This window comes from Erinaceus europaeus, chromosome 2 (assembly GCF_950295315.1).
Source record: "Erinaceus europaeus chromosome 2, mEriEur2.1, whole genome shotgun sequence".
Taxonomy (NCBI): Eukaryota; Metazoa; Chordata; class Mammalia; order Eulipotyphla; family Erinaceidae; genus Erinaceus; species Erinaceus europaeus.
Window position 1 is genome coordinate 152,972,449 of NC_080163.1, and position 103,313 is coordinate 153,075,761.

The 103,313-nt window shown below is 40.9% G+C and overlaps 3 protein-coding genes and 1 pseudogene across 9 annotated transcripts; 2 read left to right on the forward strand and 2 right to left on the reverse strand.

Moving 5' to 3' along the window:
- Positions 1–7,765: 7,765 nt before the first annotated feature.
- On the reverse strand, positions 7,766–35,285 carry OGFOD1 (2-oxoglutarate and iron dependent oxygenase domain containing 1). 4 transcript variants are annotated; one of them, XM_060185519.1, is made up of 13 exons: positions 35,050–35,285; positions 31,648–31,793; positions 27,776–27,822; positions 23,322–23,422; positions 19,589–19,705; positions 18,453–18,544; positions 18,153–18,281; positions 14,078–14,191; positions 12,189–12,268; positions 11,636–11,949; positions 10,041–10,163; positions 9,199–9,257; positions 7,766–8,039 (listed from the first exon to the last, which is right to left on the reverse strand). In XM_060185519.1, the coding sequence occupies exons 1-13, from the start codon at positions 35,207–35,209 to the stop codon at positions 7,878–7,880; spliced, it is 1,644 nt and encodes a 547-aa protein (XP_060041502.1). In that variant the 5' UTR covers positions 35,210–35,285; the 3' UTR covers positions 7,766–7,877. The 4 variants fall into 4 exon arrangements, with proteins under 4 accessions (XP_060041502.1, XP_060041503.1, XP_060041505.1 ...); XM_060185520.1 differs by having other exon boundaries at positions 35,090–35,226; XM_060185522.1 differs by lacking the exon at positions 31,648–31,793 and having other exon boundaries at positions 35,050–35,188.
- LOC103110913 (transmembrane protein 126A-like) lies at positions 20,724–21,412 on the reverse strand (annotated as a pseudogene).
- A 182-nt stretch (positions 35,286–35,467) lies between the features above and the next one.
- NUDT21 (nudix hydrolase 21) lies at positions 35,468–51,803 on the forward strand. 2 transcript variants are annotated; one of them, XM_016192381.2, is made up of 8 exons: positions 35,468–35,733; positions 39,686–39,886; positions 42,345–42,408; positions 46,819–46,908; positions 48,333–48,408; positions 49,692–49,806; positions 51,165–51,195; positions 51,484–51,803. In XM_016192381.2, the coding sequence occupies exons 1-7, from the start codon at positions 35,618–35,620 to the stop codon at positions 51,193–51,195; spliced, it is 693 nt and encodes a 230-aa protein (XP_016047867.1). In that variant the 5' UTR covers positions 35,468–35,617; the 3' UTR covers positions 51,484–51,803. The 2 variants fall into 2 exon arrangements, with proteins under 2 accessions (XP_016047867.1, XP_007532763.1); XM_007532701.2 differs by lacking the exon at positions 51,165–51,195 and having other exon boundaries at positions 35,469–35,733.
- Positions 51,804–56,893: 5,090 nt separating this feature from the next.
- AMFR (autocrine motility factor receptor) lies at positions 56,894–102,938 on the forward strand. 3 transcript variants are annotated; one of them, XM_007532702.3, is made up of 14 exons: positions 56,895–57,373; positions 64,494–64,586; positions 67,482–67,646; positions 69,779–69,931; positions 70,243–70,283; positions 71,227–71,359; positions 74,746–74,879; positions 77,289–77,399; positions 79,261–79,451; positions 83,189–83,292; positions 91,619–91,753; positions 95,311–95,394; positions 99,565–99,749; positions 101,352–102,938. In XM_007532702.3, the coding sequence occupies exons 1-14, from the start codon at positions 57,158–57,160 to the stop codon at positions 101,497–101,499; spliced, it is 1,893 nt and encodes a 630-aa protein (XP_007532764.1). In that variant the 5' UTR covers positions 56,895–57,157; the 3' UTR covers positions 101,500–102,938. The 3 variants fall into 3 exon arrangements, with proteins under 3 accessions (XP_060041507.1, XP_007532764.1, XP_060041506.1); XM_060185524.1 differs by lacking the exon at positions 64,494–64,586 and having other exon boundaries at positions 56,894–57,373; XM_060185523.1 differs by lacking the exon at positions 95,311–95,394.
- The last annotated feature ends 375 nt before the right edge of the window (positions 102,939–103,313 follow it).

Here is a 103,313-nt window from a genome sequence, read left to right on the forward strand (position 1 = left end):
CAAGGGCAACATAAAGGGAAAATGAATAAATATTTAAAAAATAAAAAAAAAACAAACCTAGGGAGTTGGGCAGTAGCGCAGCAGGTTAAGCGCAGGTGGCGCAAAGCGCAAGGACTGGTAGAAGGATCCTGGTTCAAGCCCCCAGCTCCCCACCTGCAGGGGAGTCGATTCACAAGCGGTGAAGCAGGTCTTCAGGTGTCTATCTTTCTCTTCCCCTCTCTGTCTTCCCTTCCTCTCTCCATTTCTCTCTGTCCTATCCAACAACAACAACATCAATCACTACAACAATAAAGCAACAAGGGCAACAAAAGGGAATAAATATTTTTTAAAAACCTGGACCCTTTGGTGCCTCCGGCATGAAAGTGTAGCTTGTGCTTCCTTTTTTTATTATTATTATTTTATTTATAAAAAGGAAACATTGACTAAACCATAGGATAAGAGGGGTACAACTCAACACAGTTCCCACCACTAGAACTCTGTATCCCATTCCCTCCCGATAGCTTTCCTATTCTTCAACCATCTGGGAATATGGACCTAAGGTCATTGTGGGATGCAGAAGGTGGAAGGTCTGGCTTCTGTTATTACTTCCCCGCTGAACATGGATGTTGACAGGTCAGTCCATACTCCCAGCCTGTCTCTCTCTTTCCCTAGTGGGGTGGGGCTCTGGGGAAGCAGAGCACCAGGACACATTGATGGGGTTGTCTGTCCAGGGAAGTCTGGTCGGCATCATGCTAGCATCTGGAACCTGGTGGTTGAAGAGAGAGTTACCATACAAAGCCAAACAAATTGTTGACCAATCATGGACCTAAAGTCTGGAATAGTGCAGATGAAGAGTTGGGGGGTGGTGGTCTCCATTTTGTAGACAGCTAGTGGGCATATTTTATTTATATTACAAAGGGCCTGTGGCTATACTAGTGTTTGTTGTTGTTGTTGTTTTTCCCTGAGACTGAAATCTGATATGCAGGTGGATCCTAATTATTGTCTGGGGAGATGATGTCATGGCTGGCAGAAGGAACAGAAAGCTGGATCAGGGAAGAGAGTAGCTTCCAAATATGGGAAAGGTGTATAAATATTGTTGACTGTAAACTCCCATAGATTTGCTGTGATCTGGGGCCCATATTCAGCTTAGGAGCCTATGTGACCACTGCATCCCTGTAGATCTGAGCTCACATTCTATGGTCATAAGTAGGAACATTCCAAGCTGCCCCAATATCAGGACCCATCTTCCTCAGGTGTAGCATAGAGTATATTGTCCAGCCTCCCTTTGGAGGATGGAACATTCTCTACCATTGTTGATCCAGGCTGAAGGCAAGGCTCTATGGGGCCCCACAAAGAGGTCTATTGTGTTGTTCCTGATAGAGATGACCGGTAACAAGGCGAGAAGGATTTATTCGAGGTCTAGGCCTATCATGTCTGTTTGGGAATCTCAGAACTCCCTGAATAGGGCCCCAGCTGATGGGGTGGCCTGATAATGACTAAAGAGTCATTGTTAAAGTCTGCTAGTCTTTTCCCTCATTCAGCTTTTGCAGTCCTTGCTTTGATGAGGTTAGCTTTGGAATGAGTAAGACAACTGTAATAGGAAGTAGGTGAGGAAGGTATCTAAGTCTAAGTAGACACTATTTCATTATGAACTTGATACTGACTCACTACAGATTATTGTGTATTTTTGCTTCCAGGTATATATTTTGCCCTAATTTGTGGATACATGTGAACATGTGCTCTGTCTTACAGGACCTGGTGTATATCTAGGTTTTGGGACTTTGTGAGGAAGTGAACCTCCTGGAATGGAATTTGAGAATACTATGAAAGGTCTCACCTGAGTAATGAGGGTGAAGGGTTGACATTCCATGCCTGACATCTCTGGACAGTCTGAAGTGAAGCATGCTGAGGTGGTACTCATTGTGTTGATTAGGTTGGGATCGGCAGATAGATTATCATTTTGTATGAACTGAGAGAAGCATGCAGGAAATTGAGCCCCACCCCAGAGGTTCCAGGACTGGGGGAAATATAGGCTCTAAGGAGGTATCAGGAGGATACTGCTGTCTTAGGGTTTAAGAAGACAATAGATAGTTATTGTTATAATCACATTATTTGGCAGTTGGGTTAACTTTGAAATATCCCTTTGTTAGGCTTTGCTGTATCATACACAACAACACCATAATTTATGTCCTTTGACATTAGTTGTATATAGCTGTGCCACTAGTTGCTTCTGTTCTCCCTGGTCTAAGCTTTTAAGAGAGTCAACATATCAGACTCAGCCTATGTATTAAAAAGACTCAGCCTGTGCTAAGTTTGAGATTCAATAAGTTTAAATTCAATAAAATTTTCCACTCTCATATTAATTAGTGATTTATATGACTACAAATTGATAGGAGTGTACATAAACACCATTCCCACCACCAAAGGACTGTGTCCCACCCCTGCCCCGTGAAGCTGAACATCCACCCTCACCGTCAACCTAGGGTTTTTACTTTGGTGTCCTACTCCAAATTCAGCCAAATCCTGCTTTGACTTTCCCTTTCTCTATTCTTTCTCAACTTCTGTTTAGGAGTGGGATCATCCCATACTTATCTTTATCTTTCTGACTTAGCTCACTTAACATAATTCCTTCTTGCTCCATCCAAGATGGGTCAGAGAAGGTGGGTTCATTGTTCTTAATAGCTGCATATATACCACAACTTTCTCAGCCACTCATCTGTTGTGTGCTTTCTTTTTAATCATTGAAAAGTGGTGTAAACACATTTGATAATGGTAGTTGATTTAGAGTAAATGGAATAATAGTTGCGGATACAAATGAGTCTCAAAATTTACGGCTCATTAATTTTTCATATACTTAAGGATAATCAGGGATTTAGGTTCCTTTAATCATGTAGCTATACTATTTTCTAGGGTCATCTTTCTCAGTCTGAGTTTTCTGGAGAAACAGGTTTCAGGAAAATGATCTGATTATTTTCACATTCATTCCATACAGTGCATGGGACAGGATAGATTTTAGGGCACTAGGGTTCTGCTTTCACTTGAAACCCCACCTGAGAAGGACTGTCTTAAGACCTTTAAGTCATTTGTATCTTAGCAAGGAGGGAAGAAAAGATTAAAAACAAACAAACACAAAGGGCAAGGAGATAGCATAATGGTTATGCAGTGAGCTTCATGACTAAGACTCCAAAGTCCCAGGCTTAATCCTCTACTCCACCATAAACCAGAGCTGAGTAGTTCTCTGATAAAAACCAAACCAAACAACCTAGTCTGGAAAATAGTACCGTCATTTCCATTCACATTCTATTAGCAAACATTTATAAACCATCCAGCCATCTCTTTTTTCTCTTAGAAGCTATCATGTTCAGTTTAGGAATAAGAAAAACTGATTTATCAGTTACTTCAATATTTTGCAGCCATATTTTTCTATCTTGATAGAATGAGTGCCTTCTTAAATTACAACTTAAGCTCTATCCATTGCTAATTTTTTGAAATTATTTATTATTGGAGACAGAAATCGAGGTGGGAGATAGAGAGGGAGAGAGAGACCTGCAGCCCTGGTTCACCACTCATGAAGCTTTCCCCCTGCAGGTGGGGGGGACCAGAGGTTTGAACTTGGGTCCTGGTACGCTGTAATTTGAGTGCTTAACCAGGTATGCCACCCCCTGGCCCTTCATCACTAAATTTTATTTTTTTAAAAAAATTCTTGAGTGAAGTCTGAGCATTATTCTGGCACTTGTAGTGCTAAGGAATTGAGCTCTAGACCATAAGCATGTAAGACCTACAGTCTACCTGGTAAGTCAGCTCCCTGGCCACTGTTGAAACTTCTTAAGTGAATATTCAGCCTTCATTTAAGAACTGATCTTGAGAATTCTGGCATCTGGGAGAAACATTTTCTGATGTCTTTTTCCCCCCTTCAAATAAAGCCACCTAGACCCCAGATACCAGATTCAGATATTCTGTATTTTAGAAGAGAGTGTGGTTTTAATTATTTACCACCATATCTGCCTTTCCAAACATATCTAAAATCAGTCAAATGCTTTCTGCTCAGTCTTTTCTTCGATGACTAGTCCTTAACCCCTATTACATTCTGTCTCTATGTAAATCTTAATCCCCTAATATGTGAGAACAGGAGCTGTATCTTAATCATCTTCATGCTTCCTCAATGATACAGAGCCAGTGCATTGAGCATAGAAAGACATCTGCTGCTCTCGATGGGATTGTCACTTCTAAGTTTATCAGTTGCTTTGGCAAGAACTTGAGCAGCCACTCATTGGACTTGGATGCTAGTGGTCCCAGGCTCAATTCCTGAGACCACCAGTAGCCAGAATTGAGTGTTAATCTGGTCAGAACAATAGAAATGAAATCAAATACTAGAAGTTCACACTATTAGGCAATCTTAGAGTAAAAATAATTCTTAGTGGTTTCAAATTTTATGATTAACAATTTACAGATATGTAAAGAACTAAATTATCCCCAGTTTCCCTTTGAAACTAAAGTCCAATAGGACACCAATTGCAGCCTGCTTTGCATTTTGCCTCTTTCCCATCTGGCCCCTGCCCACACTGTACTATATGTGCCAGTTCCTGAGTCATCTTTTTATTTGTACAGTACAGAAATCTGTTTTTCCTAAAATGGTGACACATACAATTCTCAGGTAATTCTCAACTGTCTATGTGGACTGATTTTGTGTCAATCAGTAAAAGAATCATTTGCTTTCATAGAAAAATTCAAGTTCATGCCAAGTGAAATAAGCTGGAAGGACAAATGCACAGTAAAGCACTAATAAATGCCCCATCTCAGCAGATCTGTGGATTCAAAAGGGGGAGGCAGAAAGGGGTAAAAATGGATTTCGGAGTTCAGTGCCCTTTTGTGGAGGCAGATATGGTAACATCTTTGGGATGCGGGGGGATATGAGTCTATCCCTATGACAATCTTGTATAACATTTCCTTAATCTTACGCTTTTAAGATGATCTTTAAATAACCAAATTTAATTTGGGTTTTTTCATAAAAGACTAATAAAAAGAATTTCTTAGCAACCTAGTTCTTTTTATTGCCACTCTTTGAACTGAGTCTTCCTTTCTCCTTAATGCAATACCCTCGCAAGAGAATTAAGGCTTTTGAAATTTCAGAAGTGACTTCCCCCAACAATGTACACAAGGTAAGAGGCTAACTCATGGGGCTTCTGCTTGGCGGTAGAGCAGTGGGTTAAGCCCACGTGGCGTGAAGCACAAGGACCAATGAAAGGATCCCACGGCCCCCTACCTGCAGGGGAGTCACTTCACAAGTGGTGAAGCGGATCTGCAGGTGTCTTTCTCTCTTTCCCTCTGTCTTCCCTATCTCTTGATTCTGTCCTATCCAACAACAACAGCAACAGTGACAATAACAATAAGGGCAACAAAATGGGAGGGAGAGCCTCCAGCAGTGGATTCGCAGGCATCGAGCTCCAGTGGTAAACCTGGAGCGAGGAGAAAAAAAAGGCTAGCACACAGCAGTATTAATTTCTGTGACACTAGGGCCTTCTACATGTGATTTCCTGTCTTGGGCCAATTTTTTTTTCCTTTCTTGAGATAAACACAGAGAGAAAAGACACAGACTTAAGCATCCCTCAGTGCTATAGCACTCCCATGTGGCATGCTGGGGACTGCAACCTGAGTTGCGCATATGGTAAGGCAGGACCCTTACCAGGTGAGCTATCTCATTAGCTCCACGGTAGGTTTGGACTTAACCTCCAATGATTTACCATGGAAGAAATACCTACCTACCTGTGGTAAGGTTATGGCACCTAGCATGGCATCTTTGTTGGCAGCAAATGTTTTAATAGTATTCAAGTGCTCCTCGAGCCTTGTGTTCATGCCTTCTTTACCTAAGGAGTAAAATAACAAACCTGATATTCACTGCCCACCTGTCAGTAATATGACATTTAACATGGGATCATTTTTTTCCCTGGGATATTAAAATATCTAGAGTAAATTCTGCCAAATACTGGAGGGAGAGTAGTACTAAAGACCCTGAATACTTGCTTTTCACGATTGACTATGCCTCTGTCATTAGTGCCTCACAGCGGTATATGAATCCTTTTCTGATATAAAGTGAACCAGTGCCTTCATTTTTTTCCCCATTTTGCACAAATGAAAACCTGGTATTAGATCTATGAATTGTGTAGACTTTGGAGGAACACACTTGAATTACAGTCAGTAAGAATTTCTAGACTTGAAGACAACCACATATTTATAAAATTTAAAAAGAGAACAGAGAAGATGTCCTACTGTAGGTGAGCACTGTAGCTTTTATCTGAAAGTATACAAAAAAAAGGATGCCCCTATTCCCTATTCTAATTCCTTGTTTGCCATTTAACCGTACTGATGTTGACTAGAGGTCCTAAGACTCAAAGAATGAGCAGTATTAAGGAAATGCAGCTTCTCAATCCCTGAGTATCTTTCTTACAGAAAAATGGCCTGTAGGTCATCCTTCATAGTATAAAAGAACAGTCTGTTATCAGAAGCACTTACCTCTTCATCTTCACCTTTGGCTTGCTTTAAGTGATGTTACTAATAGCAACATCAAGTTCTGCCTCTCAGGAATTCTCTCTTTGGACACTGAATGCTTTTTATGTTATGCACAGAAGAGTCAACTAGGTTGACCGACCATAAACACATTGAGGTTATGGAAAAGCTGGTAAGCACATTGGACATTTGTATAGAATGCTAAAATTTAAATAACAGTACTCCAGAATTTTGCAAGTTGGAGATCCTTTAGGGGTTAAGCTAGTCTCAAACTACTTCCCCAGCTTGGCACATGACAGCTTCATATACCCAGCACTCTGCTCTGGGCTTTCCTGGTGTTATGCCACCAACAGGATATTAAGTGGAAATTCACTTCTCTCCCACTCATGAAAACATTTGAAAGTGAACAAAAGTAATGTTATAGGAATGTCTGCAGGAATTTGAAAAAATAAGGCAACCTCTTAAATTTAAAATATTAGTAACAATAATTGTAAAATGAAAAGATCTGATTTACTTATATAAGGAACTTTAGTCTAATTGGTACAGAAAGAAAGGAAAATGACAACTGTCAGAATGTGGGGAGGACAGGAAGTGAGAAGTTTAATGGGAACAGTTTCAGTTCGGGAAGATGGAATGTTCCGGAGATGATGGTGAAGGTTGTACAGTGCTGTCACAGAATTGTATGGCTATGATGGTAATTTTAATACCATGTATATTTTACAACAACAAAGAAAGAGTGGTCCAGGAGGTGGTGCAGTGGATAAGCATTGGATTATCAACCATGAGGTCCCGGGTTCGATCCCTGGCAGCACATGTACCAGAGTGATGTCTGGTTCTTTCTCTCCTCCTATCTTTCTCATGAATAAATAAATACTTTTTTTTTAAAAAAAGAAAGAAAAGTCATTGAGCAAGTCTACAAGCAAAATTAACACAAAGAAAAAAGACCAGACGAGCTTTATCTTTTTAATCAGAAGATAAGCTCCAAACTCAAGGTCAACATTGAAGACAATCATGAGTCCTGTTAAAAAAGGACAATTGCTGGGGGATGGGTAGTGGCACACCTGGTTGAGTGCACACATTACAATATGCAAGGGCCTGGGTTCAAGCCCCAGGTACTGCCACCCTCTACCCCACAGCTTCACGATCACTAGCAGTGAAGTAGTGTTACAAGTGTCTCTCCATAGCCATGCCTCCTAGAAGTCTTCTGCAGATAATCTAACTCTATTTATCCTCTCAATTTTTCTATCAAACCAACTAACAAACAAATGACAACCACACAAACTTTTAGGCACACTGTCAGTTACTTAGTAACTCCACTTTATTCCATGCTTCACTCTGTCAGACTTCACCGTAGTAGTGAAGGGTCTCTTTTTTGTCAGCTTTGCCCAACCCTGTCACTCATAATAGATGAATGAAAAGTCCCAGAAGCCTGTTCCATTTGGGAAGGTTTTCTCTCGTTCTAGGCTTCGGTGGTTAATATGCTTTACAAATTTCAGAGTCTCTCTATCTCTGTAGACCAGTGCCAAACAGTTGTCTTCTGGATTCACTGTTAACAGCTGAAATAAGCAAATACAATACCGTATCAGAACAAGAGTGAACTCTCAATGCTTTTTCAGAGACTTATCAATGAACCAATGGTTTCCATATCAAGAACTGGTGATAGGAGATCCTTGAAAAGATCCTTTACTAACAACAACCACTCTGGTTATCACAATATTTTTATTTTATTTTTTATGAATATTTATTTATTTGATAAAGACAGGCAACCGACAGGGGCAGGGAAGATAGAGTGTGAGAGAGAAAGAGAGACACCTACAGCTCTGCTTCACATGTGAAGCTTTCTTCCTGCAGATGGGAACCAGGGGTTTGAACCTGGGTCCCTGCACAGTGTAATGTGAGCACTTAACCAGGTGCGCCACTGCCTGGCCTCCGCTATCAAGATATTTTCCACTCCAAAATATACACAGAAAATTTTCATCTATTTTTATTTCTTCATTTCATTCAAAGATTTGTGGCACTGTACCATGCAGAACTTAATTTCTTTGGAATTTCTCAGTACAAAATAAACGTTTAGTGGCGACACTTTAGCATCGTAGTCCATCATATTTTCTAATAGATATTAGAATAACTGCAAGGCAGACCAACATGAATCTAGTCAGTTAAACACATTAGTAGAAGGACAAAAAACGGTGTCTCTGATGAATAAAACGTTTCTCACAGAGGGTCAGGCAGTAACACACTGTGCGAAGCACAAGGACTAGTGTAAGGATCCCTGTTCGAGCCCCCCACCCCCCACCTGTAGGGGGTCGCTTTACAAGCAGTGAAGCAAGTCTGCAGGTGTCTTATCTTGCACACATGCCGCAAAGTGCAAGGACCGGCATAAGGATCCCGGTTCAAGCCCCCTAACCTTACTAACCCTAACCCTAACCCCCGGCTCCCCATCTGCAAGGGGTCACTTCACAGGTGGTGAAGCAGGTCTGTGGGTATCTATCTTTCTCTCCCCCTCTGTCTTCTCCTCTCTCCATTTCTCTCTGCCCTATCCAACAGCAAGGACATCAATAACAATAATAATAACCACAACAATGATAAAAACAACTAGGGCAACAAAAGGGGAAAAAAATAGCCTCCAGGAGCAGTGGGTTCGTGGTGCTGAGCCCCAACAATAACCCTGGAGGCAAACAAAAAACAAAACAATCTGTTATCAGAAGCTCTTACCTCTTCATCTTCACCTTTGGCAATGTAGGAAGTAAAGCCACCATATTCTGGCTCCCAACCTTACAAAGGGGGAAAAAAGAGCACTCAGAAAATTCTCACTGCAAGACTTACATTTTCTGTTTAAGTAACTGAACATATAGTGCTTAAAGCCTGGGGACCCAGGAGAGTTTACCTAGTGGAGCAGACTTTACCTGGGTTTGACTCCCTGCTACCATGTGGGAGCACCTGTACCAGGGGAGGCTCCCATTACTGTGGAGTGGTGCTGTGGTGTCTCTGCCCCCCCATCTTTGCCTCTTTCCCTGCTGTCTCTATCTAGGGAAAAAAAAAAATCTACTAGGGGGGTGGGGAGATAGTATAATGGCTATGCAATGACTTTCATGCCTGAGACTCTTGAGTTCCCAGGTTCAATTCCCAGCACTATCATAAGCCAGATCTGAGCAGCGCTTTGTTTTCTGTGTGCCCTTTTCTCTCAATAAAAATTAAGGAAAGAAAAAATCTACTAAAAGCAGTAAAATCTCAAGTACAAAAATAACCTGGGGCATCTGGGAGTTCATTTACACTGATGAAAAACTGAAAAATTATTAAATGTAAAAAGGACCATTAAAAAAAAATCAAGAGATCTGGGAGTTGGAAGTGAGGGGTGGTACCCAAGTCACAGATAGGAATCATACTTTGAATTGGGAGACTAAAATTCATGAGCCCTAAGGTGCTTTCAACACTGAGTTTTTGAGATTTGAGAACCTGGCCAAGGCAACTTACTCTGAATGGCTTCAATTAGAGAGGATCACTCAGAAAAGATTGCCCTCTGAAGATAACAAGTCACTGCCCTTCCTCCCTCTTACCTTCACAACCACAGTAGAAAATTAAGTCCAAGGCAAATTCAGTTATGCTGTTGTCATGGAGTAAAGTGTAATGACCAGCCTTCCAGTGCCTCAGTTCCCCCTGGCATGTAGGAACACTGGATTCTAAGGAAAAAAAAAAAAATGATAGCAAGAAAAAAAATTAAAGTAACACTGATGCTACTGCTCAGTTATTAAGGGTATGATAATTAGGAATGATGCAACACTAAAAGGAAACCATTCCCATAACTTTAGCTGACCTGCTTGCTACTTCATCAAAACAACTTATGCACAATTAACAGATTTGACTACCTGGCATGGGAGAATTAAAATTTTTTAATATTTATTTATTTTTGGATAGAGACAAAAATTGAGAGAGAATGACAGAAACACAGAAGGAAAGAAAGGCAGACACCTGCAACAGTGTTTCAGCACTAGTGCAGCTTCACCCTATAGGTGGGGGCCAGGGAGGAACCTGAGTCCTTGAGCATTGTAACAAGCACTTAAACAGATGCACCACCACTGGTTAATTTCTAAATCTCTCTTTGCAATAAATTTCAGATGGAATAGCTAGCTGCCAAAACAAAAAATTAAAATATATTTTAAAGGGAGTCGGGCGGTAGTGCTGCGGGTTAAGCGCACATGGCGCAAAGTGAAAAGACTGGCTTAAGGATCCCGCTTCCAGCCTCTGGCTCCCCACCTACAGGGGAGTCGCTTCACAAGCGGTGAAGCAGGTCTGCAGGTGTCTATCTTTCTCTCCCCCTCTCTCCATTTCTCTCTGCCCTATCTAACAACGACGACATCAATAACAACAACAACAATAGTAACTATAACAATAAAAAACAAGGGCAACAAAAGAAAAATATATAAATATATAAAAAAATTTAAAAAATATATTTTAAAGACCTTTTTTATTAGTGGTTTAATAATGATTTACAAAATTATAAGATAAGGGTACAACTCCACCCCATTCCCACCACCACAGTTCTAAATCCCCAATCCTTCCACTCTAAGCTACAGCAGTTCTAAGGTTGCAGATATGGGTTCACTATTAATTTCTACAACTATCTGCCTATATTTGTAACTGTTTGCCCCCCCCCTTTAGGCTCCATCTTTTCCTTTCTAAGTCACACATATACCTATTACTACATCTAAATGTCCCTCCCTTTTTCCTCTTTTCTCTCTGGGCCCTGATGGAGTTGGAGTTCATGATTCACTAGTTCATTTCTTTTAAAGGAGCAGACATTTTGCATGGTGTCTATCATTTTTAACATAGTAAGACTTAATCTGTAACCTATTTAGGGACAGATCCCTGAAACAGTAGCATGCATTATACAGTGGATGCTGAAAAAAAAAAAAAAACCTTGTTGAGTGGAGGTAAGTCTGAGAACTCACTGGATAGGGTACCTGCTTTGCCACAGGGAGGCTCTAGTGGTGTCTCCCTTCTCTCTGTCTCTATCTGAATGAAAAATTTGACACAGAATAGTGAAATCATACATGTCCAAGGCCCTGGTTGACAGCAAGAGAAAAAAAGATAACTGCTGAGTGAATGGTGAATGCTTACTGGTAAATATGGACGAACAGTAACAATAGCTTGCCTTTCTTTGCTTTATTTTCCTCTGGGTGTGGGTCTGTCTGTGCACTGCTGCACGGGCTGCTGTTGCTGATGGCCACTTGAGAAGCCTCAGACTCAGAAGAACTATGGCTAGTCTCTTCTTTGGTGCTATCAGAAGCAGAGGCTGCTGCTTCCTCTTTTTTGTCCTCAATTTCATCATCTTCTGAAGGGGCCAAGAAGTGAAGCTTCAGGCCTGTGAAGTTGGAGAGCAGCAAGAACAGTGCCTCGGAGCGAAATAATTCCATGCACTCCTGCAGTATATCAGGAAGCTTGTTTTCTTCGGCTTTCTCATAAAACCTGAAAAGCATCAAAGCCGCAGATGTGAAACAGCTCATGGAAGAAATACAGATCCTAAGTGGAATAAATGCTCTCCTTAAATCTTGGCACGACTTACTGAAGCACAAGTTGTTATAACAGTGGGATTTTTGTCAAGATCTCTTCTGTCTTTAAGGAAAATGTCCTATAATTGGAGGTGAGATTGCAAAGAGGCAGTGCTGAGTGCAGAAATAAGTACTATCTTGGATGACAACGTCTACCTTTTGTTAGGGGGACCTTGGCTGCTCCATTTCACATCTCCTTTCTCCAGCGCCTCACAGACCTTTGCAAATTTTTCAGGCTAGAAAAAAAAAAAAAAGAGCAAACAAAGTAATAGTACATTTCCTTATGGCCTCACACTGATCGTACAGGTAGAGCAACTTTGCAGAATCATTCTATTGATTAATAAAATAACCAGCTAACTTAAAAGAACCAGTTAACCAGCTAACTCCTCCATTCACATATGATCCCCTATACCTGAGATAAAGCCAGGACAAAGACTAGAAACACCATCTACACACGTCAGCCAAGAGAACAGAGTGTCAGTTTGGGTCATTTCCTTAGTACTTGTGTATGTTATGTAAAATTTCTAGGTCTCTCAAATGTCTACAAAATTAGGGAAATCCTAATTCAGGAGCCAGGTGGTGGTATACCTGGTTAAGTGCACACTTTACAGTGCGCAAGGACCCAGGTCCCCATCTGCAGGGTGAAAGCTTCATGAGTGGTAAAGCAGGGCTGCAGATGTCTTTGTCCCTTTCCATGTCCCCCCTCCCCTCTTAATTTCTTTCTGTCTCTTCCCAATTAATTTTTTTTTTTTTTTGCCTCCAGGGTTATTGCTGGGGCTCAGTGCCTACACCATGAATCCACTGCTCCTGGAGGCCATTCCCCACCCCCTTTTGTTGCCCTTGTTGTTGTAGCCTTGTTGTGGTTATTATTGTTATTGTTGATATCATTCATTGTTGGATAGGACAGAGAGAAATGGAGAGAGGAGGGGAAGACAAAGAGGAAGAGAGAAAGATAGACACCTGCAGACCTGCTTCACAGGCGGTGAAGTGACTCCCCTGCAGATGGGGAGCCGGGGGCTCAAACCAAAAAAAATATTTTTTAAAGGAAATAATTCATAAGATGGGGCTGGGTGGTGGTGCACCTGGTTGAGCGCACATATTATAGTGCACAAGGGCCTGGGTTCAAGCCCCAGTCCCCACCTACAGGGGGAAGGCTTTACAAGTGGTGAAGCAGGTTTGCAGGTGTCTCTCTGTCTCTCTCCTCTCTATCTCCCCCCCCTCCTCTCAATTTCTGGCTGTCTCTATCCAATAAATAAATAAAGATAAAAAAATTTTAAAAATAATTCATAAGATGTGAAAGGAGAAAATAGTCAACATCATTAGGATGAAAATCTCTACATAACAGTACAGATTATCTGAGTTCACCCCCTTTAGTTAACATTCTAAATTTTAAGTCATGTGTAATACAAAATATTAATCTACTGAAATAATCTCCACAAGAAACACTAGTTTAATGCATTTTCCCAAAGAGTGTTCCAAAAAGTTAAGTCCTATCAGCTATAAGTATGAATGAGAATCTCAAACATGACTTAACCAAGCTGAATTAGTTTATTTACTATAAGCCTTCTCAATTTCTTGAATACTCTAATGTCAGCTGTAAAATGTGAAGCAAGAGCAATTACAGAAGCCAGACCTTCCACCTTCTGCATCCCACAATGATCTTGGGTCCATACTCCCAGAGGGGTAAAGAATAGGAAAGCTATCAGGGGAGGGGATAGGATATGGAGGTCTGGTGGTGGGAATTGTGCTAAGATGTACCTCTCTTATCCTATGGTTTTGTCAATGTTTTCTTTTTATAAACAAAAAATTTTTTTAAAAATGTGAAACGAGACAGTACAGAGTATCTTTCAACTTTTTTTTTTCTTTTTTAACACTAATGTTAGCTCTTATCACCATTTCTCTATTTTATTTGAAGAAGAGTATGTCAGACCTTCTAACCAGGAACAAAGCAAAAAACAGCAAAAACTCTCCTGGCTGTATTTACCCACCCAACCAGTAAGACTGCATGCCAAACAAGATTTATAGAATTTGATATGCTGGCCTACCTTAAGAAACTTTTTTAGGAGAATTTCAGAACTTTCTTCAAATTCTTCTTGAATTTGAACTTGGTATTCCATGTCCAGGTAGGTAGGGTTGATCCAATCATACAAAATTTCATGCTTACAAAGAGGGAGCACATGCAGAAAGGATGAGTTAATAATTATTATTGCTCTTATACATACATCACACTAATATTAACATAGGCAGATCTTCATTCTATGTTTTCTCATTTAGAGAGGGAGAGAAGTGAGGAAGAGGAGACCCTTCAGCAGCTACTCTCTCATCCACAGAGCTCCCCTGGTATTTGTTAGCGAGCAAAAATCAAACCACCATCCACTGCAAGGAAGCAAAAGATGTTTATTTACGAATTCGAATCCGGGTCGAGCTGGTGGACTGCTAACATTTGGAGGCCCCAGCGAGATACTCCATCCCAGGTCCGGACCCTTGGAGGCCTTGGAGGCTCTGCCCGGCGCCGGAATGGGCCAAACAGCATCCACCTGTCTAGCTTTGATTACCAGCCACACGAAAAAGTCAAGGCACCGGCTTATAGCCTTGAGATGGATGTAAGAAAATTAATGACTTTTTGTTTGAGCGAATGGCCTGAGAAACATTAATTTTAAGTTTACAAGTGTAAATAGCTTTGAAGCTGCATTCTTATCAAAGTTAAAAAAAGGAGTTTCCAACACAGTTCTTATGTGGTAATATAACTGTAAATTAATTTGCTAGGGTAGCTGAAGATTCAAAGTAAAAGTCTAAGTATTTAAGGTGACAATTCTTCATCTCCAGATTGATATGCAAATTATCTATGTATTTAACTGAAAAAGTTCCGGTACATTCTGGAGGGCCCCCAAAATGTCCTGTGAACTGTTTTGTAGATATTGGTCCACAGCAAATTTGGCATTTGTCTGACACTGGAGATGTTTTGAGAAGCATTATCACTAATATGTGTTAATTCTCTAATTAGAGTTTGTTTAAAGTTTAAAAAAAAAACAAGATAATCATTTTATCATGTCAACAAATTGGGTATTGACTTTATATACTATACTGGTATATCTGTTTGTTAAAGAGGCCTTCTAAAATTATACAGAGATGTATAGGCCAATTCTGGTCATTAGATTGTCAATTTTGGTAAGCTCTTAATTTGGTTTTGTGTATGTCTTACTGGTTACAAATGTACAAGTACAGCAGTGATACCCCTTCAATCATACTGCCAGATTCTCTTAGGGGGTCTCCAAGGGGCAGTAAAATGGCCCACAAATCTCTCTAAGGTAAATAGAATGGCACTAAATTTGGCCTTTTGTTGCTCAAATCTGCCCCAGATATTAAAAGAAAGCTACAGAAGACAGAAAGATTTAAAGGAAAGCTGAGAGATTGCTCAGAGTGTTTTTAAGAAGTTGGTAAATGTTTTGACATTAGACTTTAAAAAGAAAGAAAGAGAAAGTTGGGGCAGTGCCAGAGAGAAAAGAAAAGTCAGAAAGATGGGGCTAAGGGTAGAGAAAGATCAGTGATGTTACTGAAAAGAGAAAGGACACTGGAAGAAAGGCTGTTTTATCAACAAGCCATTTAGACTGCTTGTGGATGAACTTAAAGGCATAAGCCGGGGAGTGCTGACCCAAAAACGGGCCATGGCACAGACCTGTTGCCTATTTGTCAAATATTGGGCCCAGTGGCTGCTGGATAAACAAAAATGCCTGAGGACAACAGCACCTGTGGCACAACTGGTAAAGAAAACAGACAAGCCATCACTGGGACAAGTCCAATGCCCATCTAACCTGCTACCAAGCTCTGTTCCTAGACCAGCCATGAGTGAAATTCAGCGCTGCCACCAGCCTGAACCCTGCCACCCTGATGTTGGAGACGGATCCTGAGGCTCCCTGCAAAAGCATGACTGCCAAGAGGTATGCCTTGGCTACATGACATGTGCATGAAGCACATAGAGAAGAAAAATTCCTGACCTCCACTGGGAAGAAGATCCAGCACAAGGACCAGATACTGAACCTACTGGAGGCCACATGGACCCTGCAAGAAGCAGCCGTGATCCATTGTTCCAGACATCAGAAAAGAAACTGGAGGGCAGATGAAGCCACTTGTGCAGCTACACAGCAAACAGGGCCAGCCTTGGCATTGATTCTACTAGACTCCCTGCTTCCAAAGGACCCTGCATACGGTAAGGAGAAAGATTAAGATGGGCGAGAGATTAGGACTGGAAACTAAATAGATTTTACAGAAGTAAAATCAGAGACTTTTGGGTATAAGTACTTGCTGATATTTATAGACATATTTTCAGGTTGGGTAGAGGTTTACCTAATAAAGCCTGAGGGGGCATAGAGAGTGAGCAAGAAAATTTTAGATAAAACAGTGCCCAGGTGGAGAGTTCCCTCTCACCATTGGTTCTGGTAAGCAGACATTCATGCTTTTGTGCCTCAGTTAGTGGCCCGAGTAATGGGAACAAATTAGAAATTTCATTGTGCTAATGGACCCCATAGCTCTGGGCAGAGAGTTAAATTAGACCCTGAAGGAGACTTTAACTAAACTTACCCTTGAAACTGGTGGGGGATGGGTACCACTGCTGCCCCTGGCCCTTCTGAGAGTGCACTGTTTCCCATTTGTAAACAAACTGTCTCCCTTTGAAATGGCTTTTGGCAGACTGCTGCTGTCATGATCTGTGATTCTCTTATCTCTGATCCATCCCACAACTGTTACCAAGTTCTTACAGATCTCCAGCCTATATTGCAGGACAAATTAGAATGCTGTGCTACGAGCCTTTGGGAGAGACCAGTCATTAGCTCAACAGAAACCACCAGTGGTAGGTATCAGGAGTTGGCAACCTCAATCTACTGGGAAGTGGACACATCAACCCTCAACCTGACATGGCCATCCAGACACCAGAGACGTGATTGCATCTCAAGACGGGACTCCACCCAGTTGGGACCTGGTATCCAGACTTAAACTTTGACCTCTGCAATCTGGTAAAGACTGTGGAGGACCAGAAGTCATGAACACCTCCAGTTAAAAATGACTATATTGCAGTTAAATGTGTGGGGATTTCAGATCACTAAGATCTGGATTTATGCCCAATGGACAACAGAGAGGACCCTGTCTATTAAGATCATTGATCTCCCTGATCAAGAGACAATCTGAGAAGGTAATGGTCCTTAGGACAGAGTATATAGAAGCTTATACAGAGAAAGAGAAAGAAGATGAATCAAAGATTTGATTCCTGGCAAAGACTAGTGGGGAATGTTAGAAGCAGTAACTCTAGAATTGCTTTAAGTAAAAGTTTAAGCATGAGTTATAAGTATAGTTGCTTTTCTGCCTGCAGTGGAAAATTCCTGTAAAAAAGGGGGGGCTAGACAAAACCCACACACCAAGATGTAAGCCACCTGTTGTTTGTCTTAAAAAGAATAGCTGGCCTAACCAAGTCCTTGAAACCCAACCACTTGCTCAAGGTCAAGGAAGCTGATAGTCAGGTGGTCTTGGCTGACAACGAGAAAGTGTGGTGACCCTATTTTGCATAAAGGCTTGAAATTAGACAATTCTTATAGGCTGCTTAGGGTATTGCAATGTCTGAAATGATTGGATCCTGCGTTTTCTGTAAAATGCTATTGAGTGTGTGACAGAATTCTAGTTTTGCATATTCTCCACCCAGAATGTATTCTAGAATCCTATAAATTGTGTGGTTTGAGCCTTGTTCAGGGTCGAGCTGGTGGACTGCTGTCAGTCACCTCTCGGCCCGGATTCGAATTCGTAAATAAACATCTTTTGCTTCCTTGCAGTGGATGGTGGTTTGATTTTTGCTTGCTAACAGTATTATCTATGGTACTCCCATGTGGAGCCAAGTTTTAAGTCAAGGCCTCAAGAATGGCAAGGCATGTGCATTACTAGGTTAGCTATCTCCCAGCCACTGTAATTTTCTCTTGGGAAAACTTTGTCTGAGAAACAAACAATTAATGGTTTATCTGTGTAAAGCAGAAAGACAAGCTTAAAGTTTAGTTTCATTATCAGGCACAGTCATGTTTAAAACAAAGGGAAAAAAAAGTTTCCAAGACAAGAACCCCAGCAACAGGCATTTATCCTTACATCTCGTGGGATGTGAGGGCACCGTGGTATGAGAAGTTCAAAGTAGTTAGGAAACCTAGCCAGTGAAGGACCATGAAACCAGCCGCTGACAGACAAGCGTGACACATCTTCAGACAAGACTTCAGACACCTGAAAGGACAAGACCAGCAGCCTATCAACAAAGGCACATTAACAATCCTGCCTGCTAGGTGTGTAAACAACCTGGTCACGTAAGTCCAACAGGTTGCTGTCACACTTATGATGGGTGATGAAAAAGCATGATCTTCAGCACTCTATACATCTGTGGCTTATAGTCTTTACCTGGTGAAAGGATACTGGAGACACTTCAAAGAAAACCAGTGTGTTCCATGAAGGGATAAGAGACTTGACAATCTGCTTCGGCTGAAAGTGTTCTGCACCAGGAGAGAACACATCCATAAATGTGGCTTCATTCTCATTAACCACTCCTAGGCAGCTTTATTTCACCTTGACAGTTCTCAAATTTCTTAGGGTATCTAGATGTACCCTTCAGATCCCAAAATACCACCCTTTTCCATCTGTTGCATTCATACTTGATAGTTCTGATAGGTGACATGTTTTTTGTTTGTTTGGTTTTTTGTTTACCAAAGCACTGCTCAGCTCTGGCTAGTGGTGGTGCAGGAGATTGCATGAGAGTCTGTTCGCATAACATGTTTTTTGTTTGTTTGTTTTTTTGTTTACCAAAGCACTGCTCAGCTCTGGCTAGTGGTGGTGCAGGAGATTGCATGAGAGTCTGTTCACATAACCATTATGCTCTCTACCCCAGCCTGGTGACATCTGTTATTACTACACTATCTATCCATTATTGATGAAGGGTGGAATGAGTACTGAGAGCTTTCTGGAATCAACTTCTGAAATCAATCACTAAACAACATCAAACCCCAACATCCTGTAAAATACACCACACAGCTTTACGTGCTCTCTCCATTTTCATAGTCTTCAGAAGCACGATCTATTTCTTTTTTACATCAAATCTAAGTTATCTCCGGAGGAATGATTATTTTAAGCACAATTTAAGTGGTTTTTCCAGACTGATGTTAACTGTTCCTGAGATGTAGTCACCGTGATGAATGGCTTCTACGTCTTTTGAGAAGTACAATGTGCTTAAGAATTCAGAGGAGGGGAGTCGGGCGGTAGTGCAGCGGGTTAAGTGCAGGTGGAGCAAAACACAAGGACTGGCCCCCAGCTCCCCACCTTCAGGGGAGTCACTTCACAGGCAGTGAAGCAGGTCTGCAGGTGTCTATCTTTCTCTCCCCTCTCTCTGTCTACCCCTCCTCTCTCCATTTCTCTCTATCCTATCCAACAACATCAATAACAACTACAACAACAATAAAAAAAAAACAAGGGCAACAAAAGGGGGAAAAAAAAAAAGAAGTCAGAGGATATCACAGGTGTTGAAGAGCTAGTGTTCATCTTACCATCAGTGTTGTACAGATCCAGGGTGCCCCCTAAGCTCTCGTTCCAGGGAGGAACCAGATACAGAATGAAGGCGATTCTGCGTCCTTCCAGCTCATCATCATGACAGAGGAGGGTATCTGCAACAGTTTAAGGCACACCTTAACATTCCTGTGCAGACAACGAGCAGCTGACAGCTACCTTGCATTTAATGACAGTCCATTTGCTAGTCATCTATAATGTCAGCTCCTCCAGCTTTAAAATGACATGTGTGCCTTCTCTTTCATAGTTAAATAAAACTCGGTCTATATAGAAGATTAAAATACTGAAAAGCACATAGAATCAAGACATAATCTCTTTGCATATATTTTCCCAATAAACATGCAATCACTTTTTTTTTTTGATAAAATGGAAAGAAATTGAGGTGGGGGAGGTAAGAGAGGGAACGAGAAAGGGAGATGCCTGCAGCATTGCTTTACAACTAGTGAAGCTTCCCTCCTACAGTTGAGAACCGGGAGCTTGCACCCAGGTCCTTACACATAGTAATGTGTTTGCTCAACCAGGTGCACCACCATCCAGCCCTTAATGGTCATCTTAAAACAACAACAAAACTATTATAACTGCAAGGGAAATATCTTTCCAAATCAACATACACATTTCTCATCACTTTTAATGGCTTCACAGTTATTCTACTATATGGATTATGAATTACTAACCCCCTTGTAATCAATCATCTATTTGTTAAGTAACTCATTTCTATTTCTTGTCTATTACAAATAATGTTTTAATAAACACTAAAATTTTTGTATCTATTTTCAGTTTTGTTTTTTTTTTAATATGGCACCAAGGAATAAACCCAGAGCACTGAACATGCATGCATACCACTGCTGAATGTCCTCACCAGGTCAGTTTTTTTATTCTTTATTTTAAAGAGCTGAGAGGAACCCTTCAGAGAGCAAGACAACAATCAGCTGTGAGCAGGGAGGCCCCCCCCTTATAAATTCATTTATAAAATGGAAGTATTGACAAGACCATAGGATAAGAGAGGTACAACTCCACACAATTCCCACCACCAGAACTACGTATCCCATCTCCTTCCTTGAAAGCTTTCCTATTCTTTTTTTTTTTTTTTTTTTTTACAATTTTAATTTTGTCTATGCATTTGATTAACAATCATTGAGGTTCAGGTAACTGAAGAACTTTTTTTATAAGTAGTTTATATTGTCTGGACCCAAGATACGCTATAAACATAGTCTGGAGCAAAACAGGAAATACCATTTTTCTAAAGATGGGCTTAGAAGTTCGAATCCAGTAATTAAAAATGTTTCCTTTCTCTGGCAGCAGGACTGAGTTATACCTGGCTGCTAGACCACCATTCACAGGTAAAGCCAAGAAAACAGGGTAGAGACCACCGAAAACAAGACCAACCAGTCCTCCTTGTATTATGGTGCAGGTTTCACAATTCAACTCACCTGTACTCAAAGGGAAATTTATCAAAGCTTTGTAAGACACATTTGCTGTCAAAAATGGGATCACTGTCATTGGTAAGCCAGAAGCTATAGGAGCCTGTGTCACATTTAGAACACGTCGAAAAAGACTGTTTGCTATTAGGCCACAGAGACCTGCATTAATTCCAACATATGTTGATCCATGTTCAAGTAGATTCCTTTCTGATTCTGGAAGTTGGCTAATTTTTCTGGTTATAATGTTGAAAATTAAGTCTTCCTGGACAGTATCAATCTGGTTCATGATTTTCCATTTTCACCCTTTTGCTGTCCTGGAAGTCAGTTTCTTCTAGGGTCTTCTTCAACCACGTCAGGGTTCACCACAACCTGTCCTTTTCTCCCATGGGCCAGCTTTCCTATTCTTTATCCCTCCGGGAGCATGGACCCAGGATCATTATGGGGTGCAGGTGGAGGGTCTGGCTTCTGTAATTGCTTCTCCACTGAACATGGGCATTGATGGTCAATACATACTCGCAGCCGAGCAGGGAGCTCATCTACCAGTGAACACGGTTCACATATTTATACACACATACTCACACTCTCAAGCTAGGACAACTTAGAAACACTAATGAGCCTCATGTGGACATCTTTGGTATATGGGAAGAAACCAGAGTCCTTGGAGAAAATCCATGCAGACACAGAGATAATGTGTAAACTCCAGATATTGGTCCTGACTAGGAAATGATTATTTTCCTTCATCAGTAGTATAATGAAAGGAAGTTGACTAGACCGGGGAGATAGCACAGTCATTATGCAAAATGACTTTCATGCCTAAGGCTCCAAAGTCTCAGGTTGATTCTATAAACTAGAACTGAGCAGCACTCTGGTTAAAAAAAAAAAAATAGTAAAAAAAATAACTAATTAAAGGGAAAAAAATTAGTGCAGGCAAATCTGAGAACTAAAGTCATTTTCCTTCCTGGAAGTGGTAGGAGTTGCTATCAAGACAGCAAAGCAACACCTGAAACTAATACAGTTATATTTTAATAATAATAACAAGAAAAATAACTTTCAAAGTAAAAACAAAGAATTTATTCTACATTTTAAAAATGGCATATGAAATGACTTAGTCTGTATATTACCATCCTACATATATATATATGTATATATATATATACACATATATACATATGTATCTGTATATATATATGTGTGTGTGTATGTATATATATATATATATCACCATCCTTCTCCAGGACATGTATAAGGATAAAACCAAATTAAGATTTAGTAAAACAATGAAACAAAATGCAACACTTTTCTTTCTTTGTGAAAGCCAAACAGGTTTTCAAAATGACATTCATATGCTCAGAACGGAAGGATGTACTTTTAATGATGACAGTGGGTTCCTCTCAAGAGAAATGGAGGGAGGAAGGAGAAGGACACTATCAGTGCTTATGCCTTGATACTTCTTTTTTCTTTCTTTTTAAAATTTTATTTATTTATTTATTATTGGATAGAGACAGAGAGAAATTGAGGGGAAGGGGAGATAGAAATGGAGAGATACAGAGAGACATCTGCAGCCCTGCTTCACCACTTCTGAAGCTTTCCCCATGCAGGTGAGGACCAGGGGCTTGAACCTGGGTCCTTGTGCACTGTAGTGTGTGCTTAGCCTGGTGCGTCACCCTGTGGCCCCTTCAAGCATCATTTTTTAATTTATTTTTTATTTTTTTAAATTTATTTTAAAAAAGGAAACATTAACACAACCATAGGATAAGAGGGGTACAACTCCACACAATTCCTACCACCAGATCTCTGTATCCCATCCCCTCCCATGATAGCTTTCCTATTCTTTATGCCTTGATACTTCTATGTTTGAAGTTTTCTCCTTAAAAATATATTTACTACTTACTTTCAAAATAAGAGTTAATAAATAAAAATTAATAAAAAATAATAAAAATAATAAATAAAAAAAGAGAATAAAAAATGGCATTAAAGGAAGTCATTGTTTCCTAGGAAGTCTAAAGGCAAAGCTTGTAATATTGCCTCTTAGTTTTCTAATATAGCAAGCAAAGTCGGTACATGTGAATTATCAGCATTTTTCTGAAAATATGGTCAACAGCTCTCATCATATTCCTGAAGAGAACCACTGCCTTTTAACTTCTAATAAGGTGGGACATTATGAGCTGAGTCAGATTTTCCTTATTATGAACATCCCAATAGATACATAAACTAAAATTCTAGAAAAACAACACTGTCTTTCCATCACTGTTTATATAAGGTCTTTCAATTTTACAAACTTTCTCTTTCTTACCTGAGAACTCATATTTAGCACAAGACATGTCAATGGTTGATTCCAGGTCAATCTTAGAAATGTCAGAAAGCCAAGTCCGGAAATCTTCAAATAGAACTTTTCTAGAGATGTAAATAAAAGATAACTTGTTATGCTATACAGTAGGTTCCACTTGGATCTTTGCCACAGCTATTTATTCCAGGGGTGAATTTTGTTAAAGAAATCAGTTCTAAGAATGTTTTTCATTTTAAACTTATCTTCCACAGTCAACCCCAAGATAAGCTGTTTTTTTTTTTTTGTCATTGTTGCTCTTAGTTGTTAAATATATTCATGAGAGAAATCATAGAATTAAATCAGGAAATAGATCTTTTTTTTTTTTTTTTGCAAAGACCCAGAAATTTTGTCTCTTACTCCATCTCGCTGTCCTTTAGATACATAAAGCAACTCAGTCCCATGGGAAATGCTTATCCTAGGGTATCAGGAACTAGTGAGATAATAACTAAAGGCATGAGAATATCTCTTTGGGAAATAAAGATCAAATAAATATGGAATAGTCTATTATAGTATAACACATAAGCATACTTAAGAATTGTGGAATGACAACCTTGCAGGATACTACAATATTATAGAGACGTGACACCAGAAAATGAGAAAAAAAAAATTACACTTGATAGAAGGGAAACAAACCAACACTTATAAGATACGTGCTATTGTGGGAAAGGTAAGGAGAAAACTTATATAGGTAAAATGAATCTTTAAAAATAGGGAGTTGGGAGGTAGCCCAGTGGGTTAAGCGCACATGGCGCAAAGTGCAAGGACTGGCAAGATCCCTGTTCAAGCCCCCCGCTCCCCACCTGCAGGGGAGTCGCTTCACAGGTGGTGAAGCAGGTCTGCAGGTGTCTATCTTTCTCTCTTCCTCTCTGTCTTCCCCTCTTCTCTCCATTTCTCTCTGTCCTAACAATGACAATATCAATGACAACTCCAACAACAATAAAAAACAATGTTGGTATTCTTCGTGTTGGTTTGGCCCCCTTCCCCCGACCTCTGAGAGAAATGGTTTGGCCCTTGCTAGTTTCACACCACCACCCCTCCCCCCTGCTTTCTCCCCGCCCCCTATGCTAAGGACGTCCAGAGTCGCAGCAGCAGCAGCAGCAGAGGGAAAATGACTGAGAAGCACATGGTGTGGTGATTTGCCGCTCGTGAATAAAGATTAAAGTGCAGCTTCTCAGCCCAGCCGTGTGTCCCCGAGTTTCTGTCTCTGTTCACCACCGCGAAGCTAGCCCGGCCTGCTGGAGCCTCCGAACTTAACAACAAAACAAGGGCAACAAAAAGGGAAAATAAATATTTAAAAAATGTTTTTTTAAAAAAATATTGGGGCTGGGGACCAGCAAAGCATGTTGAATACACAATGTTCAAGAAACCAGGTTCAAGTCCCTGGTCCCCACCTGCGAGGGACAGTTTCCTAAGTGGCAAAGTAGTGCTACAGGTCGGTCTCTCTCTCTCTCTCTCTCTGCCAGAGCACTGCTCAGCTTTGGCTTATAGTAGTGTGGGGGGATTGAACCTGGGACTATTGGACCCTCAGGCCTGAGAGTCTCTTTGTATAACCATTTTGCTATCTACAGAGACCTAGCAGGTCTCTTTCTCTCTTCCTACCTCCTCCTTCTCCCTCAATTTCTCTTTCCCTATCATATATATATATATATATATATATATATATATATATATATATATATATATATATGATACTATGTATGAGCTGGAGAGATAGCTCACTGGGCAGGGGAGGCCTTGTATTGCCATGTGTACAACCCAGTAAAAACCCAACATCCCAAGAGAGTTGCTGTTCTTAGAGAGTACTACTTCCTGCTATGCTGCTCTACAGGCCTAGAAAATTAACTGTTTAGGGAAAACTACAGGGTTTTGTGAAAAGAAGTAGAATGGCACACAGAAATGGAAGAACATTTCTTGTTCCTGCATCAGAATAATAAACAGTATTAACATGATCATTCTACCAAAGCAATCTATAATTTCAGTGCAATCTCTATTGAGATCCCAATGACATTTTTCATGGAAACTGAACAACTTGCCCAAAGATTTGTGTGGAACCACAAAATAAATAAATAAATAAATAAATAAATATCCACAAATAGTCAAAGCACTTTTAAAGGGGAAGAAAAGTGGAAGTATCACTCTCCCCAACTTCAGTTTATACTATAACAAAATAATAATTTAAAACAGTGGAGGAATAGGTGGAGGTAGATAGCATAATGGTTATGCAAAGAGACTCTGCTGCCTGAGGCGCCAGAGTCTCAGGTTCAATCTCCCCCATACCACCATAAGCCAGAGCTCTGAGCAGTGCTCTGGTTACAAAAAAACAAACAAAGAAAAAACAGTGGAGGAATTAAGAGTGGGGGTATTGAAATAAAAATGGACAGTTGGATTAATGAAAAACTTGAGAACTTGGGCTCAATCCCTGGTATCACCTACGTTGGAGTTGTGCTTTGGTTTCTCTCTCTTTTTTTTTTTTTCATTTTTATTAGTGATTTACAAAATAACAAAACAACAGGGGTACAATTCCATACCATTCTCACCACCAGAGTTCTGTGACCCCATTCCTTCCATTGGAAACTGCAGTGGTTCTCCCAAGGTCACAAATATGGGTTAACTATTATTTCTATAAGTGTCTGTCTGTCTGTCTGCCTGCCTGCCTGCCTGTCTATCTATCCTTTTTTTTTTTTTTTTGCCCACTTTTTCTATGGTCCTGCCTTCTCTTGCTTTTTATGTCATACCTATGCGTAATACTACTTCCAAGTGTCATTTGTTTCTTTTTTTTTTTAATTTTAATTTTTTTTATTATATTTTTAAAAGATTTTATTTATTTATGAGAAAGGTAGGAGGAGAGAGAAAGAACCAGACATCACTCTGGCACATGTGCTGCCGGGGGATTGAACTCAGGACCTCATGCTTGAGAGTCCAAAGTTTTACCACTGTGCCACCTCCCGGACTACCTTTGTTTCTTTTTCTTCTCTCTCTGGGTCCTGATAGAACTGGGTTTCAGAGCTCGTTAGTCATCTTCCCTTCATATTTCTCTACTTCTGGGACTATGGCTTCTATAACTGCTTCCCTACTTTTATAACCATAGGTGCTGGGAGGTTGGTCCATATCCCCATCCTGTTTCTATCTTTCCCTAGTGGTGGTCTCTCATTTTCAATTAGCTTTTAAAAATGCATAATATGGGGGGCAGGCAGTGAGCAGTGATGCACCCTGTTGAGTACACAATACCATGGACAAGGATCTGGGTTCAAGCTAAGGTCTCCACCTGCAGGGGAGAAGCTTCATGAGTGGTGAAGCAGTGCTATGAGTATCTCTCTTTCTCTTCCTGCCTCCTCTCAATTTCTCTCTGTCCTATCAAATAATAAAATAAAATAAAAGAAAGAATGAGTATAATCCTACTAGTCAGATTTAAGCATTCTATTCTTTCAAGTCTTTCTCTTTGTATACATGTATATTTCCAAATATGTGTACCTTTTTTTAAAAATGGAATTACACTATGTAGTTTTAAGGTTATAAGTTTTACCATTCACATACACATCACATTAAAAAGTTGTATAGTTTTCTTTTTTTTGTTTGTTTTTTCATCATTGACATGGCTTCACCAACTAGACTAACTTTACTCTTATATAGAATATTTAAGCACATTTATAACTATTTCCTTAGAGCAAGTTTCTATGAATGGGATATTATTACAAAATGATGGATAGTTTTAAGGGTTTGGGTACATCTTTCAAAAGCATCTTCTAAGAAAGATTGTAGGTGGTCCGGGTGCAGTGGATAAAGCACTGGACTCTCAAGCATGAGGTCCTGCCTGAGTTCAGTCCCCGGCAGCACATGTACCAGAGTGATGTCTGGTTTCTTCTCTCTCTCCTCCTTTCTCATTAGTAAGTTAAATCTTTATATAAAAAAAAAAAAGATTGCAGCAGTGTATAAAACGACACCTCTATCAACACTAGGTTTTTTTTTTTTTTTTTTAAAGAAATACCTGCCAACTTATATATAAAATGATACTTTCAATGTTGTTACTAGAAAGGGTGAACATTTTATTATTGATAACCTGGGTCTTGGAATCAGACAGAGGTGGGCTTGTATCTTAGCTCTATCAATTTTCATCTAGGCAAACCTAAAGAAATTTGTTCCCTATGGCCCAGGTGGTGGCGCAGTGTATAAAGCATTGCACTCTCGAGCATGAGGTACCGAGTTCAATCCCTGGCAGCACATGTAACAGAGTGATGTCTGGTTCTTTCTCTCCTCCTTTCTAATAAATAAATAAAATTTAAAAAAAAATTCTTCCCCCAATCTTCCTCCTCTATGAATTGATGGGATAATAATATCAACAAAATATATGACAGAACATTTAAAGTGCTTACTACTCTATCTGGCCCATACTAGGCACCCAACAAGTATGGTTTCTTGCTTACCTTAAAGCACAGATGTGCGGCTCTCTTCTCTTCTTCAAGTCATCAGACTTGATCAATCATGCAAAAAAAAAAAAAAAAGAGGATTCCTTTCATATGTTAGACATACTGAGGACAGTTTCTTAGTGGGTATTCTAGCAGCTCTGCCACTAGGAACTTGGACGTTGCTGCTCAACTGTCTAGGCCTGACGTATGGTACCTCTGAACCTTATTAATTCAAGAAATACTCAGTTACCACACTTGGGAGGGGGGGGAGATACAGAAAGAAAGAGACAAAGAGAAAGGAGACACTACAGCACTGCTTCATTCCTCATGAAGCTTTCCCCTATAGGTACTCCCATGAGGTGGCCTAAGGCTTGAACTTAGGTCATCATGCATAGTAACTTACTATCCTCAGGGAGTTTTATTTATTTATTTATTTTAATTGATTTAATAATGATCAACAAGACCGTAGGGTAAGAGGGGTACAATTCCACACAATTCCTACCACCAGAGTTCCATGTTTTTTGTTTGTTTTTTAGTAAGTGAAAATGACCAGACCACTGCTCTACCATCTTACACAGTACTAGGGGTTGAACCTAGGGCCTCACGTATGCAACACATACACTCTACTGCTATTTCCCTGAGGCCCCTTTGGAGTTTCTGGGCTAAGAACTAATATGATCCTAGTTATAATTTTTATTTTTTTACTACTGTAAAATAATATACTTGAGGGGGCTGGGCGGTAGCCACCAGGTTAAGCTCACATAGTGAGAAGTGCAAGGACCGGCACAAGGATCTGAGTTTGAGCTCTCCACCTACATGGGGGTCACTTCACAAGCAGTAAAGCAGGTCTGCAGGTGTCTTTCTCTCCCCCTTTCTTCCCTTCCTCTCTCAGTTTCTCTCTGTCCTGTCCAACAACAGCAGCAGCAGCAGCAGCAACAACAACAGAAAAAAGATGACCTCCAGTAGCAGTGGATTTGTTGTGTAGGCACAGAACCCTAGCCATAACTGTGGAGGCAAAAATAAACTAATTAAATATTTTTTAAAAAATAATAATATATTTAAAGATTATAGTTGACATCTTTATGGTATATTATAAAACTCATTTTAAAATTCCTAAACATTTGGAGGGAAGAACAAATATACATCTATGGTATACTTAAGTTAAAACCATTTGATCACTCATGTTTTTCAAATTCCTCCTTTAGGTTTCAGATCTATTACTTTACCTTGCAAAAAATTTCCAGCATGTACATTTTCTCTTTTCAATATTGTTTCTCTTATCCATTAACTTAAACTTCTGGCCTTGCATAGCCCAACAAATTTTTTACAGTCTAACTTTTATTTTATTTTATTATTATTTTTTTTGTCTGCAGGATTATCACTGGGGGTCAGTTCCAGCACTTCAAATCCACTGCTCCTAGAGGCTATTTTCCCCATATTGTTGCCCTTGTTGTGGTTGTTATTGTTATAGCTATTGTTGTTGTTGGATAGGACAGAGAGAAATGGAGAGAGGAGGGGAAGACAAAGGAGAGAAAGACAGACACCTGCAGACCTGTTTCACCGCCTGTGAAGCGACTCCCCGCAGGTGGGGAGCCGGGGGCTCGAACTGGGCTCCTTAGGCGGATCCTTGCGCTTTGTGCCACCTGCACTTAAACAGCTGCGCAACTGCACAGCCCCACAGTCTAACTTTCAACATTTCAAATAACCTCAATTTCAAAGTTAAAACTAGTTTTACTTTATCTTTTTCAGTATATTATTACATTATTTGAGACAACGGACTCCTAGTGATTTTAGTTCCTGTCTTTGAGTCAAACTTTTATGGTCTTCTACAACTTGGTTTCACATCTGCTGTTATAATAATATGCCTGTTTTTCTCTATAACTACACCTAGATGATATATGCTGTTTGACATTAAAGAATACAAATATATATACATGTATATGTGTGTTTTTACACACACACACTTATGTTTTTAAAACTGTGATAAAATTCACATAACATAGAATTTATAATTTTAACTATTTGAAAATGTATAATTCAACATGTTTTAAAACTTTTAAAAAATTTATTTATTTGTTCTCCCTTTTGTTGCCCTAATTCAACATATTTTAGAATATTTACATTATGCAACTACCACTACTAGCTAATTCCAAAACATTTTCATACTCCCGTATGAAACCCTGTACCCAGCAGCCAGTCACTCCCTATTCTCCCCTTCCTCTAGCTCCTTTCTATATATTTACATTCATTTCATTTCTTTTTTAAAATTTTTTATTATCTTTATTTATTTCATAGACAGCCAGAAATCAAGAGGGAAGGGGGTTATAGGGAGAGAGAGACACACATACACAGAGACAAAGAGACACCTGCAGCACTACGTCACCACTCACAAAGCTTTCCTCTTGTAGGTGGGGACCGGGGGCTTGAGCCTGGTTCCTTGCACATTGTAACATGTGTGCTCAACCAGGTGCACCCGGCCCCCATTCAATTGCTATATATGTATTTGCTAGGCATTACATAGAAATGGAACCATACAATAAGCTGATTTTTGTATTAAATTCTTTCACTCAGCTTGTTTTGAAGGTTCATCTAAGTTGTAGCAGTTTTAGTACTTCTTTTCTAGATGAAAATATTTCACTGTACAGACAACTCACATTTGCTTTATCCACCGATTGAGGGAACTCTGAGTTGTTTCCACTCTTGGGCTTTACTAATAATGCTGCCATGAACATTTACGTACACACCTTTATGTAAACATACTGCTTCAACTCCTTTGGGCCCATTTACATTTTCTTTCTTTATTTTTCTATTGTCTGTGCTGCACAATCCCACGGCTCCAGGACTGACTGCTGCCTTCCTAGATACAACTCTCTTCATCAAACCACTTCCCCAAATGTACTTAATCCATTTGTGCATAATGTACTTAACTAGCTTATTGTATTTCTTGACTACCTGTCACCAAAACTATCACCTCTATTATTTTAGTAGTTTTTTTTTAAAATATGTAGTTTCCCTTTCGTTGCCCTTGTTGTTTTTTATTGTTGTTGTAGTTATTATTGTTGTTGTTGGATAGGACAGAGAAAAATGGAGAGAGGAGGGGAAGAAAGAGAGGGGGAGAGAAAGACAGACACCTGCAGGCCTGCTTCACCACCTGTGAAGCGACTCCTTTGCAGGTGGGGAGCCGGTGGCTCGAACCGGGATCCTTACACTGGTCCTTGTGCTTTGTGCCACCTGTGCTTAACCCGCTGTGCTACTGCCCAACTCCCTTTAGTAAAGTGTTTATATAGAAGGAACTCTCAAGTGATCTCCATATAATAGTTATGGTGTGTGGGGTGAGGAGACAGTACAGTGGTTATGGGAAGAGACTCTGAGTACTTGAAGCTTCAGTGTTTCAGATGCACTCCTCAGCACTACCATAAATCAGAGCTGAGTAGTGCTCTGGTAACAAATTGACAAACAGCATTATTTTAACTAGTACATGGCTATATTAGTTAGGCTTATTCTAAATGACAGGCATTCAACAATGTTTTGTTTTGTTCTTCTCATCATTGGGGCTTCACTGCTACAGACAGTGATAGAAAGGGAGAGGCAGACAGAAAGGGAGATGAAGAGAAAGAGCAAGCAGAGAGAATGCAGTGCTGAAACTGGGAACTCAAACCTGGATCAAATGCATGGCAAAGCAAGTGCCTTTTCCAGATGAGTTATCTTGCTGTCCAAAACATGTAACACTGGTAAGGCAAGAATTCTCCAAGGTAAACCTCACTTAAACCTTAAGTTTAAAAGTATTAAAAGTACTACTTTAATACAATGCTCAGTGAACATCATAGTCTATTCATTACGGGTGATGTGTTTCCAAAGTAGGCAAGCTAATATGAAAGGAACATAAATACCTGCTGGAATTTATATAAATCATTACATTTTGCATGAAAGTCCAAGTTTAAAAGTTCCTTCTGAAGCTCTTCCAAGAAGTTTTGACTTTGGATGAAGTTAGGGATCACACAGTGAGGAAAGGGATTCACGTCCATAACAATGGCCTCTGTTGGAAGGAAAACATGACCATTATTTTTTTCCTTTTCTAATTTTAGCTCCTAAGTAACACAGCAAAAAGGAAATAAAAGGAGAAGACCATGGATTTTCAGAAACTTAGCATCTAAAGTTTGAGGGCTTCCTTTCTTTACAAACTCACTTGATACTACTTAAAAAAAATGTTATGCTGGAGTCTGGGTGGTGGCTCACCCTGTGGAAAACACATATTACCTATCATGTGTCAGGACTGAGGTTCAAGTCCCCAGTCCCCACCTGCAGGAGGGAAGCTTCACAGGAGTGGCGGAGCAATGCTGCACAGGTGTCTCCTTCGCTGGCTCTCTCTCCCTAACCCTCATCTTTTATCAAAGATGCAGGGGAAAAAAAAAAAAAAAGGCTACCAGGTACAGTGGAATCATGCAGATATTGAGCTTCATTGATAACCCCAGTAGTAAAAAAACACAAACACCAACAAGGGCAACAAAAGGGAAAAATAAATAAATAATACAAGTCCTAAAGGGCAAGGAAGCCTGTGTCCTATGGTGGAGGAAGATGGCAAGTTGCTCGAGGGACAACTATTGTGGAAAGATATAAATCTGTACACCTGTGACAACAGTCTTATAAGTCATATTTCTTCCAATAAAGTGATCTTGAATAAGAGAAAATACTGTAGTCCTTAGGATGAGTCCATGACATCTTTAAATTGAGGTTCCTGCTGTGAGATTTTTCCAGTGACTTATTATTTAATTGCATGTATTTCAGTTTCTTAGTTCATTCTTCCCCCCTACCAATTTAAAATAAGAGTAGAAAATTAAAAAGGAGAATAATAATACTAGCTTACACTGCTTCCTTCAACCCTGCTTTTTTTTTTTCATCTTGTGCTATTATTGGATGTTATAACATATATGCTTAAAAAAAAAGTTCACGGACAAACTTCTCTACTTTCTTGATTTCTACAAATATCACTTCTGTAGCTATAGAATGATCATTATCATCATCATGATCACTACCACCATCTACAAGGTGCCACGTACAATAGTACTTTTTAAAAAAAAAAAATTTTATTTATTTTATTTTGAGAGAAATGCAGAGAGAGAGAGAGACACACACACAGAGAGAGAAACACCAGAGCACTGCTCAGCTCTGGCTTATGGTGGTACGAGGAACTGAACCTGGGATTTAGGAGCCTCAGGCATGAGAGTCTGTTTGCATAACCATTGTGCCATCTCCCCCGACCATACAGTAGTACTTTACAGGCATTATTGTTTAGAGAGATGGGACAGGGGTCGGGTGGTGGTTCACCTGGTTGAGCGCTCAAGTTAGTCACAATGTGCAAGGACCTGGATTCAAGGCCCTGGTCTCCACCTATAGCTTTTTGGTGAAGCAGGGTTGCAGGTGTCTCTCTGTCTCTCTCCCTATCTCTCCCCTACTCTCGATTTCTGGCAGTCTCTATCCAATAAATACATAAAGATAATAAAAATAAACTAAATGAAAAAAGAGACAGAAATGGGGCATACTGAGGCAATTACTCAGTAAGCAGTGCTTACTTAATGCTGGCAGGCTTAGTGGGCTCATGTCCAAAAAAAAAAAAAAAAGATACATTTTTAACTGCCTGAATAGCAACAAATTTAAAAGAATAGCTACAAACTTACAGGCCAATTTTTCGATATCAGGAGAGTACATTTTGAGCGGAGTCTGATAATGGACTCCTTGGCAGGTGCAACAGGCTCTTTGGTGGCCAGCTAAGGTCATTTTGATTAGAAATTCCCATTTATAAATTATAGGGGGGCAGGGGGAGGGGATTGCCATCAACTACATCTTTCTTCTTCAACTAAGAAGTTAATTTCAGTTTACTAAAAAGTTAACTCTTGCTTCTCTGCCTCATTAGCACATTTGATCTTCTCAACAACCTTAAGTGGACATCACTATGGCCAACCTACAGATAAGGAAAATTGAGAGGGTCCTGAGTGTACAGAGCTTGCACTTTAAATAGTCAGCTCTCACTTTCTTTGTGCACCTGGAACCCTCAGGACTCACTGATTCAAATCACATTAACACCTGAAACAAAAATCTTGGTAAACTTTAGAAGGGAAAGCATGAGAATGCACTAAAGAGGGTTTTTATCCTACAAGGTGATATTTGAAGCAGATCAGAAACATTTTGTGTAGGTTCTTTTCTTGGTCAACACACAGGAGATGAAGTCAAATTCCAGGTATAGAAAAATGAGTAAGCGTGGTCCAGGAGGTGGCACAGTAGATAAAGCATTAGACTTTCAGGCATGAGGTCCAGAGTTCAATCACCAACAGCACATGTTTCAGAGTGATGTCTGGTTCTTTCTCTCTCCTATCATTCTCATTAGTAAATATGGGCCAGGCAGTGGTACACCTGGTCAAGCCCACACAATATATCGTGCAAGGATTCCAGTTCAAGCCCCGATCTCCAGTTGCAGCGGGAAAAGCTTCATGAGTGGTGAAGCAAGGCTGCAGGTGTCTCTCTTACTCCCTCTCTCCCGCTCCCTTCTCAATTTATTTCTATCCAGTAATAAATAGAAAGTTTAATAGACAATAAATAAAATCTTATTACAAAAGGAAAAACAACAACAACAACAAAAAGCAAGCAATGAAAAAGTGAGCTCAGGCACCCGCCACACCTTAGCTCAGGACAAATGCTCTCGCTCCATTATCGAGGGAATAACTAAATCGTCACTATGAGGGGGTTAAAAACTCACACAACAACAACAAAAAAAAAACAAAACACACACACACACAAAACCCACACAAGTCAATGATCGTCAAATGTCTACTGATCCTACTTAGTGAAAAATTTACTGACACTAACATACATTAATTGATTAATCTCATTCAACAGCTTTCCGAGGTAAATACTATTCGTTATCCCATTTTACATTGTAAAGTACCTAAAGTTAAAATAATAATAATAATAAAAGTAAACTTGCCCATGACACACACTCGGTGCAGGATTCTAACTCAGCGGTCTGATTCTAGAGTTCTACTAGGAACCTGCAAGCCCTCTACTTCCCGAACGCCACTGCCTTACATTTTCTCTTTCACGTTTCTAAACCCAAACAGAACTTTGAGTGACAGGCGACAGCCACTTAGGCTGTTGGAACCCGGGAGGGTCGCACGTGGTAAACAACTCTTCTCTTCTTCCCAAAGGACAGTGACCCTGCTGCCCAGGGTCTGGCTGGAGCGCCAGGACTCCCAGAGGCGCCCCCCTCTCCCCTACCCCACTTCACAGCGCCAGGTTACCGTGACTGAACGGCGCTCTGCAGCTCCAGGCTTCAGTCACCTGCTTTTTCAAGGTTTCCTCCGTGACAGCATCCGAAAACTTCGCCATTACCTCCTTCTTTCCCTTTTTCCCTTCACGGCCGGACCCGGGACCCCGTTCAGCTGGCCTTTTCCCCTTCATCTCCACCAGAGCTACAAACCCACGCCACGCTGACGGAGCGCTCCTTTCCTAAGGCGACTACAAGTCCCAAGATGCTCCTTTTCCCGTGTTCCCAAGCGCCATCCAGTAGGAAGTAGAAAGTAAAGAGAGGGCGGAACCCTTAAACCTGCTTTACCAATGGGAACTCTAGATATTGAGGCCACCCCAACAGCGATTGGTCCAGAGGCGCATGCCGTTCTGGTCCCCGCCCCTTTACTTCCTGCCGCCACACACTCCGGTGCGTTTCCGGCGTGCGTAAGCCTCCGCTAGCGCTTTCTTGTTAATGGCGGGCGGTAGCTGCTGAGGGGGACACAGAAAACCGCTGTCGGCACAGGGAAGGACTCCCTGCTTTTCCTGTCCCGCTAGCTGCTGGTGCTCGAGCACGTCAGCATGTCTGTGGTGCCACCCAATCGCTCTCAAACCGGCTGGCCCCGGGGGGTCAACCAATTCGGCAACAAGTACATCCAGCAGACCAAGCCCCTCACCCTGGAGCGCACCATCAACCTGTAAGTGCGGCCTGGCCTGGCGGCCACCCCCCCGCCCTGAGCGCCGCTGGAGACTCGCAGCCCCTCGCCGGGCTCCGTGCCTCCCCACCACCCCCACTGTCGCAGGCGGGTGCGCCTCTCTCCAGCTTCCTTCTCCTGGTCCTTTGCTCATCCGGCAGAGAGCTCTGTGCTCACTCCCATCCCCCTGTGTTCATTCAGTGTGGGGGAAACCCAGATTTCCTTTGAATGCAGCGTTTCCTAACCCTTGGAGGCGTAACTTAATGCCCAGTGCGATGCTCATCCTTCTATTCCAGTGTTTTTGTTTTCACATTACGTATACAGCAATCGTATTGTAACTTATTATTATTATTATTATTTGAGATGAGCAGCATAACTTCATTACTGGTAGATTTTGCTTTTCTTTGGTAATAAGGATTGCAAAAAAAAAAAAAAAAAAGATCCGAAATCTAACTGCCCCATACTGTATTGCATTTCAGGTCATGAATACATCACCTTTTATTCACTTGCTCGTTTGCCCTAGACATTCTCATGTCTTCGTTGCCACAGCGACACGGCATCCAGGCATTCAGTAGGTCCCAGCATGGGAGGTGTGTACTGTTAGGTTTGAACTTTCACACCACGGAAGCTCATCAGATACTGTTAGTTCCAGAGAGTCTGTTGTGGGTTGTGTTTTATTTTCAGTGTCATTCTGTTTAAGCACTTAAAGTCATTGCACACTCCCCAAAATAATCCTGCAAATGGTAGTTGGTTGGATTGTGTTTTCTCAAGAAATAGTCGGTATACTTTTTTTTCTTTCTTGTTTATAACAGTTGGGAGGTACCGTGGTACTGACCGTAATACAAGAAAGTGGTCGGTTTATTCTGGACACTGTTTAAAAGGTGCAGGGATTTACTGAAACTGGCGTTTTAGTAGGAGAGTTGAGTCGTTTCTGATTTATATTCAAATAAATGACTTTCTCTCCCCTCTTTTAAAGAACTCCCCTTTAAAAATCTTTATAAAATTACTGTGAAATGGAAAGGACAGATATTCTTTTTTAAAAATGTGGATACGGGGGCAGGCTGTGGCACGCCTGGTTGAGCACACACATTACAGTGGCAAGGGCCTGGGTTCAAGCCCCTGGTTCCCACCTGCATAGGGAAGCTTCACAAGTGGTGGAACAAGGCTGCAGCTGTCTGTCTCCCTCTCTACTTCCTCCTCCCCTCTCAATTTCTCTCTATCCAATAACAAAAAAAATTTTAAATGTGGATGCACAGCTTCTGGTTTTCTTCTAGAGCCAGTTAGAACCAGAACTTACAGCTGCGCATTGACTACAGTTAGCTGTTTGCATCGAGCCATTATGTCCAATTAGTATGGTGAAAATGCTTTATTCTTTGCCTCACTGATCTATTTCCCTCCCCATTGCTTTTCTATTAGGATACAATTAATGAATGCCTGTTTTATGCCAGTCATTAGGCCTAATGCCAGGTATATAGAATAGAAGAAATGAGATTTACTGGGCCTGTATTATGAAGCCCACAGTATGATTAGACTGTTTCTGGGCTGACACTTTTTTTTTTTTTTTTACTTTTTTATCTTTATCTATTTATTGAATAGAGACAGCCGGAAACTGAGGGAAGGGGGTGGTACAGAAGGAGAGAGACAGAGAGACACCTGCAGCTCTGCTTCACCACTTGTGAAGTTTCCCCCCTGCAGGTGAGAACCGGGGGCTTGAACCTGGGTTCTTACACACTGTAACATGTACACTCAACCAGGTGTGCTACCACCTGGCCCACCGACACTGGTTTTACACCTGAAAAATCCTTACATTTCATATTGATGACATCTTAGTGATGTGGGTGCTGACTCCTGAAGTAGAGATTATGGCTGGCCTTAAATCTTTCTAGTAGAGGTTGTGAGAACTAAGTGTTAACTATACATAAGACATTTTTTAAAAAAATGTCCTGGCAGTCAGTACTGTGTGAGATTGCTGTTGGTAAGGATGATGTCATATTCATCACTGGGTCTGCTGGGGAAGTTCTTTCAAAAAAAAAATCCTTAAAGCATGTGCTGGACATAGTATATTTTGCTATTTTTAAAAAGAATTTTGAATGCTTTACTTTTTAAATATTTTTTATATATTTTACATGTTGACTACTCATCAGGTAGAGAGACATTGAGAGAGAAGGGAGATAAACACACCACACACATAACACACACACACACACACACACACACACACACACACACACACACACACACACACACACACACACACACACACTGCTTCACTGCTCTTGAAGCTTTCTTCCTGCAGGTGGGGACTGAGTGCTTGAGCCTGGGCCCTTGAGCACTGCAACATGTGCGCTCAACCAGGTGTAACCCCTCCTGACTCCCTATGTTTTAACTTTTTAAGAGTTAAAAAACTCTTTTTAAGAGATGCTTCACTTTTTTTTTTTTTATTGCCATCAGGAGTCTTGCTGAGGCTCAGTGCCAGCACTACAAATTCACTACTTCTGGTGGCCATTTTTTTGCAAATTTTTTCCTGTTTTTACTAGATAAGACAGAAAAATGAGAGGGGAAGGGGAGATAGAAGAGTGAGAGATAGGCAGACACCTGCAAATATGCTTCACCACTCCTGAAGTGTCTCCCTTGCAGGTAGGGAGTAGGGATTCAGACCTGCAACCTTGTACGTGATAACATGTGCTTAATCAGGTCAACTATTGGCCAGTCCCCTTAATTTTGGAGGGTGATCATATTTTGAATTCTTGATAAAGGAGGAGATGGTATCATAGAATATGATAGGTAGAAAATAAGGACACTGACAAGAATAAATGTGAAATGCTTAAAATGTTTAGAGGGGGAAAGAAAAGTGTATCTGAAGAGGGAAGGATATAGTTCCAGAAAAGTCTGAGGCTAGTTTATGAGAAATAGGAACAACTCAAAAGGTGATGACAAATAATGACTCAGCTTGTCAAGAAACAAATTGATCACTAGTATCCCTAGCTAATAGAATTTCTCTTTTCTCTTTTTCTCCATAGCACTGCTCAGCTCTGGCTTATGGTAGTACTGGACATTGAACTTGGGAACATCAGACCCTGAGCATGAAAGTTGTTTGATTTCATAATCATTCTGCTGTCTCCTTAGCACACTCAAAATATTCTAATTTAGGGGAACCCAAGCGAACATTAACTAACTTGGCAGCCTTAGTGTTAAAACCTTCATCTAGAACCAGAGGACAGATAGTCAGATAACCACTTTTGTGACAGCATGAAAGGACCTTGTGGGGTAGTGTTATCTAAACTTGAAAGTTCTAGATGGGGAGTCAAGTGGTAGCGCACAGCGGTTAAGCTCACGTGGCACAAAACACAAGGACCAGAGTAAGGATCCCAGTTCGAGCCCCCCGGCTCCCTACCTGCAGGGAGTCACTTCACAGGCGGTGAAGCAGTTCTGCAAGTTTCTGTCTTTCTCTCCCCCTTTCTGTCTTCCCCTCCCCTCTCCATTTCTGTCCTATCTAACAACGAGAATATCAGTAACAACAATAAAAGCAACAAGTGCAACAAAAGGGAAAATAAATTTTTAAACAAAAGGTCCGGGAGGTGGCGCAGTGGATAAAGCATGGGACTCTCAAGTATGAGGTCCTGAGTCCAATCCCCGGCAGCACATGTACCAGAGTGATGTCTGATTCTTTCTCTCTCTCCTATCTTTCTCATAAATAAATAAACAAACAAAACCACTGGTTCCTTTGTGGTTTAAAAAAGAAAAGAAAAGAAAAGAAAGCTCTAGATAGAATCTGTGACCTTTCAGTTCAAAAGAATTGGATTCCAATTTATGCTATCATTGACTGTGCAACTTTTAAGTCTTTGTCTCTGAATACAATATGTAGATACATCTACCATAGTTTCTTCATTTGAGCTTGGTTGTGTTAAATTATAGTCTTCATTTCTCATGTCAAATGTTTATCTTTGGATCACAGGTACCCTCTTACAAATTATACTTTTGGTACTAAAGAGCCCCTCTATGAGAAGGACAGTTCCGTTGCAGCCAGATTTCAGCGCATGAGGGAGGAATTTGATAAAATTGGAATGAGGAGGACTGTAGAAGGGGTTCTGATTGTGCATGAACACCGGCTACCTCATGTGTTACTGCTACAGCTGGGAACAACGTTCTTCAAACTGTAAGTGCTGGAAATTAAACAGCAAGACAGCTTTTAATGGAATTACTGTTTTATGCAACTTAGGGGTATAATTTTAGCCATTACTCATTTATTTCAACAGTTTTCTTAACTGGGGGTTAATGGTTTACAGTCAACAGTAAAATACAGTAGCATGTACATATGTAACATCTCAATCCCCCTCTAGGTCCTTGTCTGCCATCATGTTCCAGGACCTGAACCTTCTTCCCTACCCATCACCCCAGAGTCTCACCAAACTCAGTCCAAGTTCTGCTTCGTGTTTTCCTATTTTTCTTTTTTTACTATTAGTGATTTAATAATGGTTGACAAGATTGTGGGATAAGAGGGGTACAATTCATACAACTCCTACTGTCAAGGTGCCATATCCCATTCCTTCCATTGGAAGCTTTCCTATTCTTTACCCCTCTGGGAGTATAATCCAAAGATCTCTATAGGGTACAGAAGGTTGGATATCTGACTTCTATAATTGCTTCTCCACTAGACATGGGCATTGACAGGTTGATCCATACCCCCAGCCTGGGTCTACCTTTACCTAGTTGGGTAGGGATCAGGGGAGGATACATTGCTGAGGTCTGCCCAGGGAAGGCAGGTGGCATAATGATAATATTTTTCAACTTCTATGAGTGAGATCATCCCATATTCATCCTTCTCTTTCTGACTTATCTCACTTAACATGATTCCTTCAAGCTCCATCCAAGATGAGGTGGAAAAGTGAAATCACCATTTTAAATTCACAATTCCATTGTGAATACATACCTCTGTCACTCATCTGTTGTTGGACACCTGGGTTGCTTCCAGATTTAAGTACTACTATTAATGGAGTCTTTAGAATAAAAAAGAAAATCACTGAAAATTTTTTTCTTTTATCATGTCTATAAATCTGGTTGTTTCTACTTATTGTTGTTAATGACTGAGCCTGGTAGATCTGTGAAATGCTTTCTTTCTTTTTTTCTTTAAGATTTATTTATTTATGAGAAAGATAGGAGGAGAGAGATAGAACCAGACATCACTCTGGCACATGGGCTCCCAGGGATCAAACTCGGGACCTCATGCTTGAGAGTCCAAAGCTTTATCATTGTGCCACCTACTGGACCACAGTTATTTCTTCTCTTTTCTTTTTTACCAGAGCACTGCTAAGCTCTGGCTTATGGTGGTGTGGGGATTGAACCTGGGATTTGACGGAGCCTCAGGCATGAGAGTCTGTTTGCATAACCATTATGCTATCTACCCCTTCCCTGAAATGAATTGTTTCAGGTTCCATTTCTAGATACCTTTATAACATTATTATCCCACTGTGGTTTCTTTCCTAAGATAAAGCATATCAAAACTCTTTGATAAGACTATATACCAAAGATAGAACTCAATACTTAGATTGGAGTTCTTTAAAGATGTCTAATTCTTTAGACTTTAGACTTCTGACATGTGATCCATTCCCTATCTGGACTTACACTCAGTTGTCATTAGATACTACATATTTTGTTTAAAAATAGGATATATGCGATGTTGAAGTAATGTTATGAATTAGACTTTCTTTTTTTAATATTTATTTTCCCTTTTGTTCTTGTTTTATTGTTGTAGTTATTATTGTTATTGATGTCGTCATTGTTGGATAGGACAGAGAGAAATGGAGAGAGGAGGGGAAGACAGAGGGGGAGAGAAAGACAGACACCTGCAGATCTGCTTCACCGCTTGTGAAGCGACTACCCTGCAGGTGGGGAGCCAGGGCTCAAACTGGGATCCTTACTCAGGTCCTTGTGCTACCGCCTGACTCCCGAATTAGACTTTTTTTTTTTAAAGTTTATATTTATGTATTTAATTTCCCTTTTGTTGCCCTTGTTGTTTTACTATTGTTATAGTTATATTATTCTTGGTTGTTATTGATGTTGCTGTTGGACAGGACAGAGAGAAATGGGGAGAGATGGGGAAGACAGAGAGGGGGAGAGAAAGATAGACACCTGCAGACCTGCTTCACCGTCTGTGAAGTGACTCCCCTGCAGGTGGGGAGCCAGGGGCTCGAACCGGGATCCTTAGCCAGTTCTTGTGCTTCGCGCCACGTGCGCTTAAGCCACTGAGCTACTGCCCGACTCCCCGAATTAGACTATCACTCCCCTTCCCACATTTGTTTGCTTTGTCTTAATCATGTGCCCCTCAAATATGTGAACTTATTTACTTGATAGAAATACTTACAGGGGTTGGGTGGTGACACACTGAGTTGAGCACACACATTATAATGTGCAAAGGACCCAGGTATAATCCCTGGTTCCCACCTGCAGGGGGGAAGCTTCATGAGGTGAAACAGTGCTGTAGGTATCTTTCTCACCTCTGTTTCCCCCTCTCAATTTCTCTATTTTGTCTATTTCTCTAATAACAATTACTACTTTTTTCTTATTACCCCAAAATTATGTAAAATTAAAAACTGAAATTCTTAATCTTTACACAGACCTGGTGGTGAGCTTAACCCAGGAGAAGATGAAGTTGAAGGATTGAAACGCTTAATGACAGAGGTATTTTGTCTATTTAACCACTTTGACAGTTTTGATATTGCCTTTCTGACAATTTTTTTCTCTTCTGACGAAGATAACTTGTAATCTTAGTTTTCAATAATAGAAAAACTTAACCCTCAGAAAGTACAAAAAAAAAGTTAGTACAATGTTTATACTTATACTTTCTTTTCATTGAAATAGTAACATAACCATAATGGTTAGTAAGAGTTAAGATTTATTGTATATTTATTGTTCTAGACAGTATTGTGCCTTTGATGGTATGGTCCGCAGCTCTACGAAGAGGGTACAGTTATTAATCTCATTTTGCAAATAAGGATACTAGGGACACAGAAGTTCAAATAATTTTCTTGGTGTTAAACAGCTAGTATATTGTGAGACTTGAGATTTGAATGCAAATAATGCTTGTTTCTAGGTAGAGACAGAGAGTGAGAGACCACAGTACTGAAGCTTTTTTTAAAAATACTTATTTATTCCCTTTTGTTGTTTTGTTGCTGTAGTTGTTATTGTTGTTATTGATGTCATTGTTGTTGGATAGAACAGAGAGAAACAGAGAGGAGAGGAGTCAGAGAAGGAGAGAGAAAGATAGATGCCTGCAGACCTGCTTCACCACTTGTGAAGCGACTCCCCTGCAGGTGGGGAGCCGGGGGCTCGAACCAGGATCTTTACGTCGGTCCTTGTGCTTTGCGCCACATGCAGTTAACCCACTGCACTACCGCCCAACTCCCTGAAGCTTCTTTCAATGCAATGGGAGCCTGGCTCAAGCCTGAGTTTTGCACATGTCAAAGCAGCACACTCTCCAAGTGAGCTGTTTTGCCAGTCCCCATACAAGTAGTTTGTTTCAGAGTAGGCCTCTAAGAATTTTGACAAGAGAAAGATTTTCATTACATATCTATTTTCATTTGTGCATATAAAAATTAATTTAGGGAGTCGGTCGATAGTGCAGCAGGTTAAGCACAGGTGGCGCAAAGTGCAAGGACCGGATACAAGGGATGGGATACAGAGTTCTGGTGGTGGGGATTGCGTGGAATTGTACCCCTCTTATCCTATGGTCTTTTCAGTGTTTCCATTTTATAAATAATTCTTTTTAAAAAATTAAATATATACCCCAAAAAAGTCATTCTAATGTCTGCCTTTAAAGACATGGGGCCAAATGTATAGGTGATGGAGGTTTTTGAGATTGATGTTTTTATTATTATTTTTTTTAGCACATAGCTTCCTCTCTTAATTACAAAACTAGTTTATATATTGATAGTTAAAGAAAAACAGGAGGGAGTCGGGTGGTAGTGCAGTGGGTTAAGCACAGGTGGCGCAAAGTGCAAGGACCAGCGAAAGGACTCCGGTTCGAGCCCTGGCTCCCCACCTGCAGGGGAGTCGCTTCACAGGCAGTGAAACAGGTCTGCAGGTGTCTACCTTTCTCTACCCCTCTCTATCCTCCCCTCATCTCTCCATTTCTCTCTGTCCTATCCAACAACAACAGTAACAACAACAATAATAACTGCAACAATAAAACAAGGGCAACAAAAGGTATTCCCTTTTTAATATTTAATATTTATTCCCTTTTTTAATATTTAAAAAAAAGAGAAACGGGAGAGAAAAATTAAAGTCAATTATAATTTTAAAAAAAACCACTGGAATTGAGAGAGTGTAAAATGAGACAATAAGAAGAAAACAGTTTAGACAATGGAAAGCAGATGAGCACATCTTGAAGGATGTAACAGAAACCTCAGCCTACCAGAGGAGTAGTCCAGACCCAGCACTGCAAAATAATGTAGACTAATGGTTGGGGGGGGGGGGCTATAGAGTGTTTATGAAAGTGGGGGCACGCGAGGGGTTAAAAACTGGATTATCCTTGGTCATCTCCACTCTGAACTTAAGTAAAAACAAGCTGGTAGTGTTTAAATCAAAACACTAAGCAACAAAAGTTTGAGTAAGCAGGGAGAATAAGTACAAGCTTGTGTCCTGAATACTACTAGACAGACAGAATGTTGACTACTAGATGTACATACTCCATACTGCAAGTTGAAGATTTTGTTTCTAGAGAAAGTTAGTCCATAAATGGTGGAGGGTAGGGTGGCTCTGTGTTTGTGTGTATGTGTGTGTGTGGGATATTCAGAATGATATTTGGGGATCTTCCTAAAGAAATAGTGAGCCCTTTCATGTACACAGAAGTGACAGTTAAACATCTTACTGCTTTGCCCTTAATTTGTAGGTTTCTGGAGAAAATCCCTTCCTTCCTTCCTATTTCTGCTAGGACTTTGTGCCTACATTTCACTGCTCCCAGCAGGAAATTTTTATTTTTCCTTTTCTCAAATAAAGAGTGAGAGAGAAAGGAGCGATCCCATAGTATCACTCCACTCTCAAGAAACTTCCCCTTTTGACAGTACTTCATGTAATGGCAGAGGCTCAAACTTGAGTCCGTGTACATGGTCAAGTACTCATTCTACTGGGTGAGGTTATCTCCTGGCCCTCTGGAGAAAGTGGTTTAATAAGAAAGATAAAACATAGTAAAAGATATTCAGGGAGTCGGGCGTTGGCGCAGCGGGTTAAGCGCATGTGGCGCAAATCACCAGGACCTGTGTAAGGATCCCAGTTCGAGCCCCCAGCTCCCCACCTGCAGGGGAGTCACTTCACAAGAGGTGAAGAAGGTCTGCAGGTGTCTGTCTATCTCTCCTCCTCTCTGTCTTCCCCTCCTCTCTCCATTTCTCTCTGTCCTATCCAACAACAACGACATTAATAACCACAACAATGTTAAACAACAAGGGCAACAAAAAGGAAAATAAATAAATAAATAAATAAAGATATTCAGTGGCAATAGATGTGTCAGCAACCACCAAAATTATGATTAACATCCTTGTTATGATAAAGGATTTTCTATCTATGGAACACTGCCATTAAAAATACATTTTGGGGAGTCGGGCGGTAGCGCAGCGGGTTAAGTGCACATGGCACAAAGTGCAGGGACCCTGTTCGAGCCCCCGGCTCCCCACCTGCAGGGGAGTCACTTCACAGGCGGTGAAGCAGGTCTGCAGGTGTCTGTCTTTCTCTCCTCCTCTCTGTCTTCCCCTTCTCTCTCCATTTCTCTCTGACCTAACGACGACGACGACATCAATAACAACAACAAAAATAACTACAACAATAAAACAAGGGCAACAAAAGGGGATAAATAAATATTCAAATAAAAAAATACATTTTGACCAAGGAAGAACTCTTGAATATTAAAAAAAGAAAAAAGAACCTAAGTTGGGGGTAGCAATGCTTTGCAGATACCTATCACGGGTAAATGAGAAGTTACATCTGTGTGCCAGCAATTAATAGAAATCATTATTCCTCCAGTAAAATAGTGGGGGGGGTGTCGGGCGGTAGTGCAGCAGGTTAAGTGCACATATCGCGAAGTGCAAGGACAGGCACAAGGATCCTGGTTGGAGCGTCCAGCCCCCACCTGCAGGGGGTGGCTTTCTAAGTGGTGAAGCAGGTCTGCAGGTGTCTTATCTTTCTCTCCCCCTCTCTAACTTCCCTTCCTCTCAGTTTCTCTCTGTTCTATCTAACAATGACAGCAATAACAATAACAGCAGCAGCAGCAATAAACAAAAGGGTAAAGTGGGCTCCAGGCACAGTGGATTCATAGTGCAGGCACTGAGCCCCAGCGATAATCTGGAGGCAATCAGTCAATAATCTGGGGGGTAGGATACCTGAAGTGAGAAATAAAACTTCAGTAGTAATAAAGTAATATTGGTTCATTAGTTGTGCTATACTAATGTTAGATGTTAATAATAGGGGAACTGGGTGTGGAGTAGATGGGCTGTTTCTGTATCATCTTTACAACTTATCTGTAAACCTAGAACTGAGATGGTTTATGTGAAAGCAAGAATGAGGTTTTTTTTGTAAGCATCTTTATTTATTTATTGGATAAAGACAGCTAGAAATTGAGAGGGAAGGTGAAGGTAGAGGGAGAGAAAAACAGACACCTGCAGCCCTGCTTCACCATTTTTGATCAATTAAAAAGAATAATTTTGATGTTATTTTATACAGATGCATAAAAATGAAAATTGTGAATCTGAACACTTCTTACATGTATTATTTATAGAAGGTAAAGTTGGCTCTAGGACAAGTATGCTACTGACTGATAAAGGTCATTTATTATTATATCTGATTGTAGATAGCTAGGATATCACAACAGATCTGTTGGTCCTGTAATTCAGTTGATGCTAGTGCCAGTTTAAAAGTGTATGTTTTGGCCAGAGTGAACAGGTAATAATAGTAAACAAGACACTACATAGAGTCTGTGTGGAAGGCATGTTGGTTATATCTGTATTAATGTTGCTGCCAAAACAGTTGCCTCTTGACCAAAGAAGGATATTTGTGGGTATATGTAATTAATGTTTTCTTGGTTGTGTAACTTGGATTGAACAGATACTGGGTCGTCAGGATGGAGTCCTGCAAGACTGGGTCATTGATGACTGCATTGGTAATTGGTGGAGACCAAATTTTGAGCCTCCTCAGGTTAGTATCAACTTAAGTTTGCTGGACATTTAGGGAGTAAGAAAATTGGTCTAGTTCTAGTTTCTTTGAAATATCATAGTAGAACTTGGCTTGAAGTTTCTTTTTTCTTCTTAGATAAAAAAAATTGAAAAGCCCGAGGCTCCAAAAAAAGTCCCAGGTTCAATCCCCTGCACCACCATAAGCCAGAGTTGAGCAGTGTGCTGGTATTTAAAAAAAAAAACAAAAAATTAAAAAGCCATTCCTTTAAAAAATTACTATTGGGAGTTGGGTGGTAGCACAGCAGGTTAAGCGTATGTGATGCGAATCGTAAGTATCCTCGTTCGAGCCCCCGGTTCCCCACCTGCAGGGAAGGTGCTTCACAAGCGGTGAAGCAGGTCTGCAGATGTCTATCTTTCTCTTCCCCTCTGTCTTCCCCTCCTCTCTCCATTTCTCTCTGTCCTGTCTTAACAACAATGTCATCAATAGCAACAACAATAGTAACTACAACAACAATAAAAACAAGGGCAACAAAAGTGAAAGTAAATAAATTTTTTTAAAAAAATTGCTCCTATCCTACAGTTTTGTTAATGTCTCCTTTTTAAAATAAATAAATAAATAAATAAATAAAATAAATTTCTTTTTTTTTTAATATTGATAGAAATTGAGAAGGAGAGGTTGGAGGGTAGATAGCATAATGATTATTAAAACAGACTCTCATGCCTGAAGCACCAGAGTCCCAGGTTCAGTCCCCCGTACCACCATAAGCCAGAGCTGAACACTGCTCTGGTAAATAAAGTAAAATAAAATAAAATAAAGAAAAAAAAGAAATTGAGAGGGGAGGTAAGGGAGAGAGAGACACCTGCATCACTGCTTTGCTGCTTGTGAAGCTTCTCCCCTGCAGGTGGAGATCAGGGGCTTGACTCTGGGTCCTTGAACATGGAAATAGGTGTGCCACTGCCTGTCCCCCTCCTTTTTCTTTTTCTCTTTTACAAGAACATCTTAACATACAAAAGTAGAGGAAATAATAAAGGTTAATAAGTACAGTTTCCTGCCATTCACCTTTAATATTCAACAATTTAATATTTAATATTTAATATTCAACTTCTCTGAGAACTCTACTATATATACTAGGGACTAAACATGTAAAGAAATAAATGCAACCATGAGATACATATTAAAATAAAGTTGTGGGGTTGGGACGATATTATAGTATGTTGGAGCACCAGACTTCCATGCCTAAGGGTCCAGATTCAACCCCCAGTAAGCCAGAACTGAGCAATGGTCTGATTTCTATTCTCTTTGTCTCTCATTAAATAAAGAACTGTCTGTGTTGGGATATGAGGAATTTAGTCTCAGAGCAGTGATGTGTAAGCTTAGTGTTTGAAATCTGAGAGGCATGAAGATATGAGATGTTGGTAACTTCAAATTATTTTTTTAAATCTTAGTATCCATATATTCCTGCACATATTACAAAACCCAAAGAACATAAGAAGTTGTTTTTGGTTCAGCTTCAAGAAAAAGGTAAGTTTCTTCACTTTTTGATAGCAACCATCTTAAATCTTACACAGTAACTTCAAAATATCTTATTGCAAAGTTCCTTGAATGTTGACATTTATTCTAAAACTGAAAGCATATCTGTTTGTATGGAATTAATCTTTTTTCTTCATAGATGTACCAATCATGCCAATGGGGAAACAAGTTTAACTAGAACCTAGACTATCAGATTACAGTATATTTAGTAATTGTCTATTGATACTGACTTTTAAAACCAGTTAAAATTGCAGGAAATGCTTAAATTGAGTTTTTTTAAAAAAGATACGCTGTCTTTAGGCCTGCTGTGCAGCTTAACAAGCAATTATTCCATTTCTATGAGCAGACTTATAATCTAGAAAAAAATTACAAAGCCAAGGTTTGTTCTCTTTTCCCTTTTCTCCCAGGACTAAGCACTTGATAGTTCCTGTTGACTCTCTTTAGGAGAATCTTGTCAGTTTTAAAATTGTGACTATGGGGGCTGGGCAGTGGTGCACCTGGTTAAGCACACACATTACTTAGGTACCCAGGTTCAAGCTCCCGGCCAACACCTGCAGGGGAAAAGCTTCACTACTCGTGAAGCTCTAAATTTCTGTCCTATGAAATAAATAGATTGAAAGAAAAGTTGATTATGAGCTTTGATTTAAAGACACAGTTGGGCCAGAATTGGCTCAATAGGTAGGGTGGGTGCTTTTGTATTTGTATGGCCCAGGTTGATCCTTGGTGTCACATGGGAGGTGCTATGGCACCAGAGGAGACACCAGTAGTGGAGTTTCTCTTTCTCTCTACCCCTAATGAAAACAACGAGATAGCAGATGTTGGAGGCCCTAGGTCCACAATTAACAGCAAAAAGACATAATAAAAATTGTCTTTTTTAAAAAAATATTTATTCCATTTTGTTGCCTTATTGTTTTATTGTGGTAGTTGTTGTTATTGATACTGTATTCGTTGGATAGGACAGAGAGAAGTGGAGAGAAGAGGGGAACTCAGAGGGGGGGAAAAAGATAGATACCTGCGACCTGCTTCACCACCTGTGAAGCGACTCCCCTGCAGGTGGGGAGCTGGGGGCTCAAACCAGGATCCTTATGCCGGTCCTTGCGCTTTGCGCCACCTGCGCATAACCTGCTGCGCTACCACTTGACTCCCAAAATTGTCTTTTTTTTTTACCTAAAGTGTTTCAAATGTAAGATTGGCAATTAACTTTTAAAATGAAATGGAAGCTGTAACTATATATGAGAAAACATAAAATACTGTTGGTGTTTTCTTTTTTTCAGCCTTATTTGCAGTCCCTAAAAATTATAAGCTTGTAGCTGCACCATTGTTTGAATTATATGACAATGCACCAGGTTATGGACCTATCATTTCTAGTCTTCCTCAGCTTTTGAGCAGGTATGGAAAATTGAGCATTTCTGATTGAGTCATCAAAACTGTCCATTTAAAAACATGAAAAGGAATGGTTTGTGAATTTTGATTTCTTTATAATATAGTTTAAGGTCTGGATGTGTGATGCTTCCATTTCTGTTTCTTTCCCTTATGATGGTTTTGGCAATTCTAGGTGTTGAATTTTGATTTCTAAGGAAATTAAGACAGTAAGTAGATCCTCAGACCATGTACAAACCAGATCAAATCTGACCAGTTAGGGGCCAGGAGATAGCTCACCTAGTAAAGCGCAGGTTTTTACCATATGCAGTGAAGACCCCAGCTTAGCCTCCCAGCCATCATATGAGAGGACTATGCTAACGGGAAGCTCTACTTGAGTGTCAGGTCAGTGCTATGATATCTCTGTCTTTAACCATCTATCTAAAAAAGTTGCCAGGACTGGTGGAATTTATGTAGGCATGAAGGCCCAGTGAAAACACCAGTAATATAATTAAATACAACTAACTAAAAGTGCCCCCCAAACTCTTTAAGTGTTAGCATTATTACATTATGGTATTTCTATGAATGTTTTTTCCCCAAATCTGGTATTTTATATTGTTTGAAGTATTCAAAGAGGATATAGTAAGTTAGTAAAAGTGTGTGGCAAATATGGGAGCTAGCTATATAAAAATGTGCCACTTTGTTTAATATCTTACTCTCTTTCGGTATCTACTATATTTAGGTCCAGATTGGGATATGCAAGATTAAATGTTGTATTTCTATTTGGTGTTTGGTTTTCTCAGGCACATAGAGTGAAGATTGTTTAAGTTGAAGCTTTTAGAACCATACATAGAATTTGCAAATGACCTGGTGGTTAAGAACATAGTTTCCTGGTTGGTGACATAACTCAGCCTGTTAAAGCACCAACTTACATGTCAGACACCTTAGGCCACAAGTTTAGTCCCTGGCATCACTTTATGCTACAGCCAAGCATTGCTCTGGTTCTCTAGCTTTCCATTTTTTATCTCTCTTTCTCTCTCTCATAGTAAACTATATATATATTTTTTTTTTTTTACAAAAGTAATACAGATTCTGCAGTCAGTGTTTGGATTTAAATTCTGCCTGTAATACTTCCTGACACTGTGACATCAGAAATTTTTATACCTATTTGCTCATTTCTTTATCTGTAGAGGGCATAAGGGTATAGGAGTGATTGTCTCCATGTCACAGAATTGTGACGACCTAGTGAAATGATACATAAATTACTTGGAACAGTGCCAGGCCCCTGGTGAGTACTTAGTAGTGATTTTGGCCTATGAAAATTTGCTGATATGAAATTGGTCTTTCTGCTGTGTTGTACTAGTCCAACTTCATCTTTTGTTCCTCAGGTTTGGGCTGCAGATGGGATACAACTCTTAAGTAAGGAATTAAAAAAAAAATTACTATTACTCATTTAAACACCACCTATTAGGTGTCAGGAACTACTGAATGGTTCCAAAACAATGAGGTGTAAGAACTTTTCTTTCCCTCAAGGAATTTATTAGTGGAGTTAATCAAACTTATATATTTATACTTTAACTTTTTAATTCAACTATACCGTTGTTTAGTGTGTAAGATGATCCTTGTAGAAATTAAATTTTGTCATCTAGAGTAGAAACTATATAACTAATACTCTTTAACAAAGATAATTTTCTTTTAAAAATCTAGGTTCAATTTTATATACAACTGAATTACTGCGCAGTGGAGAATTAAAGAAGCCGTCTCTGTGAGCACAGCTATACACAATGTAGAATAAACGTGGTAGAAAAGTGTTTTTGGTTTTACTTCTTTCCCAACCCCTAAATTGCCAGCTACTTTCTATTGTTTGAATGGTAAAGTTAATATGAAGAACTAGGCTTGTAAACAGATGTGTTGTTTAATTTACTTTTAATGCTACACATACTTTTTTTCATACAACATTAAAGAAAGTGAACTTCTGTTTGTTTTTGCTTTGTTTTTAATTTCACATTAAACTTGTAAAATTCTTACATGTGAGAATCATTACTCCCACTGTTCCTCCCTTAGACTGGAGAATGTTAAGGACAATGGCAGGTTTGGGTCAGCCATGTTTATGGGACCTCTGCTCTGCTGCCATTCTGGGGGTGTACTCCACAACAGCACTATATTGATTTTTGTGAGGAAGATCACCTGTGACTTTTGAAAGCTACATTAGCTTGATTATTGAGTCCACAATTCCTGTACCACATTTTATGCTATAGTGAGTTGTATTATAGCAGAAATTCCAGTATCTTAGATTCATACATTTTATACTGATGGACCTTATTTCATTGACATAGAAGGAAGGCATTGAAGTTGGCTAGCTTGGCAAAATTATGGCAGTTGGCATAAAAAGATACCCATTTAAAGGGCTCACTTAAATTTTTTTTTTCCTCCACATAATGGAAGTATTACTTGTGCTTTTCTGAAATTCTGTGTTCTAGTTACTCTTAGGACCATAGTTTAAAAAAAAAATCATGATTTGTAAATAAGTTTTCCAAAAGTAGGTCTATTAGGATTTTTCCCCCCCTCCCCGTCTATTAGGATTTTTAGCTCTTAGATTGCAAAGTTATTTCAATTAACTTGAAGTTATATACAGATAAAAATTTGATTTTAGCAACTGACCAAAAAAAAAAAGCTTTTCAAAATAAGTCTGTAGTAATTTGAATCAGCTAAAGTAGGACAGGACAAATGATTTTTGACAACCTAGTAGGAAAATACAAGTTAAAATTTTTAATTAAACATTGCAAAATTAGGGCTAGTGAGATTTCTTATCTTGGTGGGTCCCTGTTTTGCCATCCAGGTGACCCAAGTTAGAACCCCTGATACACCACATGGGAGTACAGTGGTACTGAGGAAAGTTTTAGTTTGTGTTCTCCTCTAAAGAAAAAAATTGGTCCAGAAGGGTGAAATCCATTTGATAACAGCAAAAACAAACCCAGCAAATTTAAGAACAAATTTTTGGGGAATGAAAAAAGAATCTTAGGGCAAAAAAAATTGTCTATGTCATTTCTTAGTGGTCTGAGTTAATAGCGTTACTACATATTACAAGCCTGATGACAATAACTGATATAAAGGATTTCTTGTAAGATGCAGCTACTTAATAAAAATTTAGTATAGTTAGTAGACAAAAATGAATTTTTGATTCACTTGTGCTGGTCACAAGAGTTTTCTCCTGAATATTGAGTAATGTGAAAAGTGTGTATTTCCTGGTTAGACCTGAGAAAATCATACCAAGGACAGCTGAGCAGTTATTTATAAGCATTCAAATTTCCTTAGTTGAGGTCTTGACAAAACTACATATACTAAGTATTGACTATCTGTTTATGTTTAGTAGTTGGCAAACATAGTCTCCAAGACCAATATGCCTTTTGGAAAAGTCATAAAGTCTGTGTATGGTCTTTCTTTTCCCTCAAGGCCTGAGAGACCTACCCCTCTAGTTCATGCTAAAATACTTCTAACTTTGCTAGTGGGTTCACTGATTATGGGAGGCATAACTGAGACAGCTTGATCTAGCCCTAGTTCTACAATTGCTTCTGTATTCAGGTGAAAAGCTATTGTGACTGCATTTCAGATGCCTTAACTCTTGTCATTCGGGGAGGCTGGAGAGAAGTGGACATTTAGTATGATTTATAAAGTACTATCAGTAGATGTGTGAGTTGAATCATCTGGTTTGTGGCCACTTGTGTCCTTTGGCCTAGAAATTCTTGATCACTACCTGATAATGGTTGAGTCACTCATCCATATGCTGGGTCTTATGTGAGAAAAATACCTTTAATCCAAATTGGCTCAGTTATTAACTTGGAATGTTAAGAGCTCTAATTTTGAATATAAATTTATAATGAACAAAATCTTAAAACTGAACTGGTCAATTATAGTTGTGTTCCAGTTATTGTTTTAAGTTTCCCAAAATACTAGAGCTGGAGAAATTCAAATCTGATGTACTATGTGCAGCATTAGAAGAAAGTATAAGTGCACTCACTGCCCTAACACTAAAGTCTTTTGCTATGGAAGTTCATACTTTAACAACTTTCTTAAATTATGCATTCCACTTCTCTACATAATATTGAATGGCTTTAAAATGAGTGCTTGATTGATTTGTATGTTTGAATGCCTTCCTTGAGTAACCCAGGCAGTGTATACTCTATATAAAACTAAGTGGCACTTCAAAGTATTCATTTAGCTGGAAGGAAAAGAAAAAAAAGTCAAAGTTTTAAGTCATTTACAATTGACAGCCCTTTGAAGAAAATTTTTTCCAAGTGATAAAGACTTGTTTTTTAAAGTAGGTAATACTTAAAATTATTGTGATAATTCTGAATTTGAACTTGTAGATTTTAATCATTATCTTTTCAACTAATGTTACATGGTTCAGTTACTAATTTGGATAACTAAGAATTCCCTTAAGTTAACATTCGAGTACCTGCTGAGTCACTTGAGGTGAAAAGCTTGCAGTAATTTTCCCACCTGGAGGTTTCTTAGAACCATATAGCTTCGCTAGCATAAGGTTTGATAGTCCCTAATTATTCCACTTGTTTTATATCACTTATTTAGATTCAGGTGGATTCATTTAAGCAGTTTTCCTTTGTTCAAATATGTGTGAAACAATACCAGAACTATAATTTGATTTATCATTAAACTTTAATATTAGTTCATATACTGAACAAAGGTGGTATTTATGTCTTTGTGGGGGAAAAAAATCTGACTAAAACACAAGTCTAGATTAATCCAATTTAGATGTCATTTGTATTTTAGTGATGGATCAATTGTATTTTAAGACTAGAAATAAATTGGAAAAATGTGTTACTTATCCTGTTCTATTGAGGGAAAGATCAATGCATTTAAAGACTTAATGTTTTGGTTACTGTATACACATCACAGTGTAATAATTTATAGTTTGGCTTTGAGATTTTTTTCCTGGCATTAAGTTAATAGAAATTGTATAAAAGATAACTGTTTGAGGTTTTGGTTATATTTTCATATTTGTAAAGTAAAAGCTTGACTAAAATGGTCACTGTTCCTTTTTTTAATTTTATTGTCATTTCAATAAAAAAAGTTAAGAGTGACTCTGTGACTGTGTCTCCAACAGCTTACTAACTTTAGTGTGCCATTAGGAATTCAACATGGTGGTTGCTAGTTTTTTTTAGTTTTGCTTTTTGTTTTCTTCCCGTGTCACTGGCCAGGAGACATTAGGTAAGATACAGCTTAGCATAATAATAACCTGAAGGCATAGCACATGTATGTTGCCCTCACACTATTATGTGAATAGCACTGTTCTTAGATTCAGTCATATAGACATTAAAAAAAAAATTCCCCAATAAAGAAATTTAAAAAAAAAGAACAATTAAAAAAAAGAATACAAAAAAAATTTAAGCAAACCTGGGAAGTGGAACAATGGATAAAGTCCTGAACTGTCTAGCATGAAGTCCTGAATACAACACCCAGCATTGTTTGTGATAGAGTGATGTGTGGTTCTCTCTCTCTCTCTCTCTCAATCTCTCTTTCTCTCTGTCTGTAATAATGCAAAAGAAATGAAAACCCTGTGGGTTGAAGACAACTCTCCAGACATGGTGCATGTTTCACCATCTTTCTTGTTCGTGTTTCATTCTTGACACCACATGGGAGTGGTGATGGCACCCAGGGAAGCTCTGGTAATGTGTTCTTTCCCTATTGCTTATCTGAATTAAAAATGTGGCTGAAACAGTGAAATCATATATGCAAGAGGCCCTAGTTTCATAAAATCAAAACAACCTGTGTTTAAATAACCACATCTTCCTCTACCACAGGCTTTTTGAAGCCAAACTCCTGTCCCAACACAGGCACTTTGATATGATTATTTTATTAAAAATTCTGATTGATTTCAAGAATATTTTCTCATTAACACATCTTTAGAATTAGAATATTAGATATGAAAGAAATGAAAACCTAGTTCTAAGCTTGTAAGATTCAGCAGTTACTGAGCACCAACTTGGGCTAGGCATTATTACAGGGAACATTTTCTGTTAGCATCTTTTTTTAAAGATTTTATTAATGAGAAAGATAGGAGAGAGAAAACAATACCATTCTGCTACATGTGCTGCTGGGGGTTGAACTTGGGACTTTATGTTTGAGACTCCAATGTTTTATCCACTGCACTACCTCTTGGACCACTTTCTTTTTCAACAGTCTTACTGAGATAACCAGTGTACAACAGGTGATTTTTATTCAGAATTGTGCTACAATCAGAATATTACAACATTTTCATCTGTTCAAAATCCATTTTAGCTCCTACCCCTAAGAAATCTTTAATTTACTTTGTGTGTACATAGATATATACTTGTCTATTCTAGACATTTCAAGCAAGTGTGTCCTCGAGATTTGTTCATATTACACATATCAGCACTTCATTTCCATAATGGAATAATATTCCTTATGTATCCATCACCTGGTAGGAATTCAGTTGTTTCTGTGTATGGGATTGTTTGTTTGTGTGTTTTCATGTCTCTTGAACACACACACACCCCTAGGAGTGGAACTGCACTCTTAATGTTCGAACATTGATAAACTCTATCAAATTAACCGTACCAGCATACATTCCTACCTGGTGTATATGGGTGGAACCACGTTTTTTCTTTTCCGCTAAATCAGGCTTGTCTTGAGACATTCCTGAAGGGTACTAGTAAACAGACTTAAGACAGCCTCATTAGCAAGAAACTGAAGGTGGGTGATTAATTTTCTTGGGAGGTCAGGGGCTCTTATTCCCTAAGCACCTTCTATTGAGGAAGCCGGGAAGCTGCCAGCCCCTCGGGGCGGTGTGTGTACACCGAGGGCTGAGGAGCAGGACTGGGCCGGTGACGGGTCCCCGGGGCGCGTCTCGTCAACAGGCGACGCGGCCTGGTCCCGAAGGCCCGTCAGCGCCTGAGTGACGCCTCGGCTCGGCCCCAGCAGGTGCCCTGAGCGTCCGCGGGCCGCACAGCCAGGGTGCGGGCGGAGGATAATGCTGGGTGCGGGGCCCAGAGGCCTGCGGCTCGGGCCTGTGCCCGCCAGGCGACAGTACTGCCGCTGGGGGCGGGGGACGAAGGCCGCGCCCCATAGCCCGTCCCGCCCGCACCCCGCTGGGGGCGGCCACCCGCCCCGAGCCCGCCGAGGCTCTTCCGCGCCGGCAGGGGCAGCAGCGGGAGCGGCGCGGGGCGGGGTGGCGCGAGCGGCCCGGAGCGGCCCGGCCCGGCCCGGCGCGGCGGCGGCGGCGGCGGCAGCGGCGGCGGCAGGAGCAGCGACGCCAGAGGCAGCGGGCGACATTGTCGAGGCCGCGGCGGGGACCCGGACGCAGCGCGGGGAGGCCTGGGGTCTGGAGGCCGCCGCTGCCGCCATGCCGCTGCTCTTCCTCGAGCGCTTCCCCTGGCCCAGCCTCCGCACCTACACGGCCCTCAGCGGCCTGGCCCTGCTGGGCACCATCGTCAGCGCCTACCGCGCTCTCAGCCAGCCCGGGGCCGGGCCCGCCGAGCCCGAGCCGCTAACGGACCTGGTGCAGCCCGCGGCCCGCGACGTGGCCCAGTACCTGCTCTCCGACAGCCTGTTCGTGTGGGTGAGCGAAGCTGCCCGGCCTGCGGGGGAGCGGGGCGGGGGGCCGCCATGTCACCCATTATCTCGGGGGAGGGGGGCGTGGCCGGGGTCCCCTCCCCCGGGACCCCCGAGGGCGAGGCGGGGCGGGGTGGGGTCGCGAGCCGGGCGGGAGGACGCGGCCGGGGTGCGGGGTCAGGGTCGGGGTTCCCGGGCGCGGAGACGCGAGCGGGGAGGCGCGACGGCCCGGGCGAGGACCGAGTTGGGGGGTTCGGGCAAGTGCGCGGGTGGAGTGGGGGGCCCAGCAGCTGCGGACAGAGGGACCAGAGGGCAGGTGCTCGCCGGGCTGCGGGAGTGGGCGGCGGGAAAAGCTGGCGAGCGGAGTCGGGTGTCTGAGGGACGCCCGGAAGCATCTGAGCGAGCAGGTTCACGGAGGAGGCCGGGGGCAGCCAGCCAGATGTGCGGCGGCTGCTGTTTCGCTCCTTTGTGGAGGGAAGTTGTAAGGCTTCTCCGATCCGCCCCGGGGAACCGCGCGGGCTTGTTCTCCCGCTGCTGATGGAGCTGAGAGGGCAGAGACAGAACTGGAGAATGTTTGGTGTTTGGACATTTCCTGGTCGGAGAAAGGTCGCCCCATCCCCACACACTTTCTAAAACCGATTCCGTCTGTGACAGACCTCGCTGGGTCACTCAGGCGAACTGTGCTTCCTGGCCTGTTGCTTTTTTACCTGATGATTCATGACAATTTCCTTAGCTGTCTGGAGACAGCAAAACCCAGGCCGCTCCTCATGCTGTGCTAACCCCAGGAGTTCCTCCTTTGTAGTGATCTTAAAAAAAAAAACAACAACAACAAAAACACACACAAAAAAAATTAACACAGCTTGTCTGTTAATGCAAGATAAACAACATTTAGGAGACAGGCATGCTGGTTTGCTAAAAGAGATAATTCCAGGCCAAGCCAGGTCAGCAGTATTTTGACTAGAGAACTTTGTTTCCAGCCTGGCCTTGACTGCCTCTTTATGTAAACTCCAGAGTGGTCAGAAAAGTTACTCCAGGATTTCAGGTGGTCACTCAGATTTACCTCGAGCATCTTGGACCTTGTCTCCTCTGGCAGGTTTTCATTTGGGACTGAGAGTAGGCTGTAAATGACTGAGATTAATATTTCGGATTTGCAGAATGATATACAACACATTTATTTTTAATTAATCCCATTGTGCTTTATCGGGAAGCAATGGGATTTACAAACTGTGGGCTGTGGATTAAGTCCCTGGTTCTTATGATAGGGAAATTTGTAGAAGGCAGCGGATGGTGCATTCTCTTTCTCTGCTGCTCTGTAAAGGGGACCTTACAGTAAAGAGAAAAAAAAAAATTCATCTTGCATCTCATTTAATTTCAAATTGTTCTTTGCTTTTGGGTCAGCAGGTAAATAATTTAAAGCGAAGAATGATTTTTGCCAGATGTTATTGATATTTTTTAAGCATAAGCTATAAATAAGCCTTTGAGAAAGAACCATTATTGTATTTATATAACAGCTGCTAGTATTGTTTAATTTCTCCCTTGAGTTTCTTCCTACAAAACCCTCGTTCCAATTCCAAGGTTGACACCTCTGCAGCAAACATTACATAAAGCTTGGTGATTTTTCTGTGAAAATTGCATTTAGGGAAATTTTCTTTCTAGCTTTTTCAGTAGAGGTTTTGTCTCTGTGAGTTTGTCATTTCTTCCCATCTGTTCATGCTTTCCTTCCTTGATTGGTCTTCACACTATTTTTCTTCCATTTTTCCTCTGAGATTTCACACTTTTCATCTTGGTCTTCACTGATTTCTCAGACCCTCCTTTCTGTGGACTGTATATTTTCCTCATCACCCATACAAAGTTTGTGCTTTAGTAGTTAAGGAGTAACAGACTCATCGGCCTTCCTTTTTGACATACTGGCATTGTTGACTATGTTCTGGGCTCTTTTTCAGTGCCCTGCCCTCAAATTTTCAGGTTCATGTTTGCAAAAACCTAGTAAGACAAAACACAACCCGATCTTTATGGCAGTCTGCAAATCATGCTGGCTGTTGTTGGAACCTCTAAAACATCTTTGTAGAATATAGACTAGTAGAGATTTGATAGCATCTCAGGTTTTTTGTTGTTTTTTTTTTTCTAGCTCAGAAATGTGTCAGAGATATTACTTGGGCTACTCAGGTAGGCACAGCCTGTAAAAGATTGCCCCCTCCCCATTAAGCATTCCATATACAATAGGCATACTTTGATAAATGATGACAGATATGTAACCAAAAAAATACGATGGAGTTTGGTGGAAAGAGGAAATGGTGTCGGGACTGGGTGGTGGCACACCTGGTTAAATGCACATATTACCACGCATAAGGACCTGGTTCTCACGTGCTGTGGGAAGGCTTCACAAGTGGTCAAGTAATGCTGCAGATGTCTCTCTGTCTTTCTCTCTAGACCCCCTCCCCTCTCAATTTATTTCTGTCCTATCTAGTAAAATGAGTAAATTTTATAAATAAATAAGAGGAAGTGCTGTCTAGAGCAGAACATATGGGAGATGGTATTTGAACTCTTGGGTGGGGAAGATCGCATGATGGTTATGCAAAAGGATCTTCTCAACTAAGACAGCAAAGGTGTCAGGTTCAATCACTAGCACTACAATAAACCAGCGCTGAGCAGTGCTTTGGTCTCTTTCTCTCAATTAAATATGTATTTTAAAAAATGAAATCAGCCTTCCCATTGATATAAAAAAATATCAGTCTTGAAATGGGAAGAGCAAAAACTATTCTATGTAGAGAAAACTGTGTGTCCCTCAGGCTGCTCTGTGGAGATCTGTACAGAGTAGTCATGACTGGGCTATTAAATGGAGATTTCACTGGTTTCTTTAAGAGTGAGGTTGAGAAGGTGAAGCAGGGAGGGACCTGGAGTGACAGGAGGTGGAGGAAATGACAATGTGGCTGAAAACAAGTGGTGAGCAAACTTCTTCTTCTTCTTTTTTTTTTAATATTTATTCCCTTTTGTTGCTGTTGTTGTTATTGATACCATTGTTGTTGGATAGGGCAGAGAGAAATGGAGAGAGGAGGGGAAGACAGAGAGGGGAGAGAAAGATACACACCTGCAGATCTGCTTCACAGCTTGAGAAGCAACTCCCCTAAAGGCATATTTCTTTTTTCTTTATTGAATACTTTTTTATTTTGAGGAAAAAAGAAATAAATAAGGGAATAAACAAAATCAAATGAAGTTTTGATCTTGAAATGTAGATGAGGTTTTTTGTTATTAATATTTTTAATTTTATTTATTTAAAAAAGGAGACATTAGCAAAACCATAGGCTAAGAGGGGTACAACTCCACACAATTCCCACCACCAGATCTCCGTATCCCCTCTCCTCCCCTGATAGCTTTCCTATTCTTTATCCCTCTGGGAGTATGGACCCAGGGTCATTGTGGGATGCAGAAGGTGGAAGGTCTGGCTTCTGCAATTGCTTCCCTGCTGAACATGGGCGTTGACTGGTTGATCTGTACTCCCAGCCAAGGCATATTTCTTAAGGTGTGCACCTCTTGGCAGCCAGGTTGGTTATCACCTGGGGGTAAATTGTAGTTTTAAGCCTGGGGGTTGTTTTGTTTGTTTGTTTGTTTGTTTGTTTCGGGGGTGGAGGGGAGAAGGATAAATCCTTGAACTTTTTATTTTGGCACAGGTGATTTTAGGCCCACATGTGATTGAGAAACTGCTTAGGGAGAGAAGTTTTCACCCCTCATCGATGATAGGGGGAGGTTGAAGGTCAGATTATGTAAAACTTGCCTATTCTGTTAGGGGCCACTGACATAATTTTATGGGCTGTAGGGCTTTAAGGGGTAGAGGCCAGGAGAAAAGGCTGACAAAGCTATTATTATTATTATTATTTTTAGAAAATAATACCATCTTTGGTAACATTATGAAAAAGATAAAGTTGATGTAGTATGGAAAGAGGCTAGGATCTGTTTAAATCCCCCCCCCCCCACACCACCACACACATACCCCCCACACACCCAGGTCTTTCCAGGGGGCCCTATGGTATAAACACTGGAAACAGGTTCTAGGGTAGCCTCCAGCCTTATACAAATACCTACGCTTGACTTGACATTATCATTTGTAACCTTAAATCGTTCTAGACTTTCATTTTATTTATTTATTTTTATTATGTTTATTATGTAATGGGTAGAGACAGCCAGAAAATCAAGAGGGAAGGGAAGAGAGGGGGGGGGGGAAGAGACAGACACTACAACCCTGCTTTGCCACTGGCAAAGCTTTCCCCCTGCAGGTAGGGACTGGAGGCTTGAACCTGGGTCCTTGCACATTGTAACACATGTGCTCAATCAGGTGCTCCACCACCCAGCCCCCTAGACTTTCATTTTAAAGCTACACTGCAGATCAGGTCTTATTTTGTTACCCATTTCTCGGCTTATTTTAATTGTTCATTGAAGTACCTATGTGTCCATTTCATTGTTTGTTTTGGTTTGTTTAGCTATTTAGGTGTTTTTGCCTCTACTATTTTTATTCCTACCCATCACTTTTACCACTTTCTGCTTTCTGTTTTTGTCCCCCCCCCCCTAGATTTGCATCTGAAATTGTCAGAGCAGGGCATTGATCAAACTGAGAAATAGAAATGATAGGAATAGGGTGGGAGGGGAATAACATAATGGTTATGCATAGAGACTCATGCCTGAGGCTCCAAGATCCCAAGTTCAGTTCCCCACACCACCATAAGCCGCCAGAGCTGAACAGTGCTCTGGTCACAGATACAACAACAAACAATGAAGCAAAAGCAAACAAGAAAAATAGAAATATAAAAGTAAGTGTTAAGGTCTCTACTGAATGGTATGCAAAGGGAAATGCTCAAAGATGTATTTATATATGTTTATGAGCTAGAGAGAGACCTAGCACCCACTGCTGCATCGCATGTGGTGGTGAGAGTGTCGATATGTTATACTTGCAGGCCCCATGCTCCACCCATTGAACCGTCTCCCTGACTATTTAAATTAAATCGTTTAAATAGAAGTTTCAAAGGGTAAGAAAAAAAAAATCTTCCAAAATTAAAATGAGTAAAAGTGAACTGATTGTTTCAAGACATCATTGACAACTAGAGGTGGCCTATTTGTCCTGGCCTCTTTTTTACAGTCTAATCAGCCAAGAAGGTTCAGTACACATGCTGCTATGCATGAGGACTCACGTTCAGGTTCCTGGTTGCCACCTGCAGGGGGAAGCTTCACAAAGTGGTGAAGCAATGCTATAGGAGTCTTTCTCTTTCTGTTGGAATATTACTAAAGATTTAGTGGGATTTGCTTTTAAAGGAGTAATGTGCAATTATGTTTCTGTCTATAAGTGCAGTTTCTCAACACGTTGACAGTTTTCATTTATCATTTGCCTATTGGAATGGCAATACTTGTAAAATTAAGATGTTTTCTATAAAGAGACAATAATTATTAAGGTGTTTCTGTTTTTGTTGTTGTTGTTGTTAATATGTGCGCTTACCTGGGTGTACCACTGCCTGGCTTTTTGTTTTGTTGCTCATTGGGACTCTGCGCCTGTGTGATTCAGCCACTTCTGGCAGATTTTTTTTTTTTCTTTTAATTTCAAGTAGAGAGAGAGGGGGAGGGAAAGAGACAGAGTGGGGGAGGAGGGGAGACACCACAGCACTATTCCACCAAGCACAAAGTTTCTTCTGCCACAGGTGATACCATGGAGTCCTGAGGGCTCAGACCTGGCTCCTCATACGTGGTAGTGGTAGTGGTAGTGGTAGTGCGCACTATACCACTTGAGCTGTCTGCCAGCCCTCCCATTAAGGTATTTGGGGAGCACTTTGTTATAATCCTTAAGTAATTTTTAGAAGCTTCCAATTCTTGTGACTTTGCTTTTCATATTAAAAAGTTCACAAAAGTTTCTTTTTAAGTTCCCTTTCTAATACCACATGCTTTCTTTCTCAAGGTTGCTTATTTTTCTCTTCAAAGCTTTGTTAACAACAACAACAACAACAACAAAGAAATTCATTAATGCAAGGGGGAGTGGGACGAGAACTAGAATATCAAAGCATACCTCTGTGCAAGTCAAGCACTCTACCCATTGCAAACCTACTAGGCAGCAGCTTTACTCATTTTTATCTTCCATGTCAGTTAAAATAAGAAATGTTTACCATTGAGTGATGGCCTTGTGGAAGTAGTTTCACTTTCTTTTTTGTAAACTAGATACGTATTTCCCATAACTTATTTTTGAATTTAGAAAATTTTCTTAGGAAAGTTTAACTCAAAAAAAAAAAAAAAAGCTTAGATTTGGTAAATATAGGCATATTTTTTTCATTACTTAGTTTTATAGAGCTTTTCAGATAGTGTGCTTTTATAGATTAAAGGCTTATGGCAGGCACCATTTTTGCAACAGCATGTGTTCATCTTGTCACCTTTAATTAAGGGGTTGACAGTATTTTTTAGACATATTGTTATTGCACACTTAATAGACAGTATAGTGTAAACATAACTTATTTGCACTGGCAAGAATTATGTGACTCACTTTTTTGTAATATTTACTTTATTGTGGTGTTCTGGAACTGAACCCTCAATTTCTTCAAGGTCTGTGTATGATACTTGTTTATGTTGTAGCCCAGGATGTGTGAGAATGCCAAAAGGCTTTTATAGCAACCTGCTTTGTGTGTTAGACCACTTTCCATGTTTTGCAGCTTCTAGAAATCTAAAAGACAAAACAAAGCCCTATTCCTATCTTCATTGCCCATGAAAATGTGCTCCTTCAGATCTTATCTTTTGTTAGTAGAGAATCTGAAAGCCTCAATCATTGGAAGTCATAACCAAATCCCTAATATAAAAATTTTAGTGCTGTTATTATTTTTATTTTTTTTTTATTTTTTTTCTTTATTATTTATTAGATAGAGACAGTCAGATATCAAGAGGGAAGGGGAAGATAGGGAGGGAGAGAGAGAGAGAGACACCTGTGGGCCTGCTTTACCACTTGTAAAGCTTTCCCCCTTCAGGTGGGGACTGGGGGCTCGAACCTGGGTCCTTATGCATTGTAACATGTACATTCAATGAGGTGCTCCACCGCCTGGTCCTGAGGTGTTATTATTTTTCTTTGGGAAGAAATTAACTTTTTTCCCCCATTGGTTTGTGTTCAGGTACTGGTAAATACTGCTTGCTGTGTTTTGATGTTGGTGGCAAAACTAATCCAGTGTATTGTGTTTGGCCCTCTTCGAGTGAGTGAAAGACAGGTAAGTCCAGATGGTAAGGAAGGAATCCTTGACCAGGGTTTTGTTTTGTTTTGTCTTGGCGTACTTTCAGGTTTAGAGGAACGTTTCATGAATACTATGCTGTACCTGTCAAACCCCTTTTCCATATTCAGTCTTTAAATTTGCCTTTTTTTTTTTTTTCCCTGACTCACATGAGGGTAAGTTGTGAACATTGTCCCAATTCACATAGCAAATAGACAGTGAAGCAAAGATTCAAAGCCAGGGTACAAAATGTCCTACATTCATCTTGTATTTTTCCTCCTCCAGGCCAAGAAGCACATTGCCAAAGATTCCTAGTTTTTGTTTTCTGTACAGAGGATGTGCTATCAGAGTACTGTGTATGAAAGTTCTACAAATTCTTTAAGCAGTCATACTAGTAATTTGTTAACATTTAGGTTGAATTGCTTTTGCTTTTATTCAGTTTGGCATTTCCTTGTTTTGATTTTTTGAATTTTGGAACATTTATATGGTTCAAAACTACATATAGTTAAATACACTTGGAGGTCTTATTTTCACCCATGGTCTCTTCACCCAGTTTCTACCACTCTTATAGATGGTTTGGTAGTATATCTAATATCTGTAAGATTCCCTTCATTATTCCCCCCTCCCTTTTTTGAATTTTTTACCAGAGCACTGCTCAGCTCTGGCTTATGGTGGTGCAGGGGATTGAACCTGGCACTTTGGAGCCTCAGGTATGAGAGTCTCTTTGCATAACCATTATGCTACCCCTGCCCTCATTGCCCCTTTCTTTAGAAGAGAAAATTTGTTTCCCTCCCCTCCCTCCTTTCCTTCCTTCCTTCCTCCCTCCCTTCCTTCCCTCCCTCCCTCCTTCCCCCCTTCCTTCCTTCCTCCCTTCCTTCCTTCCTTCCTTCCTTCCTTCCTTCCTTCCTTCCTTCCTTCCTTCCTTCCTTCTTCCCTTCCTTCCCTGGACTTCAGAGCATGAAATTCTTTAGCATAATCATTATGCTTTGTCCATAGCCCAAGAAAAAGACTTTTAAAACTGAAATCCTTGGGGGTCAGGTGGTAGCAGTAGTACAGTGGGTTAAGTGCACATGACTCGAAGTGCAAAGACTGGCGTAAGGAGCCAAGTTCAAGCCCCCAGCTCCCCACCTCCAGGGGAGTTGCTTCATAAGCGGTGAAGCAGGTTTTCAGGTGTCTATCTTTTTCTCCCCCTCTGTCTTCCCCTCCTCTCTTGATTTCTCTCTGTCTTACCCAACAACAATGACATCAATAACAACAATAATAACCACAACAATGATAAAACAAAAGGGGACAAAATAGCCTCCAGGAGCAGTGGATTCGTGGTGCAGGCACGAGCCCCAGCAGTAACCCTAGAGGCAAAACAAACAAACAAACAAACAAAAAAGCAACTTGATATCCTTATGTAGAGTAAGTATAGTGAAGCAGATATACCAGATATACACTGCTTTTAGGGGTGTGCATTTACACAGCTTTTCTGAAAACTGGGGGGTCGGACAGTGGTGCACCAGCCTAAATGCACATGCTGCCATGAACTAGGACTTGGGTTTGAGTCCCCGCTGCCCACATGTGGGGCACGCTTTATGAGCGGTGAAACAGGTCTGTATGTGTCTATCTTTCTCTCTCCTCTGTCTCCCCCTGCTCTCTTGATTTCTCTCTGTCCTGTCAAATAAAAATAGAAAGGAAAAAGTGGCTGATTCCTAGTGCCAGCACCGAGCCCCAGCAATAACCCTTGTGGCAATAAATAATAAACAAACTGGGAAGATACTATTAGAAATCATGAAAACGGGGGTCGGGCGGTGGCGCAGTGTGTTAAGCGCATGTGGCGCAAAGCGCAAGGACCGGCTTAAGGATCCCGGTTCGAGCCCCCAGCTCCCCACCTGCAGGGGAGTCGCTTCACAGGCGGTGAAGCAGGTCTGCAGGTGTCTATCTCTCTCTCCCCCACTCTGTCTTCCCCTCCTCTCTCCATTTCTCTCTGTCCTATCCAACAATGGATAGTGTCAACAAGGGCAATAATAATAACCACAACGAGGCTACAACAACAAGGGCAACAAAAGGGGGAAAAAATGGCCTCCAGGAGCGGTGTATTCATGGTGCAGGCACCGAGCCCAGCAATAAATAACCCTGGAGGAAAAAAAAAAAGAAAGAAAGAAATCATGAAAACATTTGCAATCATTGACTTGGTAATGCTGAATATATATATATATATATATATTGATAGAAACTTATATAATCATTGTGATAATTTCAGAACAGTGAAGAATTAAAAACAAGTTTTGCTGTTCCACCTGTAACTACTAATAATAGCATATTCAGAGAATATCTACTAAACTCATGTTTTTACAATATAAGTGAAATAATACAATGCACATTAGTATTTTACACAGTGAAAGAAGAAAAATGCATTAAAATGTTTTAAAAAATCACACATAGGTTTTCTTGATGCTTTATTAATTAAATGAGTATGTGTTTTTCCTAACCTGAAGGATATTTTAGAAAATGAAGGTTTAATCCTTTCTATAGTTTCAAGGATCTAAGAGCAGAAATGTTAAAAGCCATACTGGTAGCTTTTACCATTACTTTTTATTTTGTCTTGAAAGTATATGTATTTTTTTCTTAACACATAGGTTGCTAGACTAATAACACTTCTCCTTTTAATGGCTAAAATTCTGTAAACTCAGAGTTGCAGTTCAAAGTGTACAAATTACTTTCTAGATTTCTTGCTTTTATTTCTCAGAGGAGTAGTTTTGTCTCTACCTTCAGTTTCTTGTGGACTAGTGTTAGAGCGTTGAGTATAGAATAGTTTCTACATGAAAACCAGCTTTTGTTGTATTAGTATATTGTCTTAAATGGCTTAAGGCATGATTGTACTCACCTTATAAATGTTTTTCTTTTTAGCACCTCAAAGACAAATTTTGGAATTTTATTTTCTACAAGTTCATTTTCATTTTTGGTGTGCTGAATGTCCAGACAGTGGAAGAAGTGGTCATGTGGTGCCTTTGGTTTGCAGGACTTGTATTTTTGCATCTGATGGTTCAACTCTGCAAGGACCGATTTGAATATGTAAGTTTCTAGCCAGACTCTTTGCGTGCTTAATCACACATTTCCAGATTTAAATTGTGTAGTATGAATGAGCCGTAACCAGCATGGGCCAGGTAGCTGTCCAGGAAAAGACTATTTATGTTTACATGCATATTATATTTGCAGAAATTTGGGGGTCAGTCCACCTACACAAACTGTTTTGATTGTCTTATAAGAAAACTACTTAGTATATTAGGGGGTCAAGCTGTAGCACAGCGGGTATGAAGCGTAAGTACTGGCATAAGGATCCCAGTTTGAGCCCCCGGCTCCCCACCTGCAGGGAGCTCACTTCATGGGCGGTGAAGCAGGTCTGCAAGTGTCTGTCTCTCCCCCTCTGTCTTCCCTGCCTTTCTCGATTTCTCTGTCCTATTCAACAACAACAACATCAATAATAATAATAACCACACAATGATAAAACAACAAAAGCAACAAAAGGGGAAAAAAATAGCCTCCAGGAGCAGTGGATTAGTGCAGGTACCCAGCAGTAACCCTGGAGGCAAAAAAAAAAAAAAAAAAAAAAAAAACCAAACTACTTAATATATAAACTGACTAAAAATTAGTTTCTTTCATATATTTTCTAGTTACATCTTCCTCCATTTTTTCTCCTTCTCACTCTGACTCTTAGAGCTCTTCTTTCTGACTAGTTCTCACTGTTTCCACACTTAGGCAAAGGATTGAATTAACTCTCTTGGCTTCATTGTTTCCAGAAATGTATCCTTTTCTGTCAGGTACAAAATTTACCTCTGAGGAGTTGGGTGGTAGCTCAGCGGGTTAAACGCAGGTGGCGCAAAGTGCAAGGACCAGCGGAAGGATCCTGGTTCGAGCCCCCAGCTCCACCTGCAGGGGAGTTGCTTTACAGGCGGTGAAGCAGGTCTGCAGGTGTCGCTCTTTCTCTCCCCATCTCTGCCTTCCCCTCCTCTCTCCATTTCTCCTGGTCCTATCCAACAACAATGACAACAATAATAACTACAACAATAAAACAAGGGCAACAAAAGGAATAAATAAATATAAAAAATTTCCTCTGGACTTTCGATCAAAGTTGTGCATGGGGTCCCTCACTTATTAGTGATTCTGACCTATTTCATAGATCCTGGATGAATGTACATCTACAGTTCTGCCCTTCTGTCAAACTCCCTCCAGTGCCTTGATTGTCCCGTTTTTACCTTGTCCTCAAGGACCAGTTGGCTATTACCTCTGTGTGAGTTCATCATCTCAGAGTATTTAGCAGTTTCACAATTCAGTTGCATTCCAGCTCAAGAACAGAAGCTTCTACCTGCCCTAACAACTGTTATCTATACTTTCCTGCTCCTGAGTCACAGCTCCAGGGCTGCTTTTCCTAGCAGTTGGTTCTCCTCCTATGTTAGCATAGCTTTATACTAATAGAGCCTCACCTGGATTACATTTCAGTTGCCCTAGCCCCAAACAGACTAGAATGTTCTCCAGGTGAATATTGGGAAAGAACACTTGCAAGATTGAGAAAGTGATACTACTCTGAGTCCTGTTGAATGTTAGAAGAATTTTATTTATTTATTTATTTTAATTGCTTATAGAAATGTTCATAATCCCAGTGGTTGGAGAATCCTTGAGGTTTTGAGAGAAAAATTCAATGTATATTGCTATATTTGGTAAATATATGGCCATTTAGGTCTGTTGGAGAATTTTGACCTGGTAATGAAGTGCTTTTTCTCTGCTTTGCATTTGACCATGTGACTAAGTATAGGCCCCCAAAGACACATAGATCATCCTTGAGTAGCGTAGAGCAAGGCATAACACTATGAAGAGGTGGTCCAGGAGATGGTGTAGTGGATAAAGCATTAGACTCTTCAAGCATGAGGTCCTGAGTTAATTCCTGGCAGCACATGTACCAGAGTGATGTCTGGTTCTTTCTCTCTCCTCCTATCTTTCTCATTAATAAATAAATAAAACCTTTTAAAAAAAAATCTCCAACAAGGGCAACAAAAGGGCAACAAAATTAAAAAAATATTTTTTTAAAAAGTCTCCAGCAGTGTATGTACTGATATCTCAATCAATAAGATCTTTAAAAGAAAAAAAAAAAAAACAAGAAAACATTAAGAAGAGAAATGAGCTCCCTTCTCCTGTTTTGTATGTTCCAGCTTTCCTTTTCTCCCACCACACCAATGAGTAGCCACGGTCGAGTTCTGTTGCTGTTGATAGCCATGCTGCTTTCTTGCTGTGGATTAGCCGTTGTCTGTTGTGTCACAGGCTATACCCACGGAATGCACACATTGGCTTTCATGGCTGCAGAGGTAAGATATAGACAGAGGTTTTTGTTATGACTATATTCTTGTGTGTTTTCAAGGAAGCTACATGGTCATTGACAGATTATTTTGACCCCACACCCGTCCCCTCTTAGTAACCTTCAAATATGCCATATCCTTGTTTTTCTTATAACTGCAAAGTATACCTTTTGACCACCTTCATCCAGTTACTCTAGCTACCACCCCTTGAGTATCCTGATTTTTAACTGAGAAATGTTTTATCTTTTATCATTTTGTAAAAGTTTGACCTGTACAATCCTAATTTTGAATTAAAAAATGAATATATATATTTTTTACAGTCTCTTCTTGTGACAGTGAGGACTGCTCATGTGATTTTACGGTGAGTAGAAATTTGGAAGGGAGTCTATTGACTGAAGTCTACTGTATACAGTTGATTTTAAGATATAATATGTATAAGATATACAGTATTTTTTAAAATTTCTTTATTGGGGAATTAATGTTTTACATTCAACAGTAAATACAATAGTTTGTAGATGCATAACATTTCTCAGTTTTCATATAACAATACAACCCCCACTAGGTCCTCTGTCATCCTTCTTGGACCTGTATTCTCCCCACCCACCCACCCCAGAGTCTTTTACTTTGGTGCAGTATGCCAATTCCAGTTCAGGTTCTACTTGTGTTTTCTTTTCTGATCTTGTTTTTCAACTTCTGCCTGAGAGTGAGATCATCCCATATTCATCCTTCTGTTTCTGACTTATTTCACTTAACATGAATTTTTCAAGGTCCATCCAAGATCGGCTGAAAACGGTGAAGTCACCATGTTTTATAGCTGAGTAGTATTCCGTTGTGTATATATACCACAACTTGCTCAACCATTCATCTGTTGTTGGACACCTGGGTTGCTTCCAGCTTTTGGCTATTACAAATTGTGCTGCCAAGAACATATGTGTACACAGATCTTTTTGGATGGGTGTGTTGGGTTCCTTAGGATATATATCCCTAGGAGAGGAATTGCAGGGTCATAGGATAGGTCCATTTCTAGCCTTCTGAGAGTTCTCCAGACTGTTCTCTACAGAGGTTGGACCAATTAACATTCCCACCAGCAGTGTAGGAGGGTTCCTTTGACCCCACAACCTCTCCAGCATTTGCTGCTGTTAACTTTTCCAATGTATGACATTCTCACAGGAGTGAAGTGATACCTCATTGTTGTCTTGATTTACAGATATATACACTATTTTAAAATATGACTATATTATATAATGTTTAAAGTAAATTCAGCTGTACCAGTAAATTAATTTTTTCCCCTCTATTTACTGCAGATATGTAATTCACCTCTGGGACCTCAACCACGAAGGAACATGGGAAGGAAAAGGAACGTATGTCTATTACACAGATTTTGTTATGGAACTCACTCTCTTGTCCTTGGACCTCATGCACCATATTCATATGTTGGTATGTGTCTTCAGAAAGACCTCCAGTAGATAACTAAGTTTATCAGAATGAGGAACCTGGGTTAGCACATTAACAGACTCAGCGCTTGTGTATGAACCACTTGAAGGCTATGCTAACAATAAAGAGAAGGACCAGGCAGTGGCAGATTTGTTAGAGCACACATGTTACCATGTGCAAGGACCCAAGCTCAAGCCCCCAGCACCCATCTACAGGGGGATAGTTCACGAGTGATGAAGCAGTGCTCTAGGTGTTTCTCTTTTCTCTCTTTCCCTATATTCCCCCTCTCTCTCAATTTCTCTCTGTCTATACTCAGTAAATAAATATTTTTAAAAAGAATAATAAAGTCCTGCCCTCTTTCCCCCACTGCATCTTAAGCACTACCTTGAAACCACTTTGGTGCTCTGGGAGCCTGGTTAACTCTTTCAACCCAGTTAATACATAATTTTGTTCATTAGATATTAAAGGGAGGTGGAGGGTAGATAGCATAATGGTTATGCAAAGAGACTCTTATGCCTGAGCCTCCAGAGTCCCAGGTTTAATCCCCTGTACCACTATAAGCCTGAGCTGAGCAGTGCTCTGGTTATAAAAAAAAGAAAGAAAGAAAGAAAAAGAAAGAAAGAAAAGGAAAAAAGAAAAAATTAAAGGGATACAGGGGTAGGGCATGGCACCTGGTTGAGCGTACATGTTACAGTGAGCAAAAACCTGGGTTGAAGTCACTCGTCCTCACCTGCAAGGGAAAAGCTTCACGAGCAGTGAGGCGGTGCTGTAGGTCTTTGTCTCTTTTCCTCCCTACTTCCCACTTCCCTCTCAATTTCTCTTTGTGTCTATCCAATAAATAAAAAACCAAATAAATAAAGAAGGAAATTAAAGGAATACCTCTCCCAATAGTTTCTATGTATGTTTAGATAGTAATGGAACTTCTTGCAATGTTAGTTTTTTTCCCGGATTCATAAATTTTCCAACTTCGTAATTAAAGACAATTTTTATACTTAATTCCTTTTACTTTCACTGTTGACATTTTACTTTGGTTTGTAAGAAATTATAAACACAAAGCACAAGGACCGGCATAAGGATCCCGGTTCGAACCCCGGCTCCCCACCTGCAGGGGAGTCGCTTCACAGGCGGTGAAGCAGGTCTGCAGGTGTCTATCTTTCTCTCCTCCTCTCTGTCTTCCCCCCCCTCTCCATTTCTCTCTGTCCTATCCAACAACAACAACAATAATAACTACAACAATAAAACAACAAGGGAACAAAAGGGAATAAATAAATAAAATAAATATTAAAAAAATTAAAAAAAAAAAAAAGAAATTATAAACAATTGAAAGATCTGCTTCATTATTTAGTACTTCGGTGATCTAATAATAATCAGACTACATTTGGTAGACAACTTATTTAAATTGTAAGTCTATACAATTAATATTTTTTAAATAATAGTAAATTTCTAAGATGTAACCTGTTTCTAAGTACTTTTTTAAAAAAAACTTTGAGGGAGTTTGGCGGTAGCGCAGCAGGATAAGCACATGTGGCACAAAATGCAAGGACCCACCTAAGGATCCCGGTTCGAACCTCCCATTCCCCACCTGCAGGGGAGTCGCTTCACAGGCGGTAAAGCAGGTCTGTAGGTGTCTTATCATTCTCTCCCCCTCTCTGTCTTCCCTTCCTCTCTCCATTTCTCTCTGTCCTATCCAACTACAACAATTAAACAAAAGGGAATAAATAAGTCAATATAAAGTAACTTTGAGAACATCATTTAAAGTAAACTATGATTTCTGTTAAAAACTTTTACCCAAACATCACTCTGGTACACATGCTGCTGGGGATTAAAGTAGGAGCCTCATGCTTGAGAGTCCAATGCTGGGGTTGGGTGGCGGCGCACCTGGTTGAGCACACATGTTATAATGCGCAAGGACCCAGGTTCAAGCCCCCAGACCCTGTCTGCAGGGGGAAAGCTTTGCGGGTAGTGAAGCAGGGTTGCAGGTGTGTGTCTCTGTCTCTCTCCCTTTCTACCACCCCATCCCCCTTGATTTCTGGCTGCTTCTATCCAATAAATAAAGATAATAAAAAAATTTAAAAAGTCCAATGCCTTATTCACTGTGCCATCTCCCAGACCACAAACACTTTGTTTGATTATCTATTTATTTATTATTGAATAGAGACAGAGGGAAATTGAATGGGGAGATAGAGAGGGAGAGAGACCTGTAGCACTGCTTCATCACTCATGAAGCTTTCCCCCTGCCAGTGGAGACCAGGGATTTGAACCTGGGTCCTTGTGAACTGTAATGTGTGCACTTAACCAGGTGCATACCACCTGGCTCCTAGGTTTTTCTTAGTTTACTGTATTATATGCATTCCCTTATTCTAGCAAAGATTGTTCAAATCATTTTAATGCTTTCAAGTTATGATTCCACCGTATAGATAATTTATTCAGTCAGTCCCCATAGTCAAAATAGCAATTTTATTGTTATTTTACATTTTGTAATCACATACTATTTTTAGATAGCTCGCTCCTACTTTTTCTTTAAAAAAATTTTTTTTATTATCTTTATTTATTGGATATAGACAACCAGAAATCGAGAGGGAAAGGGGTGATAGTGAGGGAGAGAGACAGAGAGACACCTGCAACACTGCTTCACCAATTGTGAAGTTTTCCCCATGCAGGTGGGGACTGGAGGCTTGAACCTGGTTCCTTGCACATTGTAACACGTACACTCAACCAGGTATGCCACCACCTGGCCCTGCTTGCTCCTGCTTTTTCTACTTAACCATATTATTTTCCTATGCAGTCTTTAAAATATCATATATAAAATACAGTGATGTATAATTATACTTTGTAAAAATGATTAATGGCTGTGTAATATTACATTACATGACTTTACAAGCTGACTATTCTTCCACTGAATATTTTGTTCTTGATTTTCTTTTATATGACTGAATGGGTAGACATCTTTTTGCATAAAGATTTTAAATTCCTGATTAGTTCCTCAAGGAGGATTTCTAGTGGAATAACTAAGTCAAAGGACCAAATACATTGTTTTGGTAGTGAGATTAAGTTTATGTATTTACTACTTTCTCAAAGATTATTTTAGTGCACCTTCAACAATTAAGAACTTCTGTTGCATACCTAACTTTCATCACTAGCAAGTTTTTATTAATTTCTTAAAATATTTTTTCTTTATTGGAGAATTAATGGTTTACAGTCAGCAGTAAAATATAGTAGTTTGTTCATGTGTAACATTTCTCATTTTTCCACATGAAAGTCTAACCCTCCATCTAGGTTCTCTTCTGCCATCATATTCCAGGACCAGAACACTCCCCCTCAACCCCAGAGTCCTTTACTTCGATGCAATACACCAAGTTTTCATTGATTTTATTCTCTTTTCTATTAAGTTATTTGGTAACATCTGGCTCTCCATGGCAAGTTTGGTCATCTTTATGCAGCTGCGTTACCTGTTTCATGAGGTACAGCGTCGAATCCGTCGGCACAAGAACTATTTGCGTGTGGTTGGGAACATGGAAGCCAGGTAAGGAAGCACAAATTAACATGGCCCAAGTTGACTCATTTTAGATCTTTAATGATAATGGACCTCAGATTTTATGAGAATGTATTTATTTTTAATGTGTGACTAGTAGTAGTTTATAAGACTGGAAGATTACAGGGTATAGTTCTACACTGCACCCACCACTAAAGTTCTGCACCTCCGGCCTCTCCACGACAACCACTGTAGGAGAAAGTAACAGAATGGTCAGGAGTATAGGCTCTGTAGTCTGACTGCCAGGGTGCAAATTTTCACTTAGTTGCTGTATTACTTGGGTAGTTTACTTATCTTCCTGTACCTCAATTGTTTCTTCTCTAGCAAACCTTCTTTGAACTATTGAAATATCTAGAATAAAATTGGGTATATAGAACCTGCTCATTAAATATCAGCTTCTTATTGTTACATCATTTTTGTCATCCTTTTACTCAATGGAAACTTCCTTGAGCTTTTGCCCACTTCACTGTATGAAGGTGATTCTCACGTGTTCCTTACATGTATGCTTATACACGCTTTCTCATATACACTTGACCTCATAGAAGGAGGCACTCACTTGCCAATCTGAGGCTATCTCTCCAACCCCAGGTGTGTTATTTTGATGGTTGAAATTTTTCACTCAACAGGTTTCCTTTCCTCTATAGCTATGCTGTGAAAAAGGTGATGTCTACAAAGTATCTGTTGCTGGATCACTTAGTTGTGGCCACTTTGGCCAATACCAGTCCACATTGTCACCTGGGGTCCTAGACAGGGAGTCCTTGGATTCCAAACATAGATACTATGGGCCTAGACCTCTAATAGATTCCTCTATTTACCATCACTGGTCACCTCTTCAACACTTTACCCTTACTACAAACTACCAATGGTAAGAACTGCCACTCTTTCCAAAGGGAGGCTGGGTCATCCTAGTCTAGCACTTGAGGAAGACTGGTTCTGCAGTGTGCCTAGAATGTTCTCAGCTGTGACCATGGACTGTGAGATCAGACTGACAGGGACCCGGAGGTCATACAGGCTTTTGTGCTAGATATGAATTTACATGGGCCCCAGGAGAGATCAATACAGTAAGCAATTAACTGTATTTATCTTTTCAAGTTTGGGAGCCACTCTCTGCCCTAACCTGGCTTTCAAGTTCTATTCTCCACTTTGACACCATCCTCCCAGGCAGTATTTCTAGTAACCTTTCAGGCTAGCTGTCAAACTCAAGCAAAGATTATTAAAGTCCTGGGCTCCTAGGAACATACCCAAAATAAATATCCTAGCCTCTTTCCACCCCAGGGTCCCTACTTTCATTCACTCTATTCCTACTCCTTGGCTCCTGTTTATTAAACATTTTTGTCCTGCTTTATATCTTACTGCCTTCCAGCCACCAAGTTGCAGATGTTACTTTGACCCCATCCTGACCTCCTTAGGCAGAGTACCATGCCAGTGTGTCCTAGAACCTCACCTCTCCAGAGCCCTACCCCACTAGATAGAGACAGGCTAAGGGGTATGGATCAACCGGCAAATGTCCATGTCCAGCATAGAAGCAATTACAGAAGTCAGAGCTCCTTCCTTCTGCACCCTAAAAGTAGTTTTGGTCTAGATTATCAGAGAAGGAAATGTTAAGGGAAGATGACCAGAGTGCTCTGAACCCCAGTTCACTGGGTCCTGGAACTTTTATGACATGGAATCTTTATTTTTTGCACCATCACTGAGAGAATAGATTCTGGAGAACACCTGAGCAAATCAGGCACTATTTTGCTTATCTGAGAAGAAAGAGGAAAAAGGATGGACAATTATAGGATGATATCACTCATAAGTGGAATATAGAAAATTGAAACAAAAACAAACAACAAAAAGAGAAATGAAACACATGAACTGAAAAAGAGATAATGTAGTCAACCGATATCTATGATCATTGGGGGCAAGGGGACACATAGAACTTTTGGTGGTGGAATCATACCCCTATTTATTAATTTTCTAAATCACCAATTAAAATATAAAATTGGGGGTCAGATGGTAGTGCAGTGGGTTAAGTGCACATGGTACAAAGTGCAAGGACTGGCATAAGAATTCCAGTTCGAGCCCCTGGCTCCCCACCTGCAGGGGGTGTTCTTCACAGGCGGTAAAAAAGCAGGTCTGCAGGTGTCTATCTTTCTCTCCCCCTCTCTGCCTTCCCCTCCTCTCTCCATTTCTCGCTGTCCGATCCAGCAACAACAGCAGTGACAACAATAATAATAACCACAATGATAAACAACAAGGGCAACAAAAGGGGAAAAAATGGCCAGGGCAGTGGATTTGTAGTGTAGGCACCGAGCCCCAGCAATAACCCTGGAGGCAATATATATAATTAAAAAATAATAAAGTATATATTATATGGAACTGACAGTGACTCCTGCTTGGTGCATTTTGTTTTTATAGGTTTGCAGTTGCCACTCCAGAGGAGCTAGCTGTCAATAATGATGATTGTGCAATTTGCTGGGACTCCATGCAGGCAGCCAGAAAGCTGCCCTGTGGACATCTCTTCCACAAGTAGGAACTTTGTGAAGGGCCACCCTAACTGGTATTGTGTCCAAGGGATGTAGATGCTAATGTGCCAGAGCTCAAGACTAATTCTAGCAGAAGAGTTAGGGAGATTGCCTTAGACTGGCCTCATGGGACTGGCACTCATTGATGTGGGAAGCTTTCAAGTGTTTCTCCTTTGTGCTTAGACTCTTCACACCACTGACAACTATCCCACACCTACAATTTGCCATCTTAATTTCTGGTTATGTTAACTGCCTTCATATTCCTTCTCCATTTAAGCTTTAAGACAACTATCCCACACCTACAATTTGTCATCTTAATTTCTGGTTATGTTAACTGCCTTCATATTCCTTCTCCATTTAAGCTTTAAGATATAGCCGATAAGGTGTAAGGTTTAAAAGAATTAGGTGAAATTCTTGCTTTCAAATGGCTTGTTTTCTAACGAGGTAAAGTAATTTTTTTTAAATAATTGTATTTTTCAAATACCCTAGAGCAACACAAAAGCACGTAGCGTAGAAGTAGGCTTAGTGACTAAATAAGGAGTACTGAAGAACTGGCAGAAGCTGTGACCAGTTTCTATGGAAGATTAACAAACCTTAAAGATTGGACAAGACTATACAGTACAGTCTTGTTCCTTCCCAGGGAATCCTGCTGTGTCTCTGTGTTGCAGTTCTCACTGCCTTGCATGATTTGTTTTTAGAGATTTCCAGGCTCCCTCTGTTTAGCCCTAGTAATTCTACTGTGTAGGTTAGACATTTTTTTATATTGAACCATGAAGGTACTTTGGTCTCTTGCATCTGTGGTAATTAGAAAGTTTTGTCTTTGCATATTTTTTAAATATGTATTTATTTGTTTATTCTGGATATAGACAGAGAAATTTAGAGGGAAGGGGAGAGAGAAAAAAAGACACCTGTAGCACTGTTTTGCTGCTCATTAAGCTTCCTCCCCTGCAGGTGGGGACTAGGGGCTTGAACCTGGAGTGTGTTCAATCAGATGCACCACACTGGCCTTGATCTTTACATCTTTATTTAAACTCCCTTTTCTTATTTTGTATTTCTAAAATTCTTCGTCTTTTAAATACTAGGAAAGTTTTGGAAATGGAGACTCATGCAGTCAACAAATTTATAGTTTCTTTTCATTTTTTGTTCTCATATGTTGAGTGCTATGTTGTGCTCTGGGGATAGGATATAAATGACAGATGTGGTCTTGACTTTCATAAAACTTGTAGTCTAATGAAGGAGACAAATATTAATTAACCAGACACATTTATGAATGTGTAAGTATAATGTTGAGATAAAGGCTATAAAGGAAAGGAATATTGATGTTGAGAGCTTATAACAGGTTACTCAGACCTGGAGAAGTGACTCTTGAGGATGAACAGACATTAAGTCAATAAAAGGAGGGATCAGGAGGAGGACTATTTGAGACAAAGGGAGCATCTGTCTAACAGCAAGCTATGTGGAGGAACTAGAAGAGAACTTGGTGACTGGAACTTAGAATGTGAGAAGAGGATTGGTATTGCCAAGACAGGAGAAGCCCTGTAGACTTAAGGGTGATTGGAATAATGAGAAGCCACTGGAGATATTTAAGTTGGATTCAGGGATAAGCTTGAGAAAATTATGCTGCAGTGATTCCGGTAGCACTGAGAGGAATGAACTGCAGTGGTAGAAGTTGAGTTGAAGAGAAATGAACAGATTTGAGGAGGATTTGGCAGCATGCTGTGCTGAAATGACTGTCAGAAAGTGAAGAATATGAGAAGTGCTGACAGAAATTCTCCTCATTTTATTGCTATAGAACTGGATAGACAGTGGTGGTATGAATTCTTCCAAAATATGCTAAGTCTGTCTTCTTTTGGACTTTCTGGTAGCTCCTGTCTTCGTTCCTGGCTAGAACAAGACACCTCCTGCCCAACATGCAGAATGTCTCTTAACATTGCTGACAATAACCGTGTCAGGGAAGACCATCAAGGAGAGAACTTGGATGAGAATCTGGTTCCTGTAGCAGCAGCTGAAGGCAGACCTCGCTTAAATCAACACAATCACTTCTTTCACTTTGATGGTTAGTTGATTTCAACTTCTACAACCTGACTCAAAGGATTTTCTCTCCTAAAGGGATACTGTTTTAATAATAAATTATTATATTATATTTCCATCATAACTGAATGTGTTCAATAGAGATAGACATCACTCAAGGGTGATTCTGTTCATTGTGCTAGATTCTGTGAATATGAGGTGTAAGACTGGGGCAGGAAGGTAGAGGTGGAATAAATTGAATCAGCCTTCAAGAAGCATATTTAGCCAGTTTAATAGTTGACTGTTTTTTGCATTGGTGTCATTCTTTTTATTTTAATTTTTTTTAATATTTATTCCCTTTTGTTGCCCTTGTTTTATTGTTGTAGTGATTATTGATGTCATTGTTGTTGGATAGGAAAGAGAGAAATGGAGAGAGAAGGGGGAGAGAAAGAGAGACACCTGCATACCTGCTTCACTGCTTGAACAGCGACTCCCCTGCAGGTGGGGAACTGGGGGATCGAACCGGATCCTTCTGCCGGTCCTTGTGCTTTGGGCCATGTGTGCTTAATCCACTGCGCTACTGCCCAACTCTCAAATTTTCAGGGGTCAGCTCCAGGCCAGTGGGCCCACCTCAAGCCTCCAGAAGAGGGGGTGGCGAACAGCACTGCCAGGGGACAGCCTGTAGCACAATGGCCCAGGTGTCATTCTTAAGCTCAGTGAAGGGTTATTGACTTTCTCAGAGAATACGAGACATAAAGTCAGCACTGGCACTGTATTTCTATGCCCTCTCCCTCCCCCATAGGAATATTCTGCTTTCTGGCACTATGGAAAGTTGTAACACTCTTTTTCTCTCTGTCTCTCTCATTGTAAAATTCTAGGAGACCATGAATACCATGTCGGGGAATGATTGATTCTTCTTCCTTAATTTCATAATTCCTATTATATTGAACTGTTAATTGATTTTCATCAATTCAGTTCATTTTTTCTTACTATAAATAGATTTCTTGGGAATTTTGTTACATGAGTTTTGCTATTCAAATTTTTTTTTTATTTTCTTTATTTTATTTATTGGATAGAAACAGCCAGAAATCAAGCAGAAAGGGGGTGATAGAGAAGGAAAGAGACAGAGAGACACCTGCAACACTGCTTTACCACTTGCAAAGCTTTCCCCCTGCAGATGAGGATTGGGGTATTCAAATCTTTGATTTGAGTTTTCAAGGGTGTACCTAGCAGGAATGGTGACATGCTGATGAAATCCCTCATAGCCCCATAGACCAGAGAGTACAGTCAAGTGTCTGAGCCCATGAGATAAGGGTTACTTGGCATCCTGGGCCACAGGTGATGAGAGACAACTGTTTTGAGGCTATTAAGGCTGTTCCCAAGTTAGGACTATTGAAACAGAATAGCAGATCTTGGATATGCTGTGTGATCTATTATCTGATGAATTATTACTTGAAACTTCAAAATGTTAATGTCAACTTTATCCCTAGTAAGTATATGAAATAAGTCCTTTTTTAAAAAAAAATCTATTGCCACCAGGGTTATCGCTGGGGCTCAATCCTGGTGGCCATTCTTTTCTGTCTATTTTATTTGATAGGACAGAGAGAAATTAAGAGGAGAGGGGAGGATAGACAGAGAGAGAGATCTGTAGACCTACTTCACTGCTCATGAAGCTTCCTCCCACAAATAGGGACTGAGGAGTTGGACCCAGGTCCTTGTGCATGCTAACATGTATGCTCAGCTGGGTACACCACCATCAGCCCCTAAGATTGATTGATTGATTAACATGAGACAAGGAGAAAGACAGAGAACCAGAGCATCACTCTGGCACAGGCAGTGTCAGGCATCAAACTCTGGACCTCATGGTTTTTAATCCAAAGCCCTAGCCATTGTGCCTACATTGTAGTATCTAGGGTCTTTGATGTTGTATGGTTGGTTTTTGGAGGTGACAAGGCTCCATATATCTAGGATTCAACTGCTCCTGGGCTGACTCCCCCCCCCCCCCATATCATCCTACAATAGACAGAGGGGGAAGAAACCATAGCACCAAAGCTTCCTTTATTGTGATGTGGATGCTGGCTCAAACTTGATTTGTGCTCATGATGAAGCAATTCACTATCTAAATGAGCCATTTTGTTGACTCTCAGGGCTACCTTTTTCATTATTTTATTTTTATATGTATATAAAGAAAAATGAAGAAGAATAAATACTACATCTGTAGATTCCCACCCCCCATACTTGGGGTTTGAACCTAGGTCCTTGCACATAATAATAAGATGTGTGCTTTATTGAGGGTGCTATCTACTGGCCCAAGTATTAGGGTTTGTTTATTTGTATTGCTGGGACTTTACCTCTCTGAGCTACTTCACTACTTCTTCAGAGAGAAAATGAGAAGTGGAGAGAGGAAGGGAAAGATACCCAAAAGCTGTGAGGGCTTCACTTTAACTTGGATTGCCTATTTTGCAAAACAGGCAACTTTTCAGGTGAGCTATCTTGCTGACTCCTCAGTATCCAGGGCTTTTTTTTTTTTTTTTTTTTTTTTGGTTTGTTTGTGTTTGATTTCTTTTTACTAGAGCACTGCTTAGCTCTATTTTTTGGTGGTACTGGGGATTGAATTTAGGACCTCAAAGCCTCAGGCATGGATGACTCTTAGCATTACCATTATGCTATCTCCCAACCCCCAGTAACCAGATTTTTGTCATCCCATTTTGAGTTAGCCATTTAGCTTTCTTATGTAGTTCTTGCCATATGTATAATACACATGTATGTGTAGGAAAGAAAAATTACCTTAAACATGTGTTTTGATATTAAGTTGCTTCACAGCCAATATTCGCTGATATTGCATTTTAGGGTTCCCTTAGAAAAATAACAGAAGCAAAATATTTCTTGGTACTATTAGTCCACTTGTTTGAGGTATAAGACTCTTTTAAGGGAGTCGGGTGGTAGCGCAGTGGGTTAAGTGCACGTGTTGCGAAGTGCAAGGACCCACGTAAGGCTCCCGGTTTGAGCCCCTGGCTCCTCACCTGCAGGGGAGTCCTTCACAGGCAGTGAAGCAAGTCTGCAGGTATCTGTCTTTCTCTCCCCCTCTCTGTCTCCCCCTCCTCTCTTCATTTCTCTCTGTCGTATCTAACCACAACATCAATAACTACAACAACAATAAAGAAAACAAGGGCAATAAAAGGGAAAATAAATAAATATAAAAAATTTTTAAAAAGACTCCTTCAAATAAATTTTAATTAAAAATAAACAGTCTTTAAACAAGATTAACAAGGAGAAAACACTTTATGAAAATCATGTCTCCAAATGAGTCGTATTTATGTAGTGTGGAAGAGAGGAGCAAACTACTTTTGTCGCAGCATTTTCAGAGTCTTGTAAACCTTCCTCATATTCTAGGCTGAGAGAGTGCATTAAGGTTGTATGGTTCCAGGGTCACTGGAAGACGGGAAAATCCAGTAGTGAAAAGTTTGTGGAATCTGATCAGCTTTGAATCCAGGCTACCCTAGTTAAAATAGTGTCATCTGGGTCAGGTTACCGAATTTAAGAGTGCTTTGGTGACCACCAAGGGAACTAGAAGAGTAAAATGGGAATAATAATGCTAGCATATGGGACTTCAGTATAAATGAAATGAGAAAATCTATGAAACACTTGTCATAAAAGACCTGGCCTAAAGTCACTTTTCAGAGAATACCACCAGCTGGGATCTTAGAGTGACTTGACTGTACAGTAGATGACACAGGATGAGTGACGTCTCTAAAACCTGTGCTGGATTCTTGTTTGCCTTAGGGTCCCGGATTGCAAGTTGGCTACCCAGTTTTTCAGTGGAAGTGATGCACACCACCAACATTCTTGGTATTACACAGGCAAGCAACTCTCAGCTTAATGCAATGGTAAGGAATGCTAACCATTTAAAGACAATGACTTTAGTCTTGGAGGGTCAAAGAATTTTGGTGGTGGGTTCATTGTGTAACTATACCCTATAATCTTATAATTTGCAAGCCACTAGCAGCCACAATAAAAAAAAAAAAAAGACTTGAAAAAATCAGGAGGGAGGGGGTGGGGTGGTTGATTCACCAGGTTAAATGCACATAGTACAAAGTGCAAGGGCCTGAGCAAGGATCCAGATTCAAGCCCCCAGCTCTCCACCTGTGTGTTGGGGGAGGGGGGTTCACAAGCAGTAAAGCATGTCTGCAGGTGTCTGTCTTTCCCTCCTCCTCTCTGTCTCCCCCTCCTCTCTCAATTTCTCTCTGTCTCTATCCAATAAAATGGAAAAATGGACACCAGGAATAGTGGATTCGTAGTGATGGCACCGAGCTCCAGTGATAACCCTGGAGGGGAAAAAAAAATCAGGAGGAAAAGAGAAGCTGAAAAGCATGCAGTGTATAAGACCCTGTTGGTCTTACTCTACTCTAATAGAATAGCAGGACTTTGAAGGTCATGTTATTCATTCACTGGAACCATTAAAATTCTTATATTTTCACATTTGAAACAGATTTTCAAGCCAGCTTTCATTTCAGTTGTATGGCAGTAAATCTAAAAACTTCTGACCACTCTTGGGTTCACTGTGTTGTGATACAGATCAGTCTTGGGACTCTCGTCGATTTTAACCAAAAATATTTGGGGAATTATTGGCTGGAGTAAATAATCTGCATTTTATTAAAAAGCTACTTTAGTGGGAGTCGGGCAGTAGCGCAGTGGGTTAAGTGCAAGTGGCGCACAGCATGAGGACCGGAGTTAAGAATCCCGGTTCGAGCCCCCGGTTCCCCACCTGCAGGGGAGTTGCTGCACAGGCAGTGAAGCAGGTCTGCAGGTGTCTATTTTCCTCTCCCTCTCTCTGCCTTCCCCTCCTCTCTTCATTTCTCTCTGTCCTATCCAACAACGACAACATCAATAACAACAACAATAATAACCACAACAATAAAACAAGGGCAACAAAAGGAAATAAATGAAAATAATAATTTTTTTTAAAGTTACTTTAGTTAGGATTACTAAGTACGGTTTTATTTTTTGCCTGCATCTCCTCTCTCCCCCAAATAAATAAAAAGTATGCATACATTTAGACACACAGGTATGTCTCCACATTCATATATACATATTTGTGGATATATATATATATACCCTGAAATACTGCTTCAAAGATATTGTTCAAATACTTTGAGCTTCTTTGTATTTTCCTAAAGCTTTGTCAGATGGTGTGTATTTTTATTTTGCAGTTTGGAGAAACATGTTTCACCAAACTGTTGCAATTTAGTATTCATTGTGGCAATTAATACAAGGGTCTTAAAATGCAGACTACGAAACCTCTGCTTGAGTAGGGCCTCCACTGACCTGGAAAAGTCTGGCAACTACTTTAGAAAATCATTTTGATGGGGGCCAGGTGGTAGCGCAGCTGGTTGAGCACACACACTATAGTGGGCAAGGACCCGGGTTCAAGCCCCTGTTCCCTACCTACAGAGGGAAAGCTTTACAAGTGGTGACACAGTGCTGCAGGTATCTGTCTCTCTCGCTGTCTATCATCCCCTTCCCTCTCAATTTCTGGCTGTCTCTATCCAATAAATAAATGAAGATAATAGAAAAAAACTTTTAAAAAAAGAAAATCATTTTTTTCTTTTTATTAATTTCTCTTAATTTTGTTTATTCACCAAATTTGTACCGATAGCCTATCCCTCAGAGAGGTTCGCATAATGTAAACAAATTGCATAACACCTGGTGTGTAAGAATGGTAGACATTACTTTCAAGAAATGTAAATTCTAGTTCAGGAGACTGATTTAAATGCAGATCAATGAGGCAGTTCCTGATGGTGTGAGCACTGTTAAGGCTACCAGGCAGGTGATATGGTAGTGTGTGAGTGAAGTTTCTTTTATTTTTTAATTTTTTATAAATGTCTTTACTAGGGGAATTAATGGTTTACAGTCAACAGTAAATACAATAGTTTGTACATGCGTAACATTTCTCAGTTTTCCACATAACAATTCACTAGGTCCCCCCCTAGGTCCTCCTCTGCCATCATGTTCCAGAACCAAAGCCTTCTCCCCCACCCCAGTCTTTTACTTTGATGCAATACAGAAGTTTCTTTGAGAGGAGGCATTCAGAGAAATTCTCTCCAAATGGACCATATTTAAACTGAAAGCTGACAATGAGAAGGAGACAAATCAGGAGGAAAAAGACTGTGGAAACAGTCTAAGTGCAAAGGTCGTGAAGTTAAAAAAAAATCACTGGAAATGGAGAGTGGTCATCCTGGTTGGAGTCTAGCCAGTTGGGAAGCAAGATTATGGCCTACACTGAGACCGCAGAGCCAGGTCATGCAAGGATGCATCCAGTGTAGCTTTTATAATAAAGGCCATTCAAGACTTTTGTTTTTCTTCTCACCCAAGAGACTGACAGAACATACACTAAACAATGATTTGCTTGGAAAGAATAAATTATAGAGGGATAAAAATGGAAGCATAGCAACATACAAGGCTGTTGCAGTAACTCAGGCAAATATATAATAAAATAAATAGGGTTGCTTAGATCAGGATATTGGTAATAAGAATGAAAATAAGTGGCAGACTTAAGGTACTTTTTTGAAAGATGACCTGACAGGATTTGACAGCGCTTTGAATTGGATGTGGGGGGTAATAAGATCGAGGAAATGCAGGACTGGAAACTGATGTATTGCTTTTCATTTAGGCAGCTAAGCAGATGATGGTACTATGCATTGATATGGGTAAAATTTAGGAAAGGGCATGATTGAAGACATGAACTCAGTTTTCTCTCTGGCTGGGACAGTTGGGATGTCTGTGACACATCTACGTAGAGAGGTTGTAGAAGCAGTTTGGGGTCACAGTAATGAGTTCAGACTGGAGCTATAGATTTGGGAGTTTTTTTTTTAATATTTATTCACTTTTTGTTACCCTTGTTGATTTATTGTTGTAGTTATTATTATTGCTGTCATTATTGTTGGATAAGACAGAGAGAAATGGAGAGAGGAGGGGAAGACAGAGAGGGGGAGAGAAAGATAGACACCTGCAGACCTGCTTCACCGCTTGTGAAGCGACTACCCTGCAGGTGGGGAGCCGGAGGCTTGAACCGGGATCCTTATGCCAATCCTTGTGCTTTGCGCCACGTGAGCTTAACCCGCTGTACGACCGCCCGATTTGGGAGATTTAAGTCTGTAGTTGGTACTTAAAGTGGGGGATTCGTTCCCTTTTTACATGATTTGCTTAATTAATTTAATTTTATTTGGTTTATTTTAATGAGTGAGAGGAAGAGACACCAGAGTACTCCTCAGCTCTGGTTTATGATGTTGTGAAGGATTAAACCTGCAACTCAGGAACCTAGAACCTCAGCCTCAGTTATAGAAGCCTTTTTGTATAACCATTAGGCTATCTCCCTGCCTGACTAGTTCTTTCCTCCCATCCAAGTACTAACCAGGCCTAACCCTGCTAAGCTTCTAAGATCAGATGAGATCAGGTGTGTTCAGGGTGGTATGGCCGTAGACAACTAGTTCTTTTCTAAGTAGAGAATGTACTTCTTTAAATGAAGAGGCCTCAGCACTCATATCTGAGATGGGAGAGCCATGCCCATAACTAAGAAGGAAGGAAACTGGAAGGTAGCAAGTCAACTTTGAAGGAATTCTTAGAAAAATGAGATCAAAGAAGTTCAAGTTGAGTTAAGCAGAATACTTGATTATCTGAAGAAAAAAATAGATATTTTTCCATGGCCTGAGAAGTTGAATATTAGATTATGGTGAACTGAAAAATCGGAACTGAATAAATACACAGTATCTGGCGAGAGAAGGGGCTTAACAGTAGAGTTACTTCCTCTCATCTGTGAGGCTTTCAGTACAATCCTATGTATGTACCACATGAGAACAACAAATAGGTTTCCATGGATGGTGAAATGATGTTTTATTCTATCTCACTCTCTTTTTTATCTTAAATAAATAATATTAGCACTGGGCTATAAAGGCAGCTCAGCAGTAAAAGATACTCCTGAGATCCTGGGCTCAGTCTCTTGACACTGCATGAACAAGAGCAGACACATTGGGGGTGATAGTTTGATAGGTAGGTGATACCATAGCAGGTGTGTGTGTGTGTGCATGTGCATGTGTGTGTGTTTGCTTTATGTTTTAAAAGTTTTTTGAATAAGATACTTACAAGTTGCCAAACCTATAGAAATAAAACCATGCCCCATCCTTCCTTCCAGCCACCCAGCCCTCCTTCGCAGTAGCGACTCTGATTAGTTTCTTTCTTATGGTCATCTCCCAGGGTATCTATTTGTATGTATGAACGAATACTAGTATGCATTCTTACTAACAGTTTTTTTTTCCCTGATTTGTTTTATTGTGGTAAAATACAGATAACACCAAATTTACTATTTCAGTCATTTTCATGTGCACAGTTCAGTGTTACCAAGTACATCATTCATGTTATTGAGTAACTGTCACCACCATCCATCTCTCTTAACTTCGCAAAACTGAAACCCATTGAACAGTAACTCCCCATTCTCCCCTTTTCTCCGTCCAGTCCCCGACAACAGTCACTTTCTTTTTCTTTGATTTTAGCTATTCTGAATGCCTCATATAGACACAATCATACATATATACAGTATTTTTTTGTGATGTTTCTTTCACTTAGCATAGTATTTCCAGAGTTCAACCATATTGTAGCATGCACCAGGATTCCCTTCCATTTTGTTTCCATAACATTTATCCATTAATTGGATACATTGATGTACACTTGGGTTACTTCATGTTTTACTATTGTCAATAATGCTGCTATGATTATGGGTGTGTGTTTTTTGTTTTTTTTTAACCAGAGCACTGCTCAGCTCTGGCTTAGGGTGGTATGGGGGATTGAACCTGGGACTTTAGAGCCTCAGGCATGAAAGTTTCTTTGCATAACCATTACAGTAACTCCCCAGCCCTACAGATGATTACTTTTAGATCTTTTTTAAAATTATTATTATTATTTTAAATATCGAAGGATCTTTTAAAATGATAGATTCAAAGTATGTTTGGTATTAAATAGACAAAGTTGATACGGATACCAGAGGCCAGTAGTACACAGAACAAATAGAATAGGTAACTCTACGTACAAAACTTTGAGAACAGGGAGTATGGGATTGGGAGCTGGAACAGGAGAGAGACATTCACTTTTATTATTAATTAATTAATTAATTAACTTTAACAGAGCAGCTGTGTGAGCCTCTTGCTTCAGGTAGGACTGGGGTTTGAACCTGGAACCTTTGGTGTCCCAGGCATGAAGGTCTTTCTACATTGCCACTATAGTGTGTAACCAGTCTAACATTCATTTTTGTTAGCCGGAAAGATATATGTAACTATAGGCATGTTGGCTTGAAATATGAGTTAAAAAGAAGGTATCGCTCATAATAACCAAGGGGTTGCAAGCATCCTAAATGTCAAAGATGAGTGGATCACCTCGTCCTTTGCTACGTAAGCATGAACCTTGAGGACATCATGATAAGTGAAATCAGCCATTCAACACACACACACAAAGAAAAATATTGTGTGCTGTCATATAATTGGAATTATGTAGTACCTGACCTTTAGAGTTGGGTTTTTTATTTTTCCCTTAATGTGCATTTGAATTTCATCTGTGTACTGTGTATCGGAAGTTCCTTTTAGGAATTCTATTTATTAGGAGAATTCAGTAACTTGCACTAAGCTTTAAAATAATACTTTGGGGACCAAGAAATGGCTTATATGGTAAAGTGCATGCTTTATCTTGCTGAAGGGCCCTGGGTTTCGAGCCCTGGCACCACATGAGGTCACCAGTAATGGCATTAGGGAGCTCCATAGGTGGTGGGGGGATGTGTCTCCTCTCTCTCTCTGCTTCTCTCTTTACCCCAACCCCCTCTGTTTTTAATTTTAATTTTTATTTATTATTGGATAGAGACAGAGGAGAAAATTGAGAGAAAAGAGAAGACAGAGAGGGAGAGAGACAGAGAGACATCTGCAACCCTGCTTCACCACTTGTGAAGTTTTACCTCTGCAGGTGGGGACCAGGGGCTTGAACCTGGGTCCTTGCATATGTGTGCTTAACTAGGTGCACCACTGCCTAGCATATATATATTGACACAGGGGAATAAAGTTAGGGCCTCACATATGGGTGAAACTAGAGTAGCTTCTCAAACCCATTTTTTTTTCATGATTTTTTTTAGAGAGAGGGTTGAGGTTCAAGCACCTGGTCCCCACCTGCAGAGGGAAAGCTTCACAAGTGGTGAAGCAGGGCTGCAGGTATCTCTCTGTCTCTCTCCCTCTCTGTCTTCTCTTTTCTCTCAATTTTCTCCTCTGAAGCTTTCCCTCTGCAGATGGGGGCCAGGGGCTTGAACCTGGGTCCTTGCATATGTGTGCTTAACTAGGTGCACCACTGCCTAGCATGTATATATATATATTGACACAAGGGAGTAAAGTCAGGGCCTTACATATGGGTGAAACCAGAGTAGCTTCTCAAACCCATTTTTTTTCATGATTTTTTTTTTTTAGAGAGACGGTTGGGGTTCAAGCACCTGGTCCCCATCTGTAGAGGGAAAGCTTCACAATTGGTGAAGCAGGGTTGCAGGTATCTCTCTGTCTCAATCTTCCCCTTCGCTCTAAATTTCTCTCTTGTCTCTACCCACTAATAAATACATTAAAATATTTAAAAAGCTTTACTATATATATTATCAATGGAGTATTACTCTGCAATCAAAAAGATGAGATGGTATCATTTGGAACAAAAATGGATGGAACATAAGGCAAGTATACTAAGTGAAATAAGTAAAGAAGTGAAGGACATCTACCAAATGGTTTCACTCATGTGGAATATAGATGACTAAAACAAATAAGCTTAAAAAAAATGGTAACCAAGCTGTCTCTTGGATTTTCTGAGGCACTATCTAGGTTATTGTGGATCACAGAGCCTGCATAATAGTGTATGCTCCATGACCTCAAGTTGGCAGAGGGTATATGGTGATATAAAGTTTGGGTTTGAAATCATACCCGTGAAATTTTATAATTCTTAAAACACTCTTAAATTACTAATAAAAGCAAACACCCACACAGAGAGACTAATAGGCTGGAGTGATATCATAGCAGTTATGCAAAAGACTTTTGTTCCTGAAACTATGAGGTCCTAGATTTAATCGCCAGCACCATCATATACCACAGCTGAGGAGTAATCTGGTAAGAAAAAGTACATATATAAATATATATGATAAACTACCATGAATACTTTTTAAACAGGGTACTGAAGAATGAACCCAGGGCTACATGCATATATGATATGATTGAACCACTCTCTAGTCCGCTTTTGCCCTGTAAGGAAAGGTAAAGGAAAAGACATCAAAGCTGTGTCTCACTATCCGTGGGACTCTCTTGATCTTGTCCACGATGCTCCCATATGGTGCCAGAATTGAGCCCAGGATGTTTTACATCCTAAGCCATACACTTTACTCACTGATCCATTTCTTGGGCCTATTACTTTTTTTATTTTTATTTTTATTAGTGATTTAATAATGATTGACAAGACTGTGGGATAAGATACAATTCCCACCATCAGAGTTCCACATCTCATCCCCTCCATTGGAAGCTTCCCTATTCTTTATCCCTCTGGGAGTATGGGTCAGAAAGAAAGGGGATGCAGAAGATGGGAGGTCTGGCTTCTGTAATTGCTTCTCCTCTGGACATGGGTGTTGGCAGGTTGATCCATAACCCAAACTTGTTTCTATCTTTCCCTAGTGGGGTAGGGCTTTGGGGAGGTCACATTGGTGAGGTTGTCTGCCCAGGGAAGTCACATTGGCATCATGGAGAGAGAGCTAGAGAGAGAAAGAGATACTATAGCATTGGTGCACCTTTCAAAGATTTATCCCTCTACTATGCACAGTGCTCCTATGTGGTCCTGGGGACTTGAACCAGGGTCCTGGTGCCTGACAAAGTCTCACTCTCCTGGTTGAGCTGTCTCCTGGTCCGTGGATACTTTAACAAACCAAAACATTTTTTTTAATTCTATTTATTAGTGAGAGAGAAAGGAGGAGAGAAAGAACCAGATCATCACTTGGGCACGTGCAGTGCTTGGGACTGAATTTAAGACCATATGCTTCAAAGTCCAAAACTATCCACGGAGCCACCTTCTGGGTCCTAGAGCCTGCATGTCATGTATGCACCATGACCTCACTTCTGAAGGGCTGTTGTGAGCATCTGTGTGACTTCTACATTGGTATTCCTACAGGCTCATCAGATTCAAGAAATGTTTCCCCAGGTTCCTTATCACCTGGTGCTACAGGACCTCCAGCTGACACGCTCAGTTGAAATAACAACAGACAACATTTTAGAAGGACGGATTCAAGTACCTTTCCCCACACAGGTAAGCTGCCCGTGTGTGTGTGTGTGTGTGTGTGTGTGTGTGTGTGTGTGTGTGTGTGTGTAAAGTGGAGTCTTGCACATGCCCCATTTTACCACTCTGAGGTAGCTTTTTCATTTAGATGGGGGGAGGATGGCAGGGGAAAGAGAGAGTGAGGGGGGAGAGAAGACAAGAAACTTTTGTTGGTGCCTTAGTGCTGGGGCTAAACCTAGGCTATGCACATGGCAAGTCGTGTGTCCTACCTGGTGAGCTGTCTCTGGCCTATAAACTGGGGTATTATTATTAATATTAATATTTTGCCTCTACAGTTATCACAGGGGCTCAGTTTTGGCACTACAAAGCTGCTCCTCCCAGTGGCCATTTTTCCTTTCTTTTTTTTTTTCTATTTTATTTCATAAGATAGAAATTGAGAGGGGAGGGGAAGATGGAGGGAAAGAGATAAGAGACACCTGCTTTCCTGCTTTACCTCTTTTGAAGTGTCCCCCTCACCCCCTCCAAGTGGGGAATGAGGGCTTGAACCTTGGTCCTTGAACATAGTACTATGTGGACTTAACTGGGTTGGCCACTGTCTGCCCCCCATAAACTGAGAGGTTTTTTTTAAATATTTTATTTATTCCTTTTTGTTGCCCTTGTTTTATTGTTATAGTTATTGTTGTTATTGATGTCATTGTTGTTAGATAGGGCACAGAGAAATGGAGAGAGGAGGGGAAGACAGAGAGGGGGAGAGAAAGATAGACACCTGCAGACCTGCTTCACCGCTTGTAAAGCAACTCCCCTGCAGGTGGGGAGCCAGGGGCTCAAACCCGGATCCTTCCGCTGGTCCTTGCACTTTGCACCACGTGTGCTTAACCCACTGTGCTTCCACCTGACTCCCATAAGCTGAGATTTTAAGTGTTGTCAAATTTATTCTATTCTCAGAGGATTGACTTCTCAAAATTAATTTTTTGTCCTTTTTTTTAAAGATTTTATTTATTAATGAGAAAGAGAACCAGACATCACTCTGGTACATGTGCTGGGGACTGCATTCAGGACCTCATGCTTGAGAGTCCAGTGCTTTATCAACTGCACCACCTCCTGAACCACTAATTTTTTGTCTCTTTGAAATAAATTAATTTATGATATGACGGATTCTGTAAATCCCTAACTCTCCAAATAGTGACCAAGAACAGACTTGCCATAGATTAGGCTTAGATTAAAACAAATATACTTGAATATTGTGTGTGTTTGTGTGTGTATTTGTGTGTGCTTTTTCCCCCAAATCACCCTGTTCTAGCCAGCCAGGAGATCAGAGCATTGGTTCCTCTCAGACATTTTCCATTTAACTACTGCACTAACATCACACCATTGGACCTCCCCTCTCAGATATTTTCATTATAGCACAGATACAAATATTTTAGGCTTTGAGAGCAATACTTTCTCTGTTGTGACTTCTCAGCTCTGCTATTATAGTACTAAAGCCACTGTATACAGAATGTAAATAAATGCAATTGACTATGTTCTTTTTTTAAAAAAATGTATTTATTTATTATTGGGTAGAGACAAAGAAAAATTGAGAATGGGTGGGGAGATACAGAGGGAAAGAGACAGAGAGACACCTACAGCTCTGCTTTACCACTTGTGAAATTTTCCCCCTAGAGGTGGGTCCTTGCACACTGTAGTGTGTGTGCTTAATCAGGTAAGCCATCACCTGGCCCCATTCCCTCCCTCCCTTCCTTCTTTCCTTCCTTCCTTCCTTCCTTCCTTTCTTTTTTTTAAATATTTTATTTATTTATTAATGAGAAAGATAGGAGGAGAGAGAGAAAGAACCAGACGTCACATGTCCTGCTGGGGATTGAACTCAGAACCTCATGCTTGAGAGTCCGATGCTTTATCCACTGCGCCACCTCCCGGACCACCCTTCCTTTCTTCTGAACTAGGTGGAGAAGTGAATCTGGTCAGGTTGTAGTTCATGAGTCTTTGGCTTTGCATATTGGGGTAATTTTCCTTTGGCTATAATTGAGACTGGTACTATTTATTTATCTTTGATTCTAGGAATTGAACACAGGACTTCATACATGGGAGGCATCCATTCTACCACTGAGCTATATTCTATATCCTTGGCTCCTAATATTTTTATTTTCTTAAAAGGTCAGATCTCTTGGGCCATTGAAAATCCATATATATATATATATTTTTTTTTTTTTTTTTGGATCGAGACAGAAATCCAGAAAGAAGGGCACTGCTTTACTGCTTACATAGCGTCCCCCTATAGGTGAGGACTGGGGACTTGAACCCAAATCTTTGCTCACTGTGATATGTGCTCTCTGCCAGGTACTTCAACCTCCCTACTACTCCCCCACCCCGTAAACCTTCTTTCACAGGGAAGACAAACTTTCTGAAAGGACCAAAGGTGGGGGCAACGGTTCGATATATCCAAAAAGAATCATCTACCAAGATATCATTCAACTTCAGTATACAAAGATATATTGGGATCTATTAGTAAAATCTTAAAACTTGGAAATGTGGGGCCAGGTGGTGGCGCACCTGGTTGAACGCACATATTACAGTGCACAAGGACCCAGGTTTGAGTTCCCAGTCCCCACCTGCAGGGGGAAAGCTTCACAAATGGTGAAGCAGGTCTGCATGTGTCTCACCCTCTCTGTCTCCCCCTTCCCTCTCAATTTCTGACTGTCTCTATCCAATAAATAAATATAGTAAAAAATATTTTTAAAAAAAACTTGGAAATGTTTGAATAGGGACTGAACATGACTTCGGAGTCCGATGGCCTGAGAGTTTGGATGTGCTCACCAGCCTTTACCTGGCTAAGCTGTCTGTTAGCTATGATTTCCCCAGCAGCAGACCTGAGTGAAGCAGCATTTGATTGTGAGGTTGACTGAGACAGTGGTCCCGGAAGCACAGGCAGCTGCAAGTGGGACCGTGAGCTAGAGAAGTGAAGGTGACCAATCCAGGACTTACTAGCCACCGCTTCTTGGGTAACTAGAGCTTGATGTAGAGCTTGGATGATCTAGAACACTCGACCCCTTCTGAGAGGTGAGGACCTGGGGCATGTATACACCACTTCCTGTCAGTTATTGGTGGCAGGCCGCTGCTTGTGAAGGCAAAGTTACCTCATGCAGGTGGAGTGAGTCCTCGGGTAATGAGATACAAACAGGTGACAAGACCTGCAAGGAAAAGGTTGGACCCCAAGTGTCTGCAGTGTAGGCCAAGATCTCAGACTAGCAAAAAATGAGAATAGCACTCGGTTTCAGGCTCGTAAGAAGTTAAACTAAATTAAGTTGATTGTGCCATTGGCTCCCCACAAAGTTTTCATTGAGTGTTGTCTGTCACTGTCATTTGTTTCAGTCATGCCGTTACTGTGACTGAAAGGGAAACTAAATGTGGAGCCAGCTGCTAACATTCACACTTATGCCTCAGGGTCCTGTCTTAAGATGGGAGCATTTTCACTTCTTTGATGCTGCAGCCCACTAAAAGCAGACTGTGTTATGGGCCATGGCCCCCTCTGCACTGTAGGTGATCTCTGTCCCTGTTGACATTTGGAATGATTCTTCCGTCTCTTTCAGCGGTCAGATAGCATTAGACCTGCATTGAACAGTCCCTTGGAAAGGCCAGTTGGTGACCTGGAGGAAGGAGAAACTTCTGCTCAGGTGAGAGTGAGTGAGTGAGGTTGTTGAGGGTTGGTGTGGTACATGGCAGTGCTCTCTAGTCCAGATGTAAAATTTGTGAGGCTTTAGGGCAGAGGAGTAAAAGAAGACCATAGGTGAGTGCCCATGTCAATATTTAAGGTTAACAACCCAAGCTGGGCCCATATTGTAGCCTGCAGCTCACTCCCTGGAGGGCTAACAAGCTGGTCCTCTGGCCCAGGACTCAGAGTGACTGATCTCCCACGGTTGCGGGTGATCACTGATGGGCTCAGTTCTCCAGCGCTAAAACCACCCAGTTCCTCTCCCTCACACCTCACCTGCCCTACTTAGCATCTCCAGTTATTTCACAAAAACCAGGCTCTTGAGCGGAGTAGGGGTGAGTGGAGGCATGGTCATGTTGGGAACCAGATTTGCCTAGATAGATAGCCATTTGGGGTGACTTGGGGTGGTTACAGCTAAGCAGAAGCTAACCCTAACCCTATGCCCCTAGTCTTACACCTAGAGTTCCAGTTCATTTATCTTTTCTATAATTGTCCTTTACTTAATTGCCACACTTGCTAAACAGAATAGAAAGTGCCAGCAACTTAGAGCCTGGGGAAAACCGCAGACTAACTTCTCTTTGTTTCTGTGTTGTGACACATGGGACTTGCCGTGCTCTGAGCTGGGGTCTGTGGGTGAGCATGTTTTGGCCGCGTGCTCACCAAAAAGGCTGCTTTCACTAATGACTGGCCTGGAGGCCACGTCCACCTCACCTGGTTTTCCCTACACGTAAGGAAACAATACCAACTCCTAGGATTTTTTTTTTTCCAAATCTGTTGCTGAGTTAAGTTTTTTATATGCAGGTCCATATTGGATTGTACAGCAGTCATGCAGTGGCACCTGTTCTCTGAGGACTGGGTTCATTTTTGCATTTCTAGCTTTGGGGATGACTGGCTTGGTTTTCATATTTACATGCTAGTCTGGATTGGTGACATCGTGTTCCACTTGTTTCACATTCTGCAGTTTGATGGAGTTTATTCTCAGGGTTAGCATGAAGATTTCTGAATTTTTTGTCTCTCACATTGTGGAGGGGAAGTTTTTTTTTTTTTCTTCTCCCAACTCCAGGGTTATCTGAGTCAGGCTTGGTGCCTGCATTACGATTCCACTGCTCCTGGTGGCCATCTTTTTTCCATTGTTGTTGCTGTTATTTTTATTGTTGTTGCTGCTGCTGTTGTTGGGTAGGACAGAAAGAAATTGAGAGAGGGGGAGAGAAAGATAGATACCTGCAGATCTGCTTTACTGCTTGTAAAGGGACCTCCAGCAGGTGGGGAGCCAGGGACTCGAAACAGGATCCTTGCATGAGTCCTTGTGCTTCACACTATGTGTGCTTAACCCTGTGCACCACCGCCTGGCCCCCGGAAATATATATATATATATTATTTATTCCCTTTTGTTGTCCTTGTTGTTTTATTGTTGTTATTGATGTCATCATTGTTGGATAGGACAGAGAGAAATGGAGAAAGGAGGGGAAGACAGAGAGGGGTAGAGAAAGACAGACACCTGCAGACCTGCTTCACCACTTGTGAAGCGACTCCCCTGCAGGTGGGGAGCCCTGGGCTCAAACCAGGATCCTTACGCTGGTCCTTGCGCTTTGTGCCACTTGTGCTTAACCCGCAGAGCTACCACCCGACTCCCTGGAAGTGCATATTTTAAAGTGTGCTTGCTATATTTTTGGTTGTTCTCAGGAAAATAGAAAGTTCACTGATAACAACCAGTTAGTAAAAACCTTATTTTAGCCCAGCCACCACATCAGTTTCACTGGTCACTTAATTCAGAGACTCTTCCTGCTCCCAGCTCAGACTTCATCAGTCAGGCTCGGAAGCCTGCAGGGACGGAGGTGGCTTCTGTTCCTTACATCAACTTCCTTACCCTTTCACCAGTTGGGTTTTTTATTTTATATTTTTACTTGTCCACTAGGGTTATCACTGAGGGGCTTCATGCCTATATGATCAATCCACTGCTCCCAGTAGCCACTTTTTAATTTGTGAAGCTTCCCCACTGCAGGTGGGGACTGGGAGCTTGAACCCTAGTCCTTGCACATGGTAGGTAACGTGTATTTTACTAGCTAGCAGAGAGCCCAGCCCAGCCCCCTAGTTGTTTGTGTTGTTTTTTTCCCCCCTAACCTCCTCTGAAGTCTAGTTTAGGAGGAGGAGGGTTCAATTGGGCCTTGTGACACAGCATGCACATCTGTAGAGAAAGAGAGAAAAGCAGAGAGAGAGAGAGATATTAGTTCTGGCATCAAGAACTTCAACTTCACTAAGCAGAATCTGGACTGGAGGGCCGGGTGGTGGCGCACCTGGTTGAGTGCACGTAGTACAATGTGCAAGGACACGAGTTCGAGCCCCCGGTCCCCACCTGCAAGGGGAAAGCTTCATGAGTGGCGAAGCAGGGCTGCAGGTGTCTCTCTGTCTCTCTCTCCCTCTCTATCACCCCCTTCCCTCTTGATTTCTGGCTGTTTCTATCCAATAAATAAAGATAATTTTTAAAAAATTAATAAAAAAATAAAAAAGAATCTGGACTGGAGTTGGTGTATTGCACCAAAGTAAAGGACTCTGGGGTGTGTGGGGTGGGGGAGTACAGGTCCTGGAAAAGGACGACAGAGGACCTAGTGGGGGTTGTATTGTTACGTGGAAAACTGAGAAATGTTATGCATGTACAAACTATTGTAATTACTAGTGACTTTAAAACATTAATCCCCCAATAGAGGAAAAATCAATAAGCAAAAAAAAAATCTCAACTTTACCTCCTTTGAACTTGTGCTGGCTATTATAAACACCCCCTTCAAGTTGTCCTTTTGGACAAAGTCTATTCTAGCAACCTCAGTCTCCTTCCATTCTGCAGAACTCACTTCTACTCCTAGATCCCTGCCTTCTTTTTCTAGGTGTGCTACAAGCTAGTTTCTTGTCTCTTAACTGTCTCTGGTAGGTGTTAGTCACCCCTAGTCCATGAGTTCCTTGAACGCTAGAGAGTGAGAATCAGGTTCTTCACATAGCCCTCTTGAACTACCCTCACTCTTGACTGAAAGCAAGCAAGGAGTAGTGAGTGTGGGAGACTGGAACAGTCCTGCTTCTCAGCCTCTCCCCCCTTGACTCTGCTGTAACCTGCAGGAGGGTGCTGGGCGGACACTACCAGCCTGGGCCCGAGTCTGCGGCACCAGCAGCATAGATGAGCCAGCACCTGCCCAGGGTGTGCAGGTCCTTGACCAACACCTTGGCGTTTGGGGTAGAGACCACATGATCTCATGCACTAAAAAGTTTGAGACATTCAATAAATTTTCCCCTCTCATATGAATTAAATAGTGATTTATATAACTACAAATTAGTAGGAGTGTACATAACACCATTCACACTATCAAAAGACTGTGTCCCATCCCACCCACCCCACCCCCACTACCACCACACACACACACACACCCCGCCACCCTGGGAAGTCGAATGTCCACCATCACCCTCACCCCAGGGTTTTTACTTTGGTGTCCTCACATGATCTCGTGTCTGTTGTTTTAAAACATGTTAGCATTTACCCTTTTTACTCACTTGGCTCAAAAAGGCAAGTGAGGTTATAAAATGTGTGCGGTGAGTGTGGAAAGACTTGTTGAAACTTGAGCAGTCAGTAGACTTGAACACCGGATTCCCAGAATGCAAGTCAGCAGTTAACTTCCATTATTTTCTGAGGGTACAGTCTAGAGATATTTTTGGTTCTCTTGTTTTTATTTATTTCTAGAAAGAGACAGAAATTGAAAGGGGAGAGGGAGATAGAGAAGGAGAGAGACACCTGCAGCCCTGCTTCACCATTCATGATACTTTACCCAGGGATTTGAACCCAGGTCCTCATGCACTGTAGTGTGTGCGCTAAACCACGTGTGCCACCTCTTGGACCCAATATTTTTGTTGTTCATACCGTTAATCATTTACTTATTCCACTGATCTTGAACTCTAGTGAGAGTCAGACTGTATTCTTAGAGGGTTCCCAGGTCAGATGCAGGAGTCTCCAGACGTCTACAGGAAGGGGTTTCTGCCCGACAACATACCTCCTGTCCAGTCCAAGAGAATGTTGAGGTGCTCTGGCCCAGTGAGGATCTGCTTAGGAGGTTGGCTTGTGCTCACAGCGGTTCCTTGCTTCCTCCATGTCCAGACTGAGCGGGTGCCACTGGACCTCAGCCCTCAGTTGGAGGAGGCACTGGACTTCAGCGAGGTGGATATGGAGCCCAGCGAGGGGGAAGACTTTGAGGCGAGGGGGAGCCGCTTCTCCAAGTCTGCTGACGAGAGACAGCGCATGCTAGTCCAGAGGAAGGACGACCTCCTGCAGCAAGCTCGGAAGTAAGTTGATTCTCCAAGCCCTGCCTGGTGTAAATCTCAGTCAGTCAAAACCTAGTGGTCTGAAGACTGAGGTCATGCCAGGCCTGCATCATTGTTGTTGTTGTTGTTGTTGTTGTTGTTGGTGGTGGTGGTGGTGGTGGTGGTGGTGGTGGTGGTGTGTGTGTGTGTAGCCAGTGCCTCTTTCATATGTGATTTCACCTCTTTTGGGCTATTATTTTCATTCACACACAGAGGGAAAGGCACAGCAAGGGAGCTTCTTCTGGTGCCCCACTATACTTCCATGTGGTGCCAGGAACTGAACCTGGGCCATACAAGTAGGCACATGCCCTATGTGGTGAGCTATATCTCTGGTTTTTAATCAAGTCTTTGTAAGTAGATAACAACATTGCAAAACTATTATATATCACCTAAAAATTTAGTTATCAGGCTTCTCTTGGAAAAGTCCGGGAGGTAGCACAGTGGATAAAGTGTTGGGTTCCCAACCACGAGATCCTTAAGTTCAGTCCCTGGCAGCACATGTGCCAGAGTGATGGTCTGATTCTCTTTCTCTCTCCTCTTGTTCCTTTCAGTAGTCAATTTTTAAAAATCCCCAAAAAAAAAAAAAAAAGAAGAAGAAAACTGGAGGGTCTGGTAACACCATAAGCTCTAGCACACTGGAGCCGTGAGCGATCTCTGGATAACTGTAGTCAGCACTGAGGTGCCGGTGTGTTCTCAGCCTGGTGGATGAATAATCTAATTGTCCTAATGACTCTACGCGGGAGCACTATAGTTGTGCCTGTTTGATAGACTCAGAACTGGAGAAACCAAGGCCCAGGGTGGTTAGCACTAGCATGGGCCCCAGCTCCATTTTGGCCTGTCTGTGTGTAGCCCCGCCTCAGCAAGGCAGATTGTACCTCTGGGAACCTGCTCCACGCAGGATCTCTACACCCAGAGTGTGGTGTATGTGAGTTCTAATTTCAGTTCTTGGGGACAGGGCTAGTACTAAGTTCAAGTTTGGTTTGGTGCCTAGCACAGCCCTGCTGGGTGCGGAGACTAGATGTTGTGTACACTGATGGAGGAGACAGCAGAGGACAGGCAGGTAGCACACCCAGTAGAGAAGATGCAGCACCATGCACAAGGACCTGGGTTCAAGCCTCTGGCCCTCCCCCTGCAGGGAGGAAGCTTTACAAACCATGAAGTAGTATTGCTGGTTTCTCTTTCTCCGTCTCTATCTCCCCATTCCCTTTTAGTTTTTCTCTGTCTCTGTCAAAAAGGAAAAAAGAAAGAAAAAAGAAAGGCAAAAAAATATATTAAAAAAATAAAAAGAAGGGTGGGGGTAAATAGCATAATGGTTATGCAAAGAGACTCTCATGTGTGAGGCTCCAAAGTCTCAGGTTTAGTCCCCCACACCACCATAACCCAGAGTTGAGCAGTGCTCTGGTTAAAAGAAAAAGAAAAAAAGCAAGAAATAGCTCGCTACCAGGAGCAGTAGATTCATCATGCAGGCGCTGAGCCCCAGAGAGAAACCCTAGTGACCGAGAAAACAAAACCCGAAGGCACTGTATGTGTTCCTGAACTTGGTGCATCTCATAACAAGTCTTTTTTTTTTTTCTTTCCTTGTAGGCGTTTCTTGAACAAAAGTTCTGAAGATGAGTCAGCTTCAGAGAGCTACCTCCCCTCAGAAGGCTCAACCTCTGACCCCATGATGCTGCGAAGAAGGATGCTGGCTGCCGCCGCGGAGCGGAGACTTCAGAAGCAGCAGACCTCCTAGCGCTTCCTCGCCCTCCTCAGCTGCCCCCTCCTGAGCAGTGTGCCCACCGACGAGGCCTGTCCCAGTTCTGCCTGCTGTCTGAAGAAGTGGGCTCAACTGCATTGCCGCTGTATAAAGCATGTGGTCTTAATAGTGTTTGGACAGCTGACAAATTTAATCCCTTTTCGTAATACTTTTCTTATGTGACAGTTCTCTTCCCTTAGAAACACTGCACATTTTAACTCTAGGCATGAACTCTTCTGGCATTGACTGGACTCCTTAGTGGGTGTGTGGGGGAGATCTAGAGGAGGTAGACAACCAGAGACCCTGAAGCAGGTGGCTCTAGTTACTGCTTTATACACAAGTCACAACGCACACTAGAGCCTTTAGCTCCAAATCTGGCTGAAAGTGTGTGTGCACAAATGGGGGCAGTGCCGAAGTGTACGGCAGGAGCCTGACCACGCCAGTGGATAAACTTGTCAGACTGCTATTCTTAGTGCGGAAGCATTTAGAATATTACAGAGGTTGGCCCACAGGCACCTGGATCCCTGCACTGATGGGGCATCCTGGAAAAAGAACTAGTTTGCTTCCTGGAGCACAGGAGGGAAAAGGGCTGGAGAGTGTGAGGGGTTGACCTGTTGTTGTGCTAGTGTATCTAGGACTTTTTCTGAGCCTGCAATCCAAAGCTAGCTTTATTTCCGTTAACGCTGGTGCTCCTGCATCTCAAAAGTATACCCTGTGTGTCTGTCCTCTCCTCTCCTCAAACTTCCGGACATGGAGAAGGCCAGCGCAGAAAGGGTTAAGCAAGCTTTGGTTTGTGGTTTTTTAATTCCTTGGTCAAGCAAATTAGGTAACCCAAAGGTTACAGCTCTGGTCCTAGGGGAACATGTGGGCCTTACATGATGGGAGTATACATGAAAGGTGTTTTTTTGTATCTTTTTTTCCTCTGGAGCCTGTCATTTTCATACCTTTGTTCTTGGTTTCGTTAAACGTGGAGAGGTAAGCTGTTGAACCCACTTTCCTCGGAGCAGACCTAGGTCCTGAACCTTTTTAAATTCCTCACACATTTAACTTTAAGGATTTGAAACACTCGATCATAGATTACATAGTTCAGTTTTATGTCCTATCAAGTTAAGCTCTTTTTTTTTTTTAATGTTTGAAAGCATAGTTTTATAGTTGTCTTTTTGGGAAGAATCCAGTATTACTTAAAATGATTGGCGAAGTTAAATGTATTTTACATAACTTGAGTTCTTAGAACGTTGAAATGTAATTGATAAGAAGAGTGGTGAATAAATGTTTGGGCTGAGATGATTTCAATAAATCTTTGAAAGCCTTACTTTGAAATGCTGTTAATAAATTTCTGTGATTTTTTTAAAATTTGTTTTGCTGAGAGCATAGCTATTTGTTTTTATTGTAAAACAACAACAATAATAAAGCAGACTCTTCTAGTGTGTAGTGTGTAGTGTGTGACTGGGAGCTAATGTGGTTTTTTTAGAGGTGATGATGCTATACCCCATTTTGATTTCGTGTGTCCCATTTTGGTTTTTTTTTTTCTGTCCACATACTTTGCCTTTTGCACACATTTAACATGACATTAATTTCTTGTGTTGTTATGTTTCAAACTTATGAAAAGAAAATTATGTTTATAGAGTCCATTTCAGAGATTCGTGAGACATTGGAATATAGCAGTTTGGGAGTGATCAAAGCAGAGACATAGCTTTCATAGTTTAAAATGACCGAAGAAGAGAAATTCTAAATTCACACTGGGATTTCGCACCTCAATCGTTAAGAAATGTGGGCGCTACTGTCTCTTAGCTTCTGTTGCTTCTTGGGGA

Excerpts from the sequence above, each read along its gene's own strand:
- AMFR (XM_007532702.3), top strand. The coding sequence starts at position 57,158 with ATGCCGCTGCTCTTCCTCGAGCGCTTCCCCTGGCCCAGCCTCCGCACC. Across the intron at positions 70,284-71,226 it reads ACTGCTCATGTGATTTTACG|ATATGTAATTCACCTCTGGG; the intron begins GTGAGTAGAAAT and ends TATTTACTGCAG. Across the intron at positions 95,395-99,564 it reads AAGGAGAAACTTCTGCTCAG|ACTGAGCGGGTGCCACTGGA; the intron begins GTGAGAGTGAGT and ends CTCCATGTCCAG.
- NUDT21 (XM_016192381.2), top strand. The coding sequence starts at position 35,618 with ATGTCTGTGGTGCCACCCAATCGCTCTCAAACCGGCTGGCCCCGGGGG. Across the intron at positions 48,409-49,691 it reads GGTTCAGCTTCAAGAAAAAG|CCTTATTTGCAGTCCCTAAA; the intron begins GTAAGTTTCTTC and ends TCTTTTTTTCAG. Across the intron at positions 49,807-51,164 it reads CTTCCTCAGCTTTTGAGCAG|GTTTGGGCTGCAGATGGGAT; the intron begins GTATGGAAAATT and ends TTTGTTCCTCAG.
- OGFOD1 (XM_060185519.1), bottom strand. The coding sequence starts at position 35,209 with ATGAAGGGGAAAAGGCCAGCTGAACGGGGTCCCGGGTCCGGCCGTGAA. Across the intron at positions 11,950-12,188 it reads CAAGGTCCCCCTAACAAAAG|GTTTTATGAGAAAGCCGAAG; the intron begins GTAGACGTTGTC and ends GATGCTTTTCAG. Across the intron at positions 10,164-11,635 it reads GGAAAATAAAGCAAAGAAAG|AATCCAGTGTTCCTACATGC; the intron begins GCAAGCTATTGT and ends TTTTTTCCTTAG.